Source organism: Pieris rapae, chromosome 3 (genome assembly GCF_905147795.1).
Source record: "Pieris rapae chromosome 3, ilPieRapa1.1, whole genome shotgun sequence".
NCBI lineage: Eukaryota > Metazoa > Arthropoda > Insecta > Lepidoptera > Pieridae > Pieris > Pieris rapae.
The window spans coordinates 5,525,334-5,644,857 of record NC_059511.1 but is presented as its reverse complement, the minus strand read 5'-3'; the positions used below and the strand labels follow the sequence as shown (position 1 = coordinate 5,644,857).

At 32.9% G+C, this 119,524-nt stretch overlaps 7 protein-coding genes across 14 annotated transcripts; 4 read left to right on the top strand and 3 right to left on the bottom strand.

The window, feature by feature from the left end:
* The first annotated feature begins 1,490 nt into the window (after positions 1-1,490).
* On the top strand, positions 1,491-33,434 carry LOC110993250 (protein unc-13 homolog 4B). 7 transcript variants are annotated; one of them, XM_045634737.1, is made up of 19 exons: positions 1,491-1,647; positions 3,268-4,210; positions 12,904-13,174; positions 15,977-16,323; positions 16,895-16,942; positions 17,649-17,808; positions 18,605-18,784; positions 19,886-20,087; positions 22,033-22,465; positions 23,147-23,404; positions 23,838-24,129; positions 25,133-25,365; positions 26,055-26,145; positions 26,703-26,912; positions 27,959-28,033; positions 30,144-30,450; positions 30,953-31,076; positions 31,184-31,377; positions 32,047-33,434. In XM_045634737.1, exons 2-19 carry the CDS (start codon positions 3,342-3,344, stop codon positions 32,157-32,159), a joined length of 4,407 nt encoding a protein of 1,468 aa, XP_045490693.1. In that variant the 5' UTR covers positions 1,491-1,647; positions 3,268-3,341; the 3' UTR covers positions 32,160-33,434. The 7 variants fall into 7 exon arrangements, with proteins under 7 accessions (XP_045490693.1, XP_022115121.2, XP_022115122.2 ...); XM_045634738.1 differs by lacking the exons at positions 1,491-1,647; positions 3,268-4,210 and adding exons at positions 9,773-9,953; positions 10,038-10,183; XM_022259429.2 differs by lacking the exon at positions 1,491-1,647 and having other exon boundaries at positions 2,732-4,210.
* Positions 10,828-12,789, top strand: LOC110993252 (succinate semialdehyde dehydrogenase). Its single transcript, XM_022259434.2, has one exon. It carries the CDS (start codon positions 11,021-11,023, stop codon positions 12,539-12,541), a length of 1,521 nt encoding a protein of 506 aa, XP_022115126.1. The 5' UTR covers positions 10,828-11,020; the 3' UTR covers positions 12,542-12,789.
* Positions 33,435-38,659: 5,225 nt separating the features above from the next.
* On the top strand, positions 38,660-42,885 carry LOC110993353 (palmitoleoyl-protein carboxylesterase NOTUM). Of its 2 annotated transcripts, none has more exons than XM_045634636.1 (3): positions 38,660-38,896; positions 41,331-41,434; positions 41,604-42,885. In XM_045634636.1, exons 1-3 carry the CDS (start codon positions 38,864-38,866, stop codon positions 42,739-42,741), a joined length of 1,275 nt encoding a protein of 424 aa, XP_045490592.1. In that variant the 5' UTR covers positions 38,660-38,863; the 3' UTR covers positions 42,742-42,885. The 2 variants fall into 2 exon arrangements, with proteins under 2 accessions (XP_045490592.1, XP_022115265.1); XM_022259573.2 differs by lacking the exon at positions 38,660-38,896 and adding an exon at positions 39,226-39,492.
* A 34-nt stretch (positions 42,886-42,919) lies between these two features.
* LOC110993352 (PI-PLC X domain-containing protein 3) lies at positions 42,920-55,227 on the bottom strand. Its single transcript, XM_022259572.2, has 7 exons — positions 55,084-55,227; positions 51,889-52,043; positions 50,858-51,102; positions 48,180-48,392; positions 45,614-45,701; positions 44,950-45,184; positions 42,920-43,549 (listed from the first exon to the last, which is right to left on the bottom strand). The coding sequence occupies exons 1-7, from the start codon at positions 55,145-55,147 to the stop codon at positions 43,206-43,208; spliced, it is 1,344 nt and encodes a 447-aa protein (XP_022115264.2). The 5' UTR covers positions 55,148-55,227; the 3' UTR covers positions 42,920-43,205.
* Positions 55,228-58,098: 2,871 nt separating this feature from the next.
* On the bottom strand, positions 58,099-72,560 carry LOC110993305 (glutamate receptor ionotropic, kainate 2). Its single transcript, XM_045634635.1, has 17 exons — positions 72,389-72,560; positions 71,093-71,197; positions 70,441-70,515; positions 69,579-69,899; positions 68,917-69,008; positions 68,393-68,509; positions 67,492-67,683; positions 67,249-67,407; positions 66,557-66,757; positions 65,241-65,498; positions 64,842-65,065; positions 63,921-64,058; positions 61,998-62,196; positions 61,235-61,463; positions 60,970-61,085; positions 59,943-60,095; positions 58,099-59,430 (listed from the first exon to the last, which is right to left on the bottom strand). Exons 1-17 carry the CDS (start codon positions 72,474-72,476, stop codon positions 59,248-59,250), a joined length of 2,850 nt encoding a protein of 949 aa, XP_045490591.1. The 5' UTR covers positions 72,477-72,560; the 3' UTR covers positions 58,099-59,247.
* A 59-nt stretch (positions 72,561-72,619) lies between these two features.
* Positions 72,620-89,776, top strand: LOC110993308 (glutamate receptor ionotropic, kainate 2). The gene is made up of 16 exons (XM_022259517.2): positions 72,620-72,767; positions 72,829-72,966; positions 74,248-74,351; positions 76,642-76,804; positions 77,661-77,875; positions 78,366-78,515; positions 79,434-79,616; positions 80,585-80,785; positions 81,232-81,459; positions 82,177-82,400; positions 83,027-83,164; positions 83,517-83,715; positions 85,690-85,921; positions 86,648-86,763; positions 87,190-87,345; positions 89,425-89,776. Exons 1-16 carry the CDS (start codon positions 72,698-72,700, stop codon positions 89,620-89,622), a joined length of 2,715 nt encoding a protein of 904 aa, XP_022115209.2. The 5' UTR covers positions 72,620-72,697; the 3' UTR covers positions 89,623-89,776.
* Positions 89,777-90,257: 481 nt separating this feature from the next.
* On the bottom strand, positions 90,258-112,183 carry LOC110993307 (glutamate receptor ionotropic, kainate 2-like). The gene is made up of 16 exons (XM_022259516.2): positions 112,005-112,183; positions 111,816-111,902; positions 110,833-110,976; positions 110,160-110,269; positions 109,024-109,180; positions 108,210-108,418; positions 98,717-98,902; positions 98,257-98,409; positions 96,158-96,595; positions 94,607-94,830; positions 93,599-93,736; positions 92,965-93,163; positions 92,423-92,654; positions 92,052-92,170; positions 91,450-91,608; positions 90,258-90,444 (listed from the first exon to the last, which is right to left on the bottom strand). The coding sequence occupies exons 1-16, from the start codon at positions 112,009-112,011 to the stop codon at positions 90,262-90,264; spliced, it is 2,745 nt and encodes a 914-aa protein (XP_022115208.2). The 5' UTR covers positions 112,012-112,183; the 3' UTR covers positions 90,258-90,261.
* Between the last annotated feature and the right edge of the window lie 7,341 nt (positions 112,184-119,524).

The window sequence follows — 119,524 nt, the reverse complement described above, 5'->3', positions numbered from 1 at the left end:
AAACGATTAATAGAACGTAAATATTCTTAGGTGCCCGTTTTTTTACAACAAAGTTAATATGATGTTTCATAGTGCCTCGACATTTAATTGATAATGTTAACGAAGTTTTTTTCGAAGTAATTAAAATGTCTATACCTAATACATAATAAATTGACAACTAGGGCGACCATCGTCACGACACACGACAATGAACTTGACGGAAACCATTGTCACGCCCGTACAACGCTCAATGGCCTCAATGTAACTATTTACTATAGGGGACTGGCAAGTGCAGTGCACAATCAGAATCTAGTATTAGTAAATATTGTAATAAATGTATTTCTATGAATATAGATAATCTTATTATGTACTTTAGTTGTATCAGTGAGGGTATTCTTCAGATGTTGTATGGTGGCGGTAAAAAAGGTTTCTTAAGCGCCACAGTCTATAATTATCCTATCAATTATTGGACACATTGGGCAAAGATAAAGGGACGAAAAAAGCAAAGGAATGTCTTCCTCGCTATGGCAAAAGAAAACGAGGAAGGCAAATAAAAATATAGTAAGATGATATAAGTAAGCCCTATGTGGCCCTTGGAGGACGCCTTTGTCGAAGGACAAGCTATAAACAGAAATTAACCGGCTTGCTGATTAATTATTAGTGTTTATAGTACTATATTTTACAGAAATAAGGCTTTTATTATTTTTATCAATTTATTCAACCGCTCTACGCTGAAAGGCACAGCCGCTGCTAACTATTGTTTTACTTAGAAAAAATATACGAAATGTATTCGTTTCTATGATCTTTACATAAAGAGTGAAATAAATTCCTCATGATGATTTAGATTCGGTCATTAAACATTCGCAAGCAGAAATGGAAAAGTTAAGCTTGCGGATTTCGGTAATATTTGGTTCAACTGATTGTTACTTTCCAGATGGAAAATAAATTTATTAGAATTTTTCCTGGATATGAATTTGTTGTCCTATGATTTTTGTTGATAGAAATGCGGTAAATTCAAATGATTCAAAAATCGTTTATTAAGGTAACACAATGTAGACTTACGAACGTCAATAAAGAAATACAATTAAACTATGATGTGATATTTAAATGTGAAAATGCTGAAATAATCTGGTAAATATCTTATAATTACAACGTTCTACGTTTTACATAAAAGTAGTCGGTAATTAGCAATTATTTATTAGACTATTAACATTCAAGGTGCCTCACATTTCAATAATGTTTCGTAAAATGCCAATAAACTTTATAATAGTAAATTTAACAATGAATTTAAAAATGGAATTAAATGTTCGAAATGTTCGAAATTTAAATCTGTCATTCACTATGCATCAATCGTAGTGAGCGTGACGATCTCAGTATGTTTTACAATAGATGTATAATTTTTGTGCAAGTGGGTGCTCTATTTAGTCCATTGTAGTGTTAGGCTGGGTTCGTATGAGTCAAGTGTAGGAGCAGTGGTCTGGAACGCGTGGTTCACTGTAGAATCTGCACGTGGGGGCACCACACGTGCTGGGCCTGACGCACAGTCTGCACATAGTTCATGCAGGATAGCGAGAAATCCTCCCAGTCTTTGTAAGGAAAGTAGTGATGATTGTGAACCAGTATAACATTATAAGAACATGTTTGCGGAAAGGAGTTTTACCATAAACAGTAAGTGCGTCTGTTAATTTATTTTTTATTGGGTATATTATTTTAGTATATAAAGTGAGATAATTAAATCGATATTTTTCTTAGTTTATGACTTTATACACTAGTACTTAATTTGACTTTGATCAGAAGAAAGTGATAGGTACCGGTACGTAACTGATTAAGTAATATATAAACAATAATATTGCAGACTTTAAAAAACATAAGCTCATTTAATTTCTCTGTGGTACTTTTAGTAACTTATATAATATAATATTTAAAGTCTGTGTCACTAGAACCGTTAAGGTGCATCAATTCAAAACATTAGTGAAAGACCGACATTGTTTAGATTTCCGAAACATGTAAAACCTACTTGTTCAGCCAACCATCTCAAACTTACGTAACTTTATCTTAACTATGGCTTTCATGTTATCATAAAAAAGCTTTTTTATCTGTGCATATTCTTAGCCAAAAAAATAGTACCGTTGTGAAATTTGGAATTTCAGATTTGCTACAGAAAGTAAGTAGATAACGAATATTTTTCGCAATCTCTTCAAAGGTTTAACAATATAATGTAATGAGAGAGCTACCTTATGTAAATTAGATGATAATTGTCATGTCATTTTAAGTCAAAATTATCGGCGAAAAGTAACGCCGTAGTGTTAACTGTTGACCATGAAGTGGTATCTTAATCATATACGAAATTAATATGCACGGCGAAAGTAGATGCTGTATGTTATGGAATTTCCCTTGTTTCACAATTCATTACTATTTTTATCTCCCTTGATATTTCTTATCAAACTTTATCAATCAAGGTATCCTAGATAAAGTTATGATATGATGTACATATTCGATTTCGAGTGGTCGTTTAGTTTACGAGTTATTCTGGAATATGCAAACAATGTGTATTTACGAGTGTAGACAGCGACACTCGATCAAAGTTTTCTAGTGCTACTTGATAAGTGATTACAGAAAATATATAGATTTGTTACGTACATATAAATAAAGGCAGGTTATAACAAATTATAATTATAAAGGATGTTATTTGTTTGTTGGTTGAAGCTATTTAGCTTCACAAGCATTTATTTTTTAGAAAATATTTATTGTGTTTCGTAAAGATGTAGAAAACTGTAGTGGCGAAAGTTAGAAATATATTAAATTTCTTCTGAATTAATTATTAAATTGCGTACTCTGTTGTATATTTAACTAAGTTGCTAGAGAAGGTAATTCATTATTTTTAGGAAGGACATTCGCAGCTACGTCGATAGAAATCGTATTTGTTGTGTTTGTATATCCTGATTTATATCTAGTTACTATATCTACTTTCGGCAAGTAGATTTAAAGAAATATTTGATCAGAGACCTCGCTTGAAAGTGTCTATTCGCTACTGGTATTTTTTATATATTTAATGTTCATACAGGACATGTATCTGCACTTAAATTAAGAAGTGACTGAATGACAAGCCGAGTATTCTTATCTTACGAAGATTTAAAACCACATCACACAAAGGGGCCACAGTTAACGCAGTGATTAGTCATTCGAACAGGACATTAATTAAATTAACTTCGTAGACACAGCGATTTTATAAATTTACACAATGTTTTCATTTGCCATATCTTTGTTGATTTATTTTTCTTGTTGCAGTGATGAAAGCCGTGTAACATCTGACACAAAAATTTAAACGTTTCATGCTGAGGGTGAAATTCTAAACCACAAAAATGCCTGAGCTAGGAACAGTGATGCGAGCGATGGAATTGCAGCGACTGATTGAAGACAAAGTGTCGGAGTGGCGAGAGAGGTCAGCTCGGGTCGCGGGTACAAGTGTGGCCGACTCTTATCAGCAACCACTCAACTTCAAACGACACAAGTATAGACGCAAAAACAGCGCTGAAATAAACAGAATTATCGCAAAATACTCGAAAGTGAAAAGGACAGACGAACGACACTCTGTGTTGCAGACGTATCCAGAAGAGCCGCCAGTCCCTCCCGCCAGGCTAAAGAAGGTACGAGGCAAGTTTTCCAAGAGCGAAGACAATCTTGCTTATATTTGTGTCATGGACGAACGTCCCGTCGCAATATCTCAAGAGAAATCTCAATTCAATGTCTCTAAATATAACACAAAAAGCTGCGAGGACATAAATGCTTTTGTCGATGTTGCACGTACAAAGAAAAGTAAGCTATTTGAGGAGAAAAGTATTTTGAATACGAAAGCCACCCCCGTTATGAGGCCAAAACTACATAGTATTAGTGAAGATATTCTAGATATATCTGATTTCGGTGATAGCGGTGTTGATTTAAGACCGAGAAAAAACTTCGTGACCTCTACTCCCTTATCAAACAGGAAGACATGTCCCGTTAGTGATTCTGTGTCAGTGATTGATTTTGAAAAGTGTTCAAGCAGTGTCAGTGATTTAAAAAAAGGTAGTTCCGAACCAGATATTGCAAATAGCAATTCTGTGGACTCGTCTAAGACTTTGGATGCTAAAAAACGCTGGAGTCTTCTTAAACCGTTGAAGCCTACATTTCGAAAGGGAACTTTGGATTGCTTAATACGATGGCGTGGAAAGAAGTCACAGAATCAATCCAAGTAAGTATTATTTTTAGCTTTAATGCGTTTGTCTTATACTTTTATTTTGTACATAATTGACATGAACATCTAATGTATACCATATAATAATATTGAGTCTCGAACGATACGAGGATGTGTTAAGGAAAGTTGTTAATAGATCCAGTAAGTTTCCAGTAAAGATTAATTAGTTTACTATACAACCCGTACATCTGTTATGAAGGACGCATTCCTTTATACGTAGGTAGTAGGTACTTAACAGTACATTATCATTATGCAATTTCCTTTGAGGAACCGGCATATTATCTAGCTAGATGGAATGATAAAACTATTATTTTTTATATGTTTTTCTTACTTCGAATTTTACTTTTTTATATCATTTACCGCTGTCTAATAAAAAATAGATAATTGGTAATAATATGGTGATTGCTATTGTGTGCGTGCCAAAATTTCGCTAAATTAATTTAGTGATTCACCTGAATTATAAAGTTTGATGGCGTATATGCATTAGAAAACATTAAGTATATTATACATATACAAATGTTTTGTAAGACAATTAAAGGTTTATGTACTATTATAGTACATTATGTAACAATATGTTTATCAACTTTTACCTCTGGCCTACCCCAAGAAAAATATACGTGAGATGACTTTACTGCACCAACATATTATTATCACCAATAAACAATAAACTGCCCTCTACAGTAATCAACAAAAACTCGTAATAGTAACTATGCTTGCCGCAATAGCATTTTACGTTATTTTAGACTGAAACCTAGGTGGCGCTATAATCAATGAACACTATTCTCTATGCAGAAATAATGTATTATATGTTGTTTGCTTAAAATAATAAGCTTAAATGTTAAGAAATATTAAAATGTTCAAAACAATAAAATTAAAGTACTAGGTTCATTTTTCCTACTCTCTCTTGTGTCATACTCCCCTTTAGAAGCATCATCGTTTAGTAGTCGTTCATGATAAACTTATTAACTGCTTTACTTATATAATTTCCTACCGTAAACATGAAAAATACCTAGTTGGTACAACTTCCCGGCCAATTATAATAACCCGTTAAACGAGGAAATCTTATAACCCATTATTATAAAGGTGCATTGTTGTTTTTGATCCAGATGTAGATAGTACACGGTATTTAAAAATCTTCAAATTTTATATTATCGCTTTTTTGTAGTGGTATTATAGTCAAAGAGCAATTCCACTAGCCAAGAGTCAAGACTTAGCTTAGTGGGGTCCCGTTAGCAATATGTCTGAATCCCGTATGTCAAAAATATGTTGACATACGAAATCGCCAGTTCGCGCCAAGATTAAATAAGCAAGTAAGATTCGGACACGACACTTAAAGTGAACTATTTTAGCACATTGTTAATTTTGATAACAAACACAATAAATGAATAATATAGATTTGATTCCGAAAAGACGACAACATTTTCTACTCGGAACCCAAATTTTTGTGTTTCCCGAGAACAGTACATGCGTCAATTCTTTTATTTACGTCACTACTTCGTTCAAATAAGTTTAATATTTTATTTATTGTATCATGTAATCCGTTTATTATGGAATACTTATTTTTAATGGCCGAACCGAAGAAGTAACTAAACGGTAAAACCGTATCCAATCTATTCAAAGCTGCATTGAATTGTGATCAAATATATTATTGGCGTAACATAGGGGTATTTTCTTAGCCAGTGACGTGCTTTAAGAATCTTTTGCAATAAAATACATGTAATATATCCTTAGTACACTGCAGTAAGTTGGTTATTAGCATCACAATAAGTACAACCAATCTTTTAATTTGTATTGTGAATAGCTCGACCTACTCACTGTCGGCATTGAGTCACTGAGAATTTTATAAATATGGTTTACATTACATTCATTTGATATCTTAATATAATTGCATTCCATTTCCGCATCACTTGGTCCGCAATACTTTGGTCTCCAATACTCTAAAATCATAACCGATAACCATAACGATAATGTTCTTATTTTAATTTAATTTTTATCATACTACAAACACACATATATAAAATGTCACTAATGCTAGACTTATTTCAAAACAAATTGTGATTTAGATTTCACATATAATGAAACAGAGAATTGTTCTCGTAACTATAATAATTTATAATATAACTATATAAATTGGGAAAATTACTGCGTGCACACAAAAATTCCCATTGTTATAGCATATACTTACCAGTTGGGTAAGAAAACAAACTCGTGAATCATTGAAAGGATTCGGAATAACCGTCTTCAGTATTATAATTTAAAATATATATTAAAAATTTTCTGATTCCGTACGTTCCCGTTTTTGAATAACTCCGTTAAATTAAATTCAATATTATCCTTAATTTATATCGTGGGATCGAATTACACTGTTTGAGCAATGTGTTTGATTGTTCTAATTTATACATAGTTTTTGTTAAGCCTTGGTACGCAAAAAAACACTATACATTGAACCCAATTCAAACAAAGCTGTGCATTTAGAAATGTGAAGTCTCGTTAGCTGTTTGTCAGTCGTTGGCAAATCGCGATACGCGAAGCCTGAACATAAATACCGGCTGTAAAATTTTCAGTTATATGTAAACTTCTATAGTTTTTGACAATGGATCCTATAAGAAAAGATGATCTGTGGATGTTTGTGTACAGAAGTCTCCAGGACAAGGAAATCGTTAGCCGTAAAAAGTGAGTTTATTATTAATGTTAAAAGCTCCGAATCAAATAATTTTGTATACCTGAAACCCAGTCTTGACAATTTAAATTAAATTTAACTATAAGGCTGAAATCACGTCATATTTTAATAATATTAATCACCAAGTTAATTTATATATTATATTATAATGTATATTAGCCTATTTTATAATCTATGGCTTACTTATATTTAGTGTTTTATTGTAATCATGATTTCTGGAAGATGATCTAACTGTTTGTTTCTTCATAGATAGTAATGTTTATACAGTAAACGATAACGATATACGACCTGTCTGTCAGCTTGGTTAATTTATGAGTAAAAAATCTATTTAATACAATTACATCTTAATTTACCAATACAGTTGAGGTCAAAACAAAATATCTTATTAAGTTATGAACAAAAAACATTGTTTTCACGTTTGCTAGTTTTTTCAGATTGTTAACAGGGATAAACTCTGCACCTCTATCGCCCGAACCCAATAATTAATCCACAATTTTTCTTTGCTTGCTTTTAATCTGATAAACGTCTGATACGTTACAGTCGATCGTTCTCCAATCTGCATACCAATAACCAAACCCTACGAAGCCAATCCATTTTTGCCTCCTACACTTACACTTATATTTGATAATCAATATAAACCATATAAAATAAATAAAACCGTACAAATAATATTAAAATTTACATGTCTATGTTAAAACATATGAAATAGCTTTTTAATTATTTTAAAAACTGGTGTAAGTTAAAATATTAAGATAAGATATTGGCATAGTTTAACTGTCATTTTCATACAAAGGCCAATCCACATACACCGATCCGACCTATGCTTGTGTCGATTGGTTATTGGCTCACTTTTAACAATATTAAATGATGTCTATCTCAGATGATCAAAAGTGGATAGAGATAAGTTATTGGGTGTGGGCGTAAGTCTGCCTGCTGTCTATTGTCTGTATGTGTTAAATTGTGTGTATAAAATTATAATATTTATTAATGTATTAATCGAAAAGTTTTCATACAATAAAGTGTGATAATGATTTAATTCACATTATACGTCATAATAAATTTGTATAAAATTATTAAATAATAAAGAGATTATTGCTAATGAGGTGTCAAAAATTCCGTAATACACCAAAGCCCCTCGGAAGCTACTTTTCATTGAAGAACGAGTGCGTTGTTTATGAAACAGGCGAAACGAGCAGGTTAATTAGAATTAAGTGCTTTCAACTTACCAATACCAGGAGGCTCGCCGGAGCGTTACCGGCCTTTAAGGTGGTACGATTTTCTCTTGAAGGCTACTAATTCGTAACTGATTGCAAATACCTGGAATGGATGCTGTTTCCATGAACTGGTACTTTTTTTCATTCATATAAATTCGCTAAAACACTTCTATACTTCTAACGATTGTAGCGGTGTGGTTTTACAGGCTATATATTTTACCATTCTAAGCTACAGTCATCAGTCTATTAACAATTAATAAATATGAAATGATACTGCATGCTTGATGTCTGAACCGCAGATCTATACAATAATTATTTTCCTTCCCGAAAGGATAACAGTCGTTAATACCTACATTATTAATAGTGGTATTTTAGACATTTATTTATGTACAAGAATTACTGATATTTTATACGTACCTTCATTCCAAGTAATCAATATAACATGTGCACGTATTTCATACCGTATACATAGTTAATTACTAGGAATAACTTGGCATGAAGGGCACATAAAAAAAGGATATCGTTTTTTCTAAAGGAAGGGAATTCTTTAAACAAACGTCTCGTAGTGATTGATAAAGGAGAATAACCTGGATTTAAGTTGTAATATTTTAATAATTATTATTTACTTTATTAGAGCTGAATCAGCTTTCAGAGAACCGAGTGGCAGATAGTAAAGTAAGAAAAATATAATAATAATAAAAGCCCTTCATTCGCTTAAAGTAAGAAACCTTTTTTCTTTAAAAAACTAGCGATTGCTGAAGTATTTTTGAAATGTCAATTTTTAGTTTTATCATATGATTACCGCCGTATTCGCTTTGTTTTTTTCAAATATCTCGCAAAAACGGTAGGACCATAATATTATATTGATTTCAGTGCCGACAGATGCCGTACAATTGACGCTAATTTAAAAACGTTTTGTAATTAAATGTTTGATATTCAATAACTCGTCTTCTAACTTAACTTAAAGCTAACTCAGTCGTAATTTTATATATTAATCGCATATGATTATAAAATGTTGATCCCATACTCTGATCCAAGATTTTCAACATTACGCACTACTGCTTAACAACTTAGAAGCATTAAAAACAGGCAACAGCGGACGGAAGTTGCGTGAACAGGTGAAGGCTATTTACAGAGTTAGTGATGTCATAATTAGTTGTTATCAGTAATCGAAAAAGTATTTTGAAGGTTTCTAAAGCAAAACACTTTATTTGGATTGCAGATAATTAAAAGGAGGTCGAAGAGGTCAGCAAATGTTTTGTGAAGTGCGCGCGCATTATTACTCTAGAGATTTTGTTAGCCTTGTTTGTAGTTATATTTACATATAGTGTGTTAACCTAGAGATATAAGCGTATATAATAAGTATGTAGAGTTAGTACACTACAGCACTAATATACTAAAAAAATATTTATATCAAAAAGTTCCGAGTACGTAATTTCGGTTTTAAAAACGAAAATAAGTAATTTACAATTTTGATCAGCTAGTTTCTGTAAAGAAGTGTAAGTAAAATTAATAATGTTTGAAATTTGTTTATTGATAAACATGCTGTGATATTACAAAAGCACGTGTTTTATGTTGCTGGTTACTTGTTGGTTAGTGCTACGGTTGCGTTTTAGACCGACGAACGTGGCTGCCTTGAATTACTTACGTCATTGTCATTCCTTTGCTATTGCAGAGCAAAACAGTCCTAGTCTTGTTTGTACACTATTTAATCGCGTTATAATTGCGTCTCAGTGAAATCCTTCTTAATAATGAAAGTGCAATGCGTTCAGTGAACTTTTGCAACTAAGAGGAAGAAATAAACGAAGATTGACTTTTATTCGCCGTCGCCAAACGTCTCCGCCAGGTTGTTTGTGTTTACGTCATTTCTCTGAGCATGACTCGTTCGTGTTCGCTAACTGATTCATTTATCTGCATATTGTTATGGTAGATTCAACTCACGAAACGCCTACAATTGAAATACTTCCTGATAAATAAGGTTTAATTTACAAAAATGGATGAAGAATCAATGTGGAAAAGTTTTTATGATAAGTTACAACAGCAAAAATCTGTAGAAGAACAAGTTCACGAAAGCCGGTAAGTACTATAATATTAATTATAAAGTTCGTATACAGTCCAGAGAAAGTTTTATAAAGGCGATTGGCCTAATTGATTTACCAGCGTTTTAAATTTCATTGGAGTGTCTATATAATAATTAGCAAGTACTCGTTTGATATTTTTACAATGTAGCTACAGGTATATACCCACTATACCCACTTTGTTTATTACGAAAATGGGTACCAACTTATCAATTAAAGGAATACGAAATAATTAAAGTTTGAGTAATAAGATTTTTTTACACTGTGACTGCTGGAGTAGAGATTAATTAATATAATATATTTAATAATTATTTTAATTTTTTTTGAATGGGTATTCAATTATCTTGGCTGTATTAAAACAAACTATAACTTTATTAAGGAAAAGATAGAAGTTTTGTCAGCCAAATGTCTGAAGTAAGTAAAATGTGAACGTTAAATGTTAATAAATAAAATATTGGGTAAGATTGGATTTCTTTTTATGCTAGATATCTTTTAGGCATATAAATTTCGTTTAAATGTTGGCGCTGCTCGGTCCCAGATGCTTATCATAAAATTTGACGTTGATGGTCAACACGTCGATTTCGGACAGCTGTTTTTGACAATTGACATGTAACATGTACTATCGTCAGTAACTCAAGACTCAAGTATGTATTTGATTTGATCAGAGGATGTAGTTTGTAACGTGGATGAATAATGATTAATTTAATAAATTGGACTGGATTGCTTTCCTTATCATAAAGTCCTCTAACCTCTGAAACAACCGTGATAAGTAAACAGTTATCTAATCATTTGAAACTGTTTTTTTCAACTAAAGTCAAAGTCACCTCACTTTAAAATGAGTTTTATTCGTGGGGCGTTGCTTTCAAAACAAACTATTATGACGATGGAGTATCGACATCTTCATTTACTAAAGAAACAAGGTTATATAAATGGAGAGTGGGTAAACGCTAAGAACAATGGTTGTTTTCCGGTGCTAGACCCGGCGACCGACAAAGTTATAACCGAAGTACCTGATATGGATGCAAGTGACGCTAAAGCGGCGGTTGATGCTGCTGCTTGCGCTTTCAAAACATGGAGAGACACCACAGCAAAGGAACGATCATCTATACTTAGAAAATGGTTTGAAAATTGTCAAAAAAATGCTGAACATTTAGCTGAAATTATTACAGCAGAAGCTGGTAAACCTCTGGTTGAATCAAAAGGAGAAATTGTTTACGGAAATTCGTTTTTGGAATGGTTTGCTGATACAGCTCGTCATATAAATGGAGAAGTTATCCCAAGTCCTTGGCCCAACAAACATATTATGGTAACACGTCACCCTCTTGGTGTTGTTTCAATAATTACACCGTGGAATTTTCCTTTTGCCATGATAACTCGTAAAGTTGGAGCACTTTTAGCAGCGGGTTGTACGTGTGTCATAAAGCCAGCTGAAGATACTCCCTTAACGGCTTTAGCTGCAGTTGAGTTGGCTTTGCAGGCTGGTGTACCAAAAGGTGTTATTAATGTTATAACTTCTAGTAGGAAAAATGCTCCTGGTGTTGGTAAAGTTTTGTGCGAAGACCCTCAAGTTGGATGCATCTCCTTTACTGGTTCAACAAATGTTGGCAAAATATTGTATGGAATGGCAGCTAAAGGTATCAAGAGAGTTTCATTAGAACTAGGTGGAAATGCCCCATTTATTGTTTTTCCGAGTGCTGATATAAATCATGCAGCTGATCAAGCTATGTTGGCTAAGTTTAGAAATAATGGGCAAGCATGTGTTGGAGCTAATAGGTTCTTGATACACCAAGATGTATTTGATCAGTTTGTGCAGTGCTTCCAATCAAAAATTCAGGAGCGCTGCATATTAGGGCCTGGTAATAAAGAAGGTGTTACTTGTGGGCCCCTAATTAATGAAGCTCAAGTCAAGAGTGTATCTAACTTAGTTAATGATGCTGTTTCTAAGGGTGCAAAGGTTCTAATTGGTGGAAAAATTGCAAAAAGCATTGGTGAAAAGTTTTATGAGTCTACAATGCTAATAAATGTTAAAAAGGAAATGAAAATATATGAAGAGGAGATATTTGGACCAGTTGCTGTTTGTCTTAAGTTTAAGACTGAGAGTGAGGCCTTGGAAATTGCTAACAGCACGAGAAGTGGATTGGCATCATATGTTTTTACAAAAGATCTTGGTCAGGCATTCAGAATGTCCCGTCAACTTGAGTTTGGCATGGTTGCCATAAATGATGGTGTTTTATCAAGTGCTGAACCACCATTTGGAGGAGTTAAGGAATCTGGTATAGGAAGGGAAGGAAGCAAACACGGAGCTGAGGAGTATACTGATATAAAATATACACTCTTTTCAGCTTTGGACAAATAATTATATGATTATTAAGTAATATATAAAGGATAACTTATTTTTATTAAGGCAAATGTTTGCCATTGTACCATTCCAGTCTTCCAAAAAAATGTGGTTATAATTTAAAATTATATTAGGGTCCTACATGAAGCAAGTTATGCATTATAATTGTCTTGTATTGAGTACATGGATATAAGCATTTATTAATCATTTAATTATATTAGCACATTGTAATCTCTTATATATATAAAATAAATAATTTAACTTGATATTTTGTTTTCATTTCTTAGCTTATCTACCAAAACTTTGATGATAATTACAAACTACCCTATTAACATATATTTCTTAATATTATGTATTTTAATGGTAAAAATTCCTTGCAGAATCCAAGAAGTTGATGACAGTTTCTTTGAGAAATTTGGTTCCATATTAAAACAAGTGTCACAGAAAGCTGCTTTGGAAGAATCAACTCCGCTTGCACCTTTAAAAGAGGCTGAAGAGCAGGATGGTGAACAGAAAGTAATAGCAGAAGTAGGAGACAGTAGAAGTATTACCAGAGATTCAGACAGTGGCAATGAAACACTTCTTGATACAGATTCGGAGCCAGAGGATCCTGAGAAGTTAGATTTTTATGTTGAAGCTATTGGATGGAATGTAAGCTTATTTATACATTATTAGTTTAAGCTTATCTTGTCCTGAAAGTAATGTTATATATTTCACCCTTAAACAATAATCCTTTGAATGAATAATCACAGAACAATTCAGAGCTAATTAAAATGTTTTACAAAATTTTGTAGTAATTTATTAATGTAGCCGGACATTTGATTTTATTAAGGATTATGTATTATTTATATATTTACTTAAAGAAAAAAAAAAGTTCCGTTCCAGACGAAAATAAAGTTTGCTTAAAAATTAAAATATGTCGGCCCCTCGCTCCGTGGACGACACGAATACCTATCAAAATTTTGTAGTATTAGTAGTTCTTGATACATAGCTTATTTTTTTGATTTGAAATATCGGTTGTCTTCATTATATGCAAAGCAAATAAATTGGTATTCATTAAAAAATTGGTATACGAAGGTCAACCTCCTGGTAAGAACATTGACACTCTTCGAATGGTAGCATAATGGTCAAGTAGTGGCAATTTGCCAACTTATTTTCATCACTAATTTTGTCAACTTCCATGCCAAGGTTGTTATGGCCAAGAATACCTATGCGTTTGAATGTCAATCCCCTACAAACGATTTTAAGCTTTTATAAAAAATGCAAGTAAGTATAGGCATTAAAAAATATGATATAAGGTGGCCCATCTCCTCAATTCTTACCTTTTACGGCTTTGAAATGAAATCGTTTCTTTGCTAAGATAGTGGTACAATTAGATACAATTATTATAAAAATCCGCACATGCCGATTTATATATCGCGATATAAATCGGCATGCAAATGTCATTATTTTTAATTAATTAATTTTCTCAAATAACCCGTCGATTTTCGGTCTTAGACATGCTAGAGTATATATCAGTTTTGATGATAGAATAAATCACCTTATCTTGTGATATTACGAGAATTACCAAAATAAACCAAGCAAATTATATTCAATGTATTATCTGTTTAAAACGTCTAGATTACGAAGTCTGGATATTCTCAAGTTGCATTACGTCTATGTAATAGTTATTCACGGATTAGTTACTACAAAGCCTTCATAAAAGTTAATACAAATAACTCAGTAACGCATATCAAGAGTAATAAAGCATTACTCATTATATTACGTTTTTTTCTTATACTTGAACGATGAGCTTCGTTCTTAGTTAAATTGTTAGGTATATAAAATTAATATGGTTGGAATTGTCATTACTCATGTAAATATTTTTTGCATATTGATATTGAAATTAGACTTCATTATTCTCTTAACCCATCTGTTATAAATAAGCCGATAGTAATGTAAACTAGTTAATAAAATAAATGCTTCAACACGTGCGCACGCACCGAACTCAGGACCTTGAATGGTTACGTGTTTATTGTTACAACACCACTTACTTTACTGTAAACATGAAGTCTCAACGAATAGTTTTAGATACTTTATTAATCGAAGTTTGAGGAAGTGGGCTATGAATCAACCTTCTTAATCTTATGATTGTGTAATATCAGTCTTTTTGTAGCCAATTGTTAAAAGGCGCGAGACTTACAATACATACAGACTAAATTTTTACTGTATTTTGTGAAATTAATATAACATTCGAAATTGCATTTAATTTAATACATAATAATATATATCATAATTTATAGTTCAAGCGGCCCGCAATAGATTCTCATTTCTACATCTAATGTACTGCTTTATGGGATATTACATGTAATTGAAGTGCTCATAAATCTATTTTTCCATTAACGAAACGTTACGATAGAGAAGGCCGTCATAAATGCTCCTTAATAAAAATTATACTTAGGTTTTATGAGTTTTACAGTTCTCGAGATATTAAAGGTTTCTAAATGAGTACATAAAATAACTTTTTATTATTTGGTCGAATATACGTTGGCGGCGCCTTGCGAAAATAGAATCGGTCATGTTCGAATCCCGATTCCCAGCCGGACTCGTCAGTTCAGAAACGGATCGCAGCAGATTCATATCTGTTATCTAACGATACATACAGCATGAATTGTTATATGAAAATTTCGTTCTAAAGTGCTTAGTGTGTGACATTCAAAATGAATGGAACAGGGACTCTTCGGACTCAGAAGTTTAGGGGTGTCAAAAAGGAGATTCTGGAACGGCAGACTAGCATGATCATACAATCAATGACTGTATGTAAATATCGATTTTGGTAAAAATTTTGGTAACCGGAAATGTTTGGTGACTAGACTTGTCTTTTAAAGAACGGCAATGACTTCAGCGTTTAAAAATAAGTTGTCAAAGAAATGTAGGTACATTGTTCTTATTTAAAAACATTCGAGCATTCAAACATGTCGAGCAATTAGCAGTTTAGGTACAAAGCTACTATTATGCAGTAGGTCAGTAAATCTAAACCACCAGGTTTCCGTTAGATCAATTTTCCCACGACGGCGCACTAAGTACTGAACTACAAACTATTGCATTTTATCGACAGTATTATATGCGGTTTACAATTGATTGAATGGTTTGTTTGGGGTCTACCCTAGCAACCCTTGTGAATGACCGAAACGCGGAAGCGAAATTAAAAAGTGTATTGGTACTGAATTAATGAAACTAGTGTATTATTACGATTCTTCGGTATGTCTTTAGTGTTTTGTTTGTTTATAGACTTTGAAAGATCAAAACCGCTCGTAACTTTAACACGAAGCATTCTTATTTTGAAATCATCATAAATTATTTATATTTCCGGTATCGACCTCATACTACGTAGTATTTTTTAAATTAATGTGATAGAAAAACTAATTAATAGACGTGGTATGACCTTCATTATTTAGATTAACTTTTTTATAGGTCGATGAACTCTACTTGGAAGTGCTGTACGAAATTTTACACAATGTCGGCGGATGTGACATAGGCTGTGAAGTGGGGAGTCAAGTGATGCTTTCATATGTCCAAGAGGCGTTCAAGATCTCAAATGAGAAACATACAGAACTGTTAACCCAAGCTGAGGCCAAAGAGCCCCCGGAACTGATGCTAAATGTTGAAGTTATCGAGGGGAAAGATTTAGTTCCTAAAGACCCAAATGGGTTAAGTGACCCCTTCGTGACAATATACCTCACATCCAATACAGCACATAGATATAATACATCTGTTAAAGCAAGTACATTAAATCCTGTTTGGGAAGAACATTTCTCACTGTAAGTATGTTTATAATTTGAAGTGACTCATGGGCACTTACATCTCTGTATCTGTTTCATAGACTTATTATTTATTAGCGAGGTGATCAGCGCATTGTTCCTTCCTCTAAACAATGACTATTTCTTACAGTGATTACTAAATTCTTTAGTTTTACTTACTTTTCTGATTACAGAAACTATACTCCAGTTTAATTTCAATATCATAAAATAATGCCATTTCCTTAATGTATATTTACCGTGTCTAGTTCACGCTGTTACTAATTTTACGATACTAATAGAAATTTAACTGGAGTGCAAGGTCGTTTATGCATTAGATGTTTTACATACATGAAATTATAAAACGTTTTAAATCTAGATTTATGTATAAATATGTGAATAATAGATTTATTTCTTGTTTTTGTAATGTCGTTTAGCTTAGGAACTCAATATATCAATAGCGATATTTTTCATTGACACTATAATCAAGATATCATTATGTAAAAGTTTATGTTGAATGAAGAAATATTTCATATACTTCAATTTAATTTGACGGTATTTTTATTTATTGATGATAATTATAATATATTTACAGGCCGATGTCCGGAAATGTTTACGAAGATTCACTAGTCTTAGAAGTATGGTAAGTTTTACACCAACTATTTTCATTTTTACTTCCATTTTTAATAAAAAATTCTTAGTTAAAGTGTAGTATCATGTTAAGATCTCGATGTTAGGTATAAGGAATCAAAAGGGATATCTTTCAAAACGCCTGTCTAAATTATACGGAATTAGTGACTTTGTGAAAATTAAGAAAACTTAGGACGTTAAATGACAGTATGAAAAGAATTTATGCCTACGAAATAGCTCATACTGACGAGTACCAGGAGCGGTAGTACGCAAGAGACGAATAATACAGTCAGCCAATTGAAATTTCCGCTGGCTTAGACTATGGTTACGTTCGTTTGGATCGAATCAGATATACAAAAATATTCACAGATAAAAGAAAAATCTGACTTGATATTCAACATGGTATTGGAGTCTGGTATCAAAATCTTTGCGTTAAATTTGTGATATATATATTGGCTAGTGACTCAAAGTCTCTTGGCTCTAATAAGTGCACAAAAGCGCATCTTTATATTAAAGAGAAAATTCCTTTTCTTAATCGATTGTATAGAGACGTTATCTAATCTAGTTATCCATATATTCAACTTTTCCATATTGAGTTTAATTGTTTTGTCGTGAATACTGTGCGTTGCATGTATTCACGACATAACAATTTATTTAATGCAATCATCGTGCCTATGACGACCTACAAAGTTTCTCACAATTTGTTCTGACAATTCTAGGGACTTCGATCCTGCGGAGACTGTGAAAGAAAAAATGACGAAAATATTTGAGGTGAAGGGTGTAAAGGGTCTCAGAAAACTGATGAAGGAAATAGCGATTACTGCGTCTACCGGCAAACATGATAATGAGCTGATTGGCACATCCAATATACCACTTAAAGTAAGTACAAAATAAACTTCATTTTCATTATAGTTATCAATAGTTTTCAAATAAATTGTTCGCTTCATATTTGTAACATTTAGAATATTGCGCGATTTGTGGATAACCACCGTTCAAAATAAATCTACGAAAAATTTTAAATTTAAAAGATTTACAGATTTTTTACGTGCGTTTAATTATAAGTTAACTATCACGAAGGGTTTTGAATGAATTTAAAATATAATGTATTATATAACTAAAAAATAGATAAATAGGCTTGTATCCTATATCCATGCAGGTGTAAAGGTCATTGGTCGTAAGACTATATAAGAATAACCAATGTTGTATTCGTAAATTTTTAGCAATGACCAAGGTCAGCTCAGAAAATATTATGTAACTTGTCTAGAGATTTTGTTACACAGTAAGAGTTCATTTATTTTAAACGAGCTTGTGTTGCGACTTCATCTACGTAGATTTTAGTTTTATTACCCACCGTTCATAGACTAATTGATGAATATATTGATTTTTATATTTCACTTACTTATTGTGCTAATATGGACATTTAAGTCATTATCTGTAAAGATAGTAAGTACAGGCAGATAGCTAAAGGAAAACCTAAAATATTCTAAATAATTAAAATTTCAAAAAAGTCTAACATTAAGTATAACAGGTAAAGTCGACTTAATCATTGTATTTTTCAACTTAAACAGACAATAAATCAATTTTAATAAACATAATTTTACCGTGTACTTGTACATTACAATTTTTTTAACAATTGTTAAATTGTCACTAACAGAATATATTATTTCATTTTCAGTCAATACCAGCGGGAGGTATGATAATGTGGTTGAACCTTAGCAAGAAGAATAAAGTACGGAGACAGGGAGTTGTGAAAGTACGGTTCAATTTCTCATCGGAAAAGAATTCTCAAGTTGCTGCGCAGGAACATCGTCATTTGCTAAGGATTTTATTGCTACACGAATTGGAAAGCTCGAAGGTAAATAAGAGAAAGATAAATATGTTCTTGTTGTTTTGGAACTGAGAGACTTAGCTTTGTTACAAAAATAATACTAATTGTATGCAATACAATGCAACTTGAACATGATGATGAACATGTACAAACAAAAAAACAATCGCTAGCGTAAAAATAAAAATTCTTTTTGAGGGATTCCTCCAGTAGGTCTAGCTCAGCTCTATGTAGAATTCGGGGATTCCCGCAAAAGAGCCTGACGCTGTCGTGGGGATTCCCCGTCCCATACTCGCGATCTTTTAATAAATGATCCATGTCCTTTATCATATAAAATTTATTACTTTTTACTATCGATACTGGTTACCCCCAACTCCAACTTCCGCGCCGGGTGCCACCCAAGGTACAAAGGTACAAGGTTAACTGACTTGGCCACGACGTCTAATCTCTATTCAGACTGACTGAAGAAGGAGATACTATTATTAGATCTGCGCAAAGACAAAGACTCTATAATGCATAATTCTTATACCCTGAGTGTTAGAATTAATATAAAAAGAATAGGATGGATACGTAGATCTTTAACACTGGCAACTTTCTAAGATTTAATTTTTTAATTAAATTAAATGGGGAATTTACCGGATCTCAAAAATTTCCTGTACCCAGTTTGCTCAAAAGTTTGGTTGTTAAAGAGTATATAACCTTATGGTTGATTCCAAGCAGAAACGCTAAACAATTTGATTAACATTGTCTGATATAGTTTCTGTAAACATATATCAACTTAACATATAATAACTTTGTCATTGTCAATACAATAGTAGGTAACATAAATACGTCCCACACAAATTTTGTCCCCTTGAAGTTATTTATGATTTTTATTAATTATTTACGTGTTTCATAAAAAAAACAGATTTTTGTATGTTTTATTATCATTTGCCTAATAGGAAAGTTGGTGATAAACCTATTGAGCCTGACACGCCGTCGACGTTTTGTGTCTAAGCCGGTTTCCTCACGATGTTTTTCTTCTCCGTTTTAGCGAATGTTAAATGCGCACATACAAGTACAACCGTACCTAGACGGGGATCAAACCTACGACCAACACAGCTTACACATACATATTTAATTATATTTCAGGTAGCGCCATTTTGGTGGTGCGGCAACTTTAGTGCGCCAGCTGAAGGCATTTTAACTCAGCATGCGGCACAAAGTGGATTGACCCAAAATGATAACCTGCTAGCACAGTGGTTAGTGTTCTGTGCGGTCACCGTGGATCATCCACTCAGTTTTGCGCTCTTCAATATCATATTGGAAAAAATAACCAAACCTCTGCAGTCGGGTAAGAATTAAAAGAAACAGATTTTGATATAAAAATTATGACGCTAATGCGCATTAAAAATAGTTTGACTTTAAATTGTGTTAAATCTGATTTAAAAAGAAATTTTAAAAATTCAATTCTTTAAGTCATGGAATAGATTATTCCTGGTATAAAATTGAATTTGGTTGAATCGACCCTAAGTCGGTTTAAATTTTCCTGAATTTTTATTATTAACATTTATTTTTATAATATGGAAATGCAATTTACTAAGTAAGTAAAAACAATCTCAAGAAAATGAGCAATCTTAACATAATTAGCTTCACATAGGCTTAAAAGTGACATCACGGCTCGTTTACGTCGCATTTGTTAAGTAAACACAATTATTTCTTTATCGTGATCTTATCTTGTCATGTGAATGCTAGATGCATTCAAGGTTATCTATTCCCACATAATTAGTTTTTTGTGCAAGTTAGTCATCTATAAGAATCCGTACCATAAAGGCATATTAATTTTCCGTAATACTCACCAAAAATATTTTTAGCAGGATCGCACTGCCAGACTAATTACTGGTAGATAATGTTATATATTAAAAAAATACTTTTAAAATATTAGTACTTAAAGTTTGAAACTAAGTTTAAAATAAAACAGATTTACTTCTTAATACTGATAGAATAGAAAATTCTAGAAGAATATCATTGGATAATTTAAATGATTTTTCTATCACATTTTAATATATATGTACTATTGTCTAATTTTCTATAGAAGGCTTTTTGTAGAACAGAATTAAAAATAAAAATTATTGTATTTAATTAATGAGTTAAAGGTAGTCCTCTAATTTTAAGACTTGCAAATTTTGGGTTTACCTTTTAAATTTAAATTAACCCAGAGATGGAACAACAAAAGTGTCTTAAATGCTGTAAGAGGTAAACTCCTAAGAAATAATTAACAATTTTCAACACGATACTGTCTTATATATTATGCGAAGATTATCCTTATCGCGTGATCTGCTAATTGAGTCGTTTTTATGGCATTTAATTTCTATTATTACACTAATGTGTAAGAAAACCAGTGGCGCTATAACTAGGTCAATGGTTATTGTATTTCTTTCGTCATCACAGTTTATTTTTTTGCCTTATGGGCCTGGTACTGGCCTGGTCTGGGTTTCTCACCATTCCCTCCGTACGAGCGAGTGTTCATTGCATACAAAGAAATAAATTCTTGGTGCACAGCCGTGATTCTCTGGAGTTCAAGCCATTAGGTTGACTCCGCTTAGACTATATGTGCACTATTGATAATGTTATACGTGGGTCCCACTGAAAATGTTCAGAACTGGCCAGTTAGAAACATTGCTAATGAAAACTTTTTTTGAATTTCAATTTTAGAACTCTTTGGTAACCTAATGTAGTATATTGCATTCATTTTTCATTTGTTTTTGTGAACTGGCGGCAAATTCTCTTGTAACACCTGAAGATTAACCTAATGCGGTCAATGATTTAATATGTTTTGTTGCGGCCTGTGGGCTTACTCATCAAAGCTGTGATAGGCTGCAATTAGCATTTCTTTATGTAGCCCCATCTCGTGCCACTATTTAAAATTGGTTAAAAGAGTTTAAGACCCCTAAGGAAGAATGGGCCCACTGCTATTCTTTCACTGGTTCCATCGAATGCGCCGATGTGTAGAGATTAGATAACTTCGAAAAACAATTAAAGTATTGGCAACTTTCTACAATCAGCCGTTTCTCATTTTCTAAACATTTTCAGTGTTACATTACTTATTTTACTCACATACATGCACTTAGATCCGATCAGCTTTTGGTAAACGTGTAAATATTAAAAATTTTCTATAGATTAGCCTCGACACGTAACTGAGATTTGCGTTTTGAAGAAAAAAATACCTAGAACCAAGTTCTACCAATGTAATGGTCAACTTATTTCACCAGATATTATATTTATATGTACTTTTACAGGTCTGGTAAACGAAGAAGACGTCAAACTTTTCTGGGACGGTACGAAGAAACTACTACCAACCTGTTACGGCCATATTAGAAAATTAAGAAAGAAGACAGCAGGCGACAAAACTGTCATGAAAACACTTCGTGAAGTCCTACGAATTCTGTACAAATTGTCATCATTGGACATTCCAGAAACAATAGAGTTGTTCCCCACAAACCTTTACGGTTGGCTAAAGGAGAATGCAGATGGGAGTAAATTGTCAATGTATGACGTTTTGAATCAAGCGGTGGTTCAAGGGGCAGCCGATTGGTTCGTCCATATTCTTGATAATAACGAGTGCAAGGATAAAACGGAAGACTCAAGGCTGCAGCATTTGATTCGAGTTATTCAATTAGTCCGGTCCGACTTACAACGTGCCGTTGAGTATTTCGACAGAGTTTTTGTTGAGTAAGTAACTTACTATATTATAATATGACTGCTTACTTTAAAGCTAACATAGCTCAGTTTTGTTGGTAACATAGTATATAATAGTTGGACATAATTTAATTAACTTTGGTTAAATAGTGCTGAGCAGTGTTGGCCTAGTGGCTTCAGCGTGCGACTCTCATACCTGAGGTCATAGGTTCGATTCCCGGCTGTGCATCAATGGAGTTTCTATGTGCGCATTAAACATTTGCGCGAACGGTGAAGGAAAACATCGTGAGGAAACCGACATGTCTTAGACGCAAAAAGTCGACGACGGGTTTTAGGCACTGGAGGCTGATCACCTACTTGCCTATTAGATTACTAATGTTCATGAAAACAGATTCAGAAATCTGAGGCCAAGACCTAAAGAGGTTGTAGCGCCACTGATTTATTATTATTTTTTTGGTTCATTAGTAGCGATTGACCCGTCCGCTTCTATCCTTTTTGTTATTAAAAATGAAACGCATCATTATCAGTCGAGCACAAAAATTTAAGGGGATAGATTGATTTTTGTACTTTTGTGGTCAACTTTTAGCATTATTTTAGAAATATGCTAAAATTTAAGAATAATAAAATGAATTAAACTTGTCTAGAGATAGACTCTTACATTGCATTCAAATAGAGCGTCCTCGCAAATGACATAATAATTACAAATTCTTTCAGAGTAATGAGTTTTCCATATTCCAAAGCACTTTACGGCGTATACGAAGATAAAATCGCGTCTCTGGTTGAGCCCGAGGTGATGCAAGTGTGTAAGAGTTTAAAGCGTTTGAGGTACAGCGAGGGGTCGAATAACAGTGTGTATTTGGCCGGCGGATTAAATGGAGATACAGGGCTTGGCACTCCTGATGTTGGATCTGAACCTTTGGCTATGGGAACTACTTTATTCGAATTATATTTGGCTTTACAGAGGTTTTTGACGTGAGTTTTTATTGTATTTTATTTTTAGATTACGCCTATTTAATATTATGATAATGTGATGAAAAGATGGCGGAGAGTTTATTGCCAGTTCTTCTCTTCCGTTCTACGCTCTTGATTTGAGAACTGGCAGGAAATGTTAAATTAGAAGCATTTAAATACATTAAATTTCTTTTTTTGACGTTCATAAGTGTACATTATGTTACCAACATGAATAAATGATTTTGAATTGAATTTAGTTAATATTAATTCATTCAGAATGGAAAGAAAAATACAATCCTATTTTATATGAAAAAAAAAACAACCGTTGGACTTTATATTAAAGAAAAGTTTTTCCAGCGTTTTGAAATAAAACAAGCATATTTAACAGTCGTTAGAAAAATATCTAGAAATATGTCTTATATATATATATATATTATATATCTTAATATTTCAGACTTGGCCAAGGCCTGAACGAAACAGAGTGGCAATCCTATTCAATATCTAAATTCCACTCGTGGTTTTTCGGCGGCGTGGCTCAGTGGTTAGACATCGCAGCTTTCAAAGCACTTACACGCATCGAAAAAGCTGTGGAATTAGACAATTTGGTGCCTGTAGATGGAAATGTCAAATATAGTAGTTCTGGAGTAGATACGTTGGCTATCTTCTACCAGATCAAAATATTCTGGCAACAGCTGGCCTGGCCTGATGTGGAAGGATGTTATACATTTGTGGCCAAAATTATTGATGTAAGTATTTATATGGTTACTAGCGGATCCGACAGACGTTGTCCTGTCTACACGTCTTTAATTTCAAAATTTCAATTTTTAATAAGCCATTTTGATGAAAATTATTATTCAAATGTTATGACAATATCTAACGATCACAGCACATGGTCACACACGATATAACACAATGATAACAAAACTTTTTTTAAATTTCGGGACAGACTAAAATTAAAATTCAAATATTATTTAAAATTTGACACTGCGATGGTAGCGCCGTCTGTCGGATCCAATGTAAAACATTCCAAAATCAACAACAACTAATAAATTGAAAATTAATTAAAAAAACATTGTCCAGCGGACAAAATTGTGAATCTAAACCATTCCCAGATCCCCTTGAACACACACAAAAAATTTCGTCTAAATCGGTCCAGTCGTTTAGGAGGAGTTCAGTCACATACACACGCACACAAGAAAAATATTTATTAAGATTTTCGGATTATGAGGTCTTTTAACCCCCAATGAAGCTCTTCCTTTTAAGGCAAGGTCTTCTGTCCATGTTAAAAAGAGCAGTTATAACAGAGTTTGTTGGTTAGAATATAATTGAATCCAGGTCTTTCGGGTCTTACGCCCTGTGTCTAAACGCACACTTTTATAAAAATATGTGTATCCATAACGGGTAGACCATTGCTAGGATGGACCAGATGTAGAGATGCCAGGTGCCTTCACCTCATTTGTGCATGACAGTATCTGGCTGGCGACCAATGATTTTGGTGACCAAATAATGTGATTCATACAAAAAAAAATGATTAACCTTTAACCTGACCAAATTATATTTAAACGATATTACTCGAAACATTTTATTAAATATTTTTTGTTACGGTTGAAAAGGCTGTAAAAAAATCTCTTTCTTCCTTGTAGTTAAACACTGAGAAATTTATTTTTCATAAAATAAATATTGATTTTCTCCAATAAACCTATAAAGTATTTCATGGCCATTTTTTAATGTGGCTAAATTAAATTCCAGGACATTTGTCGGTGTTGCGTATTTTATTCTGACAAAATGGCAACCCGCGTTGAAAGCGTGGGTACGATTAGCACAGTATATGAAGAGCGATTTGAAGTAACCACAGAGTGGTGTGTTGCCATAAATAATATAGACTATGTGAGGCAAAGTCTCACTCCGTTTGTTGAGGAATTGGGAATGGATGAGATAATCCAGAAAATGTGCGAAGCTCGATCGCCGCTGGAAGCGCAGAGGTATTTCTCATTTACTTTACTAGGGATTTTCTTATCTCTTAACATTTATAAAGAAAATAGTGAACAGTGTTGGCCTAGTTTAAAGGGCACCTACCAAACCCGAGGATGTGAGTTGAATCGCGGCTATGCCTTAGAGAACTTTTTTTTCTTTGTCATGTCTACTGTCATGTTTATTTCTACTTCCATATATAAAACAAAATGATTACGAAACAGATGCAGAATTTTGATTCCAAGAACAAGGCGTTGCAACGCCGCTCGTTTTTTTAAATATTTATAAAACATCTAATTAAAAACCTTATAAGTCATCTCACAAGCAGGATGAATTACCTAAATTTTTAAGCGCTGTGTATCATCTGTATTTTAGAGTAATAATAATTTAGATTTATTTAATCACATATATTAATATTAGAATTATTATCGCCAATATTATATAATGACTTGATAGTTGATACCTATACAATAGAATATTGCAATAGACAGGCAGTTTTACCAAAGTTTTTCTACTCGATATTACATTGCATTTATCTGTGGCATCAGCTTTGCTATAAATTTTGCAACATTTATGTAAACATAATTTTATTATATTTATTAATTTTCTATAAAACATCTCTTTACATATATTTTAGATTTCATATCCGTTATTCCATTTTTTTTATTTATTTTAACTATTATGTTTTTTTATGTTACAGGTGTAGAGACACCCTGCATAATGTTATAGCGAATGCAATAGATACTGTCAAAAATAAAATTGTCGAACTCCTTGAAGTCATGATTAAGAAGGTGAGCATGATCATGAGCAAGTTTACCCTATCCTCAACATAGAGATTTAGAAATCATAGTCATAAAACTAAATCATTTTATTTCACTCTTTTAATTACAATACTCTTTCTTATTTCTGTCAAATGTTCGATGAAATTATAGAATACTTTATTTAAGTAATAAGATAATTAATGGACTTAATGAAAATTATGATTAATATAAATGAATTTATGTGTCTATTGATTAACAACGATTATCATTATACCATTGAAAGATTTTTTATGCTTAAACTCAAACTCAGTTTTAACAATAGCATTTGCTACCATTGAAAAGTACGTCTTATTTACAATTCTCACTACTCCACAATAAAGAATGAACCCTATCTATATATTCCCTTGGGTGATGTACACAAATGTTTTTTTCTGATTTTTTTTGAATGCTTTATTTTATTTTTCCTAAAAAATTTAGATTTTTGCTTCTACGAATTTGTTTCCTGAATCAAACGATCATACACGTCGAATTTGTTTTAATTATTAAATTTATATATAAAGCTCAGTTTCATATTAATTGTTTTTCAGATGATGCCCTCAATTACCCGTTTCCTAATGGAAGGTGCTGAACTCCTTCACCAGGACTGCTCCAGCATGGACCGTGTCATGCGATACCTCGAAGCCAACCTCGATACGTTATACCAGCACTTAAATAATGAGAACTTCTCACGAACCCTTGATATAGTATGGGAACAACTAGGAGAGGTCTTATACGAATTGATACAGGCTAATTTGGAGGTAAGTTTTTATCACAATGTTGCGTCTTTAATTAATTTTGTCTATTTTTTCGTTATTTTAACATTGTAACTAATATTGTATTGATTCTTAACAAATAGAGTCTACATTATATATAAATTTCTAGTAGAATGTTGAGCAAAATTTGAAACATAAGTATTCATCTAAAATACATAAAACATACTTTTCCCACACATATTTCTAATTTTACTTCATCGTAAAGCTATAATTCACTATCTGAAGGATTTAAAACTTGCATATATGTTATATGTATATTGAATACAGAAACAAACCTTCTAATATCTAACAACTCTTACTCGAAGTTTCTTTGTTTTACTTCATCGTTTATGTTGCTTAACGCAATGACGTCAACATATATCATTGGTTTAATTAGTATTTAAGTTGATTTAAAAAAAAACAATGAATTTATCGTAGGCAAGTACCAGCTGACTGTGATTATAAAGTGGAAGAGACTACACAATATTCAGACTCTATTTGTTAAATGCTTTCAAGGAATGCATAATTTTATTAAAATAATAATAATTTAGTGCAATTTTATGTGATCTAGTAACAATACGTGTTGTGTTTAATGTTTCTTTATTCTATATCTAGATGGCGCTGTGATTAAATTTAGCACATTTTCGACATATTATGTATTAAATTAAAAAAAATATATATTTGTGCATTTCTCTTTAATAAGTGTATGTTCAAGATCACGTTAGAATTAATATTTTTCATTTTCACTAACAACCTAACTTTAATTTGTAGAAGCCAACAATCTCTACCCGTATTCGCTTGTTTAGATTCCGTTTTGGCAAAAACAAAGTTGCGCCAACGATCCTAACATATCGGGTAAATAGTTGCTATATATTGCACGCATTAATAATGCACCATTAATATTTTATTTCAGTCGTTTTCAAATTATGTTCTTTGAATGCATTTTAAATATTTACAAAAGCGACATCTATTAGTACAGTGACAGAAACTCATTGAGCATTTTTGAAAATGACAATTATTAACATTTTATTTAATTTACTGTTGTTTGATAGCACCGCGGGGCAAAGATAACACGGTATATCAACCCGAGACGTCTGACTAAATCGGCAGCTGCCAACTTAGACTCGGTAAAAATATATTACAGAGCACCTTGTTTATGTATATGTGCTGTATATATCCTTGTCTATGTCTGATCCTAGAATAGTCTGTCGTGCTCTTTGTTTGTTTTCAATTTGTATGTTGGGAAATTGGTGGCAAAAGTTGCTTGTATAGTTTAATTTTACTTTTCTGAATGTGTTATGTAGATTTTTAAATCCTATTTTTTATTATTTATGTTATAAATTATTGGACACATGCACATGATATGACTCAATGAAATTGGTCTGATGTTGGTAGCATCAATTCATTATCTCTTTCTTCTGCTTGATGCTGTATTACATTATTCACAGAAATGTAATGTTGGAATACATCATATTTTTTATCTAGTATCAAATTGTTTTTGGATCACTCAATTAACCTGTGGTTCGATTTTTTAATACGTTTTATTCGGAAGAATTGGGGATCCATCTTTGTCCAAGAAATTTATTCGACTGTAGGGTAAGGAATCGGGACTTCACAAAATTCGAATGAGTACCCTGAATGCAAAAATAATGCATGATATAGGCATGTATTTGTTAATATCAGTAAAAAATCATAGAATATCGACTAATATATGGTTTTCAATTTAATTTAGCAATTATTAAAACAAAAATTATGGGGTTATATTATGTAAAGCGAAACAATGACGCCGTTACATTGTGATTAAGAAAAAGCGTAAAAATATTGTTATTTAACACTTGATTAAATATTTAGATGATTACAATGTAATATGAATGATAACTTATCATAAAAATGGGCATAGATCAATCACATTTAAACAATCATTAATTTTGAAAAATACATTCTAAACTTGTAAATCAGGTAACAGGGTGGTAAAAACAGCTGTACATATCATAAGTGTTCACAAAAATATATGTTTTAATAAGCAAATTCTGAAATTTGCTATGAAGGTCCCTTGTTATAAATATAATAAATGTATCCCCACTCCTGTCAATAACGTTTACTAGTGTTGCCCAAATGCAAGACCAAGACGAGACTTAGACCAGTCTTGGTATTGGTCTTGCGTCAATACACCTGGTCTTGGTCTTGGTATTGGTATTGCGCTCTCAGTCTTGGTCTTGGTCTTGATCTTGCAGCAAGAGTCTCGCAAGTCTCGCAAGACTTGTAAATACCTATTAGCCTATTGCTATTTGTTCGTCACTCATGTCAAATTGTAAACATTCACTCCGAAAGCAATAAGAATTTAGAGTACCTAGCTAGGTAAATGGGCGAGAATAATAAATAAGTTAGACTCGAAGCGAAACTCAATTAGAAATGACTGAAATTGAAATAAAAACTCATATTTATAAGCACACAAGCCGAAGACCGACACAGAAAAATGCGGCATTCTTTGATAGATAGAATAAATCTTTGAAAGATTAAAAAACAGAAGTATCAGAATCAAAATCAAATAGGTTTTGTGCCTACGCAAAAATAAAGTGTAGATAATTATGCAAATAATATTGTTTATTATGTTCCTTTTTTATTGGAACTATACGTTGCCTGCTGTTTTTATGGAGGTTACTAGCTACTAGAGTAGATACGATAGAAGTTGATAAACCGACACTGCAAATCTCGATTTTTGGAAATGTGTGATTTTAAAACCAAATGCGTAAAGCAATATGACGTCGCTCATATTTGGAGTTTTTCCACGTTTCAAATTTGTTTAAATCACCCACTATCGAGACAGCGTGTCAAATGCTGTGATACACTTGTTGCAAACCGCGGCGTCTTTGTCGGTAAATTATCAAATATGTAGGTATATAATACACCGACCGACCAACAGTTTATTCGCAGAACATCACATTTTCCCAATCAACCTTGAACCTTATTTCTCTAGTGATAAAGTTGAAAATTTGATAACGCCCAAATCTCAGTTTGTCCTAACTGCAAGACGCAAGAGTATTGCAGGCTTAAGTATTGTCTTGCTCAAGTCTTGCAGGCTTCAGTCTTGGTATTGGTCTTGCTACGATAAGGTGGTCTTGGTATTGGTATTGGTCTTGCAAAAATGCAAGAACAAGACCAAGACTGCAAGACCAAGACCGATTTTGGGCAACACTAACGTTTACGCATGGAATTTTAAACCCCATCCATTTCCAGAAACGTCGACCACCCGCGTTCTTTTCGAATCTCCACGAATGTCTCAAAATAATGGTCCGATCGTTCCGGCAAGATAACAAGGAGATCTATACCTCTGATACCTTGAAGCGAGTGGAATATTTACTCAAGTTACACGGCATGGAGACCCGGGAACTGATCCACCAGTACCATTTGGAAAGATGGCAGGAGCAACAGACCGTTAGTGAGCCAAAGATGGGAATGTTGACCGTGCGAGCGCAATTCATTGATAACAATCTCAAGATCGAGATCATGAATGCCAGGAATTTGATGGCCGCGGATTCTAACGGTGAGTTTGTGTCACGTATTTTAGAATCTCTTATTTGTTTTTTTCGTATTCAAATGACATTATTAAGGGTAATCTTATGGCATAGAATTTCGAAATATTGCATACATAATTTCTTACACTAAAAATCGTATCCCTTGGATGTCTAAACTTTCCGTTACGATAGAGTTCCTGATTTGCATTAAAATCTTAATTATTTCATATTTAATGTGAAAATTAGTTTCCAAGTTCCCTTTGGAGTCTGCGAGAAGAGGTATATTATAGATTTTAATGGCTCCAGAGAATAAATAAACAATCACCGCCTAATATAGTCTGCTATGCAAAATACTACCGCGTTTTTTGTTCAACAACTGCCATCTAATGATGACATGAAAATAAACTAATTAATTAAAAAAATACATTATTAATATGACTTAATAGAACAATAAACTCATTTTATATAGTTCTTTGTATACAGGCAACAATTTGATTTGAGGATTTAAACTAATACTTATATTTCTTTTAGGTTTGTGTGATTCGTATGTTCGAGTTGCGTTATTACCAGAGGATACATTTGTAAATGTTGAAAAGCCAAAGACACAAACACATAATAAGAATCTGTTCCCGTTGTATGACGAAATGTTCGTTATGTAAGTGTTTTATTTATTCGAATTTTGATTAAGTTTTTCTAACAATCAAACCTTTGTATGACACATTTCTCTGTATGTATTTATATATATTGTGAAACAATTTGCAGCCCCCTTTCGCCAGAGCAGCGTAACACACAGGACGGTCTGTTACACTTCGTAATAAAGGATAAAGACATGTTCAGTGTTAGCAATACGTTCGTTGGCGAGGCGTACGTACACTTCAGTGAAGTGCCCGATACGCCTGCCCCAATATCCAGCCTCCAACAACAACATTTGCCGCTTTCGAGACCCAGTAATATTGGTAAGTTTATAACTATTTCACATTTAAATAGCTTTACCCGTAGATTCATTGTTGTTGAAAAAAACTTACTTGATAAATGGCTACCATCACCAGGGTCAACAGGTCATCAGGGTTAATTAGGTTTCTGAGATAATAGCTTTTAACTAAACACTTAAGCTGAATATAACTAAAGATAATATACTAGATATACATACATACTTAATACGAGTAAATTTTTGTATAGTATCATTTTCGTTCATAGTTAAAGAAAAAAGTACCTGGAAGACCGAGCTTTGCTTGGTATTTTTTTTTATATTTTTAAATTGCGTTTTTTTGGAAATTATATTTAAGTACGAATTACATACTAATAAAATGATGAAATATGAATATAATTATCGAAAAAAGATAATTATATTCATATTTAAGTTTTTATTTGACTGACATCTTTAAACGAGCAATTCTATGTTTAAGTTGATAAAACACGAATAAAATAACATTTTCAAGAAATGATTCCTAGCTAGATTGATTAATCGCCCCCGAAACCCCACGTATACTAAATTTCAGATTCCGAGATTCCAATTATATATATATGTATAGGAATTGCTCGTTTAAAGATATGTATAAGATAACTGTAGAAAAAAGTAGTTTCTAAAATACTAGGACTTTGGTTGAATACTCTAGAAATTTCAGACGGTGACGCCATCAAGGCCCTGGAGTCGAGACAAGGAGACAAACAAGCACGCGAGTTCATAAAGAAACAAAGACAGAAAATGCCAAGTAAACAGTTTTTCTCATTAGGTTGAGTTCACAACGCACAATTTGTAAGATGTTTTTGTACATATCGTATGTAGCTGTGTTTATACAAGTACGTATACGGACGTTGAGTACACGTATACTTATACGTACGTACGTACCTTTACGATTGATCTGAAGTTTACCAGCTATGCCCGGACAATAAAATACTTGCCTAATTTGCCTAATGTAATGATTTTATGTGTTGGAAAAAAATCCCAACCATTTTGTATATTACAAATAATAAAGCTTTCTTAATACATTTATGAAAACTTAATTCATTGCTTGTAAAATTGAATTAAAACTTTTGTACAATTATAATAAAAGATAAATTCCTTGCATAACGAAGGTGCTCCTAACTGTAAGAGATTAACTAGACGTAATTTAGTATTAATTTTCTCGCAATAAAATCATAATCATTAATTTATAGGATCATTCATATCGTGTAGAAACACGTAGACTGATAGATCATATTTTATTATTGAGATAAAAGTAAAGTTGATTTCGTAAAAGTACTGTAGGGTCAGAAATTAATAAATGGTTGAATCGTGAAACTTAAAGAAATGAAATCATATCAGCAATATTTTCTTTGACTGGGATTTTTTTTTACAATAAAATGGTTGAATACTCCCAGATTATTCGAATATTATTAAGTTCAATTTGTTTTAATTTACTTTTTATATAATACATTGAGTATGTATGAAGGACAAATCTTATGAATCTCATATGGTATGTTCTAGTGAATACCGAATCAGATCGGATTTTAAAATTGTTAATTTTCCTTTTATATGCATTTTCTATGTCTCATTGTAATAATCGTAAGTCGTGATGTATTAAAAAAATAATAATAATAAGTTACATTAAGGCTTTGGGTAACAACTCGTGTCAACACCAAGAAAAACGTTTAATATCCATATAAAATAGTACTATAATACTATTTAAGATTTAATACACAAGCTGCGTCTGATAATACTAGTCAGATTGAATTGAGATTATTTAATGAAACTTACTTATAACTGTTTAAATCTCCTACTCGTTCGTTTTATATAAAATTTCTGGAATATCCCCAAAGCCTTATTGTGTGAGAAAATGTAATATGTAGTTGATGTTCTGTGATAAATGAGCGTGCCTTATATTTATTTGTAATAAAAAAATCTGAAAATGAGCACGTTCGATTTTTAATTTTTGTTTAGAGTTTTAAAATTTTATCATTTTATTTCGAATCTTATGAATAATATATTTTCCGCATTATTTATTCGTCTCAATAAAGCTGTTTTAAATGCAAATTTTGTTTCTTTGTTCATTATACAATAGACAACGACGTTATTTTCGAATATTTTAAATATCGAATAACAAGTGTTTGGTATTTTTATTGGCAACTAATGGACTTGACGCCACCTTGACAAGTGACCTATTTGTATAAATTGAATGCTGTATAATTAATATGTATAAATTCTGGCGTAACTCGTGATATATGCCAAGTAAGAATAACATTATGTGAAATATATTTTTCTTTGTTAATTCTATCACAATATTAAGCAAGTTTATTCCAGCAGTACAGGAGGGCTTATCTTGTCTTCAAGTTTCTAACAAATATATCTTAAATTTTGGGAACCACAGATCAACAAGAACACTGTCACACTGGTTGACAGTCGCAGGTGATCACAGCTTAGTATGTTTCTTAGTAAGAATTTTATTGCCAACTGTGGTAGATAGATGCATAGTTATAATCCAGCCGTCACAATCGTGCGGGTAGTCGTTTATAGCAAATTAATTACACAAGCCGCCAGTAGCTGACGGACTCTACAAAGGTGTTATTACTTCGTGCATATAAAGAGATGATAACTGTTACGCGCCTACCGTTGGTGTGTATTCATTGTTGTACGATACGGTAATTCGTAATCTTATTAATGCATTAAGAAAAGACAAATCCGATATTTTTGCAATATTTGGCTCCTTATATTTAAAAAGAACGAAACGCGCACATGGCCGTGGTTCAGCTGTATTAATTAGTTAAAAAAAACCCACATACATACTTTATTGGAAGAGGACATGCCTGGCCAATACAAATTAAGAAAAACTATTTTTAATTATACTTATATCTCATTAACGTCTTATAATCCGGTAAGTATATTTACTTTTAGGTCTTTGCTTAATGGTGATTGCCTGGAAGAGATTTCTCGAAAGCGAAAAGGCCGCCAGTTGTCCTCTTTGTCCTTTAATATAGTCGATTGGATTATATTTCTATATGCAACGAATTAACACTTCGTTGTTGTTCGTTACGTAATTAATATATAAATAATGTTTTCGTATAAGATTCTCTCTGTAAGTATACGTTTTATTTGTTTAATTAAATAGGTATATGTTAGTCATGTACTAAATATATAATATTTTGAACTATAAATAAATCTTATGATTTAACTCTATAATCTTCACAGCTTACTAAAATGTATGTATCTCACCAATACACCGTTCAAAAACCCACAAATTGCTATATCGCAGAAAAACCTTCGTCATTTCTCTGCTGTCATTCAGAATTAAAATCAAATTAATTAAAATGTCATCGGACAAAGGGCCAATTACGTGCCGGGCGTGGATGGAAACGCGCTATCGGAACATCAGCGGCGGCTTTCATGTGCCCCCTCGCTTTGATCGTGCCGACAATCCGCCTCCATACTTATCGGTTCAGATTTATTGTGAACGGAGGCTGGAATTGCACTACTCCATTCGATACTACGTATATTTTAAGGATCAACGTACGCAACGTACATATTGTAGAGGAATATTTTTGGATCATACGATTTGTAAGACAATAACATTGGGTTGTTAATAATATAAACTTACTGTTTAGTGTACCATAAGTTATCTCTGTAGTATACGCTTTTTTCAAAGGCCTCCTGTGGCCAATTAAAATAACGATAAACGACTTTAATTTGAAATAAGGTTAATTAAATTATAATTTATTATATAAAAGAACTTAAAAGTAAATAAAAAAAAGTAAATAAAGTAAAACTGAAAATAAAAATTACGTAATTATTTTTTCCAATAAATTGGTAAATTTCGATAAGTTACTTTTCTTTAGGCACAAATTGGTATGTAGCAAGCGAAGCAGGAATAATCAGCTAGTTGCTAAACATGCGTACTGTCACTGACAAAAGTGTTCGTCGGACGTTAATTGGCCGGGCCGTTTGATCTTGTTTTTATGAATATAATATAGCGATTTGCTTTTACTATAATCGCTTTTGTCGTTCTATTCAAAGAGTTATGATGGTAATAAATAGCTTTTTAAAAGCTTTAACGTGATATTCTTTTGTTATTTATTTGCTAGATTTAGTAAAATAGTTTTTATTTTAAAGGAATATCTCGAATGAAAAATATCAAATGATAAAGAAATCATAACGTTATGTATTTAATACATGTGTTATGTACATTTTTAATATCATGATTCTGTATTCTCTTATATTACAGTTTAATATACCTGAAAGCCTCAGTACAGTTCTAGTACTTAAGTAGTAATCTCAAATACACCTAGTATTTTATATTACGTATTGTCTATTTCTCGAACTTAAAAACGTACAAGGTTGTTTTACAGATTGTATTTTTTACCAAACGCATTGATGAGCGTAATGTAATCAAATCAAGTCAAATATGGTACATATTACAATAGCTTCATAGATTTATCTATGTAGGTAATCATGTGAACATATATGTAAATAAAAAAATGTAAAAACACACATACAGTATACAATTAAAGTAATTGTGAATGAATGTACACAAAGCGTCAATGGGAATGACCAAAGCATTTTTTGCGACAGACCTCGCGCCCGGTAGCGAGTCGATTGGAGGCTTAAAAGACCACCATTATTTCTTGCTCGGACAGAAGGTGACTAGTAATTTATTACTTGTTGCCATTGTTTGCGTATTTACTTTTGTACGCCATTTGTGAGGACACTCAACAAACCATAGTGCAGATGTCTGAAATAAACGGAAAATTGTAATTTTAATCTGTGTTTGTATGAGTTACTTTCGAACTTAGTCATGACTTTATCGTCTCATTAGGTATAGGGTTATTAAAAGTTGCACTATGAAAACGTGTTTTCAGATCTAACTGATCGGCTGAAAATGTATACAATACAGCAATTTCTCAATAACATGTTTATAGTTTCGGCGATTACTTATTCATCAGCGCAATTTCTGTCCAGAGATGTCCTGATGTCTGAGAAAAGGAAAAGTTACTGAGGGCTTTAGTCGGATTTATTACGATTGAACAGCTTCAAACACTGCTTAGACTCATCCACTCGTTGTTTTTGATCGATTGTGAGCTCGCGCGGAACTTTGCACAAAGCTTAGGCATATCCAAATATTCCATATCCAGGCAATGTCCAACACGTTTCTTTGATGCATTTATCTGAGCTATCTGAATCAATTTAACTTTTCGATTATCGAAAATTATTTCGTGGACTCTTTGACATTTTGTTGTCATCAGTAATAGGCTCTTTGGTAATAGCCGTTGCGTGCGTCGGACAAGAGTTTGCTAACTTGTTAACTTATTAAACCACTTCTCAACCGTTCCTGGTGAAGCATTCGAATAATGCTTATCAAGCCAAGTTTTGGCTTCAGGAGTATTTTTTTACCAAACGCAATTCCTTTTATCTTTTTTCAATCCATAGAAATGTGATGCCACGTAAAAGGAACTTTAATGGCTATATAGAAACTTAATATAGGTTGTAATAACTTTATAATACTCTAATACTAATTTTTATAAATTACTATTTACTATACCTGCTTTACAGTAAATTAAACCCATCAAGCGTAATCGTTTTACCTTTTTGTTTATTATTTACAACCCGTAACATTTTATTATGGAACGATTAAAAGAACTCATAAAAAGGCAGATCGGTTATTGTTATGGAAAATGAGTGGTATAATAGTCTTTTATTAATAAATCGCTTTATAGCATCGTTCCGACTAACATAATGGTATTGAATTGACCGTAAAGTTTTTGAATGTTCGTTCTTCCGTCTTGTTTGTAAGGTAGCGCACGTTTCTTTAAGTCCTGATTTATTGTCCGGAGTTAGATCTTGTATCGGGAGTCGATAAAATAAGTTTAATGAGAGCGGGTCGTATATCAGAGTCGGCATCATAAAGGTACCAACTGTCAAAGGACTTATTGTGCCGGCATGGCTTTATGATGGCATTTTTACTGGCAGGTACTGGCTTTGAACGCAGCTGGGCCGCACGCCAATTATATTCAACTTAACCGACTCCATAATATCGTCCTTGTCATAAATAATACACTTATATCGAATAATCGTTAATGAAGAAAGTAACATAGAATCATTTTGGTTTCAGCCGGACAAATGAATCACAAAAAGAGACGTGACTGTATCAGTTCTATACATATAATCAAATAAGCAATATTAGGAAGGAAGCTCTGACAAAAAATCTCAGATTTCCGTATCTGTTCGGTGCTTCTTTCTGTGCCTGAAACAAGCCATAGACTTACGATGATTTCACCATACGAGCGAGTCTTAAATGCACACATAGAAAGTCCATTGGTGCACTGGGGTTTGAACCTACGATCTCAGGGATGATAGACGCACACAGAAGGCCGACGTTTCTCACTATCCTTCAAACGATTTAGAATTATGTAAATCTGAACAGCGATAGTAATCTCTATAATACATCTGATATAAAATGTATATAAATTTTACGGTTATTTTGCTCAAGTGATGCTTTGGTAATGGTTTAGTTGGTTTTAAAATAAGTGGTATACCTGCCGTACAGGTTCATAATTGCAATAAATAGTTTATTTTACTTGTATTTTCATATTACGCGAACATTTAATACGAATACGAAAATATTATGCTATATGTGAATAATGGAAACATTAAAGGCACACCACAATTTTGTTTGCTTGTTTTGCAGATATAAACCCAAATTATTGCTCTGTCATATTAATATGATTAGGTAATAGTAATCAAATTAGCAGACCCTATGTTTAGCACAACGATACTCGAACAAGTTTAATGTAGTAACTCAAAACTTTAAATTTTTTGGCATTTAGTTAACCCATGTACAAAAATTTATAATGTAATGTTGGATACAGTCGTAGATTTATAATATTTCAAACTATATATAAATTGCAATAGATGGAATCCTCTGATATGATAATGCTTTTTATTTTACACCTTCGATAACAGCTCCATTTACCACTGAAGTCATTGCAGTGTCAGGCATCTCGGCGGAAATAAATATTTTATTATAATTGGTAGGTTACCCAAAACATAGTTTTATTTAGGTACCGATTTGATGAGGAATTTTTTAGGAACGAAATATTTTCTAATAATCTAAATGTATCAAAACGCTGCATTTTGCTTTTTGTATCTAAAGACTTGTTGTTGCCGTAACTAATGTCACTGGTTTCCTCTCACAGGATCGATAAAATTGCAATACTGTCTTGTTTATGTACTGTGCTGGAGGCTGTTGACAGGTGGCTGAGGGGCGGGGGTGAGGCGACGGCGCCCGCGCTGCTCGCGTGGCCCTCTCGCCTGAGTCACGCGCTCCGTAATGCTTGCATAATAATAATGACGGATGCCGATCGCGCGGCGGCCCCTTTGATCTGCCGAGCGTTTGATCTTGCCGCGGCCGACTGGTCCCGCCGCCCCTACATAAACGAGCCCGCACGTTACCTTTATTCGATCCGACGCCGCGTATGAAGCTGGCCCTTTGGTACAGAGCATTGCTGGTGAGAGAGATTTATTTTAATGTTAATTTGTTATGCTATGAATTTGTTATATACGCTATTCATAAGTTGTATGTCGGCAGACAGGTAAACTCAATATAACTAAATGTGTTTTTTTGTTTAATTTTCAAAACCTTTGTAGAATTCTGTCTATCCCAAATTTCTTTTAAAGCATACTTAAATACGTTTTATTAGTAGGCTTAACAATAATATCAATTAAGCAATGCTGGTGTAGAGGCTCGACTCTCTTAACACGTGCGGCTAATTACGGCTATGCAATGGACTTTTCTATGTCCTAACAAATTTACGGCATACGACATATAAAAGTTGTACCAACTACCAACACATCTGTAATAATACACCGAAGCGCATCTATAGATACCCTACTCTATGTCTTAGCCCTCGTTCTAAATAGAGGCTTTTTGTACCGGGGCTCGCTACTGTGCACGCGGTGGCGAGTGGCGATGCCATCATGCCGTGGTACGGTCAGTATGGGGTGCGGCGCTACAGCCTGAGCTCGCTATGAAGTATAAAGCTGTTATTTAGTGGCTATGACCAACCTCCGACCTCCTGGTTGCTGCCTCACGTGGACTCTCTGTGTACGTAATTTTATACGTCCGTGTTTATTTGAAGTGCGAATGTGATTGTGTTCTTTTTTTGAAAAATCCGCGGGAGATATTTTTTTGAATGTGGCGATAAGTATTTGCGTTATTATTTAACTGCTAGTGTTAGAAGTAAAACAAATAGGCACATACATAAAACGAAACATTGTACCTATTATATAAAATTTTATTACATTAAATTTCTAAATTTTCGTGACTTATTCTCCAAAGAAATTGTTTTAAAAATATAAAACAAAATCTTTTTAGGACATGTACTCTAGTATATTATGCGTTATATTTTTTAATTTGTTTAGGTGTAGGTAATTTTATTCTCATAATATGAACGATGATGTCTTTAAATAATCGGTTTTACAATACACATTGAGTAAGTTGGAAGGGAAATAACAGTTTATGTAGCACCTTTTAACATTTGTTTAACATGAGAAAATACTAGATAAGGCGTGATATCTAAACATAAAGGTAAATAATGAATGTAACGAAATGCAAATACCTTTTGTAATGGAAATTATACTTCTGAGTTGCAAAGGATATTTATTAAGTGGCAAATTTTTGGGCTATTCAAAAATTAGAACAAATTTTATAATTATACATATAAAACTATATATCATAAAATAAACAAAGACAGTTGTAAAAAAAACTTAACTACAGTAAAATGCTTTTGTGAGAAGTAATAAAAGTAAAATACTAATTGTATAAAAATATGTTCATTATAAAGATATTTTTATTAACGTATAGGCTCTTCGTCCGACTGGTATGTTCATTAATAATTCACATATGTATGTATTATGCAGTGCTATTTAAAACCCAATGGTAAAAAGTTTTTAAAAGCTTTCACAGATGTTATAATTTAAGATGTTACATATTGAATATTTGCAAAATATCCGTATTATTTAGATCTTTGCGATTCATGGAAAAAGTATGTCAACCCTATTTAAAAGATCGTCTACGTGAAATGGCTCTTAGGTTTAAGTATTTTTCCAAGAACACTAGAAGGGCCCAGGCATAGAATTGAACCACTATAACGCACTTAGCATAGTTTAACTTATCAGCTTTGCGATAGTGACATTTCGTTCGGGCTTTCAAAACCTACTAGAGGCGGAAAACGTATCACGAATTTAATTATAACGTGTGTTCACTACCCTAAAGCGTGGGGATATTTCATTTTTTTTATCGTAGAATGTCGTCTCTGTTTTATGTTAAATTTCTTAGAAACATCTAATATATAAAATTCTCGTGTCGCGGTATTTGTAGTTAAACTCCTCCGAAACGGCTTGACCGATTCTCATGAAATTTTGTGTATATTGGGTATGTCTGAAAATCGGACAACATCTATTTTTCATCCCCCTAAATGTTAAGGGTAGTCCACCCTTAAATTATTATTTTTTAATACGACATGTATTAGTTATGTTATTATTTTTTTATTAAAAAATAATAATTTAAGGGTGGTATACATCCCCTTTTTTCATCCCCCTACGAACAACCCCTGTTTTTTTTATTATAATATGAAAAAAATAAATATGGCAAAACGACGTTTGCCGGACCAGCTAGTTATACTCGCAGAATACCTTTAACGTTAAGTTATTGTTATTCGATTATTATAATTTTATTGTCGTGAATGAAATATTTAATCTTAAACTTTTTGAAATAGTAAAGTATAAACAGAGACGATTAGAGATTGTTATTTGTTTGGTAAGCTAGCTTGAATACAATGACTTCTTCATTATTGCTATTGCGATAATGATACGTCTTGGGCTCTAATCGATTTTATTACTAACAGCATAGATGTACACTAATTGTAAATTGTCAATTTTCAGTTATTATTAACGGCTGCGAGTGAGAGCGTTGCGCCTCCAGACAGCTTGCGACTCGTGTGGCTGTCTAACACGTCTCTTACATGCAACGATGGAACACCTGCCGGGTATGTAATAATATACATAAATTATTTAGTATTTTAAAACGAGTTGCAAAAATGAAAAATGACTGGTTATATTATGGCGTATTTTCGGTGCAAACTAGACGGATTAAATAACACTTAAACATTAGTTTACGTAGACCATCTGAATTAAATGTGTCATATTGATTTTCAGATACTACATACGTCGCGGAACAAACAGCCATCATTGGGTCGTCTACTTGGAAGGCGGTGGATACTGCTGGGATGCTAAATCGTGCAGAGGACGCTGGAAGAGAAGGCCGGGTCTCATGTCTTCCGCACGTTGGCCCAGAGCACGAAGAGCTCCTGCTTTGCTCTCCATGGATCCAGACGCCAACCCTCTATGGCACAACTCAAATCACGTCCTCCTGCCATACTGTTCAAGTGATATGTGGGCTGGAACCCGAACCAAGTCATCCAATGATAGCTTTGTATTCACTGGCCGTCTTATTGTCAAAGCTGTGCTCAGTGAATTGCTGCAGTTTGGTCTTAAAGGACGTGTTCTACTTGTTGGTTCAAGTGCTGGAGGAACTGGAGTTATGCTTCACGCAGACGCCGCAAGACGAAATCTAAGAACACACGGAATTCGAGTGGCAGCTATTGCTGACTCTGGCTGGTTCCTGGACAGACATACCCGGGCAAGACGTATTTCTGTTGATGCGATAGCGAAACTTGGCCATTCTCTATGGCAGGGGTCTCCTCCGACATCTTGCGTAAGACAATTTCGAGAAAAGCCATGGCTATGTTACTTTGGATATCGGCTATATCCGTACATTCGAACGCCATTGTTTGTTTTTCAGTATTTGTTTGACTCAGCACAATTGACTGCAGAAGGTGTAAGAGCTCCTCGAACTCGTGCGCAGTGGGATGCAGTTCATGAGACTGGAACCGCGTTGCGTTCGAGCTTAAAAGGTGTGAGGGCAACGTTTGCTCCTGCCTGTATTGCCCACGGGGCCTTGGCGAGACCTGAATGGCTGGCGATTAATGTTTCCGGAATACCGCTGCCCCGAGCGATTAGATGTTGGGAGCAACGTTTCAGTGCCCTCAACAGACGTGAGCATGCAAGATGTGCCCCAAGGAGGCTTATAGAGAGGTGCTCATGGCCACAATGCAATGGCTCCTGTCCGCGATTGCGTGACCCTCGCACAGGCGAGGAAGTAGCTTTGGCTTCGCTTTTGCAGAGTTTTGGACTCGATGTGAATGGTGCGGCTGCTGCTATGGGACTGGACGCCAGAGCCTTATCGCGCATGAGTCGAGCAGAACTTTTGCCGTTATTGGCACCTCATACGTGATATTTAATTAGACTATATTATGTGCATATCCGCACGATGAATCTACCTCGTTTTTGTTGCAAGTACAATTATTATTAATGTTAGTTATTATTTATTGTAATGAGATACTGCAGTATTTATAACAAGTAAAGAAGTAATAATCTTTGTGGTTTTTTTTAGTTGCGGTATTTAAAAACTCTTTACATTATTTACAAATTTATTTCCCATATAAGAGAACGTAGACTAGTATGGTATCTTACAAAAATAAGTTAAATAATCTCACTATTTCCCGCCGACCCTACGATGTTGGCAGTGTTACGTGGCGGATACTTTCAATTAGCAATTTATACCAATTGACCGCGTGAACCCAAGGGTTTATACCGATCGTGTGAAGTGATCGGAAGCCAAGGGGAGCGGTAGACTGCTTTGGTGTGGGTGTACTTAAAGTCTAAGAAAAGCTTCTGATGACGCGTTCGGTCATGACGTCATAATCTGTTGGAGCGTTCAACGTTCATCTGTATAGACACATCGATGACATCGTTTGCAAGAAAGAAGTCTGTAGAGACGATGTTAGCTTGTTGCCGCCAAAAGGTTGCCAGTCGAGCAGTCACATTTCTGTTGACCATTTCTGCGTTGGCTCTAAGAGATCCTCTGACGAATAGAATGTCTAGAACAGTTGGAGTAGTTTGTGCCATAGCTGAGAACATTGGAGAGCGAGCGTTCGGCTGTGGTGAGGTAGCAATAGCGCGATCTAAGTACTCGAAAAGTTGTTTAGGGCTATTTGTGTTCGCCCATAAATGAGGTAGTATTGGCCACAACCAATTATTTTCTGAAACAAAATTTTTATTCCTATAATTACATACAATATTTTTAATCTTAATATCGATGCTTAGATAAGGATATTTTCTATGTACGCAATTTACATTAATTTATTTAGCTCGAAAGAAACAAAAACCACATCGAAAACGATCAGAAAACAAAGGACACGCACCCAATGCTTCATAGATAAAAAAATTGGTACCCAGTCTTTATAATAAGATTAGTAGAAGTTTGTTAGCAGCTACAAGTCCTTCATATTTAAAATATCTATGGAAACAATGCGTCAGCAAGTTAATTATGGTATAAAAGACGCGTGTATCCAGTATATTAGTAAAGTAATCCTACATTCAGCTGGAGCTGTGTTTAATCACTTGTATGTCTGCTAAGGGTGAGCTCCAAACCACTAACTACCCTTGACCTTAACGGAATTGGCTTTGTGTTATTTATAAATGGAATGTATATGAAACGAGTCAAGAGTTTTATAAATTCGATTGTTTGATAGTCTATATACGAAATTGAAATGGTTTGAGTTGTTTAGGAGTGACAATAATAATATTAAGCAATTAATAGACACAACTCACAATTAATTTTGCCTACACAAATGTCAAACTTTATCGAAAAAACAGTTCAGTAGAATTGAGTATGATTCATGTTTTAGTACGTTTTATACATATTAAAAAAATAATAAAATTCACAACACGCAGGGGTTTCAATGTACCGCTTGATCTAAAATAATTTTATAAGTTATATGAATCTTTTGTCAAATAGTTAAAATATATACGACTCAGGAAAGTATATGTATGTACATGTATATAATATATTAAGCGATTAAGTTTCTTAACGAGAACATTGCGCCTTACGAAAAAATTAAACAAGTTCGTTATTTTCTTTACGTGATTAGTCATTTAGGCCCATATTCCATATATGTATTTAAATACAGTTTCATCAGCTATCAAACGATTTATTGCTGTAAGAAGTTTGACATATTTGACAGCTCAAGACGAGATTGTGACTTGTGATACAAATTGGATTATGGGACTTGGAATTTAAACATTTAAATCAATTTTGAGTAGCTCTAAAATATTTATGGATTGGTTACAAACCATGCTCCCTTAGTTGTCGTATAATTTAGTGACTAAATAATTCTTAAACATTAATTAACTAATTAATTCTTTTGTTATGTTTATATTAATTTCAGCGTCTGTGTTTTAATTATCGTTGTTATAATTTATGTGTCTTAGGTTACTGCCAAGAAGCTTTTTCTTCGGGAAACATTCTTTAGGCGCATAAACAAAGTTTGATTTTGGAAGCCATAATTCAAAGATTTGTTTTATCTTATTTTTTTAGTTTCGTTTAGCAAAGCAGTTATTTCAAGTGTAATATATTGAAGGAGAAATAAAGAAAAGTTACCAGCAACGATAGTGTTATCTACGTAGTTGAAGACAAGGCGCCTGTCTGCGTCTTTCAAACTTTGTATAGTAGGGCCCCGAGATCCGGCGCCAGTATGGAACTGATTTGCAGGGGCTATGTGGGGCCCCAATTCTCTTTGTACTAGTTTAAGTAAACCGTCATGGACGGAACTGATAGGTGCTCCGTTTTGCTCGTAAAAACCCAGAGGAAAATGGTGTGCATCGAGAAATACAACCTGAAACATTAACAAAGCTTTATTTAAATATAACATGGAATTCGAGACCCTACAATCCAAAAAAATATTCCATCTCTCTTTGACATTTTGTATATAGGGATTTTATAGTATATACATTATAATTGTTTAGTCAATTAAACCAAATAACCTACACTCGAAACATGCCTCAAATTATATATAAATTTGGTACTTATAAAATAATAAATTAAATATACGATCTTCTAATTAAGGTAGTGCATGCACAATTTATATTTCGAGGTTTTTGCGTAGATTTGGCTCCAAGCACCATTATAGTTAAAGTTAGGCGATACCACATATTCATCGATAATACTTACGTAATAATTAATCACAAAACTTGTTACTATTTAAATCTAGTGATATTAAACCATTAGATTTAAATAGTGGGGGCTAAAAATGTAAAAAACTTACTTCTTTAGTAACGTCTAAGAATGTCCTAATTTCTTTCAAAAGAGGTAATAGTGGACGGACTCGAATTAAGTTGTGATTGAGCCAGTACCTAGAAAAAGGATTTATTTTTAATTTAATTAGTCACTTGTTAGCATATACGTAAAGAAATTAATATTTATACTCTTCTACGAATATTTTAAATTCAAAACTAAAAATTTTTATAAAAAATGTGAATGTATTTATATTTGGCATAGAGACAAATTGACAAATATCTCGTTCGCCAAAACTTAGTAGATTGCGTGATGTAGTTAACATTTATTATAGCGCTATCAAACTTTGTGGACGTATTGTATGTATAATGTTACACACATATATTAACTAAACTCAACTCAAAATAACTTTATTCATATAGGTAAACAAGTACACTAATGAACGCCATAAAAAAGTTAAATTAATTCTAACCTTACATTTATTACCAGCTCGCAAGTCAGTGGCGTAGAGCGGGCAAGAAACTCTCCGCCACTCTTTTTAAGCCCTAAATTTTAGTCATACAAGTTGTTTTAACTGGACCATACATATACCGTATATGATATACGACATACATAATGCGAAATAAAGTAATATTGAAATAATCTTGTTTCTTATAATGCTATCAGTAATCACATATTAACATACTTTTTACTCAGAATAAAACTATGAGGCTCGTTCATATTAACAAAATAACAACGTCAATACTTTTACGATATATATTTTGTAATTGAATTGAGTTTTTTACAGAAAAAATATCACAACAATGAAAACTAATAGCCGATAGAAATTATTATAAACATAATTAGGCTTATTCAATGATCCAATGAGATATGATTGATGCAGCAGACACATATTATATTACCAAATTGTTTTGGATTACTTCTATACTCATGATGTTTTTCTTCAGCGGCCCGTAATTAAAAATTTAATTAACGATTGCAAAGAAAAAATATAATATCTTAATCTAGATTATTGTCATCTATTCTATTTCTATTATCTTTAATATTTGTTGTTTTTCTTTAAATGTTGTGCACACCTATCATTGATGCACATGCATGTATTGTTTTTTGTGTATGTTGTGGGTGTGTATGTATTTTGTTAGTGTGCCTTTTTTTAAATAAAGAAACCTGTGAGTCCATAGCGGATGTTTGTAATGATAAAAAACATTGTGGTTTCTCTTATACATTTCGTAATATAATTATTTTATATGTCATAAAGCTCATTAACCTCGATTATAAGGTTAAAATATTATTTGACCAAAAGTAAGTAATGTATAAAGAGTAGATTTTTGTTATTAGGCATAACTTACTCTTTTAGTTTATAGAATTAGGTCTATTTTGATCATATTTGTATATATTTTAAAATACGTCAATTTTTTCACAAGGTTGTGTTGGTATATAATAAATATCTAGGTTTCATTATTTTTTGTTTGCAATCGCTAGTTTGTGTTGTTATAGGCTTTTAGATTATTATTTATTTAATTAGACACGCGGAACTCATTGTAAGAGTCTTGTCTTGACTCTGAATCTTACTCATCGAGCCAAATTAGCTTAGTGTGCAATTCTAGCATGACGTCGTGCTTTCAACCCTCGGCATGCACCAATGGGTTTTCTTTCTATGCAATAACTCTTTCAATAAAGATAACCTTAGCAGACTCCCAGACATATAATGTCATTGAATCAAGTGAATTTTACGCGCTTCAGTTACACACCGAGTGTGTATATTTCTGATACACCCACACGCTACAGAAATTCTCATATTATTATTTAGTCTGTATACCTTTTTAATCCCGGTTTTGATTCAAATATTATTTGTTATATGTTAAGTAACTTGTAAGGTTTTCTACATAAATAAAGAATGAATTATACAGTCGAATCATAATCATAAACAGAAATTTGTTTGCCTCCCTGGGTTACGGTTCCTTTGAATATCACCAACAACTAAAATCCATATCGTATTTTTCCTACTTTTCATTTTATTTTAAAGGAACAGTCATAAATTAATTTAGGCGAGAGTTTCGAACTGGTCGACCCGATTTACTTTTTCACAAGTAAACACGATTTGAATATCTCGTTAAAACGAAGTTTGCGTGTCAAGTTACGTAACAAATTGCACCAGAATGGGTTTGGAATTCGCGTTACGCGAATCGCGGTCGCCCGTTGCGCTTCACTTCTCTGACAGTTGTCCGAGAGACGGTACAGTTTAAATTTTCGTTCTTAATAGGATTTATTCTCAGCATAAAATAAATAAATATACATAAACATAATCATTAACATGAGTATTATTCCTCTGAATTAGTTAACGTCGATATTTAAGACAACACACATTTATAATAAATTTATTCAGATGCTCGTGTTTATACCAGTGTTTCCCAACGTAGTGCCTACGCCCCACATTGAGGCAATTTGATATTTATGTATTTGAATGAAAAATGAAATGAAATTTATAAACCTATTTAATATTATTATAATTATATATGTTACACCGTTTAGAAAATTATATGGATGAACACGTTAATAAGCTGCATTCAAATCTACACAAGTGGAAAATAACTCACCTATCTTCCATAGTTTCATAAAAGTCGTAGTAGGCTATTCTAAAGTCAAAGTACCGAATGCCATAGACAAGCTGTGCCCATATAGATTGGTCCTGACAGAGTACGAAAGAGTCTCTGGTCACTGTACTAATTTCCGTGTCAAAACGCCAAGCACCTGCATTGTGAGTGCCAGGAATCGCCAACTCGCCAATACGAAGTTTATTGATTCGGTTGCTAAAAGATGAGAAGGTTTTAGAATAGATTTATTATGTTTCATAGGTTTTTTGATTTATAATACATTACTTAGCAATATAAACATAAATTTAAGCAAATGCCTGTATTCCGAATGTCTCAAACCCAGAAAGTAAGAGTTGAACATTTTTGAACTACAATCTTGTCTACACTTGTACAAAACATTATTATTCCAATAAATTCCAATAGAACAGGGTATAAACGAGCAGGAGGATCATCTGATGTGTACACTCTGAATAGCCAGAGGGCACATGAGTGCGTTACAATCCTTTTCAAATTAATTTTAAATGTTAATTGTCACAGATTGTATTTTCGATGCGTAAGACTACGATACTAGATGCGTAGTCTACTTACATGTACACCTAAGTGGATAAATTTAAAATTAAATTACATAGAGTTGTTACATTTTTAGAGTATTAAAGCTCTGGTATTCGAAATCGATCTTTTCGTTGCTCAATATTTAAAAAAAAAAAATAGGTATGTTTTATTTAGAAGCGAACTGTGAAAATTTTTCCAATATTAAAGTATGAGCATTTTACCTTATATTTAATAGCTAGTGAATATTTTAATCAAATCATTTTTTTAAAATTTAGTATCGTTATCTTTGTTATCTGTTATTTATTATAATATATATACAGTAGTAGCACAAAAAGCGCAATCTACATATTTGAAGAAGTTCAACTAAACCACAATCTTCATACCCGATTAATTGACGGATATACCTAACAAAGAACGGCGCTATTTTCAGCTTCTGATTGCATCTAAACCCGGTAACTCTTAATGAACCATTTATACAGCGGATAGCAATAAGAAACTTGTAATAACAAAGCAGAAATTTAAAATATTTATCTTTTATACGATTACATCAATATTAGCAATCAGACTGTGTTGCTAATTTTTAATGAAGCACTGATAATGTTAAAATCGTAGAATAATAAAGATAAAAAAGGAAAAATATAAGATCTGATATTTTAAAGAATAACAACAAACATAAACATTAATTTAACATTTTAAACATAAAAGTGTGTACCTTTTACTGTTGAAATATTAACTGTGGGTACTGTTAATTTTAATACAATATTAAAAACTAAGACTAATTGTTTTACGGTAGCTACATCTAGTTATTTGTAATCCCAATATCCATTTATACGTCTACAGTAAAGTCATCAAAGTAACATATTCAAAAAATATATTACAGTTGAAATCCTTGGAGGGACTACTCATATTTGGTCACAAATATGAGTAGTCTCATCCGGGCGTTACATCCGATGATGTTGTTATTAAGAACATAATACCATAGAATTCAGTAGGACCTTTAATTTTGTCAATATAACTGGTGTGTTGCTCTAAAGTCTAAACGATGTCATGGTAAACGGACTTTTGACGTTGACTGTACATTGATACACAGTTGTATTAATTATAATATACATGTATAATACAAAACGGACTGAAAATATTTATTAGCCAAAATTTGTAGACATCTGTGACTAAATCATAAAAAAGAATTGAAACCTATAGAAATCGCTAAACGTATTTTAAGGGGTCAAGCATCCAGTTACTGTGAAAAATGTCTTTATACATACATATGAAGTTGGCCAAGTCAAGTCCGCAGCCATATTCAAATTCAAAAATCATTTATTCATGTAGGTAACATAATGTACACTTATGAACGTCAAAAAAAGGAATATATACTTTTAATGCTTCTAATTTTACATTTACTGCCAGTTCTCAAATCAAGGGCGTAGAACGGGAGAGAAGAACTGGCAATAAACTCTCCGCCACTCTTTTTAATCGCCAAGTTTTTTTACAAAATGTTCGTAAGGCATAGGCTGAACATTACAAACGCCTTTCTGCTTAGCTACGAAATTAGTCTACTCTTAAAGGGTTATGCACTTTCTTCTTAAGAAGTAAATAATATTAGAAGCAATGAACTTGTGAGGAAATACGTTGGCAGGAACGTAACGAGACACTCACAAACAGATCTTACGATGAGTGAATAATATTTTATCTTGGCTCATTCAACCGTTTATTTCCTTTAAGATTGGAAACAATGGTTGTAATATTATCTTAGCTTAGTTAAGATTGTTAATTAATTATCTGCAAACTTGTGCGATATATAATTTCTAAGAAAACATTTTATCAATTTACTTTTTTGACATTATTTTATGAAATCGTAATCTGACTCGCTGGGGATACATTTTATAAACATGATAGTTAAGGTTCAAATGTAATAATTAATGTATGGGAATTATATTGGTTTTAATTATTTAATATACTATAAAGGTATTATACGATCCTATAGGATCTAAAATTCGGCTGTTCAGATTAATCGACGGTTACATATTATAATTTCGATGATTTAAAAATTATTTTTAATACGACGTTTAGTATGATACTCTTATTACATAAAATACAAAATTAAAACAAACTACAAGTCATATACCTACCCATAATCGTCCATCCAAGTAGGTTGTATTTTTAAACAATTAAATGTGGTTATATGCTGATCTCCCGCTCCGACCCATGGCCACAAACACTGTGGTCCCCTCAGACCAACACCTGACTCCCAACCAGCCGGAAGATCTGGTTCTCCAAAAGATATGTTTGTGACGATGTGTCCCGTAACTGACGTGATATCATATACCTCCAAAGCATTATGCCAGCCACTCGGACGAGCACCAAACAAACCGATCTGTAATTATTTTAATAATACTAACTGTGAAAGTTTGTAAATACGTGTATATAATTCAATACTGGCATTAAATGTACATAATTACAAAGATGATGCTATGGAGTTTCTATAGAATTTATCCATGTCAGAATTGATCATCATTTTTTTTAAATAAGGCTATTATCTAGACTGGGATCGAAATAAAAATAAACAAAGGAGTAGTGAAGTTAATGTAACATCGAAACTGTCAGGCAAATTGTTAATCCTGAGCTCGTAGGCCTCAAATATGCCTGATTTTACTTTCTGCGCACACTTAAAAGTTTAACACTTGTGAAGGAAACATCGTAACATTGCACGAATAACTCTAAGATCAATAATGTTAGTCGGGCACAGACTACTAATCATAATTTAATAGGTACGAAAATCCGGGGCCAAGACTAACTTGTTTTAAGATAAGTTTAGATATGATTAATTCATTATAAGAAACATCTATCATGCAACATATACATTGCTACTTCACAACGTAATATTCACGCAAATTATGATAGTATTTCAAACGCCACGCTTGCTTTGATTAGAAATAAAAAACTGAAATCCTTTTCCAAATACCTTTAGAAGTTATACCATTACTTCAATTACCCGTATATTTAATGATGCTTCTTAATTTTTTTTCAGCAATCTAAAACATCAAAGATTCGGGAATCGGAACCTTCGGGTTATACTTTACTTCTTGAGTCAAATATATTGTAAATATCACACAGTCATATACAAAATGGTATTTAAAATGAAAAGGCATAAATTCTATACCTGCTTAGGGAGGTTGGCACAAGACTTGAAATCCCAGTTCAATTCGATAGCATCCAGTAAGTTTTGCCCGACTCCCAAACGTATAGTAAGAGAATGAATCGTAACCCATACTTTTCCGCAAAGCGATTTTTCCAATATTTGCTTTTCTGCGGCGGCTGAAATTAAAATCGTTGGTTTTTAAATGAATACCGTTTCTTACTTATTAAAAGTTTAAGTTGTTCCGGTACAACATTTGATTTGCAAATACATTTCTTTGATTTTTATGTGATAAACACGTTTATTAATCTTTATAGACCGAAAGGTATTATTATCAGAAATATTTGGAAGGTCAAAACACATTTCACGAAAGGTAGGAAAACGCGAAAATCTAAAATTCTTTTAGCTTTTATATGTGTTTTAACTTTTAATAAGAATTCGGAACTGTGTTTATAAATAGATGCAAAAGTAACAGGTAGTCAGTAAAAGTAAATAGCATTTATCGTTATAATTCAACATCGCGTGGGTGGAAGTAATCTTTAACACTCGCATATCAGTTCCTCAGACTAAAATTATATGAATTGTTTGAAATCTTTTAAAGTTTCATCAAAGTGCATTCAAAAATTACATATTAATTTTAGCAATATTTCAGCAAACATTGCAAGGTAAATGGTCGCTTGGTAAACACAAACACTCCATTCAAATATAAATTAACAGGTAAGTGATATACTGCAGCAGTTATTTAGTAATTTGTGGTAACTAATAGGCTAATGTGCAGTACTATTTCGTGCAATCGGCTGTATACATACGAACGACTCGTTGGCGGCTACTACGAAGTTCAGGGATATACCTGATTATCAATGACATTATTTTATTTTATGATCTACACAAATGCAGTCGTTCGTCGATATAGGCCTATGTATTAGTGCGATCCATCACCGAATTCCCGTCCTAGCTACGTACATACACGTTTTAGAATCCGCATTATTCGATTGGAGTTTATTGACGTTTCCAGTGATGGTGTCCGATATGGAATGAATGATACTGAAATTCAAAGCAAAGTATGATGGATATTTTGACATTACCTTATAAAAGAAATATAATTTAAAATAGTAAATGAATAGTGGCGCTTATACTTTTTATATCTGGGCCTCAGATTCATTTGTCAGCTATATATTGGCAATTAGCTGATCAGTCTCCTGCGCCTGACACACGTGTGTTGACTTTTTGGGCATGCCGGTTCCCTCGTAATGTTTTCCTTCACTGTTCGAGCCAATGTTAAATGCGCACATAGACAAAGCTCTTTGGTGCACAGCCGGGGTTCGAACCTACCTACTTCAGGGGTAAGAGTTGCACGCCGAAGGCACTAGGCAAACACTGCTTTATATATAATTAAAATAAATTATATTAGTTAGTCTTTCCTCCAACTTTGATTTTGTTTCCTTTGGAGTAGAGACATTTGGGCCATGGAGTACACAGGCGCTAATTAAAGATTTAAGTTGGTAGTTGGTAGATTGCAGTGGAGACCCCAGAGTGAATATTGTTAATGTTCTATATTTGTGTGTTGGAAGTAAATTATAATAATTTATCATTTCAGTACTGTAATGTCAGTGTATATAAAGATAATTGTAATTATTAACCTGTTACAACTACTTTATTAAAATTTTGATTAGTAAACATAATTTAGTGTGTATTTGAATCGAAATCGTTTTTAGTTTAGGAAAATCATAGTGCTCATTATATAGAAAGTTCCTCACAGATAACGTGATCACATGAGATTTAGAAGGTGCGACACAAATGGCAGCTATTTTTCGTAGCATACACGAGATGACATCGTGAAATTTCCATCATATATGTTACAAAAGGGTAATAAATCATTTTTTATACAGTTGAAATTTTACATATCATTGAATGTTTAAATTTTTTAATACTTTTGCCTCGAAAACACACATTAACTGCTGAAATAAAGATAAGGGTTGATCACCTTAGAATCGATAAATACATAGTTGACACTACTTGTTTACACTAATGATATCATTACATATATGACATATTTTATAATATTTCGATTTCAAAACTGAATGAAAATTAATTTTAATAATTATATTAATGTAAGAATTCTGTCAAAAAACGTCTCTATATGTTTTTTAAAGAAGTCCTATCAATGCTTTAATTCTAAGCTAAGCTGTTAAGCTCAATGGGAGTAATCACAGGACAACTTAAAAACGCGCGTGTATTCTATTCCTTAAGGAATATCTAAGCTCTTAATGAGGTGCATCAATCTTAAAGTGTAGAGCTTAATACAAACATATAATCTTTGTGTATCTCAATCGCAAATGTCATTTAACGATATACAATCAAACACATCATATATACTAATATTATTATGTAAACTGCTTGACTTTGTATAATTATGGCTAGCTGTTGGATATTTCACATATAGAAGGTTATATGCTACATAACGTCATCCTTCGAATAACTGTACGTGCTCAATTAGATATTATGAGATTATAAATATATAAAAAAGCCATTATGGGAAAGTACGTCAATCATATGTTTTATGATTTGTTTGCAATTTCTGCTTCTGCTTTGTATTCCAAGTGTAAGTAGGTTAAACAATTATATAAGTGACATAACTGGTTAATGTCAGTCTAACCGCGTATTCCTTTACGCAAGCACTAGGAACAGACACTAATAAGTAGGTGGTCTGATAAATACTGTTAAAATTATTCTAGAGATAAAATTAAAAAAATGACTTTTAGTTTTATTTAAATTATCTCTAGTACAGACAATTCTAAAAATAAATAATGCAAATTCGAGTCCGGATAGAGCATAAGTTTTTATAAGATCTGAAAGGATCACCGAATCATATTTTTATTGCTGACTGATATTTTATATAATGCTATGTACAGACGTTTATCGAGGTTTCGAATTAATAAACCATATACCCAGTAACATAACGCCTCATGTGTCAAGTACACCAAAATAAATTCAATTTATTTTTACAAATAATTCGTTTCATTAAATCAAACAATTGTAGGTAGTATTATTTCAAATCCCAGAAGTAGTTAAATTAGTTTGAAATTTATTTATCATACAACCATGAGAGGAGTAAATTCCTTTACTTAAATTATATACATATCAAAAATGTATAAAATATGAAAACAAAATTAATACTGAAAGTTAATTCTGGCTAGCTAATATGCTTATTTTACTTACGTCCAATAGAAGCCCCCAACGCAGTAGCGGCGAGGAAGGCCACAGAAACCCAAGACACGGCCATCACGCTTGGTGGCTCCCGCGCCACTGAACCAGATTAAAGATTTGGCGTTCTTTCGCAACTGCGCGAACGCAATCAAACGCATCCTGCTCGTCGCGTACGTCGCATGATGGATTACTAACGTACACTTTCTATGTTACTCAAAGTATGGTCATTGTTACGTGAATAATGGGTCCCGCAGTTTCAATATATCTACTCTGTGGTCCCGTTTGTCGCACGCGTCTGCGTACATACCACGTGCAGCCCCCGGATGCTCCGTATCAATCACATCCTACAAGGTATAATGGATATTATTTGTAATAGAAATACGTGTGTCATCTGCTATTATCATTTCGTCTGTTATTGATACCTAGTAATGTTATTGCAACTATTTTTTAATCATTTAAGAACAAACATTTGTATACTACAGCGTTGACTCTTTTGCTAAAATCTCTAATACGAGGTATGATTTCAATATTTTCAGGTCATGCAGATGTCTTACTTTTAAACTCTTTTAAAGCAAGCGAAATTGTCATTCTTTGTATTAATCGGGTAAATACAAAATTTCGGGCTGGACTCCTCACATGTTCTGGAGAACTGGCGGACATTTTAATTTCTGGACAAATATTTAGGATCCCTCATAAGTTAAAAGGCAGGATGTGATGGACAATAAGCAAACTGACCAGGATATGGCAAAACAGAGACGCGTCGAATGTTTTTTCTGAGGCCTGATCAATTCATGCAGGGGACCGAAAAAAGAGCGCCATTTGAGATGTGATGTTGGAGAAGAATGTTATAAATATCATGAACTGCAAAAAGAATTAATAAGTCCATTCTCAACCTACTAAAAATCACAACAAGGCTTTACTTTGCCCATATTGCCTTGAGATAACCAAATAGTCACGGCAACTTGGTAATCGTAGGGAGGAGTGATGGCAAGAGGTCGCCTCCCCGTTGGCCAGACCAATTAAAGACAATTACGGGTCTCAACATCCCTAGTGCACCAAGACTGAAAACTGTGTGGAGTGCTGCCTCCACGTATTTAGGACTTTTAAACAGGCAGGACCTTCAGTAATGAAGAGTCCGAAAAAAAGATTATAGTAGTGATAAACAAAGAGAAAGAATATTTAAATACATATACATATTCAATATTGTAGTTTCTTTAATACTAAGTAATAGAATAATATAATGACAGGAATTGAGTTTAATAATATAAGTATTTAAAATATATGTGACAAATAATATCGAGCATAGTATCTAATAAAAAATCTTGAATATAATCCTAAGTAGGTATAATTATGGATAAAAACACCAATCAATTTAAATATCAATACATTTAGATTAAAAGAGATTACAGATAATGTAAATACCACAGATTTCATTGTTTCTGTTGATTTGTTAATTTAATATTTATATTATAATAGCGTTTAAAAACCGCAAAAAATATTTTTGTTATAGTTTATGAGAGAAAGAATACTGGAGGTAAAATTAAACATAGCCTTTAAATTAATAAGTAATTACTTTATTATGAATTAAAAATCGTACGCAAATACATAAACTTGAGATGTGGTATTAGTGAAAGCTTCTTTGAAGGAACTGCTAAAAGAAAACAATCTATAAATTAGGCAGAATCAACTATTACATTTGGTCATTTCACCCATTGCAAGCACATAAGCTGGATAAGCTATTTTTTATTGCAAGATGCAAGGCAAAAGATAGCGGGCAGATCACCAACCCGCTGGTGTGACTAAGTCACGACAATAATTAATCCACCAACTCAGATTGATTTCAATCTAGATTCGTAGATTGTGGATTTATTATTGGGTATCAGACCGTGACAGTCGATCGATCTCCTATCACCATCCCAATAACCCAACCCTACGAAGACAAACCATTTTTGGGGTCGGATAGAATGCAATCTATAATTTCGCTCTTTACACTTATATTTGATAATCAATATAAAGAAAAAAAGTAAATAAAACCATGCAAATAATATTAAAATATACATATCTGTGTTCAAAACATGAAATAGCTTATTAATTATTTTCAAAATTGATGTTAGTTAAAATCTTAAGATTTTAACTATCATCAATTGGATATTGGATATTGGCAAAGTTGAATCGTCATTTTTATACAAAGGTCTATCTACATACACCGATCCGACCTACCATGGATAGCATGTATCGAAAGATGGCTATTAATATCCGTCGATTGGTTATTAGCACACTTTTATTAATATTTGGATTTAGATGTCTATCGCAGATGGTCAAAAATGGATTAAGACAGGTTGTTGGGTTTGGGCGTACAGGAAGTTATGACCGAACGAAGTAAAGAGATAACAATAACAGCAGGTATCTTACTTTGCCGTGACTTTCAGTAATGTACCTACGACTGGGACAAATGCGCCGTTGAATTACTATGCGTAAAGACGACTCACTCGATATCGGAGAGGTTTCTCTATATGTACATTTCATGTAGGAGTTTTTCTATGTATTTAAGATAGTTATTTTATGGGAGTATTGTTAAAATAGATTAGATTTTTCTTCAAATCTCAAAATACGGGCGCATCAGCTTATTAAGGTGTTTATATACATAATAATCATTGTTTATCCTAGTAACAGAGGTCGAGTGTAAAACAATGGAATAGATGTCCCAAACGGTAATAGTAAACAAGAAATCGCTTGAAAAAAATAATGCATGAGGTCATAGCAATGGCATGTGTCAGGCGATGGCTAACTGTAATGAAAAAATATTAGGGAAATAATCACCTTCGTGGACTAATTTAATATAAATAAAACCCAGTGGGGTTTTATTTATATTGAATTAGGTCAATTAATGGAGACTATAAAATTCTTAAAAAACTAATTGCTAAAGGGATCTTTTTATATGAAATAATATTCGTCCTTACAATTATTACATCAATAGAAATGTAATTATTTCACAAAGGTTGTTACAATTTTTTTAATTAACGACCTATTCAATTATTACAAATTATTGAAGTCAAAAGAAATAGATTATTATACAAATAAGTCAATATAATTAGTGTGATAAAGCTTTTTGAAAATACTTCGTTACCAAAAATAAACAGTGATTAGGCATTTAGCTTATTAGAAATCCGCACAATACCAACTTACTCTCGGTTTACGTTAGTAATTTATTTTTGCTCTCAAGAAGACATTCTGATACTTAAGAGTACCGAGAGTTTTTTTACGCCGGCTTTTTCTGTCGGCCACCCTCTGTCTTCTTTGCCGATGAGTAGGGATGCCTACAGGTTCGAATTTATTGACGTGAAATAAGTGATACCTTGATGATCTTATGTTCCAAAATAAAGGTATTTTTTTATATTATATTATTTATGGTACAGAAAAAATACATGTGTGAAAACAACATGAGAATTAAAAAACGCGCGGCGCTTACCAGATCCATGGAACTTACCCACAATCGAGTTGCCCGAAATATAAAACATTGGTACACGACCAATAGTTATATGTAGTTAATACTTAGTTTTATTTAGATATAAAAAAAGATTTATTTTTAATTTTATAAAAGTTATTCATGATTTTGTTAAATAATATCATATGATACAATTCGACGTTTTTATACCTAACAAAAAATATATATGTATGTTTGCCCTGAGTGTAATTGCGAAAACTTTAATTATGTAATTGTTAAAAACATGTCATTCTTGTATTGATTGACTTGTGACAGAAAAAATATATTTCCTATTTAGTTCTCTCGGTTTCATGCATCGCGTCCGTCGTTTCAATTACATTTGTATGAAAAGGCCTAAAATCTAGAGTGTATTGTTTGTAATTTGTATTAAATTGTTCAAAACAAGTTGTTCACCTGACTACTTTAACGACTATAAGAATTTCATCATAATACAGTCAGTTAGATTTTCTTCTTCAAAAAATATTGGCCGAGTATTCGGCTGTCCGAATAGCATGTAATATTACAGGACAGGCCAAACATCGAATGTGGTAAGCGAAGAATTGTGGCAAGTGTAATTTTAAAATATTCGACAAAAATAAAAGTAAAATATATAATTAATTAACAATAATTGTAAGTTTTATATCTATGTTAGTTTCTTCGTTATAAGTATGAGTTTTAACACAAAACAGATTTCACATAGGTTCTTTCTCGAATTCAATGAAGTTCTCAATATTGGCAGCTCGTTTCATATTATTTTCAGTGGTGTCAGAGGCAATGGATGGTGCTCGACTCGGATTGCGAAGAACCGGCTTTTGGAGTTGGAAAAAGTTTAACGACGCCTTTAGCTCTTTCATAAAAACTTCTTTGTGAGATACCTGAAAAAAGGAAATCGTATTTTAAAAAAAAATCGAATATTGCTAATTTTTAAAACATTTCAATGCCATTATTTCTCTTACTAAAAAGTATGTAGGGTAATTTTTATAAATATAATGTTTTATGTATGCAATTACAACTCGGTTGTAATTGCATACATAAAACGTTCGAAAGTTTTTTTCGATATTGTTGATAAGGAATAGTATAGTATTTTTCTCAATAAAGAGAAATGTGTCCTTTGTTCGCGGTAGCATTCTATCATAATTCTATCATAGGAGTTTTTTTTAAATATATATAATGATAAAGTACCAATACTTAAAAGGCCGGCAACTCACTCGCGAGCCCTCTGGCATTGAGAGTGTCCATGGGCGGCGGTATAACTTAACATCAGGTGATGCTGCCCGTTTGCCCCCTGTTCTAAAAAAATGCGATTTAATCAGTTATGTCTTAAAATTATTGTTGAATTATCTTTGATATTAAAAAGCTTGTAATTAGGTTAGGATAGTGAACCTACCTGCTCCCTGATAACAATGTTTCGTACTTCGTTCATAAATTCAGCGGCCGTTATAATTAAGCTTAGCACCAGACCGACAATTAAGACCAGGAAAGCGCCTATTAAATTTTCCATTTCCAAGTCTCCTTCCACGTCGCTGTCGTCAGTGTTGCCCTGAAATTATTATATTGATTTGCCAATAAATCGTCTACGGCGAGAGGTTATGTAGCCTAGATCCAATACCAATGGTATTGCTTTTTTGGATTGCAAATACATATGCAATTATCTTTACTAAAAAAGTTAATTTATTAAATAATAATACTAACGGATTGATTTTTCTAAATGAAGTTCATAATTTTAGTTTTCTGTTAACTAACACGTGACCAACAAATACACTTATTTGAACAATGAAATGAATGGAGTGTGTGACGATTTATTATTGTATAAAACATTAATTATGTTTCATTCACCACAGTCCTGCACGTTGTTTCAATTTTCATTAATTAAATTCAGTAGGTCTGCAACTAAATTTAATTATAACTCCAAGTTTTGTGTTGATTCGAATATTATTATAAATTCGCATTAAAGAATATATTTTTTGTCGTAATTAAAAGTTTTTGTTAAATACTTCTCGAGGTTATTAAGAGGAGCGCTCTAATGAGCTTAAGTAATGGCACTAATTGTCTTTGATGCTACTTTCGGAAAAGTTTTCCGTAGCAAAGTAGGGCCGTCGATCTGTCTATCGCCCTAGATATGCGAGAGACCTGTACGTAAGTGCCCGATTTATTGAGGGGTATCGTCCGACCAGCAAAGATTCTCTTATTTCGGAGGCCAAGGATTAGTTAATAAAGGCATATGACGCAGTTGCCTGATACTCATTCTTGCCTTAAAAAAGAGATTAATGAAACTGTATTTTGCACGATGGCAATAATATAGTAACGGCCTGTCGTAATAACACCTAAATGATCCGGACTTAACTACGCATGTTATCATAACTTTAACTGTAACCTATAACAGTATTGTTAATAATATAAAATATTAAACTTACATCGCACTGTCTTGCTTCATATTTTTCTTCCCACCACTTACGTTTTATTTTATCGATAATCGCAAACTCTTTAAGTTCCAATATCGCTCTGTTTATATGCGTTCGGAATGGGGAATCTGTGAATGAACACGTGTTCTATACGCTCAAACTATACGACCTAGCCAATTAATTAAAAATTTAAACTACAAAAACACTGGGCGATTTCAAAGAGTGGCGGAGAGTTAAATTCTTTGTAAGTTGATCAAGAAAGAAATAGTAAGCATACTTGCTGGCATCGCGATCCCGTAGTCTTTGGAATCTAATTCACCGCCGACTTTCTTCAGGTTGCAGTTTCTTTTTAATTTGTATTCAATAGTGCACGATTCCATGAAAAAGGCGTATTTACTTTTCGCCTGGAGAACTCGTCGTTCACCTTCGTCATTACTCTCTAATAGAACAACTGGATTGGCCATCATATTGTCATACATACGTCGGAACATTTTGTCCTTTGAACTCTGAAAGATGGCAAAACTTGCATTTAAAGCTAAAAGAATTTTTAATGAGAGATTAGAAATTAATAAAGTTTATTAAACAGTCTTGGCCCAGTGACTTTAGCGTGCTCAAAACTCAGAAGTGCGTTCGAATCATGACTGTGTATTTTTGAACACTGATTTTTAGAGACGTATGAAACAACGTAGCGCTTCAATAATTTTAAAGGCATATTTATATTTCTAGAAAGCATTTAAAAATAGAATTATTCATCAAAGAAAGGTTTACAATTGTTCACGGGTATAACACTTTCTTAATTAATATTATATTATAAAAAAATTGTTTAAAAATTTAATGTGTATTAGTACATTTACATCCGTTGAAATATAGAAATTTGCTCTTATGATTTGTTGATTGATACACACAAATGGTAAAAAAATTATATCTAGAATGTCAAAAACAATGATAAAATGTATTTTGTGAAGAAGAAAGACCACAGTTTATTCTAGTTATGTCTATGTTAGAAGGGATTACGTAAATCAGCTATTAAGTAATCCTACTTTGAAAAAGTCTAGAGTAGATCCCCCTCGAATAGCGCCATAGAGAATTTTATTTTGCTTAGCTAGATCCTCTACTCTGTTTATCGGTTCATTTTCTAGGGCAGATGTCATAGAAGCTGACAGTTGGGCTATGTACGTTTGACACACGATCACGGCGAAAAACCACCACATGGCACAGACCCATCGTGAACCAATTGCTCTGAAATTTCAATTAAATATAGTAAATGAAAAATTCAAGTCAATATCAAGGTCTCATTAAATGGAACGAATCCAATTTTTTTGCGAAGTATATATAATACAATTTCAAAAGAATGTGATTTAATAAATGATTATTAAGGTTGTCAGTTAAATAAGGTTTACTTGATTAATTTACTCATTAAGATAGTCTTTAAATTGTGCTATAAAAACAGAAAATATAAATCATTTAAAGAAAAACACTTTTTTAACGGATTATAGATATGTATTATTATATTTAAACTTATAATTATTTGTACATAATTTTAAAATTAAACCGACGTTTCGCGTGCTTTACAGCGTGCGTGGTCACGGTGACTGAAGACAAAGGTGTTAAATGTCAAAAAGTATTACAGCTGCAGAAAATGTTGTGTTATCTGTATTTATTTCCCCGGAGTTGGTATCGACTAAAAGATTTTCAAACACCTGGGATCCAATAATATCCAAATTAAAATCTCAAAATAAACAACCCGCGAAAATGGAGGACACCGTGAGCAATTTCTGCAAAAACCCTACATCTTTTAGTCGATACCAACTCCGGGGAAATAAATACAGATAACACAACATTTTCTGCAGCTGTAATACTTTTTGACATTTAACACCTTTGTCTTCAGTCACCGTGACCACGCACGCTGTAAAGCACGCGAAACGTCGGTTTAAATTTAAAATTATGTACAAATAATTATAAGTTTAAATATAATAATACATATCTATAATCCGTTAAAAAAGTGTTTTTCTTTAAATGTGTAAAAGTTATGTAAATAAAAGACAAAATATAAATCATTTTAATAGTTATTTGAATATGAATTGAAGTCGGAAATCGAAGACAAGAAATTCTAATAATTTATTCCGTACGTGTTAGACTGCAATGCGTTGCCGATTCGAACGAGTTTTTCAATACTCAGAGCTTAGGGAAGTAGATATTAAAAGTGAAAATCATAAATAAGATTTTCATTAGAAAGCAAGACCTCAACAAAGGTTAACGTTTAATAACAATATATTTTAGTATGTATAATTATTATCGGTTATTATAAAAACTATATTCATAATAGGTAAATGACGTGGTTACATCGTAAAATTCATTGTACCATATGATACCAACAAAAATACATGACACATTCAGGTATTTTTCACAATACAGGCCAGATTCATGTATATACACTGTTTAAATTATGAAGTATACAACTAAATGCATGCAAAATTGTTACATTTTCGCCGTTAGAGGCGCTGGTTAGCTAGACTCTAATGTTTTGCTAAAAAATAATAACATCAACACAATGCAAAACAACGAACACAAATAAAATTTGTGTGTTAAGTGATACCGCCGCCCATGGACACTGTCAATGCCAGAGGGCTCGTGAGTGCGTTCCCGGCCTTTTAAGAATGGGTTTGCACTTTTGTTTGATTCCATATTTTTTTTTTATAGAACAGGGGGCAAACGGGCAGGAGGCTCACCTGATGTTAAGTGATACCGCCGCCCATGGACACCCTCAATGCCAGAGGGCTCGCGAGTGCGTTACCGGTCTTTTAAGAATTATATTTTTTATTACATTGAAAAGTAATAAAAGCTTTAACATAAATTACATAAATGAGGTCTCCAGAAGCATTTTCTATATTTTTGAATTTTATAGTAATACTAAAAATGTTACTTGGTTGAATCAATGAGTTTTATTCATTTAATTTGTATACTTAGGTAGAATATCACATCCTTGTGTCATTATGGAACCCATAGTAAGCCAAACGCAGTTTTTGAAATTCCATATATTCTCAAGTTCCTCTGGATCTTTGTCGCATGGTTGTGGGTTCTCCCAGTCAGCTGGTGATATTCTGGTAAAAATATATTTTAGGTGTCAGTGTATTTGTCAAAATTCGTGAAAGACATCCGCTAGTGTGTAGTGGTCCAACTAAGATGTTTGTATCAGTTTACATTAAAAAAAGCATAATACGTGTTGTTTGCGTCTTCATAACGAGGATCGTTATAAATCCTAGTTATGCAATTTTTAAGGTTTATTTGTCAAGATTTTTCTTTATATAACAGGGGGCAAACGGGCAGGAGGCTCACCTGATGTTAAGTGATACCGCCGCCCATGGACACTCTCGATGCCAGAGTGCGCGAGTGCGTTGCGGTCCTTTTTAGAATTTGTACGCTCTTTAAGATATAGTCAATAAGTTTGAATTGTGATCCATATCTGAGATATTCGCAAGATTTAAGGAAACTTTAACATATAAAGAGGTTTCCTCTTCCGATCCGGTGTTATGCAGTTCCAGAAATCAGAAATTAAATAATTAAACTATTAATGATGATAAGAGTCGAGACTTAGCATGTACTATGTCCTCTCTCCTCTCTATCAACAATGTCAATTTAAAATACAGAAGTCGTAGATTACTCTAATAGCGTTTGCCGTAGATTGATCACGTTTTAATCAGTATTTAGCTTGTGGCGTAATAAGGTAATTTTTGCCAGTTAATAATCGTGAAACATTGAAGATCTCCGTTTTGATGGTCTGGAAAAAGTTTCGGCAAAAGCATAAAAACCCGATTTTCAAAGGTATATTTTTAAATTTGCATAAGGTAACTAAAAAAAGTATAAGCATAATTGCATAAGTGTACCTTGAACATACAAAGAGTACAATAGAAACAACACAATACGCAGTCGCTGTATGCATCCACATGTCAAAACTGTATGGGTTTAGAAAAGAAAACCATCCAGGCGATATTTTTCTTTCCTTTGTGTACAAAATGCTGATTCCCAAAGTCATAAATGGTACAGAGAAGTCAACCACGCTTTTTCTCTCTTCAGTTATTGTAAGGTCACATACAGCCAAGTCAGCTTTCTGAAAATAATCAATGAAATTAGTTTAATGCAGTGCTAAATGTTCATCATAATATTCGTATGTTACACAATTTATTTTAAAAATCTATAATTTGTAAACCCAAGACTTTATGTAATTATATACACCACACGCATATTTTCAACTCGCTAATCCCATTAATTAATTTTTGGGTTACCTTATCAAGCAAGTCTCCTATTAAGCCAGTCCATTTTTTCTGCTCGGGGTCATATTTCCCATAACTTTTGTCTTCATCGTGTAAAAATGAGTAGGTGTAATTAAAATTATATTGTCTTAATTTGTCAAATATGGCTTTGACGAGATCAACAGAAAATCCTTCATATTTATCGTCAGCGTCCTCTTCCACACATGTTTCGTTATCAGGTGGGCATTTGATTTTGTCAATGAAATACGGCTTTGCTTTGCGTGATATAATCTGTAATTTTTTCAAATTTAGAATGTTTTTCTAGTCATTTTATAAATAGGTTATGTTTGTGAGTTTTAAGCTTTAGTCTCTGGATATACAGAAGGTATTATTTTTTTTTACAAATAAAAATAAATTTTATTTGTGTGTCATAGACACATATATATTTCGAATCTAAATAGTTGACGAATGAAAACGTTTCTTACGAACGCTGCCCAAAAGATAAGAGATAAAATTGAGAAGAGAAAAGTTGTAAGCTGGGTAATGCTGACAAAAAAGTCTTAAATATATTTCTAACTATTATATTTAAGCCACAAAAAGTAGTCATACGAATTTGGGCCTAGGGCCATCTTGAAGGATTAGCATTTAACTTTGAAAATAAATGGAATCGACCCACCAGTCTCGTTGTAATGTTTTTTGTAAAAATTGATTTAGCCTTGAAGTCCAGACGACATATTTATTTTTTAATTAAGGAAAATCAAGAATGAGACGAAAATGTAATATCATCTTAATATAAGTATACATAAATCATGTGTCACGTTGTTTCTCCGCGATGGACTCCTAAACTACCGAACAATAAGAATATCAATCAAATTTGCACACCGTGTGCAGTTTCATATAACTTAAAAGATACGATAGCTTACATTTCAATTTTTACCCGCAATATTATTTTATTGCAAATATTTGTTTATTATTTGATCCAATTCTAACAGATGGTGCTGTGTTAAATTTACCAACGTTTCACATAAGCTGCCGTTGCCCTTGAATAGTATACTAATTTAACAAAAACATTAGCCACAGCAACACTTGGCCGAGTCTGCTAGTTTTCTTATAAATATCCGTTAAGATTGAGCTACACAAGTAATAGTAAGAATAATATATTATTTCGGATACAAAATTCCATAAAACATTTAAGAGTTCAAGTTGGTTAAAACCAACCCTCTTCGAAATAAAAAGATTTTTAAAAGTCGAGTTTAGCGGCGAAAATCATTTTTCTTTTGTTTAGACTATTAGTATTACTATAAACCTGTCATCAGTTTCAGTTCATAATAAAAATAAGCTATGCTTACAATAAAATGTTTGCTGGTCTGCTGTTGATTATTGAGTTTAGTGCTTGGTCTGTCTTCAATAATACTATCTCTGTTAGACGATATCCAAGTGCCAACAGTTTGTCTCGTAGACACATGAATTTCATTAACATACAGAGTATAATTAGATCTTCGACCAAACTTGTCGAATTCTATGTTCCCAGTCACACCCGTTGTTTGTGCCTGTAAGATAAAGTTACTTTACTTCTTTAGCTGACAACTGTTTATTTGCATGCACAAACAATAAACTTTAGTATTCGGTTTTTTATGAAACGAATTCAATATAATAATTACTATAGTAGTAGTTAACACATGAAATAGACGAGCGACATAGACATAGTTCATTTCAGAAAAATATGTTTAAATGTTAAAATTAAACTACATTTAGTATCTAAATTTAGTACCGCTAAAGGCAATGTGAACATCATGGAAACTGTAATAATTTCTTTGTATTTTTCTTATCTTAATTTGTTAAAATACCTATTATATTACTTACACTGTAAAGAGTTTCTCGCTTTATAAATCAAGAACTACATAATATATCTATATTTATGTATATTTGCAATAGACTTGTATAAAATCAGACAAAAGCTTATTACACGGTCTTTTAAAAGCTTTAATCAGTAAAAAGAGCTGAGAGGTTTCAATTTATCTTTTTACAAAAACGAAATAACCTTTAATATTTCAGCTTGAAGCAAAGCTCCAAGCGGCCAAGGGTCGCCGTCTTTTTTACAGAACTCCTCGTCTCTTATTGTAATACTTTCCGCATCGCCAACTTTTTGTAATGCCTTGAGGACATGATTGGCTACATCGTTCATAACGAGGGCTTCGATCTTGAAATAATATTATACATATTACAAAACTGTAAAAAACGAAAAATATATAAGGTAATATATGATTAATATAAATTTGGTCACCTCTATATTAGTGACAGGTGGTGAGTCTAACTGTACTATTTCACTGGCCCATTTACCCACTCTAGTAGCCAGGAAGTGTTGGGCATCCTCTAACTTATCAAAATCCGTAAGACTTAGCCATGTTATGTTGGATTGAAAGGGTAACAGATCTTTGGCTATAATTGATGCATCCATTGTTGTAAGGATGTAATGCTGGGGAACAATTGTATTAAAGTTAATTAACTAGAACTTTTACAAATTAGTCACATTTTAGTAGTAATATTTATGGTTTAAACATTCAGTATTTAATATCATACATATGTAGTAAAGTGTTTAAACAAATAGTAATCATAATTTGTAATGGTAACATATATATGCTCATGCATATAAATAATAGAGTTTGTATAATATAATCTATATGAAAAGTCAAGTTAATTAAGTACCAAGTAAAACATTTTAGAGCATTTTAAAATTCATTTTGTAAAAATAATTGTATGACAGTGAAATAAAAAAGCGATATAGGAATGTGTCCGATTATAATTCGTGAAATCCATTAAAAAGTTAGAAATTGCAATAACATTCGTAGCTGTACTAATTGCAATTAAAACATGAGTGCATCGAAAATATGTTGTCAAAGGTATCCATATAAAATATTCAAAATTATTTTAATTTCGCTAACTTTTTAGAGTAAAGTAAATAAATAAATAGATAAAGATAAAAGTGCTATTACATAATTTATAATAACTTATTTAATTATTTAATAAAACCATAATTATTAAGCCAAGTAGTTGCTCTAAAACTCTTTTAAGTAACTTAGGCGTCTTCATTATATATTTGTAACGATGTCAGTTTCTTCACAAATATAAAACGTATACGAAAAACATAGATATTTGATAATAGACTATAATCTTCCTATAAGTACCTGATAATGATTGATCATATTCACACCTCTCGCTTCATGTAAATATTTGAGTATTCGATCCACATGACAATCCAATATTATACGGAATTCTTTGAATCGTTTCAACTCCTTAAATACCTGTATTAAGATTATATGATAAATATTTATCAATCAATTTACTGGGGCAAACCGACAAGAGTTCTTTCTGATGATAATTGACACCGCCACCCAAAAACACTCACATTGCTAGATGTCTGCTATGTGCCCCCTTTAAATATGTTTTTAAAGGATTTTTGTATTTATTACATTAATTAGATATCAATTATTTAACACATGGAAGTTCTAAAACATGTGTTCATGGTAATATGGGAATGTGTTAAACGTATGCTGTATGTGAATAAATTATCACAATTAATAGATAACGAGTATAAAATTGTTTGAAGTTTTGACTTTCAAGATAGTACTTGGCGAAATGCCCCCAACACTATCTATTCTATGATAGGTAAGTATGAAATGTAGAAGTCAAAATATATGCTGCCAAGTACCTTAAAGTTATCTCCGTTGGGATCCAATCTCCTTACAGTTACCGGTACTTTATCCGTGTATTCTGCTAAAATTTTCTGTATCCTCATAAGTCCTGAAAATATATATTTCTTATGAAGATTACATCATTTAGACTATATATCATATTATCACAGTTTATTTTAATTGTGTAGCAGCTTTTACATAGAAAAAAATATAAAAGAAAAATCATAACGATTTTGTTATTTATTAAAGGAAACATTATATGATATTTTAATAGCTTAATTAAAACAAAGCTTAGTGTTCTCTATTGAATAACTCTATGAACATTGACTGTTACTTCGCTGGAACTTATGAAATTAAGAAAACTAATGTAATAAATGTAAAGTTTATACTTTTCTATTCAAATTCAAAATCATTTATTCGTATAGGTAACATGTACACTTATGAACGTCCAAAAATTAATATATATATGTAATGCTTATAATTGTACGTTTACTGCCAGTAATCAAATACAGGAACGGAAGAGAAGAACTGGCAATAAACTCTCCGCCACACTTTAATCGCCAATTTTTTCTTTTACTTCATGCTGTAGATAAGGTGTTTTTCTTATTTCTAGTAAGATAGGTTATTCTCAGTATTACATTTTTGTTTTACTGTACCGTATTTGCACAAATTAATTTACCAAAGTTATCTTCATATAAAACGGCAAAATTTTCCCATCCATAGTACTTGAGTAACATCGCGTACGCGTATGAAATATCTTCAGCAGCGGGATAAAAGTTTATCGAAATGTTTTTAAAAACCGGCGTATCATTACTGCCGTCATCATTAATTACGTCATCATTATTTGCAATCATTTCTTCGATGTTGGGATCCATAGGCTGCCACGTAGCTTGTATGTGAGGGATGTTAGCAATTGCGCATTGGTCACGAATTGCTCCGTCAAATATTGGATTCTGTGGACCGAATACGGCAATCGGACGCATATCTTTGTTTGAACAGACTGTAAGGGAACATTAGCAACGACATTTGAAAGGTATATTATACAAAAATTAATGCATATAGTACTAACTTTAATATTGAAAATATTTGAGATGAAAAAATATTTATGTAGCCAATAAATATCAATAAGTATCTTTCTTGAGACCACATACATGACGTGTCGAGTTAATTACGAGTTATCTTAAGCTGTACCCATTGGTTTTAATCAAGATTTTCTTAACGTTATACATAAAGATCAGCGTACGAACCATGGCTGAATCAATATAATTTTCTATGCGCTATTAATATTTCTGGAATGGTAATGAAATAAGAATGTTCAAATATTATGTTTTAGACCTGTACCGGAGATACACAATGTACCTCTCTCAATTCAGATACGTAATCTATAAGGCCAAAAATACCAATCTGTAATGATTGATTTGATTGATTAAGATATTCCAGTATTTCGCAAGATTAAAACCGTTCAACAAACAGAATACTGAATAAGCCCGACAGCAATAATTAACCCATTTTTTCGTTCCGAACAATCTAGAATGCCTTACGATTCCTCCAAAGAGAATAGCTGTCGGTCCGAGACGGCTGAAGTATAACGGGGTCGAGTCGCCAATCCTTCATTTCTAAAACAAAATATTAAAATCTAGACAGCTTTTTTCACGAAAGTGAAGCTTTTAAGAATTCTCATCTTTTAAGTGTGATAAATTAACGTTGGAGTTGTTTTGTTTTTATACAGTGTACTTAAGTTTTGTGAAACGAGTTTTAATCAAATCCACTAATAGATAAATAGATTTCGGAACTCAATGGTCAAGTGCTTTTTTTGCATTTCCGACCTTGCATTTTCTGACACTCCAAAGAGTTGTTATTTAAAAAAGACATTTAAAATTATCCATAGATAACGAAGTTAATAGAAAAACCTTAGTAACATTATTGGCGGAAGATATTTATGAAATTATATTTTATATTTGATTTGAGGAGACAAAAAGTTTTCGCCAATAAAGAAAATGTTTCGTTAAATTATTTAAACTGTACCCTATTATTTATAAGAAATAAATAATGAAGCCGAAACTTAATAAAAATTTATTTTTGTATATACATTAATAAAAAATTAAGCTCCTAAGCTTCTATTTTCGTCAAGATGTACTTCAGATGTATGAGAGTGCTTTGTGGAAATTGTGACACCCAAATGCGGGTACTTACTTTGATCGGAATCAGATCCTCCATCTGAGCCACTAACATGGTTATGTCGCATACTCTCATTAAATGCTAGACGCTGTGTTAAGGCCTGACCTTCGAAAATACCGGCTGAAATATATGTTAAATCGTAAATGTTTCATATAACAAAAAATCAAATATCATTTATTTATGTAGGAAACTTAATGACAAAAAATGCTTCTAAATTTACATTGAGAGCAGTGTTGGCCTAGTGGCTTTAGCGTGCGACTCTCATACCTGAGGTCGTATGTTCGATTCCCGGCTGTGCACCAATGGACTTTCTATGTGCGCATTGAACATTTGCTCGAACGGTGAAGGAAAACATCGTGAGGAAACCGACATGTCTTCGACTCAATAAGTCGACGACGTGTGTCAGGCACTGGAGGCTGATCACCTACTTGCCTATTAAATTTAAAAATGATCATGAAACAGATTCAAAAATCTGAGGTCAAGACCTAAAAGTGGTTGTAGCACCACTGATGTATGTATGTAAATTTACATTGAGTGTGTGTTCTCAAATCAAGGGCGTATAATTGAGATGAAAAACTGGCAATTAACTCTCCGTCACATTTTTGCAACCATTTTCTCATGCTCCCCATTACAAAGCAATTAATTACTGTAATTAAATAAAAAATAACTACGCTCTAAATGTCACATGAAACAAGATATTGATTGTAAATGGTGTTAATGTTTTGGGAATACAAAGGTATAATATAGTCAAAATATTATAAATATATTGATGAGACGACCATTTTGAATGTTTATGCAAGTGCGTACACCTCAGAGATGTTCTCTTGTTCAACTCCTAGGTTTGTTTCAGAGAACAAATAATTGTTTCGGATATCTGTCTGTTTATGTCGGTAAGCCCTTTTATTTATAGCCTTATATCAGAATCAATATATACATTATAGCTATTGTTTTTGTTGAACTGCGATAACTGATTCTGTGTGCCCACGGGCAAAGGCCTCCCCCATTTCTTTTTAGTGTTAAAATTTAAATTTGAAAGGACATGACAATCTTCGAATGATATGTCACTCTTGGTAAGTAAATAGTCGATCCCATTTTTAAAGCCCCTAAATATTATTATAAAAACACAACCTAATAGTAAATATAGCTTACTGTTTATTCGCAATTTAACTATATTTTATATATTTTTGCTTCATATAACATAAAATCATATTCAGGACATTCTAGAAACAATTACAGTGCAATAATAATGTTCTTATTAGTAACCTATTTTCGTTTCGAAACAGGAAATAGATGAGACAGTCCTCAACTTACCTATTTGATATGTTATCTCGTCGGTTTGTATCACAATCACCTGTCCAGTACATTCTTGTAACAAATATAACAAAAACCATAGCCACATTATACAAACAAATGTGTGTTAATGTAAAATTCACCTATCTCTCAAATATGATTTCTATAAAATTTACATGAATTACCGAAACTGTGACTAAGGAAATTCTTCCGAAGATTGACGAAAAGCGACGCATGCGACGTCGAAATGACGTAACCTAAAATTGTCTTCCCAAAATACACCAGACGGTAAAAGCAGTGAAGCCGCGTGCCCGTCTAAACAAAGAGAGAATGATTGTGATTATTCTTCTACTCAGTGTAACAATCTCCTATGCAGCTGAAAGCACACGATATCCAATAGGTTAGAACTGCCTATATTTATTCACAACTCTTTCATTCTCTATCTCTGTTTACTTTTTCAGGGGCTATATTTAATAAACAAACACTGTCAACGTCAGCGAAAGCTTTCGATAATATTGTGAGCTCGGGCACTACGAGGGCGTATCATGGTCGACCTATATGCCTACAGGTTGTTGACAGTTATTCTACTGCTTTAGAAGGTGAGCTTTTCAAAATTTTAAGCCAAACAATGGCGTATTCAATCAAATACTGCTTTAAAACATGACATTCTAAAAGTTCCATTTTTAAAATCTACTCTAATTTCAGTAAAGGACTATCCTTACGCACGACAGGTAAAAGCAAATAGTTATTGTGTGTATTATGTATAACATTTTTATTAAATAAAAAACAATTATACTAAAGGTATACCCAAAGATGAAATACATATATTTTTGTACAATAACTTTAAGCAGCTTTTCATAAACATGTACTGTGCAAATAGTATTCGTGTAGTAAACTATACACATTTTAGAAAATCGATACGGTAAAACAAGTCAAGTATATGGTAATGACACCATATACTTGACACAACTATCGTGTGCCTCTATTCTGTCTTAGGGCAGATTTTCCATATTATGAAGGCTAGCTTCATATGGAAACACAGTTTACACTAGTTACAAGAATATAATAAAAATATGTATTGATATAAATAAGCAAGATCGTTTGTAGCTATTTCTTTAACCCCGCGACGGCCCAAGCCGAGGTTCGAGCATAACAGGACACACAGGTTAAGGCCGAGTTAAGCTCGCCAAAACAGCCCAATCGGAGCTGTAAAGGCCTTTAAGGCCAACAGCGAGATTTTTAAAAAAAATGGTTATTTCTTTAGATATTAAAACTTAAACATGTCTTGATTGACTCTCACTAGTAGTATAGTTTAAAGTATCTTTTAAGTCGCCTTTCACAAGTTATGGATTAAAATTTATGTAAAGGCATGTTTATAACGATAACAATCTCAGTTGTCTTCTTATGAAAACCTTACGTTATATAACTATTGGACCAACATCGATAATGCGGTTTTGGAATTTCGTGTTTATAAAGGCTATTTCAGTTGTTGGTTACGCTTTTGAATTTATATGATAAATATCTACAGATGATAAAATAACTTATATATGATAACAATGAGCAATTATTAACTGTGGCAGAATAATCTTAAAATGCTCTAGGCGCCCAATTTGTTTATTGTTAAGTTCATTTATAAGATGGTTTTTTATTTAAGTTAAGTAACCCTTAATTGTATTCCAAAATCGGCCGTGTGAAGCTATTTCAGGCCGTTATTAGTCATATTCTATATAACTTCTACATATTCATTTATGGACATTTATGGACATATTTTTGTTATATAGATATAACCCGTGTTATATGATACATGTAACACGGGTTGGATATAATATGATAAAATCCATTCTTTAACTTTAAAATAACGTTCTTATTTCAAATTTTAGTATGCCAAAGTACATCGGACAATAGAGGCATCGTGGCACTGATCGACCCGCGGCCGACAGGCGGCGTGTGTGATACCACTTGCCTGCTATGCAACAGACTGAATGTGAGTATCCATATATATGCAAATACGATCACGAAGCATATTGCAGCTTTTAGAGAACGTTGCTTTTAAAAATTGCCCTACGAAATTGTTATTCGTAAGTTTTGCCTTAAAAATTTGCACTTTGTAATACACCAGTTTCACGTTTTCGTAACGTAAGCATTGTCATAAACGAAATATGAATAAGATATCGTTATATACATATATAGGTTCTCGTAATTAAAACAAATGATTGAATTTAACTTGATCTCCACAGTAGTCAAATCACAAAAAGTTGCAACTTTAGAGAATCTATAATTACGTGAGAAAACATAACTAGGGCGAACTCTGAAATAAGATGAAAGTCAGCAGTAAATGTCTAAAGTTTTTTTAAGTTGTCTGGCATTGCACTTTCTTTGTTGGGATTTCGGTCAAAATCGATGTTCCGAAAGTAGGTTAAAAGCTAACATGTCACGTACTTCTTGGAAAGTTTTATAAAGTGCCATCACATTATTAAAGTCAGTCTAAGAAATTTTACGAAGCATTGTTTTTCTATCGATTTAAAGACAAATAACTCATAAGATCAGTGTTCGGCGTGCGTATCAATGAATGAAATAAGAAAATAGGAGTCAGTTATGTACTTAAGATCTAAATATAAAGGTATGTGTAGATTAGTCCTAAAAGTTCAACATCATAAGTGAATAATTAATTAATTGAATTACTAAATCTATTTATGTTATATGGGAATAATTTTCTTCTCCAGCTATTTGACTCCTCTTCCAAATAAATATATGCAAGTTACTTTAAACGACAGCTACCGATGTATTTGAGACAATTTATTCAAGATTCGCCGGTTTCCTCACGATGTTTTTCGTATAAGTGAGAGTTAAATGTGCGCATAGAAAACGCATAGAAAGGTCCAAAAGGTGTGGAAAAGCGGGATACAAATCTGTCAGATGTGACGAAGATGTTGTGTTATATGTGCAAGCGAGAACATGGCGGCGAATCACGTGTTGGGTGCAAGAAATTGCAAACCTACTGTAAATACTTGTAAGGCGATGTCAATGTAATGGAAGATGGTTGCTGCAGCAGCCAGTCACGGGGTCTCTTGGTAGAATGCTTACGCGACCCCAAGTTATCCCAACAGTGACGTGATTGGTGGGTGGGGTTTAGTGACTAGGGCTTTTAAAGCGAGTCCCACACTCTGTGCGGAAATAATTAATTTATACTTAATAAATAAAAAAGATCCAAGAGGTGTACATTACAGCCACTAGAGCAACACTGCTATGAGATTAAATAACATAATAATTGAATTAATTTGAATCATAACAGTGTTAATTAATACATTCAAACCTTTGAAGTTAACTTATTTCGGAGCATCACCAATTACAATTCTACTTCGTAAGCGAACATTATGAGGTGGTTTGAAAAGGTTTAACGTCAGCGCCAGCCGACATTAAGTGGGCTGGAGTTCTGAAATGGATTCCCTATATAAGTTTGGAAAATAGTATTTTATATTAATTTCGGGTGCACGTTTTCTGTACGAGTAACTGTGAGATTAATTATGAATGAAGATTTTAAGGAATATTTTCCAATGTCGCCATTTGTTATTTCAGGAATATTAAAAAAAAAATACGTTAAAACCTTTAAAACAAAAATACGAGGTGCTAATATTAAGTAAATTATTAGGTTTGCTAATATGCTATATGACAGCACAAACAAATTAGTGTTGATGAGAGTAATCTATATAAAATATGGATTTAAAAGGCGCAATCGAATAAAAAACTTGTAAATACTCAGAAAGTTTACTAACAAATCCATCAAAGATATCGACTGTAATTCCTTAGTCACGTGACACAAGAGTCAGAGATAAGTCGAATGAACGATGACGTACTGTGCTCGTAAATAATGTCTTCCGTGACTAATATTAATACTATCATCGTGTTTAATTGTTTCAACAACAATAAATGTAGCATTTAAGAATGATAACTATGGTGTAAAAAGCTTAATTTTGGTTACGTGTTTACTGGCCAGTACAACATCATCTTGATCAGAAGCGATTTGGCGGGTACCTAAAATTATATTTAATTTCAATTTTAAAGACTTATAAAACAAATTTAAATATGACAATTAGTGTAGGTTCTTTTTTTTTAAATAAATAATCTAAAAAGTTTTCTTTTTAGAACACCATCTAAAACAAAATCTTTTTAAAACGACCATTATGAGGGAAAAGTATTAAACGATAAATTTTATCTGCGTTAAAAATTTCTACGGAACAAAAATAGCTTTTAAATTATTAACACTATATTTGCAGATATCACATTTGTCTATGGGCTGGGAGCCGGCAGACACGCTGAAAGATGACTTGTACACGCTTATGTATCACCCACCGCCGGAACTTATATCCAAAGCCTACGCTACGCTAATTAAAAAGCTGCAGTGGGATAAATTCACATTTTTCTACGAAGACGATGGAAGTAAGTTCATTAGATATTTTAATCACATGATATATAAGTTGCCTACTTGCACGAAACATGATAGCCTAATGATGTCACCTGTATTTTCTCAGATATACTTACGGACTGCAGTTTCTCATTTAAATTTCAATTATCTGTGGTTTACGCTAGTATGCTATTTTCTACTACATATTTGCGTGTTGTTCTCAGAAGTATGTAAGTGCGTGCCCCTATTTCACCATGCCTCCTGCTGATAGAGGACAAATGTTAGTTTTTAATTTATTTTATTATTACTTATTACTCAAGATGTCATATGGAACATGGTGTAATGGTTGCAGCTCCTTACAAACGTCGTGTAAAAGAAAAAACTTGATTTGAGAACTGACAGTAAATGTAAAATTAGAAGCTTTTAAATACATTAAATTTCTTTTTTTTGACGTTCATAAGTGTACATTATGTTACCAACATGAATAAATGATTTTGAATTTGAATATGAATATACATTTAAAGAAAACTTAACGTCACTATGTAAACAATACAATAAAATCTGTTAAAAAGAAATAAAACTATTTAAAGTTTCATATTACTTTTATATAACTACTTAATGTTTTACATTAATTCTGCTAAGGGATTGACGCGATTTGCGATCGAAGTAATCGCGATCACTGATAGCTTCTTTACTTTCTGACCTTCTATTATTAACACACAAAATTAACAGACAAACAACATATCTTGCCTTTACGACACAGTTGTTAGTTTATTACACGTGTTTAAACACTTATTTACCAACCTAGTTCAGAAATAAAATTCTAAAAATATTGTATGTCAAGCATTAAAATAAATACGTTTTGTTTCTATGAATTGAAATAAATTCCAGGCTTCATCCGCCTGCAAGAAGTTTTAAATTCATGGCCATATAAACACGAGCAAATAATATACATGAAACTGGACCCAGACGGTGACAACAGAGAATCGTTCAAAAGCGTATTCAAAGTGGAGCACATGAGCTATCACGTAATTGATTGTGCCGTTGAGAACATACGGAAGTACATGACAGAGATCATACAGGTGGAAAATTCTACCCAATATCAGGTACATTTTATTGGATTTCTCATTTGTTATCACGTCTATCACACTTTTTTTGTTCACCTCACAGCAGTATGTATAAAAGGTCTTAAATCTATCATTGCTAAGCCCCGTTTGGAATCGTTTTCTTGCGAGATATAGTGGCAATTTTGCTGAGAAAAAGAGACATGCAACACTCATATCTGCAAAATATATGAAATGTTTACGTTACATTAGCCGCCTATTACGCCGATAGTCATAGAAGTAAATCGTTGATATTGTAATACGCATACGAGAAGATGGAAATTTCGGTAAAAATGCCTTTATGAATAAATATATTGCGTGCATGAAACGCGTATAAATAAATGCGAGAATATTTCTGCAGAAAGCTATTTGTTGCGTCTGAATCTTTTTAAATAGATTTACGATTACATATCTGATAACTGATTCAGAAGATTTTTTTAATTTTAGAAGGATTATTAAATTTTCTATTCAATACATTTGTGGTCATTTACAGAGTTTTATATTAACAAATTTAGATGCGTACACGGTCAATTTGGAGGACATACCCGATTTGATGGCGAACGTTACTACGATGCATTTAACTACGTCTAACGACATCAGATGGAAAGATATGGATATGAATACAGCTAATATATCAATAAGGGTAAGTGATATTAAAAAAGCTGTAAAGAATGAGATTTAATGAGTGTAGAACGTTAAAAAGGTTATTTTAAAACCAGCTATATACTCGTATAGTCTGTGTAATTAAACTATGATAAATGTACTGTCAAATAATTTTAATACAACATAGAGTACATTTTAAATATGAAAGTGCCTCCAGATGTTGAAATGACAGATAGTTTTAAAAAAACCTGTTTTTAGTTTTAAAAGGCCGGCAACGCACTCTCAATGCCATAGCACTCCCTCTGGCATTACATAATAATATCCTAACAGCGGTACTCAGTCCTCATATTTTGTTAGTCAGATTTGTTTCCATTAATAATATTCAAAGTCAAAATAACGTTATTCATATAGGTAAACAAGTACACTTATGAATGTCAGAAAAGTTAAATTAATTCTAAATTTACATTTACTAACAGTTCGCAAGTCAAGGGCCTACAGCGGTTTTATTTTTAGATTATTTGAGTTCGGCCGTAAATAATTTATTTAAATCTTTCAAATAAATGCAAGAATTATAATTTATAATGTAATAAATCATCATCGAAGGGACTACTCATATGGTAAAAACCGATAGTCGTAACAGCAGATGCGTCGTTATTAAGTACTTAATATGTACTTATTATTGAATGAGTGATTAATATACTCATGTATAAAATAAAACTGTTAATTCTACATGAAAATTATAATTATAAGACATTATGTAGTTACATATAATAATCATTTTCTACATTAACAGAATCTGTTACTTTTATAAGGCGATCTAATATATTCATCCTTTAATTTTGGTTAATATAACCGGTATGTTGTTCTAAACGATGTCGTAACGATTTTGACTGAAAAGAATTAATTTGCCTCCAAAGAGTGTATTTAGCCTCTTAAATGACTTTAGCTTTGATTTTAGCTAGAAACAGCGTTAACAGCGGATGCCCTAACCCACCTAGACAAGGCTATACGAGGTATGCAACAAGGTAGAGGTTTCTACAGGGTAGATGATCCCCCAGCATTATGTTTTATGAACAATAAAGCCGATTACGAAGGAACGGCCTGGTCGAGTGGTGACGCGCTACGAGAATCTCTTATTAAGGTACTTATTTGAGTTGTATTTTTCTTTACTATACTTAGGATGTCAAACGTATATTTGTAAATGGTGTCCTCTTTGATGATGATGATGATGATGATATCTAGACGGAATGAGAATTTGTTTGTTTATGTTTTGTTAGTTGTTCTTATAGAAAAACGTACAGTAACCGTCCAGTTCTAAATATTATAAGTGTTACACACGTATATATCGCAGACTCAACGCGAATAATAATTGTAAACATTTGTGTCACCGTCGTCCGACATCATCTTCTTTTATAACAAAATCTCTGACATATAACAAAGGCCTCTAAATCGCGGAACACTGCCAATTTTGACATGTATGGTGTATATACCCTTAGGTGTTTTATTTTTATATTTCCTTTATGACAGTCACTTCTGTCTGATGTAATAAAGGCTTAATAATAATAATAATTTCTGTGCCTAAGACATAAGGATCAGGATAATACTTCTTATCACACAATATTAAGGTATTAATTGCACATAATTTAATTGGTGCATAATCAGGGTTCCACAGCACGACCTCAAGGTTTGCTTAACTACTAAGCCTATACGACACATTTATTGTAAGAAATTCTGGTCAGTTACTAAAATTTACTAATAACCCCTTTATCTGAGAGTCGTGGTCTCTCATTGATTAAGCCACCAGCGAAATATTATAAATATTTGTGGTGTGTGGGTAGTCTCTCATAGATAACACACTACCTACACTTGAAGGTCAAGTAAATTGTCAAAATGTTACCTGATAAATTTACAAATTTCTTGATAATAAAAATAATTGTTAATGAAGCTTAACTAAGTGATTTTAACTTTGCTTTTCCAAGTCCATACAAAGAAGGGCATCAGATATAAGTTATAAATACATTTCTGTTCAGCAATTTCATTTCATATTTAAAGAGAAATCGACTTAATAAAAATAAATAGCCTATTTACATAATGGAAAGCTGTTTTCAGACTCCGGCGAAAGGTTTTACGGGTAACATTGAATTCGACGAAGAGGGTAAAAGAACGAACTTCGTACTCCATTATTCGAAATTGAGTAATGAAAGTCAGTTTATTTATACTGGCTATTGGGACTCTAGAACGGACATGATCACTGATGAAAAGGATGTCACGGATCGATCAGCTGCTAGGTCTTCGAAGTCTGCTATAAGGGTAATATTTTTTTATAGAACAGGGGGCAAACGGGCAGGAGGCTCACCTGATGTTAAGTGATACCGCCGCCCATGGACACTCTCAATGCTAGAGGGCTCGCGAGTGCGTTGCCGTTTTAAGTATTGATATGCTCTTTTCTTAAAAGACCCTATAAGTCTATGTCGGAAATACTGCAGAATAATATAAATACTATAAATTTAATAGATTTTTTTATAATTAAAAACTTTTATAATAAAATAAGCTATTAATTATTGCCAGTTTTTCGGAAGTTTAAATTTAGAACCATTTTTTTATCGTTCATATTGTACATTGTGTTACCTATATGAATTAATGAAAATTAGATTCTATACTAATTCTGTTTAGCAAGTGAGACAATGTTACTGGTTACATTATTTTTAAACGTTGTTATTTAAATTTGTATGGAAACGGCTTTGTTTTATTTTTAGGTTGTATCAAGAAAGGGCAAACCATATTTCGATATAGACGATTCAAACGGAACTGTTGTGTTTCGTGGTTATGCTGTGGACCTTGTAGATGCCATATTTAACGTCATACGGACAAAATACAAAGAGGATATGAAATATGAGTTTTACCGAGTGTCTGATGATAATTATGGTAATAGGGTTCCTGGAACTAAGAAATGGAATGGCATTGTAGGGGATCTATTGGACCATGTACGATATTCTTGTCTTTTTATTCTTATTAAATACTAAATATTCCCGCTCATTATCCACCTGATTTAATTGACCAATTATTAGCTTGACATGTGACGACAGGTTTACGCTGGCCCCGTTTGTGATAATTTGAATTGGTCCTAAGACAATAATGCAGATGTTTATGTGCACACTAGGGGACAGGGTAGGGGAAACTATTGATGGATTTGCCGCGATATACAAATGTATTTTTTGTTATGATATGTTTAGGTTAGGGAGCAGGGTTGAGCTAGTACCATCAGCGTCGATAAGAGTTATCCTTGAGTTAGTGAGCCGATCCCCGGCAGTGCACCTATGCCTCAGTCTATGAACGCATCTAACATTCGCAGGTACGGTCAAGAAAAACATCGCGAGGAAACTGGCATGTCTCAAATAGAATATGTCAAACAAATAGCTGGCTGCCCATGAAACTAAAATTAAAGAAACGATAAGATGACAAGATTATTGTTATTATGAAGGTTTAGGTTATTGTCGCCTTTTTTATTTAGAGAGGTTGCCTTAATGGTTGAATTTTTTTTAGTTTTTAGTTTAACATTTATTTTATGCCGTATGAAGAGAATATGTTGCATAGTTTGTATAAAGGATAATTGTACAATATATATTTACTGTATTAAACTTGATTTGTTGGTTATATTAGCATATTACGAATAGGTACAATTAAATTGGACTATTTTACAGAATGCTGAATTAGCGGTGTGTGACTTTACAATAACAGCCGAACGCAATTCGGCTGTAGATTTTTCAATACCATTTATGTCTTTGGGTATCAGCATGTTGATTAAGGAGCCAGAACCAGAAGCACCAGATATGTTCTCGTTCATAAAACCCTTGTCTTTGGATGTATGGCTCTATTTAGGAACGACATACATCATTGTCTCATTTGTACTGCTGCTTTGTGCACGGTACGTCCTTTGTGGTTAATATTGGAGCATATTTTTTTTTATAGAACAGGGGGCAAACGGGCTGGAGGCTCATTTGATGTTAAGTGATACAGCCGCCCATGGACACTCTCAATGCCAGAGGGCTCGTGAGTGCGTTGCCGGTCTTTTAATAATTGGTACGCTCTTTTCTTGAAGGACCCTAAGTCGATCTGGTTCGGAAATACTTCAGTCGGCAGCTGGTTCCACAAAGTAGTATATAGCACATATGCATTTTTTTAGTATTGGCATGTATTGTTAAATAGTACCGAATAAAGATAATACTGATCTAACTCTCTATCTTTAACTACGTATTCTTTTGTACATTCCAACTGTAAACTATAACTGATTGTGTCACTAGTTATGTCACAGAAGCGTATAGGGTAAATAATATTTATTTAATATCGTTTAATTAATAAATATATGCACATTAAAAAGTAACAGGGTTTTTTGTCTATTTAATTAACTATACATTCCTTTTTAAACGTAAAATACAATTCGTCATAGGAGAGAATTTATTTATTTAATTTTGCTGTCGTAATGTCATTGAACTCCTTTAACAGCGATGGATAATTTTTCGCGGTTTAATTACATTACACAAATATTTTTAGAATGAGTCAAGGTGATTGGGTGAATCCTCACCCATGTAACCAGAACCCGGAAAACTTACAAAACATATGGAGTCTTTACAATTGCATGTGGCTGACTATGGGTTCTATTATGACACAGGGCTGTGATATATTACCAAGGTGAGAATATAACAATTTAAAATAGCATAATAAAACGTCATTCAAGTTTTCCCTAAATATAGCCTAGCAATATTTAAAGTATGATTAAAAGACCGTCTATTGAGTGATCCCAATCTACGGAAATGAAAGTTCATCCAAGTTCTACCAAGTTTCTTTTTTTTTTTTCAAATTGTGACTAATGTCTATTATGAGAATAAATGTCTTTAAACCTAAATATCCATTTATATGAAATCTTAAAAAATCTATATTTGTCCAGAGAAGAAACGTAATATACTTTCTACTTAATTATAAAATCTATATCAATAGCGTATTGTTGGTTTACAAAGCTGACATAAGAGATTTTTATCTTCAGGGCCGCTGGTTCGCGGTGGGTTACTGGAATGTGGTGGTTTTTCGCTTTGATCGTTACTGCATCGTACACCGCCAATATGTCTACGTTCCTTAGAAATAATCGACGTAGCACGGAAATAACAGATGTTAAAGATCTCGCCGAACAAAATAAAATCTCGTACGGTGCGGTCACGAATGCTTCTACGTTTAAGTTCTTCGAGGTAAGTTTATAAAAATAAACTTAATTAAAATAAAATTTAGCAAGAGAGACTGATATTACCTATGTATTTTGTAAATAAAGGGACGCAATCACACTTACTATGTAACGTAATTTCAGTATATTTATTTCTTGTATTTATTATATCATTCTTTTAATTCTGCGAGTTATTGGTATTATATAATAAATCATGCTTAGCTTTCGAATTTCATCATAGCCCGGGGAAAAGATGATGATAATTGTGAAACTCTGGTTTATGTTTCTATTTCGCAATCGCTAACATTATATAATAAACACGAGATTGCAAAATCGATTTGGCCTAGCGTAATTGTTTTCTTGGTTCCTGCTTTTATTGTGTGCAGTAGATATACGCTTACACTTGTCGCAATTATAAAAAAAATACTAAACTCTGTTGCGAGTGCACCGAAGTCTCACTAGTGACTATTTTAACTATGCGCTAGCACAGACTTGGGTTCAAGCAATTGTTGGCATTTAACTGACAACTATTTGGAGCAGTTTCTCTTAATTCTAAAGATGTCAACACTGTTATACCATATAAATAATTTTCTTGCCTTATAACTTTGAAATTACCAATTTTGTATAGCTTATCGCTACGAGTAATTTAGAAAATTTTCACTAACAGTTAATAGTTTCTTCAAAGAAACGAAAAAAACGAGGACATTTAGTGATGGTTTTTTGTTATTTTAGTTCTAATTTGACATTGAAATTATGTATTATATTATTTTAAACTTATAATTATCCAATAATATCCAAATTAAAATCTTCATTTTTTTAACGGATTGAAGTATACATAACTTCTGTTTTCTTTAAAAGTGTTTTCTTTAAATGTGTAAAAGTTATGTTAATAAAAGACAATACTATGACAATGATGTCGTCAGCGACAGCAAAAATATTTAAAGAGTTGCACAGTAAATTTATCCTCTATGGCATGTATGTCTGTTTTAATAGTGAAAGAAAATCTTTTGTTTAAAAATGGAATGAATCGTAAACGAGTGAGAAATAATGCAAGTGCTATGAAAGATTGTCTCGACTTAATGACTCCGTAACTGCTCGAAAGAGACAATCCAGACAGACTCTAGGGACAATTACATGTATATTTCATAGTGGTAGAGCAATGTCCCTGTGCGTTCTGGATTTATGTCGACCTGAAGACACCCACTCGTATACGAGTATCGGTTAGTGCACCGCGTTTAATTCAATACATAATTCAATAATTCAATACATATAGCTTGATTCTATATTAATTTTATTAAAAAATGTTCTTTATAACTAAAACTATTTTATTTGTAAATAGAAACCTGATTAAACTTTGTCATAAACCAGTCATATTTGCGAGTTGTCTATCACCCAATAACCGATCTCAATCCATTTTTGGCCATCTTAGATCTTCTTAACCCAAATATTGATAAAAGTTTGCCAATAACCAATAGACGGATTGTAATACCATCAATGGTAGGTCGGAACGGTGTATGTGGATACACCTTTGTATGAAAATGACAGTTCATCTGTGTTATATCCTTTCTTAAGATTTTAACTTATACCAGTTTTTAAAATAAATAAAAAGCTATTTGATATGTTTTAACCTAGACATAAAAAGCTATTTGATATGATTGAAAACAATCTGAGATTGTGGATTAATTATTAGGTTTGGGCGTATGTCTTGACGTTGTAATAAAATAGACATATCAATACGATAATATAATTTTTTGACAGCTTGAATACGTACTAATTCGAACGATACATATTCGTACGATGCGACATTCCGTTAATCGAAAACGGAATGTTTCGTATCTTCGTATTTCATTACGTTAGATTGAGTGCTAGCCAGGCTTCAGATAAGTAGCGACTATCAATGATCAGATATAACTTAGTAATTCATTTAAACAAATAAGGGAGGAAAAATATGATAAAACAGTTGGTATGGAACCTTAAAAAAATTTTTTTTTTATATTTACAGACATCAAATGATACCGTCTATAAAAAACTCTGGTCAAACATGCAAGCAGCAAAGCCGACAGTCTTTACTCATTCAAACGAGGAGGGCCTACTTCGCGTGTTACGTAGCAAAGGGAAATATGCTTTCTTTATGGAGTCCACCGCTATAGAATATTATCTACAAAGATATTGCGACCTCAAAATGGTTGGTAATAAATTAGACTCGAAAGATTATGGGATCGCTATGCCGAAAAGTAAGTATTTTTATGTTAAAGTTGTCATACAACGACACTCTTAGGTATTTACGCAAACCACATATAAAAACAATTGAAAAACAAAACAAAATTATCGTGTCGTTACGTGTACCATAAATCAAGAAACACATAGAGTAACTGAATATAGTAAATTTATTTTGCATAGCTGTATTTTTATTTATACAAACTATAACATGAAATATAACTATAAAATTTAGTATATGTTAGCGGGCTTTATGGATTCAAGAGGGTTTTGTACAAATTCGATATGAATACTATTCTATTTTTAGATCTGAGTGCCAAATATATTTACCCCAACTAAGCTCTTGGCATCAAAACTTGTTTTTTTGTACAAACTACTCTGGTTTTCATTAATGCCACAAAGGTCCATTACACTCGCTATATCTATAGACTAGCTAATAGATACGATGTTGTTTTAGCATTAGTTTTTTAAAAATCGTATTATATTTAAAAGGGTCCTACCCTATGATCCCTCTTATACCAGGTTTTGTAACCAGTTTTGCATATAAAGTTTATCTTGAGAGGATTTTTTGTTATTTCATAAATTAATCTGTAAAATAATAATTGTAGGGAAATGTAATGGGACGTATAAATATTTTTGAACTGAATGTTTAGTGAAGAAGATAAGCGTGTAACAATTTAGATAGATACAATATATTATATACAATGGTTTATTTGTTTACTAATAGAGTTTTCGTATCGCAGATTCTCCATACAAAAGCTATATTGATAGCGCAATATTGGCTTTGCAAGAGTCAGGCGAGTTATTGGCACTCAAGAAAAAGTGGTGGGAGGAAGAGGACAACGTTTCTCATTGCGAAGTAATAATTTACAAATATTGCACTGGGTTACTTATAATTATGTGTTTGATTTACCGAAGAAAGAACGAGACATGTCCAGATAAGTTTGTAAAAGTTTTACAGTCTCTGATTGATACTTAAAAACATAGGAACAATAAAATTATCCGTCTCCAAACTGAAAAGAAAACAAATGCATTAAAAAAGATATTAGATTTTCGGGCTTTCTGTACCTCCATAGCTGCTTTCATCTATACATAATTGAAGGCCAATTTTTCGGCCGACCTATAGCGAGATTTTTTTTTTTGTGTCACACAGAGTATCAGGAAAACGTGTCCCTCTTAAAGGTTTAATGTCAATTCAGCTATATGTTGTAATAAAACTAAGAAACCTTATCCAACTTACGGCAAAGTATGTTTGGAATAAACATATTTACGTGACTTTTTACAGAAAAATACAGATTCAGATGAGACTGACAGCGGTTCGCTACAAATGAAGAACACAAGTGGTATTTTCCTCGTGCTTGCTGTTGGTGGGATCATTGGTGTGATTGTTGCCATCATAGACTTCTTATTACATGCCCGAAAAATTTGCGTTAAAGAAAAGGTTAGTTAGATTTACCCGAAGAATTAATTAAATGCGATACAAAGGAGACCTTAATATCGCAATTCATAAAAACGAAATCGAATCTAATGTCGTGAACATTTGTTACTCTCATACAGTAAGCAGCGTAAGTTTTAATTAAAGATAATTCATAACAACCAGCGTGACTCAAGTGGCGAGGTGTGCGACTTTTAAATATCATGGAGTGAGATCAATCCCGCGCTATTGCATTATAATTATATCAACTCCTTACAAGTTGTCATTTGGGCCCCCCGAAATAATAACGAACCGAACACTAAACTAAAATTTGTCATCGTGAGACTTTTATATAATAAGCAAGGACATTATTATGAGAACAGAGTGGTTGCCCCATTGTTTTATATATATATTGGCGTTAAACGATTTCTGTATATATCTTCTGAATTCAAATCTTTTTCAAATACAAGATTAGCATGTGCCGTGTATAAAACTTGTTATATTAATCCTAAGATTAAGATACATAGGCCTAAGTATGACTCAAAAACGTATTTGATTGGATATACGGGAGTGTTATTCGTCGCTAAGTCTCAACTTTGGGTGGCCCCAGACATGCAAAATTCCTCGCAATATTCACAGCTGCAGTTGTTCAAGGTCACGACCTCAGAGTTGAAATGGTCACACTTCAGCTTAATACCGCTATATAATATTATCTGTCATATCACACTATGATACTCGCAAATTAAATTCTGTGTATAAATTTGCAAACACAACAATTAAAGGCAGTCGAGGTAGCTGTAAACGCAATTCGCACAGCCAGGAGTAACTTTGAATTATTAATAAAGTGAGGTAATTAAACCGTCCCACAAAGTTGCACTTCACAGATATTTAAATAATACATTTCCTTGGCAAATTTCCATTTGGGAAACCTAGTTTTCCTCTTAAAAAAATTATGACCTAAGCATTTTGCTGCATCTTTGTGCTATTTTTTATTTTGTTAAAATGCCGATTGTGCTCGAGGCAAGGTCGGGCACTCTTTTGTGATTAAAGTATTCAAATATGAGGTTAAATTTCTATTTGAATGTAATATTTATTTTTATAACTAGTTACCGCACTAGAGCGGTAAGCGATAATAGATTATTATTAGACTTTAAAAACCATTTCAAATTAATTATTTTTTGTACCAAATTGAATATTCGTCATCCTACACGACTCTAATCGACTAATCCTTTAAAATTCTTCTTTTTAAAACCATGTTTTATACAGATTTTTGTTACTGTTAAATATCCCTTTCAAATTATACATATACATTATTGCATTGGTTACGATCACCTGAATCCGTCAATAATATATGTCGACAATTTGAAACCTTATTTGTAGACTTACTGATGTGTAACGATCCTTTGATTTGTAACTATAATTGAAGCGATTCACAATTTCACGTAAATTGCATGCATGTGAAAATTGCAATCACGTGACATTTGACAGTAATTGTTATGATCGTTTCAAATGAGCTTTGACAGCGTAGAGAAGATTACTGGACTACAATATCCTAAATTAGGAGGGTAAAAATATTTTTATAGGACAGAAAGATATTAAGAAGTTTGATGGTGCCTCGTTGGACAGGTATTGTGGTTTAGAATCGTTCTGGTAATTGGTATTAAACACACAAAAATACAAAAAAAATTACTGAATAAGGATTTCGCCAAAACTATAGTTTTTGAACAGCAAGATATAATAAGGATATTTTATAAAATTTCCTTATTATATCTTGCTGTTTACCGGTAATGTTTACACTCGTCCAGAACACCAACAGGATCAAGAAGTATCACGGTATATGGATCACTATAACGCGACTTAACTAAACCAGTTTTGATTACAAGAAAATATGCAATATATACCAATTTAAATAAATGTTATGAATGCAGTAAATATGTATGTGTATTTATTATCAAACTCCTCCTACGAACTGGTTTTAAGTGGATTCGTTTATATTTATAATTGTGTGTTTTATGTGTACAACAGGATAACGTCTATAAGGTCCGCTAGTTAGCTACTATATATGTATTTTTCTAAGTGAGTTTTAGCGACGACTTTATCTTCCAGATAACATATAAAGAAGCACTTATAAGTGAATGGCGCGTGTCGTTGAACCCACGGGAACTGCACAAGCCAGCCGCTCCGCTACGCTCCGCTGCGCCCTCCACCGCTTCCCCGTCGCCGCTGCGTGACCGCTCACGGTCTCGCGCAGTCTCTGTTCTCAGAGCTGCTACATCGTTTATAAACTTCGATGAAATTTATTAAATTTATGCCTATCCTTTAATTTTAATTATAAACAATTTCAATAATTAAAACGTTATTAATTAATTTCAGTTAGAAACAATTAATAAACAACGTGTTGGAACGCAATATTATTAGCAACATATTAACAAATTTCATTGAATTACGTTTGATTGTATGTGTACTTATCAAATAAATTAATTTAAAACTTAATACTTTTTATTTGTCTAATTACGGGTAAGTAGTAAAAAGTAAATAAAATTTTCATAAAATTGGCTTAATAATAGAAGCCAATTTTGTCTTTATTAAATACTTAAGGTTAAAAAAAAACAAATGCACAGTAAGATATAAATATATAATTATTTTATATATCTGTTTATATTAAATAAACTTGACATCTAATTTATATCAACATTTAAACATAGAAGACTCTTCAATAAAATTAAAACAAACAATACCAAATCTTATTCGTGTTAGAACGCAATTATGAGCTTGATATAGCTCCCATATGAATAGGCAAAATAATTAAATTGTCTTTGGTATACAAAGACAATTTAATTATTTTTGCCTATTCATATTTATTAGTTTTAATATTGATTACAACCCCTATTTTCTGCGAGTAAAAGTAATAAATGGCATACAGTAAAAAAATCATATGAGTATTCAATGTTTATTAAACATATCGATGTTAAATAAATCAGCAGCTGATCTTAATACCGATGACGCTCTTGAAGCCATATCCCCTGATGCAGACGAAGACGGCCTTGAATGCTCTACAGGTTTCTCAGTCTCCCAGAAACTCAACGCGAAAGCCAATTCAGCCCAAAAAGCCTCCGATTGTGTCATCTGTAAGTAATTTTCGAGAGTTGTTTACTCCAAACTTCAGTATAATTTGGTATATAGGTAATAAAATATAAAATGGATGATTTTACCAACTGTTTTATATCTAGTTACAAGTACTGTAAGTGTTTTACTTTTTGTTTATTTATTTTTCTCTAGATTAAGGTTCTATAAATTAATATAAATATATTTTGTTTTTTATATAACTTCTGGTTATGCACTTCTTGCACTCATCATTTTTTTTATTTATTGTTTTCTTTTCTTACTAGGGTTGCCTGGAAGAGATCGCTTGTTAGCGATAAGGCCGCCCGTTGCATCCCTTGTAATTTATATATATTGTGTTATTTGTGTGTCTTTCTAGCAACGAAGTGTGAATAAATAAATAAAAATAAGTAATGACAATCTGGCAGCGGTAGGTGGTCAGCCTAGACACACGTTTTTTATTGTTGGGTCATTTATGCCAGCATCGTTTTCAACGAAGTTTTCATTCGTCTTTCTCGTTGGAAGTGTTAGCTGTGCAATTAAAATGAATAAGCGATCGTAACACTGCCGGGCGCAGCGGCGGGTTTGTCGCACCTTTAGAGTAGACGCATAACAATGCTTTATCATAAAATTGCCTAAAACATGTAATAGGAATTCCACGATGTTTACATCCGCAAAGCAGTGTTGCCCTAGTGGCTCCAGCGTGCGAATCACATACGGAAACCGACATGTCTTAGACCCAAAAAGTCGATGACGTGGGTCAGGAACTGGAGGCTGATCACCTACTTGCCCATTAGATTTAAAAATGATTATGAAACAGATTCAGAAATCTGAGGCCAAGACCTAAAGAGGTTGTAGTGCCATTGTTTTTTTTTACATCCGCAAAACTAGCATATATAGTATTAGATAGCTTATAGATTGGTTATCGGTCTTGTATTTAATAGTCTATTACTGATAGATTTTTCCTAAATAGTTTTTTTTATGTAGAAGTTTTAAAGTAAAGACTTACCGTATAGGCGTAAATCATACCTTTTGCTCAATCGCCACATCTTTCACGTGCCAAAGAAACTCTAAAGCACCCATGCTAGCGGCCATGCCACAGCCTATGCCGAGCACAACAAATACTCCACCTACATTGTCCACACCTAGTTCCGCGGCACTTGCACCTTCTTCTGTCGCTTCCTCAAGCTGCAATTTGTGAAAAAGTAATTTGTAGCTTAATAAAAGTTATATCATTGTATTCCTAGTACTCATCGTATATCTTAAATGTGGCGTAGGGTTGACACATTCTTCATTCGTATTTTTGTCAACAAATTAAGTCTTCAGTAAGTGAATTCTTTCTAAATGAATTGGTTGTAAGATTTGCCGGTTCTGATGACGTTAGAACGCACAACTTAAAGAGCGATAATAGTAGTCATAGCCAGGATAACTTAGCTGTCACATTTCGAAGAAATATAGGAATAAATAAAACAATCCTTTGAAAATTAACTAGATATTATCCCATTTATAAAAACACGCATATTTATATAGAATATCATAAACTTTTCGTCTGTTATTTATTAAAATGTGCCGAGTGTATATTTTGATACAAGTTTTCTAGGCTAACGACAGTTTGAAACTTAAGTACTTACAACACACTTCTTAGGTGCATCTTCTGGAGGTTTCCACCATCTATTTTTCAGTTCCACTAGTTTACCGCTTTCGGCTAATTTTAATACAGCGTTGTCTACTGCAGTGCGATAGGATGAAACTGAATATTCAAAGATTCGTTTAAAATATACATAGTACATTACATAATAGTACATTACTTTTTATGATACAGATCCAATGTTGAAATTTAACTTCATCACTTAAATAGTCACTAAAACTTTTGCTAAGCTACTTATCCAAAAACTAATTAATTGTAAATTTTAGTTTTGTAGGGTACAACTCAATACATCAATAAAAGACGTTATTCTACGGAACACGGAAACAACTTTGACGCCCGCTAATATATACTTACAGAAAGGCATTGCAATTCCATATCCTTTGGAGTCAAGCAAACCTCCAACTTGCATGAGGTCACAGTGTCTCTCCAACTGGTACTCGATGGCAGTGGATTCCATAAGAAAGGCGTATTGCCGCTTCCCCTTGTTCACTCTCTCGACTCCTTCATCATTGTTCTTCACAAACACCGACGGTCGTGCTGATTCCATTGCTGTCCACATGCGTTGGTATGTAGACACGTTAGACCTCTAAATAGAAAAAAAATATTATTATCTCTTCAATATTTTGAAATATATTCACTTGCACATAGTTATACATTGACTTTTATTAACAAAAATTTTACACATTTAAGAAAAACACTTTTTTACGGATTATAGTTGTGTATTAAACAAGAAGTTTACAACAGTAAACGTCGGTTAAATTTAAAATTATGTCTAAATAATTATAAGTTTAAATACAATAATACATAACTATAATCCGTAAAGTGTTTTCCTTAAATATATTCAATTGACTTTAATATTATAAAAATGAAAATAAATATTGTTAAATATTCTGTACCTTAAAAAAACTAGAGGTAGAACCGCCATCCACTGTGCCAAATTTAATCTTAGTTTGCATAGCTAAATCTTCGGCGCTTTTTATTGAATCATCCATAGCGGCGTTTGTTAAAAAGGCAGCTAGGTTCGCAGTGTAAGAGGAGCACATAATTAGAGCGAAAAACCACCACATCCCGCACACCCAGCGAGTTGAGTAACCTCTACGAAAATAGAAGGATAGAAATGAAAATTGTATTCATTATAATGAAAGACATGTACTTGCGAATCTTTAGTATAATAGAAAAGAATTTATTTTCATTATTATGAATTTAGTTATAATATAAACGCCAATACTTTGAGAAGAACATTGTAAATAATTTTAATAATTTTGCATTTGTATCCGTTATAAGAGTTCATATACGGTTTTGACATGCGGAAGTCATACTTATTGCTCTGTTTTGACTTCTAAATACCTTAAGATTGATTTAATTAATACAGTTAATTAAATTCCAAAACGCTTACAATACTGTATCATTCTTCTGTTTCTCAAAGAATCGAAGTATGAACTTATGACCAACCAAAGACAAAATACATCCCCTTAAACAACGCCATATAAAATTGACTTAAGCGATGATAAATGGCTGAAAATGCATTACTTTGGCAATATATCAGATCCTTGAGTCATAATCGATCCAACGGTGAGCCAGCAAGAATTCTTGATATGCCAAATATTCTCCAATTCCTCTGGAGACTTATCACATGGATGCGGGTTCTCCCAATCATTTGGCGCGAGCCTGCAATTCATTTAGCCAAGTTGAACGTCGCTGGAATAACTTAATTTGCGCAAACCAGGTCGATACGCCTACCTAGATTAAGTGGTTCATGTTCTATATAGACAGTAGTATTAACTACTTTATTACTTAATTAATATTATGGTACTAGTTTAGTATAAAGAGCTATTGAACAATATTTAATAAAACTGTTTCAGATTATTCATTAACGGAACCGATACAACTAAATATTTTTAAATACTGAAAAGTATTGGCTGACGAATAAAAATCTATTTTTTTATATATATAATGTTTTGTTTAAAGTGTTGAATTACCCATTTGTGTATATATATAAATTTTTCCAATATTGAAAATAGTATGATGTTTTCATCAATATATTAAACCAACAGAGGATAATTTGATTGTGAATAGTTTTATCCCCTTATAAAAATCAGTCTAATGGCAGTTTAACTAAAGTACCATTTTGTCACTTTCACCACAGTGTATTGTGAATACGTGTCTAAAATATTCTTTCGAGAGAAAGAGACAAAATAGTATTTTAGACTGGATTTATACTGTGTTTAGTTTTTGTGAATTGTAGGTAACGTTTCGCTACCAAATTTGATTATTATGTACGTATTACGATAAGAAAAGGAGAAAAGCTGACTTCAGATGTTTTTTATCGTGCCTCGGCTTAGTAACGCTACTGGCCTCCACCTTATAGGTCCTGGTATTGATTCCCAGTTAAAGAACTAACTATAAATGTTTATGTTTGTGAGCTAAACTGATTAGAACAGACGCATAAGCCACGATATTATATAACTATAAGTAAACCTAAGTAAATCACAACGTCGTACCTAAACGGGAAATATCATGAATCAAGCTCATACGAACCTGGCTAAAATATGGAGCAATAACGAAACCATTAAATACGCCGCGGCCATGTAGATCCAAACATCAACTGAGAAAGGCTTTAGAAATGAGAATAGCTCGGGTTCCGGCGGTTTGGGCTTTGAATACAGAATACTGATCCCCAATGTCATAAACGGCGTTGTAAAGTCCACAGCTGAACGTCTCTCATAAGTAATGGTGAGATCGCAAATTGCCAAATCTGCCTTCTGTAAAAATCTTCTTATGTATTTAAGCTAATAAATAATTTCTTTTCTCTTTTCTAATTGTAATGTTATCCTTTAAATGTTGCATACTGTCATTTGTGCACGTGTATGCCTTTTTCTTCTCTTAACATTTTTTTATGTAAAATAAGACCTTGTTATTTAATTGTGCACTATTAATAACAAGGTCTAATATATTGTCGGTATTTTTGATGTAAAAACAATAACAGGACATCATTAGACATAGATATAGACATAACATTTATTACTAACGAAACACACACATAGAAACACACAAAATAATAATAATAATAATAAAAAGTTTTATTATTATTAGCTTTTTTATGATAAGCTTGTAAAAGAACTATTATTAACTATGGTTCGTGAAAATGTAATGGTTGTAAATTTGTATGTTTACCGTTAAAAAATCTTAACCCTTATATTCATTAGTCCTAAGTACAATTCGATATATTTATTTTTAAAATATTTTGAAATTGCGTCAGAGGGCGAGTATACACATTAGCGTAGACGTCTCGAAATAAATTTATTTCCGTATAAGAAATAAACAAAAATGTTTACTTTGGAAGCCACGTTTGAGGTTTTCTGTTACTGTAAATAATGATTAATGAAACAGAGGAAGGAATATTTAAAGCCTGGCGTATATGTGACTAATGATATATACATAAAGTCTAAACTTCTTTGCTGTTTTACTATGGCCAGACTCTATTATGAATTTTATTATGCATAGCTTAGAATATAGTTGGCTTAGTAGCTTCAGCGTGTGAAGAGGCGGACACAACCTCCGCACCGCATATCTGGAAGCGGATAATGTTCTGCTGTTACCGCATCCCGCATAAGTAAAGTAGCTTCAAAAGCGACTCTCATTGTAGGTTCAAACCCCGTCTGTACATCAATTTAATTTTCATGTGCAAATCTAACACTCGTACTCGTGAAGACAAACATCGTGACGAAACCGGCATGACTCCAATAAAATAATCAACGAAATATCAACAGAAGCCTGAGCGGCTACTTATCTTGTAGAAAAACATGATCAAAGAAACGGATGCTAGGGACAAGAGAGTACAACCCTACGGTGTAGCACCACCAGGTTATTAGGGGATAGGCAATTTTTGTATTTTCTATCAAATTAGTGGGTAGAAAAAAGTTAAATATTTAATCCTGTATGAATATGAAAACCCTTTGATTTATTATAATTATTGTATCCTATTTAAATTCATAACTTTATGACGATGACGTTACGAAACAATACGATACAATATAAAAAATATCTGACTCTATAAACCATAAAGTAATAGAAAACTCAATTACTGACCCTTTCTATCAAATGCCCAATAAGCCCGTCCCATTTCTTTGTATCTTTATTGTACGATCCATAACTTTTGTCCGGTACAATCTCCAACTCATAATTCAGGTGCAATGTTTCCTTCAATATCTCATGTATCAAGTCTTTTGAGTAGCCCTCGTAGCGGTCATTCCCAGTAAGTGTTTCTCCTTTTTCAGGTACTCTTTCGACGAGGTACGGTGCGCCAATCCTCGACACGACTTTAAATGTTTTGTTTTGCCATATTTCTGCTAAGCGGTCTGAGACATCGTTTGCACTACGAAAATGTACGAATCCTGTATCGGAACGCCATTTTGCGATTTTATTAAACCCACTGTTGGACAACTCCATTATTTCTACATCGAAATTGGTGCGGTCCCCCGTTGAATTGTTTAAGGATATTTGTCCAGTTATTCCGGTTATTTCGTTCTGAAAGCACAACAATCCCATTTTAATTTTCAAATACATTAGTCTAATTGCAACGTTTTGGCTTAATTACTCATCTGTCTCTTTAAATCACAGCGTTAACACAATTTAACGTAGAGAGATGAATTAGCATTTTAGTTAAAAGAGTGCAACACCGATGTTTTCTTGTTATTTGTCGTAATTTGAACGAAAATTACTTACCTTACTTACCAAATACGTGTTGTAGCTGTTGTGTATTTTTTTAAATTTCATTTTTATAATTGATGTATTACTTTTAAGTCATTAATTATTGTAGTATTACTACAGGCATACCTATATATTTTTAAATAATCGTTTTGAGCATTGTTTAAGCTTAATATAGTTATAGAACTCTATGGAACTAATTCCGGTTACCAAAGAGTTCTAAGGTTGAAATTAAAAAAAAAAATATTTCATTAGCAACAATCATCTGGCCAGTTCTAAATATTTGAGTATTACCTACGTATAACGTAGACCCTTAGGAAGAATGGGCCCACTGCTTTTTCAGTGGTTCCATCGAATGCGACGATGTGTACAGAGGAACGGATATTACTTCGAATAACAATAAAAGTATTGGCAACTTTCTGCATTAAGCCGTTTTTCATTTTCTAAACATTTTCCTCGGTATACATATAAACATTGAAGATGGATTTTTATTGCGATTTTTCCCTGCACTTTATTTTTGCAATATCTCTGATAATATCCCTAAGGAGAGCTAAAACCGTCAACACGAGTAGAGTTAACGGTACGAAATACGTTGCATAATATAAAGCTGAAAGTCACATAAAGTCCAATTGTACTAGAATTATGCACATGCACATACACCGAGTACATTTTATAATATACAAACAACAAAAAAAACTACAAAGTATATTTTTCTACACCGGAATGCACCATGATATATATATTGTATTATATGACTAATATATATTTTATAGTGTTTTTGGAACAAAAAGAGATTTGCTTGAAAACAAAAACGAACCGCACCACATTATATACAACGCAAAAATGCACTTTCTTCGCCCAATGCTTTTTCTCCTTTAGTGGCCTATTCACCTTTAACCTCTTTCTTACAAATTCAATTTCCATTAACAATCTCAAAATACACCTTCTCAACCGGAAAGTACTCTCATTGTGGAGCAGTAAGTTAATTATATAATTGAATGTATTATCTAGAAATGATTACACCAAGTACCGTTAACATATCAAGAGAATCACCGGGAATCCTTGTGTGGCTATTGAAGTATCTTTTATCTAAATATACTTTTTATTTTGTTTAATAAAGCTTTATATTCTTCTTTCTTCTTCATACAAAAAATATACACTAGTATAGCGGAACTTACTGATTTTCTTTTCAAGTATGTTGATAATAACATCTATGTACCTATATTGTATCGCTAAAAGTAGCGAAACACTTTACAATGCGCATGCGACATCTTTCCTTGGTTGTATCCAAGGACAAAAAAGTTCTTACCACAAAGTTAACTTCTTTGTAAAATTAAATGTTGATTTGTTAAATGATAATCTTCAGACTTTAGAATAAACAACAACTATGTCTTTCCTTGGTCAAATCGATCCATTTATGAATATACTATATAGTTTGCGCTAAAATCCAAGTTCAATCAGAATCTTTCTCTATGACTCACCGTCAATATTAATTCGTTAAACTCACTCCCGATTTTCCATTTCTTATCGGAATCACACTCAAGAGGCTCTGGGTCAATTTCAAAGTTTTCTGGCGCGTTTTCCACAGATTCGGTTATTAACAGCGCGACGTCAGACGCCAAAGCAGCCTCTACCTGCAACAATAATCTATACGTTTCAAACTTTTTGCTGAAAAATTAACATGATTTCCTATTAGTTTTCAGGATTATACTAAATTCCGAGTAACATTCGTATTCGAAGACTACTTTCCAGAAATATTTCTGAGATTTAAATCAATACTTACAATAGTTTTATTTGCTATTTATTGTCTATGGTAAATGATGATTGAAAGAGTATAATATATGTAATCAGTTGACGTCATACCAAGAAATCTTTTGCTTTTAATGCGAATTATATATTTTTGTATTAATGAAAAAACAACTGTAAAATGCATAAGCTTACCGTAATTTGGTGAGTTTCGTTAGGAAGTTTTATATTGTTAGGATTTCTAGAATTCCAGTCAGCTAGGTAGGAAATAGTTCTGGAATCTGCATGATCGAAAATCCTCAAACATGTAACATTTGAAAGTCCATGGCGTAGTTCTTGCAAGTCTAATGTATGAGCATCTAAAGACATGAGGACGTAACTCTGAAAATGTTTGTGTTACAAATAATGAAATAGGTATTAAAACGTTGAATATATTCTTCTTTACATTTCTCTTTATGGAAATCGTTCTGAACGGGTTTTTATCGTTTAACTGTTAAATATAACGTCTTTATAGTTTAAGGGCCTGTTTTACAACGTCCGGATAAGTTTTAAATAAGCTATTTATTACTTATTAGGTAGGATAAATTAGTGTTTCACGACTGTCAGATAGCGGTATTCGCCATGAAACGCTAAAGTTTCTTATTCGGAACTTTTATCTTCCAAATAATTTATGTGTTGCATAGCTATTTGGTATTTTATCCATACATTGTGAAACAGACCCTTAGTGTATAATATTATTATATTGTAGATACGTTCTGTTAGAAGTATCCCAGTAATTGGGATTTTAAAAAAAGAAAGATGAATTCACTTTTTCACAACTTTATTTAATTACACGATATAATGGAAGCCAACAAATGTGTGTGCGCGACGAAGGATGATACCGAACTGATTCATATTTTGATTATTAATTTTACCTCTCGGTTGAGAAATGCTGACTAAACAGAAGGTACTAGTATGTCAGCCACATAGGGTGCAAGGCTATGATATAACAACCCCCCGTTTAAGAGTAAACTTACAGTTTTAGGTAAGTTTGCGAAAAAAGGTAAGATGGTTATTCCATACGGAGACGAGGCTGAGGATGTGGGGCTTCACTTGTTGAAGAGATATTATCTGGATTCTCTATGTCTTTGTTTCGAAAAACGCATTTATTGGCTTTTACAAGGATTATTAATGCAATACTTAAGATAATTATAAAAGAAATTACACTAAAGCTAAAACTAACATAGTCTAAAGAGTCATTAAGGAAAACATCTAAATTATCATCAATGGGCTTAATAGGTAAGTCGTGAATTAAATTCAAACTATCAAGATTCACATGACGTAACTGATGTGTTGAAATATTAATATTTACTTTGGAAAATTCCATTAAATTACAACAACTATCATTAATAATGTTAAAATTTGAAACAACAGGACTTACGGTAATTTCATAAACATTTTTCGCTTCAAATCTATTTTCTTTACAAAATGCGGTACAACCTGGTGTCAGGCTAAGTATTCCGGTTCCTGATATAACAATTTCGATTGTTCTATGATTACATTTAATATTCAGTTTCTCATCATTAGATTCAACATAAAACCATTTATTATTATTTAGTTTATGCCAGATATCAACTTTACCGAATATAAATTTTGTAGTACAACTTTTAGGTAATTTTTCAATAGCTTTGGTGATTATTTCTGTTTCACATATTGGATAATTAACAACACTGAGAGTATTCAAAGGGTTACAAATATACTGATGTCCAATTATTAAATTACAAGAATCTATATTATCAAAATTAAAATATAATTTCTTATCTTCACTTATTCCTATAAAAGATTTCGTAGCAGTAATTAGTGCAAATGAATTTGGAGATGTCGGGTTATGTGGTACAGGGATAGGTATAACTTTATAAAGATTGTATGTTTCTACATTTACAAGTGGAATTTTTATTACAAATACTAGACAATTATCGATAACATATGAAATTATTTTAGCGAGGTTCATGAGGATATTAATATTATCTAAATTTAACTCTACAGGGAAATCCTTAAGTCTAGATACATCTTTAATATTACTTACTAAATCTACATATAATTGCTTAGGAGTAATGATTGACGGATGAATAGTGTTTGATTTCGAAAACAATACACTGTTTACAATGTCTTCAATCTTAAATGAAAGTGTTAATAAGCTAGCTTGTAACACACTCAAGATTTCATCTAAGTTCGTTTGGAACTTGACAGAGTTAATGACCTCAGAAACATTTTTGACGGAAAGAGATAATTTATCAAGCACATCGTTAAGTAGAATTTGGTTTTTATTGAGTTCGTTCATTGAAGCGTTGAAATTTGTAATTGCTGATTTAGAAATATAGATGCTTTGTTTAAGATTCGAATATAGATCTTTATCGGTTTGTTGCATTTTAGCTATTGCTTTATTATATCGATGTGCATCATCTTCATCCAAAGTTCCAAAGATATGTTTAAACACAGTTCCAATACCGGCAAACCAGGCAGATCGTTTCGATTTGGAAGTTGTAAGGTGTGATATAGACTGAAAATCCCGAATTATATCTTTGAACAACGAATCGAGTGGTTGAATAAGATTATGACATTCAAAGTGGTTAAATGATTGGCTTTGTTGACATAAGTAACGTATTGTACCAAAAGCATTTTTAATATTGTCAATATGAGTTGGGGCAAAGGATATATCAATTGGGATCACTATGTGAATATGATCATTTATTATTTTTGCAGTACCATGTGGATCGAAGTATATACCAGGACTTGAGGTGATAGTATGAATATACTCTGCATTCTCGATTCCCAGGATAGGATTATAAATTATTAGTCTGTAAGAAGAAATAGAATAATGAGTGCAAATTATAGTTTAGTCTATCACTTAGTTTTAATTATTATATATAATTAATTTATGTATAAGTAAACCTTACTTAAGAAATTAACTTAGTACTATTTCTGTAGTATTTAGTCTTCACTTTCAACCGCAAGTTTAACTTCGTCATAGTGATGTTTTACATGACGACGATTAATTAATAGAGATAGGGTGTTATTGCCGTGTATCTTTACTACTTTATATGGACCTTTCCATATAGGTGATAAGGCTTTACGGAGTCGGACATGGTTTTTAACATATACGTAGTCACCAATTTTATATTGTACAATCCGACTATGTCTGTCGTAATATTGCTTGGATCTTTCTTTAGAAGTATTGATGTTCTCTAGGGCTTTTTGATGGGAAAGCTTTAAACGATGGTGTAGCATTTTAATATATTCAGGGTAAGTGAGATCCGGTTGGGAGTTAAAAACTGAGTCTGGTATGTATGGTTTATGACCGAATATAAGTTCGTAAGGAGTAAACTTGGTTGTGCTATGGATAGTACTGTTATAGGTAAGTATTGCTGTGTAGACGTATTTGTGCCAGTCTGATTGGTTTTCGTTTACGAATGATTTTAAATATTCTTTTAATGTTGAATGGCTGCGTTCAAGCGCGCCTTGTGTTTGAGGGTGGTATGGTGTTGACCATATTTGTTTAATCTTTAGAAATTTGCAACACATTTTGAAAAGTTCTGCAGTAAAATTAGTACCCTGATCGGTTAGGATAGATTTTGGAATACCGAATAAAGAAATAAAATGAGTTAAGCATTCACAGGATTCTTCAGCATTAGCAAGCATTGGTAATAGGATAAGCTAAAGAGAATTTAGTAAGATCATCTTGTAGAGTAAGTATGTATTTGAGTTTAATAATACCAGCTTCGGGCAAGGGACCGACTATGTCTAAAGCAACTCTTTCGAAAGGACGAGTTGATGTCGTAGTTATTTGCATAGGAGCTCTATTGATTTTGCGAAAAGCTTTGTTAGATTGACATAAACTACAATTTTTTACATAATTTTCAATGTCGGATCGCATTCCTTTCCAATAGTATCTTTCTTTGATGCGAGAGAACATTCGATTAGAGCCTAGATGTCCAGCAATAGGAATATCATGATTTTCTTTCAGCAGTTTGGTAATTTCTGTTGGAACAGGATATATGATACTGTTATGATAGACATTAACTATTATGTTTGTATTATTAAATAAATAAATTAACATGTTATATATTTTACAGAAAGATTGGTTTTCATACGGATTTTTAAAGTCAGATATAGCTATTTCACTGATATTACCGGATAATAAAATTTTATCCCGTATAGTTTTTAATGTTTTAAATATATCTGGATAAGAGCAACTGTCGAAATAGTAAACTTTTGTTAAGAGGAGGTAAAAGGATTTTTCATTTATCTGAAGTTCCTTAAAAGAATGGAGTTCTCGTTCCTCATTCAATATTTCCTGGTTTTCTAAATTAGAAAGGATTTCCTCGAGATAAGGATTGGATTCGTCGAAATCGATTGACACCGGTACAAGGATAGTTTTGGATTTAGTCTTCAGGAGATTTTCATTATGTTCTTTAATGTGAGTTGTAAAGGTTGTATCATCTTTGGAGAATGCTTTCAAGAACGTATTGTAATCGTCGTTGGATGAAGGAATTATCTCAGGAGGAGAATCGTCAAAATGAGAATTACTGGGAGTCAATAATTCGGAAGGAATTGAATTATTTTGTAGGTTCGGAGAGTGCGAGTCTCCTAGTTGTATTAAGTCGTCTAGAACTCGTTGTGCATCTATAGGAGATTCAGCATGCCGTTGATCTGGAATTGGATCGGGATTTTGTATTTCGGAAGGGATAATGGCATCTGGACTCAAGGGTTCAAAATCGACAAGATGATCGGGATTTAATGGGCTAATTTCATCAAGGTTTAAAGGAGAGTCATCAGTCTGTATAGGGTTAACTGGGTATCGTGATAGAGCGTCTGCTGCAGAATTGAGCAGACCTTTACGGTAGATTATATTGTAGTCATACTCCGAGAGTTTGAGCCGCCAACGTTGTAACTTACTACTAGGGTCTTTATGGTTCATGAGCCAGGCCAATGGTCGATGATCGGTTATTATGTTAAACTTGCGCCCATAAATATATGGACGAAAGGTTTTGCAGCCAAAGAGGATTGCCAGAAGTTCTTTTTCTGTGGTGCTGTAGTTGGTCTCAGCTTTATTCAAAGTTCTGGAAGCATAGGCTATTGGTCTTTCCTGGCCTTTAGGTCCTTGAGAGAGAACAGAACCTATGGCATATTTCGAAGCATCGCAGGTTAAGGTAAATGGTAAGGAAAAATCTGGATAAATTATAACAGGAGCAGAAGTAAGTTTAAGTTTTAATTCGTCAAAAGCGATTTGTTGTTGATTTTCCCATACAAATGGTACATCTTTTTTCAAAAGAGCAGTTAAAGGTTTGGCGATTTTGGAGAATTCCGGAATAAACCTTCGGTAATAGGAAACAAGGCCTAAAAAGGACTTAATGTCTTTTGGGGTTTTTGGAGTTGGGAATTGTGTCACGGATTTGATTTTGTCTGGATTGGGTTTTACACCTTTATCGGAAATAACATGTCCTAGATAAATAACTTCACGTCTCAGAAACTCACACTTATCTGGTTGAAGTTTAAGATTAAATTTTCTAAGACGTTGGAAAACTAACTCAAGGTTTGTCATATGGCTAGGTAAGTCATGGGAATATATAACAATGTCATCTAAGTACAGAAAACAGCGGATATCTTGGAGACCAGCGAGTGCTGTGTTCATAAGTCGTTGGAATGTAGCTGGTGCATTTTTAAGGCCAAAGGGCATTCGAGTAAATTCAAAGTGCCCTTGTGGAACACTGAAAGCGGTTTTGGGTGTGTCCTCTTCTCTGATGGGAATTTGATGAAACCCAGAGGCTAAATCAAGAGTGGAGAAGTATTTGCTTTGTCCGAGTTGGTCTAAGATTTCGGAAATTTGAGGAATAGGATAGCTATCTCCAATAGTAATGTCGTTTAATTTTCTGTAATCAATAACTACACGCCATTTGCGATGTCCTGAAGCGTCAAGTTTTTTCGGGACCACCCAGATAGGAGACGACCACGCGGATATAGAAGGTTTAATTATGTCTTGCTCCAACATTTGGTCTATTTGTTTTGCTACTTCTTGTTTGTGAATCTCTGGAAAGCGGTATGATTTTACATGTATAGGATTCTGGGGTGATGTATTTATTTCATGTTGGATGGCATCAGTATGAGATAGTCTATCTCCAGGAATATGAAAGATATCAGAATACTGAGAACATATATCATGAAGAGCATTGGATTCCTCTGTATTAAGGTGATTCACTCTTAATTGATTTAGTACTTCTTGAGTGCGAGTATATGCGTCAGTATGTTGGGTATATTGTAAGGTAGAATTGAAGTTAACTGATTCATGAATCATATCCTCAAAGTCTAAAGGATTCAGAGTAATGTCAAGATTTGATTTTAAGGTAACAGGAGATTCAGAGATATTCAAAACAGAAATATTAATTCTTTTATTGTTTTTTACTGAGACAAGACAATTAGCGAAAATTAAATCTTCGTGAAAATTTTGATCTAACACGAGACCTTCCTTTACGTTAGGGTTGGATACTGAGCATTCAATAACAATTTCTGAACGAGCTGGAATTACATATACGGGGTTATGAAAATCTATCTGAATTTTATGATTCTTTAAAGTTAATGAATTTTGGTTATAATCAATTATGCCTTCCAGGTCGTTTAGGAAGTCATTACCAATTATTGCGTCATAGGGTAAGTTAACGTCATCAACAGCGTGAAAATCAAAAATAATATTTTGTTTATTGCTCAGGAAGAACTTTAATGGAAACTGGCCTAAAGTTTTGGTTGCTTCGCTGTTTGAGTTTATTCCTTTAAGTAAGATCTGGGGCGGTTCGAAGAATTGTTTCTTCTGGATGCAAGATTGTTTCATTAGGCTAACTGACGAGCCTGAATCAATAAGGAATTTAATTGGAGTTTTGGATACATTTGTCTGGAGTAATACATATGGTAAGGATCTCTTTATGGCATTGGATGTCACCTCGAATACAGTAGGTGTGTCTTTAGAGTAAGAGCTTGTGGATGTATTGGGTATAGTGGAATCAGGAAGCCCAAACTTCGCGGCGGAAGCATAAGATTTAGTGGGGCTTATAGGTATACTGGAAACAGAGGATTTAGTCACAATAGCATCTCGTTGGTTAATAATATGACAACCATGTCGCGGAGTCTGTGGATTTGGATTACCCTGAGAGGATATTGAAGTTTTACAAAATTGACTACCATGTCGCGGAGTCTGTGGATTTGGATTACCCTGAGAGGATATTGAAGTTTTACAAAATTGACTACCATGTAGCGGAGTCTGTGGATTTGGATTACCCTGAGAGGATATTGAAGATTTACAAAATTGACTACCATGTAGCGGAGTCGAGGAGTTGGATTTTGGTTTAGAGGGTAAAGAAATGGGATCACTATAATTGATAACATTGTTGTTAGATGTTGTGCCGTATTTTATCCTTTGACCCGCACGGCACTTACGCGAGTCGGGATTCAGTTTAAATCATCGACAACTTCATCATTATTAGTATCTTCATAAGATATCGGATCTGCAAAGTTTACGCGGTTAGAACTATCGTTAGTTCGTGGTTGGAATGTGCGTGGATTTTGATTTGCATTTTGGAACCTTTTATTATTAAATTCACGCTTCCGGCAGTTTTCAATTACATGCCCTTTAGCTTTACAGTATCGACAAAATAACGACTGTGCACTGCTTGCATTTACATTATTAGGAGCCCGTTCATAAGTTAATGTTGGTTTGTTTTGATAACGATCTCGGAATTGGTAGTTAGGGCGCGTATAATTATTTTTATTGAGTGGCCCTTGAGGATTATTGTATCTTTTCCAAGAAGCTTCGATGATTTTCTTCTCGGAAATTGCAAAATTTATAGCGTCATTTAAAGTTTCCGGGTCTCGACATCTGACAATAGTAGATAATTGTGGTTTTAAACCAATAACAAAATGATGCAGAGCTAGATCCTGCATTGCTGCGATTCGGCCAGCAAGTTCGCTTTTCTTTTTTTTTTGGGACAGATTTACTTCTGTCAATAGTCTAGATAAACATGATTCTACACGTAAAGCGAACTCATTAACCGAATCATTATTCTGATTACAATTTTGTAAGTCGGATAATAAGGCCGAATAATGTTTTTTTTCTCCGAATTGTGTATTTAAAAATTCCGATAATTGTTCCCATGACTCGAATTCTTTAATGGCACATGCACTTTCGGCTTTACCCTCCAACTGACTTAAAATATATTTTAATAATACGGGCCGTTTTGAATCACTTGCTAAATCATAAGCGTTTTCGCAATTGTTGAGAAATGGGATTAGTTTTTCTCTAGACCCATCGAAAGGTTTAATAAACTTTAATAATATATTTAAGTCCATCTTATCGTCGTTGTCTTCCTTTTTTGTTCGCCTTGAAACTATCTCGGCTTGTGTAGTCATAACAATCAAGGTGTCACGTTACTTGTTATGGTATGCGGAGATTGATAACTCGGTATTGAATTGTAAGTTGGACAAAAGTATTTAGAAAACTTACAGGGTGATGTACATAAATATCATTCTTGGAAAATAATATAGTTCCGTCGGTGCTGGGCTCAACTGGGCTGATGATGAGGCCTGTGCCACTTATCACACAGTGGACGGAATGAGTTCGATACCACTTTTCACTTTCACTAAAACACTTTCACACACAGGAGACGTTTCCAGGATTTATAAAAATCCCTTTTCGCTGCCACCAATGTTAGAAGTATCCCAGTAATTGGGATTTTAAAAAAAGAAAGATGAATTCACTTTTTCACAACTTTATTTAATTACACGATATAATGGAAGCCAACAAATGTGTGTGCGCGACGAAGGATGATACCGAACTGATTCATATTTTGATTATTAATTTTACCTCTCGGTTGAGAAATGCTGACTAAACAGAAGGTACTAGTATGTCAGCCACATAGGGTGCAAGGCTATGATATAACAGTTCGCTTTGCATAACTACTTTTAGAAATGTTAATGATTCTGTGCACTCCTAACGCCCTTGAAGGAATAAATTACTCATCCGTAGTACGATTGTTTAAATCAAAAGAGTTAGTTTTAGTTTAGTGGAGTAGGTGAAAGATAATTTAAAAATATACATTAGTAATATAGAAGTGTAATATAACAATGTAATATAATTCAGTAGAAATATAACATTACTTGATACACATTTTAACTTTTTCTTTAAATAACCCTCCACCAAGTCAGCACGAGATGCATTTTCCATCCATTATTCCATTTGTCCCTCTTTTTCGTAGAACGCGTTTTGGTCAAAGCTCACCGATATCCAGATTAAGCATTTTAATAAACGAGCTAGGTCTGAATATCCATAGTTATTCACCTCACACATTAAAATCGACTTTTGTTTGGTTTCTTGTAAGTTTATTTTTAACTAGTAGTAATTTTTTGTTTTGTTAAGTAATTGTTTTATTTTGTTTAATATTTGACCTTCGTGTATGTCATGTTTGCCTATAAGTGCTAGTCACATTATAAATAGTATTTTATGTTTTTTTAGCGTGTAACCAGCACAACAGCAGTGTGCCGAACGTTGGCAAGCCTTTTATCAATAAAAATATCCACCTCCATGGCTCAGTTAACGTACATAGCGCATTAGCCAAAAACTCTCGTCTCGATGAAACCTGTCAGCCTAGTTCTATTTGACTCTCACCATGTAATCTTCGAAGAACTTAACTTCGTGAGCCTGTCGTAAATATTGAAGGACTCTATCAGACGGGCAGTCCAAAATCACTCTAGTTTGTCCCCTGGCCTTAAGTGATTTTAATAGTTGTTTATTATCTTCCCCTCGTTTGAGCCTTTTTACCAGCCACTTGTCTGTAGGAGGAGCGTATTTAAGAACTTCCTGTAATCGAATTAGCCCTGAAACAATATTGGTCTTTAACTTCCGCCGAGAACAAACGCCCGAATCGCTCGTAATGTTGTTTTCTTCATGAGTAGATAACAATTCTTGTAGCAACTTCGGATAATAAAGTCGTCAATAAAACAATTAGGGCTAACGTAGACAAGTTATAATTTCATGCAGGCAAGAATAAATCACAATTCCATGTCATATAATTTCATTATAAAGTACATTTTATAATCATTTCGTGCAACGATGTAGATAAATGCTTTTAATTATTTTATTTTAAGAAGTAAAAAAGGTTACGGTTCAAAAAAAAAAGTTTGAATAATGTAATTATTTTAAGTAATAAGTTTGTTTATGGAAGAGCTGGGAACCCTAACATAGGTACTTTTTACTTTAAAGGGTTTCCAAATATTTAACTTTGAAAATAAAATGTACATAAAATGAATAAAGACTTTTTATTATTATTACCTTAGATTTAATCGCGATATACCCATGCTCAGTCTACTAGTACTACTCAGTCTAGTAGTACTAGTGGCACTAACAAAAATACTTAATAAGCCAATTTCTTCCGGAATTAAATCGAATATATACATCAAAACGCTTTCATACAAACTCTTACCTTCATCGTCGTCATAAAGAAAAGTGTAGGTATTCCAGTCACTGTCTTTTACAAATTGTGCCATTGCTTCTGACAGAGCTACGGCTTCGGGATATAAATTGAAGCTTGGCGGAGAGGGTATTTCAAAGCCTCTTATTGGTGGAGGTCGCCAAGATGCCTGAAAATATATAGTAATAGTTTTATAAATTCATTGAAGTGATCTGTTAATATTTTTAACATTTTGCAATTACAAAACAGGACACATGAATCCCACCCAATTATTGCTATATCTTTATATATATATCTTGTACGTGTGTTTGGAATTAAACTAAATTTTGTGTGTATGTGTTCAAGAAGATTTCAGAATGGTTTAAATTTAATAATAATATTTACAATAAGCATGTTTTGTACGTAACATGTGTATGATAATGTTTTTCAGGTCAGTTGTATACAAATTTAAAAGGTATGTTATGTATTTGTGAATATAATCACATGACGATTTTTACATTTTTTTATATAAAACATAATTTAGACCGCATATAGTAACTACATCCTCGAGGCAATAAGCCATTGCCAAATTCTTATGATACGACGTAAACGTTGGCAAGTTTTCCACCGATAGCCTTTTAGTCAAAGAAACACTATTTTCTGTGTAAAATAAATTAACAACATTTTTTATATATTACATACATTTCATGTCTTCTTCCTTTTTTTACTTAGTCCACCAACGTAGCGACCTAAAGTGCTTTTGTGTGCCTTATACATTTGTGCCGCATTATCGTTCCAACATTCTACAAATACGATTCATACTTATAGGATTTCATATTAAAGTATATACTTATATATATATATATATATTAGTATGAAATCTTATAAGTATTTAAATAGTCATGAGGAAAACTCATTGCGCCTTATATTTTTCATGGCCTTAGTGGGTCTACATCTTCGATTATTTTTAAGACATTCTATAATTTTTTTTAATCCAATATAATTTTGCAGATATAAAATATGTTTCATTTCAATTCTGTAATGTATCATGATGAATAAATGAAAATCTTTGAAACGGAAATAAAGAGAAACTTCTATTGAATTTGCAGAGGCAACCACTTAAACAACGTTAGTACTAAAAGCTATTGAAAGTTAAGACAAAAGCTAACTTGTATGTGCGGCACTCCGGCTGCTCGACAATGTGCCTGGACGGCGTCCGCCGAGTACGGATCAGTGGGTCCATAGATTGCAATCACACCACTTGCCAGCAGATCACACGCTGTAAGACACGAAATTGATTAACTAACTTTAGTAGACTTTATCTTCCGTATATTGTTTACAGCTCTTTTGATTTAAAATATTTTTTACGAATACTATGGCATAAAACGCACTCGCGAGCCCTCTGACATTGAGGGTGTCCATGGGCGGTGGTATCACTTAACATCAGGTGAGCCTCCTGCCCGTTTGCCCCCTGTTCTATAAAAAAAAAAAAAATTAGGGTTATTAAGCCAACTAAACTATGACAGGCTTTTAATTTTTGATATCCTAAAATAAAACCGTTGTAAGATCAATTTTAGGTTTTTTAGTTGTTCCCTGGAAGAAATCGCTCGAAAGCGATAAGGCCGCCAGTTGATTTTCATTAAATTATGTTCAATTTCTTTTTCTTTTATGTAATGCAACGAAGTGTTAATAAATAAATAAATTTTACTAAAATTGGGACGGCTAATGGCGACGTGTATATCGCTCGTATATATATTAAGTTTCTCATGTAAATAAAATACATTTTTGTTAGGAGAAATAACGTTTTTTTAACTTTATTAAAGACTGTATAGAGCTTCTGACCTGCCTTCGATGCTGCAAAACTGTCTCCGTACGGCGCGTACCGTATATTCATTACATAATTATACTTCTTACTTTCCATGGAGGCACGAACAAGAGCTGACTCGAAGGCAACTTCCGTAACCGTATTCGGTGGTAGAATAACGCCTAAAAATAATCTTTCATTCAATTATAAAAAAACTCCTGCCCTTCAGGCGATTGACCCCCCCGCGACGGCCCAAGCCGAGGTTCGAGTCTCACAGGAGACGCCCTTGCGCGAGTCGCGGGATACCCCCCCTTTCCGGCTGAGCTAAGCTCGCCAAACAGCCCGTGCTGAGCTGTAAAGGCCAACAGCGAGATTCCTTTCAAAAAAAAAAAAAATATATATATAAAAACTCAAGTATTATAAAATAAACAGTAATTAGTGTTGTTAGTGCGCTCTAAAAATAAATGTTTTAATGAAGTTTTATTTATTTACATTTCGTTACTCTAAACATCCATATGAAAACCGGTTACATATAATTATTATAATTATTAGGTAACGGGTGGGTTTAGCGTTACGATTTACACGAAATAGTATGGAAAAGTAAAAAAAGAAGTATTTAATCTGAGGGTGAAGTACCAAAAGTGCATAACTAAATTACCAAAAAATAACATAAAATTACTTGTAACACTATAATAAATTAATAAAACACTTACTAGTAAGTATGTTTTAAGTAAGTTGAAGCATCAACGAATTTAAAGATCGCCTGATTTCGACAGGTAAGGAGTAAGGTTGTTGACAGTGCCAAATAATCAATGTATCAAGTACCATATTTTATGTAATAGGAGGCAAACGGGCTATGAACACTTACGTTGCTTGAACGCTCGCAAACGCGTTGCCGGCCTTTGAAATCATATTTGTTCATGTATATATATATATATATATATATATATATATATATCGTGTATTTTTACAGCATAATTTATATAGCTAGATAAAAAATATTTAATAAAATATCGCTTACCAATAGTCAAATGATTTTTTAACAAAATAAAATTCCGCAATGCTCCATCGCTAAAACCATAGAGCGTTAGGAGTATAAGTAGAATTCCTGAAACGGAAAATTCAAAGTTCACATTTACGATACTAAGCAAATAGGGGTTCAGAACTCCGGGCGAATAGTTTGGAGTTAAAAGTATATAACGATACTTGCCCTGCATTTTTATGATGAGATTTTCTAAAGAGCGGAAACGTAACGGAACAATGAAAGTCCGCAGCCGTCACATTACAACTTTATTTCAAACGTGCTCACTTTGAACATTACGTTTTCAGTTTATAATGTATGTATTACAGAGAACAGATGCAGACTGGGTCATTGGAACCGGTCGATGCGATCTTGGCCAGGAAAGCAGCCAAACAGTCTTGCTTTGACACGTGTTACGTTGTTGTTACGTATGATACATTGCTATGGGTCGCACGTAATGCGTACAAACTAATTTAACTCGCACAAATTGCGTCACGAGTAGCAAATCCAATATATTAACCACACAATATAATATTGCTAACAGGCACGGCCGCCAGGCATGTATGTGATTTCAAATCTGAACAATTACCGCTCATACGGTGGAGGAAACTTATAAGATAATACTTATTTATTCATATGCTAGCGAAGTCTTTATATTGTCCGATAACCTTTAAATGTGCCCTATAAATTTTATGTCTGATATATATTAGAAATAAATTATAACAAAATCTAATGTCACAAGTAAACAAGTCTTCATTTACTAATAATACTTCATAATGTAAAAAGCGGTACCAAGAGCCATTGTCAATACTGCAATTGAATTGTTCATAGTACGTATATATATAATCACGTAAATGACGTACACGTCCTACAAAGAACAATAGACTCAGTAATTTTAATATTGGTTTGCTTTTTATGCGAAAAATATATGCGATATAAACGGCGCGTGTGTATACGCCATCGTTTTAAAATTTATGATAAAACATTTGACTAAGAAAAAATATTTTTTGTACACGTAGAATTATTCACAATAAAGTCCAGTGAATTTTCTTTACTTTTCTACAGTTTTGTTTTCTTGAATTCAAACCCAAGACCAACAGATCATATCAGAGCCCTTTCTCTTTAACTTTCAATACTGACAACGATTCCGATTCTAAATAATGAGTTTTGGATAGAAGCGAACCCAAAAACTCCAGCTTGGCATCGCTGTCACTACTACAAAGTTATGTAAAAAGGGCACATTAAAAATGGAGGAGACGCCAACACGAATCTTTTACGCTGTGAACTAGATGATTAGTGATTTATCGAATTTGAAAAATAGTGACAAAATTGGCACAAAATTTAACAACTTTTAATTTAGTCAGACCAAGTCACGGATAACAAGTTGTTCTATTTCAAAGCTTTCAATATCATATTTCCATTTAGAATCAACTCATCTTTTTAAGCAAACAGCGTATTTAAAAAGTGTGTCAGGGAAATAGCGGCAGGGATTTTATAGTATTTTTATCTAGCAATGTTTTTTCACTATTCAAACTAAATGCCTATCATGCATATGCAGCGCTCTGCATACATATGCCAAACAGGTGGTCTGAATACGTCATGGCCATTCGAACATTTGGCCTATATCCAGGTCAATCGTATTTTTGTTATATCACTGAGCATAATTAGTTCTAAGTGCTGTTAACTAATAAGTGCTGGCTTTGACGGGATTCCACCTATTTTTGTTCGTTTTTGCGCTACTGCTCTTGTTACACCGTTATTGATTATATTTGAGAAATCTTTGCACGAGGGAGTATTTCCTAGCCTATGGAAGATAGCCAAAGTTACACCAGTGTATAAATCTGGAGACAAAGGTGATGTTTTGAATTATAGACCTATCTGTATTCTAAACTTATTCGCTAAGATATTCGAGGGTTTCATCTATACCCATATGTATAACCATCTCAAACATATATTGAGCCCACGACAGCATGGATTTGTTACTGGAAGGTCAACCAACTCTAATCTTTTATGCTATTCTACTTATTTATGTTCATCATTTAATGATAAAAAGCAGGTGGACGCTATATATACCGATTTTTCAAAAGCTTTTGATAGAGTGGACCATTTTGCATTGCTTGTGAAGGCTCAGCATGTGGGGATTCATGGGAACTTATATAGATGGTTAAGTTCTTACCTTTTGAACCGTACCCAACTGGTTGCTCTGAGTGGGTATGAATCTGTGCCTTTTTTAGCAACATCGGGCGTGCCCCAGGGATCGAAGCTGGGTCCTTTACTCTTTTTATTATTTGTGAATGACTTGCTTGGCAAAATAAGCAGTGAATGTTTGGCATATGCAGACGACATTAAAGTCTTCAGACGTATATCTGATGAAAGAGATTGTGAGACCTTACAATTGGATATTAATACTATCTCTGCTTGGTGCGATGAAAACTTTATGGTTCTGAATATTGAGAAGTGCCGAGTTATAACATTTACAAAAAGTAGGAACCCTATCCAGTATAAATATAATGTTAAGGGTATTGTAGTTGATAGAGTTGAGGTGATTCGCGACTTGGGAGTGCTATTTGACTCTGCTATGTCTTTTAGACCTCATTATAATGATATATGCAGCAGAGCTGGCCGGATGCTGTCCTTCATTCTTAGAACTGCTAAACCATTCAGGCGAGCCGATTCCTTTATTATCTTATACAGCTCTCTCGTGAGAACCATGGTTGAGTATTGTTCGGCGGTATGGACCCCGATATACCAAACTCATATAGATAGATTGGAGGCTATACAAAGGCGGTTTGTCAGAGCATTGTGCTATAAGTATGGTCTTAGGCGAAAAATAAAACAATATGACCAGCGTCTTGCCCACTTTCAAATGGTAAGTCTTGAAAGGAGGAGGTGGATGAGCGACCTGTGCACTTTGCATAAAATAGCAAATGGCTCATTTGACACCTGCCTTTTGGAGAGGCTGGAGATCAAGGTACCGACGCGTTCTGTGCGCATCCAGGAATTATTTGTTATACCTATGACTGATAACAATGTTTCCCAGAATGCTCCGCTCGTAAGAATGTGCAAATATTATAATGCTGTATGTGCTGAGGTTGATATTTTTCACAATAATATTTGTAAATTTAAAAAGATAGTTCATAGTAAATACTTGCAACCTTAATTACTAATTTAATTGATTAACGTATATGTATATAAACATGTGTGTGTGTGTATGTATAGATATATTTTTTCTCTTATTTTTTTTTTTTTATATTTTTGTCATTCGGTTTGATATGTGTATGTTGTTTAGTTGATATTTAGTGTAAATGCTGTGTACAGATATAACTGGAAGTCAGATTTTTAAATGTTGTTTAGTATGTAATAATTTTATGTATGTAGTCAGTCTGTTTTCTGTTTCTGTACCTTAATGTGAAAATAAAAATAAAATAAATAAACTGCTAAATATATGTAGCTTTTACTAAAGAAATGTAATACGTCAAAATAATATGTAATTTAAAGTAAATAGATATGTTTTATCATTGTTATGGCGGTAAACACTTTAAATTACATTATATAATTATATATTTTTTTTTGTACAAATTGCGATTACGAAAAAAAAATAATAGTTTATTAAAACTGTAGAACAGGTAGTTGGTCCACACTAACCCAAGTCACATTGCCAAGCCATCACTCGTCAGGAATCCCCAAGACAAAAGGGAACATGGCAGCCCAAAACAAACCTGCGCAACGAAGTAGTCTTATAGATGCAAAGGAGCTGAAATGAGTGACGTCAAAGGAGTTGCTCAATACTAATGAGTTTGGTGTTGTGGGTTTGATGCCCTTTACTTAAGGTAGATAGTTAGATATGAATACAACAAATCTTTGGAGTTCCTGCAACAACACTTCTAATTTTACACTTCTTCTATATCATACAATGTGGGCTAAAAGCAAATTAGCGGTCGAGAAATGAACACAAAAAGGCTGATAAAACGTATATATAGAAAGCTGATTCAGGAAAATGCAAATATCTTCTACAGGGCTAACAACAAACAGGGCACCTAATTATTAACCACTAAAAGATAGATGGGACGTTAAAAAATTTGGTGCGGTTTGAAAAATGTATTCCATTTATTTTTCCAACTTTTGTATGTGTTCAGTTTTGCTTTCGGTTGAAGGAAAAATGCGAAAAGCCCGCTGTGAAATCAGAGGAATCCGGAAGTGAAGTTTGATTTAGATCTACGTGATTCAACTTTGGTTTGATGTTAGGATGGAATGGGTATGTAGATTTAGGTTCTTGGGAATCTCAGACAACCTTAAGAGGTTATAATGAAATTAATGAAGGTATTTTAATATGCGTTATTAAATTAACACAAAGTTATTATATTTTATAGTTTCGTTAAAATTTACTTGCATCGTCCGTAACATATACTAATACAACATGATTAAGGGCTACCCTTTAGTCCTCAGTTTAAATAATATATTAAAGTAGCAATGTAATGTAATTTTTACGTTTTAAAACAAAATACCGGTCCAAACGCGATAAATTAATTAAACAATTATTTACTATGTATGAATGCTTCACAAAAGGACATTTATTATTTTAAATCATTTGTATAATGTTGACTGCGTATTAAACCTGTAAATTGTTTTTACTGTACTCGTATCAATAATGAAAAGTAATAAAACCAAATCAGAATATTATTTCTTCATATAGGTGACATAACGTCCTTTTATTGGTGCAATTTTTTTCCGTAAAAAGATAATGTCCTATAAAGGAAAAAATTAAAGGTAAATTATTACATTTATTATCAGGTCAAGTGTGAATGGAGAAAATTTGCCAAGCAATATACGATATTTATGAAATAAAACAGCACAACAAATGTAAAATATAAAATATGTATGTGTAGTAAGGGAGACATTTTCACATTTTCACGTTTGATTTAGTTTATATTTTCTTTTTTTCTTACCCGCTCTACGCCCTTGACTTGCGAATTGGTTGTAAATGTAAATTTACAATTAATTTAATTTGTTTTTCTTGACGTTCATAAATTGTACATGTTTACCTATTTGAATAAGGATATTTTTGATTTGAATTGATTTTGATTTACGCGTTACGCCATTTTAACTAATATGTGAGTAACCATTAGGCATCTTTTCCATTACACGGTTGTTCAAACGTACGGTGTGTAAGCCGTACGGTTGAAAAAACGTGCTAGCTTGTACATGATACGGCAAAATCACCGCGCGAGACATTGGTAAGTACTGGCTAGTAGCGCTTTTTACTCGGGCTGTGTAGGACGTGCTGCGTCATGAATTTTCTTACGAAAAAAAAGATTATAGTTTTTGTCTATTCAAATGTGGGCTGGAAATGAATAAATATTTCTTTCCAGGAATCATATTTAAGCCGCTTATTTTTATAATCGTCGATGGTCTTATCCCATATTACAGGCCTTTCTTGAATCAACGTAATTAATAATTCTTGATTTATGTTCATTTTATAATAAAATCGCGAAACAGCGTATATAAGCGGTCACGAATCCGTGCGTACGTCCGGCACCGTCGACACACCCCGATAGACTGCCATACAACACTGGTGAAAATCACGCCGTGCGTAGACGCGGCGCGCCGAGGGGCAGTCACGGCGCACGCGGCCGCGGCGCCGTGCCTTGGCGCCACCGTGCATGTCGACAAGCTCATATAGTGATCCATACCACACTGACGACCGTGCCTACACGCGGCGAATTAACCGTAGATTTTCACGGCGAGAAACCGTGTAATGGAAAAGAGGCCTTAGACCATACATAGTCTTTAAAATATAAATTAAATTTTCCGTCTGTTGTGTCATTTAGAAAATAAATACCCGTACCAAAATAATAATGTTAAGTGTGTTTGCTGCTACTTTTCTCATTTTAGTATACGAAAATTATTAAAATAGAAAGTCAACGTGGTGAGAATTCTCCACTTGGGAGAACAAAAATTATATTGCATACTTCAATTATATATAAAATTGGGAGTAATACATAGGTTCTTATCAAAATATTTCTTCTCGTTATCTAGCTACTTTATAAAAACCTTAATGTGTCTGAGATGTACTCTATTAATCACAGCGTAAATATGGAACAAACAAAGATGAAAGAAAAAAGATCACAGTATTCATCATTGAAATCACAGTAAAGAAAGTTACTTAAAAAAAATTTAAATTCATTTTAAACCATATAAGTTCGAACGGTATCAGGTATGTTCTAATATTTTCAATTAATTTCATTGAGGATTTTACCTCCAGGCCGAGTAAATTAAAGCTCATTATGATGAATTAAATGTTTTGATAGGACAGATGGAATAATTGCCAATTTATGCCCCTAACTTATTTAAAACGTTTTAAGAGCAGATAGAATGTTTATTTATTTTGTGTTTTAAGTGTAATATCAGGCCGGCAACCCACTGTCGAGTGTCTGTGTTCATGTCCTTCAATTTGTGTGTCCATGGGCGGCGGTATCTTATAACACCAGTTGAGCCTAATGCCCATTTGTTTCCAACAAATCCATCCGTACTAAATCAAAATACTTTTTACTTACTTACTTTTTTTTTGTTTGCTTACATACATTTTAAACAAAGCTCACATAAAATTGTTGCAATTCATATGTCAACATTGTGTAACATTTAAATGCGTAAACAACTATTAGAACAATGTGTTACAAAGTTTTTGCGCAACCGAAGTATACACAGAAAATTGTCGAGTCAAACAAAAAATTTATTCAAGTACCGTACTTTGTTCACAATGTTTTACAAAAATCCCGAGCTAACACAATGAAATTTTAAATTATTATGAAAGTGTCCTGCACTTTCGTTTATCTTTATAATAACATTGTAATAGGCGGATGACTGTGTAGCAAGTTTATAACAAAACTTAGAACGGGAAAGAAATAAAATTTCTTAACGGAATATAAGACATGTAATATAAAAAGAACTCAATTTTATTTATTACGTTGCAAATTTTAAGACTAATCTACAACTAAGCTAAGATATCAACATATAAAGTGGTTGCCTGGAAGAAATCGCTCGAAAGCGATAAGGCCGCCAGTTGCTTTTCATTAAATTTATTATGTTAAATTTTTTCTTTTATGTAATGAAACGAAGTGTTAATAAATAAATATATAAACAGGACAAGGCCTCAAATTTTGTTTCGAGATAATTTGTTTTCCTTTACTAAGCAATAACCTTGTTGTTGACGTAATAATATAATTAGCAGAACAGATGTTAAGAATATCTAAATATTACAACTTAGGCTAGAGCTCCATATAATAATACAAATTGTTGATGTTTATGAAAAAAATGCAGCTACAAAAAATATTAACGCCCTAACAACGCCCTACTAGAAACAGGTTTTATTAAAACTGTTTTCAGAGATAAGCCTCAGAAATCAATTTTTATTAATCGTTTCGGAAATAATACATTTTATTTTAAAAATATATATGAAATGCAAAAGTTTTGCAATTAATGTTATTGTATACTTGGCAACAACAGTATTAAATACAATTATAGTATTGGTATTTAAATAAACACATACACAGCAAAGTCTGTAATCTATATTCTTTATATATCAGCATGTTCGCAGGTCTTGTGTTCTCATAAAACACTTTTTATTTCATCTTAAATAAATAAAAATCGAATCCACTGGTAGCTTTTGTAAGAATGCTGGTGGCCTAAGATGTATAGAATAGCTCCTCGTA

Coding starts and splice junctions, on each gene's coding strand:
- LOC110993250 (XM_045634737.1), top strand. CDS start 3,342: ATGCCTGAGCTAGGAACAGTGATGCGAGCGATGGAATTGCAGCGACTG. Junction 4,211..12,903: donor AAGTCACAGAATCAATCCAA/GTAAGTATTATT, acceptor AATTCCTTGCAG/AATCCAAGAAGTTGATGACA. Junction 24,130..25,132: donor TTGTGGCCAAAATTATTGAT/GTAAGTATTTAT, acceptor ATTAAATTCCAG/GACATTTGTCGGTGTTGCGT.
- LOC110993252 (XM_022259434.2), top strand. CDS start 11,021: ATGAGTTTTATTCGTGGGGCGTTGCTTTCAAAACAAACTATTATGACG.
- LOC110993353 (XM_022259573.2), top strand. CDS start 39,445: ATGACCAACCTCCGACCTCCTGGTTGCTGCCTCACGTGGACTCTCTGT. Junction 39,493..41,330: donor GCCTCACGTGGACTCTCTGT/GTACGTAATTTT, acceptor GTCAATTTTCAG/TTATTATTAACGGCTGCGAG. Junction 41,435..41,603: donor AACGATGGAACACCTGCCGG/GTATGTAATAAT, acceptor ATTGATTTTCAG/ATACTACATACGTCGCGGAA.
- LOC110993352 (XM_022259572.2), bottom strand. CDS start 55,147: ATGGCCGTGTCTTGGGTTTCTGTGGCCTTCCTCGCCGCTACTGCGTTG. Junction 51,103..51,888: donor GTGCCAACCTCCCTAAGCAG/GTATAGAATTTA, acceptor AAATAATTACAG/ATCGGTTTGTTTGGTGCTCG. Junction 45,702..48,179: donor TATGAAACTATGGAAGATAG/GTGAGTTATTTT, acceptor TCCTTTTTCTAG/GTACTGGCTCAATCACAACT.
- LOC110993305 (XM_045634635.1), bottom strand. CDS start 72,476: ATGTGGCTATGGTTTTTGTTATATTTGTTACAAGAATGTACTGGACAG. Junction 70,516..71,092: donor AGGATCTGATTCCGATCAAA/GTAAGTACCCGC, acceptor ATTTTGTTTTAG/AAATGAAGGATTGGCGACTC. Junction 65,499..66,556: donor AGACCAGCAAACATTTTATT/GTAAGCATAGCT, acceptor AAAAAATTACAG/ATTATATCACGCAAAGCAAA.
- LOC110993308 (XM_022259517.2), top strand. CDS start 72,698: ATGATTGTGATTATTCTTCTACTCAGTGTAACAATCTCCTATGCAGCT. Junction 76,805..77,660: donor TTTCTACGAAGACGATGGAA/GTAAGTTCATTA, acceptor AATAAATTCCAG/GCTTCATCCGCCTGCAAGAA. Junction 85,922..86,647: donor TGGGATCGCTATGCCGAAAA/GTAAGTATTTTT, acceptor TTCGTATCGCAG/ATTCTCCATACAAAAGCTAT.
- LOC110993307 (XM_022259516.2), bottom strand. Junction 108,419..109,023: donor TCTTTATGACGACGATGAAG/GTAAGAGTTTGT, acceptor ATATTGTTTCAG/GGCTAATTCGATTACAGGAA. Junction 98,903..108,209: donor AGTTCTTCGAAGATTACATG/GTGAGAGTCAAA, acceptor AAACATTTTCAG/AGTTACGTCCTCATGTCTTT.